The sequence below is a fragment of the Oncorhynchus nerka genome, linkage group LG8 (assembly GCF_034236695.1).
Source record: "Oncorhynchus nerka isolate Pitt River linkage group LG8, Oner_Uvic_2.0, whole genome shotgun sequence".
Taxonomy (NCBI): Eukaryota; Metazoa; Chordata; class Actinopteri; order Salmoniformes; family Salmonidae; genus Oncorhynchus; species Oncorhynchus nerka.
Genome location: NC_088403.1, coordinates 54,304,481 through 54,426,372, shown reverse-complemented (window position 1 = coordinate 54,426,372; position 121,892 = coordinate 54,304,481). Strand labels below are relative to the sequence as shown.

General features: G+C 43.9%; 1 protein-coding gene across 1 annotated transcript; it reads left to right on the top strand.

Annotated features, from left to right (window-relative positions):
* The first annotated feature begins 47,611 nt into the window (after nucleotides 1-47,611).
* LOC115133568 (protein AF-9-like) lies at nucleotides 47,612-112,162 on the top strand. Its single transcript, XM_029666963.2, has 14 exons — nucleotides 47,612-47,788; nucleotides 48,409-48,589; nucleotides 88,048-88,130; nucleotides 88,436-88,579; nucleotides 89,448-89,486; nucleotides 90,563-90,691; nucleotides 95,329-95,928; nucleotides 107,316-107,388; nucleotides 107,533-107,586; nucleotides 107,709-107,841; nucleotides 108,105-108,204; nucleotides 108,798-108,854; nucleotides 109,152-109,223; nucleotides 110,793-112,162. Exons 1-14 carry the CDS (start codon nucleotides 47,777-47,779, stop codon nucleotides 110,922-110,924), a joined length of 1,809 nt encoding a protein of 602 aa, XP_029522823.2. The 5' UTR covers nucleotides 47,612-47,776; the 3' UTR covers nucleotides 110,925-112,162.
* The last annotated feature ends 9,730 nt before the right edge of the window (nucleotides 112,163-121,892 follow it).

Here is a 121,892-nt window from a genome sequence, read left to right as displayed (position 1 = left end):
AATTGTGATGAGGTTGGGTGATTATTGAGGCCAGGTCCTCTGATGCAGCACTCCATCACTCTCCTTCTTGGTCAAATAGCCCAGATGGGATGGTGTATCACTGCAGAATGCTGGGATATCTATTGCTGGTTAAGTGCCTTGAATTATAAATAAATCACTGACAGTGTCCCCAGCAAAGCACCCCCACACCATCACACCTCCTCCTCCATGCTTCATGGTGGGAACTACACATGCGGACATCATCCATTCACCTACTCTGCGTCTCACAAAGACACGATGGTTGGAACCAAAAATCTCAAATCTGGAATCAGACCATAGGACTGATTTCCACCGGTTTAATTTCCATTGATAAGGTTTCTTGGCCCAAGCAAGTCTCTTCTTCTTATTGATGTCCTTTAGTAGTGGTTTCTTTGCAGCAATTTGACCATGAAGGCCTTATTCACAATTGGCCATAATTTAGACTTGGTCTTTTACCAAATAGGGCTATCTTCTGTATACCCCCTACCTTGTCACAACACAACTGATTGGCTCAAATGCATTAAGAAGGAAATCAATTCCACAAATTAACTTTTAACAAGGCACACCTGTTAAATGAAATGCATTCCAGGTGACTATCTCATGACACCGATTGAAAGAATGCCAATAGTGTGCAAAGCTGTCATCAAGGCAAAGGGTGGCTACTTTGAAGAATCTCAAATCTAAAAATGTTTAACACTTTTTTGGTTACCACATGATTCCATATGTGTTATTTCATAGTTTTGATGTCTTCACTATTATTCTACAACGTAGAACAATCCTGGAATGAGTAGGTGTGTCCAAACCATTGACTGATACTATATATATAAAATAATACAATCAGGACAAATGAGGTAATGCACACATGTCCAACATACAGCCATACAGTAACGTGCAGGGCTGCCAAACAGCAGTCCCTAGGGTCAAATGTGGCCAGACAGAAACTGTGGCCAGATAGAATGTACACAACTCAAAAAGCAATGAGCTATGCCAAACTGGCGGCGGCGAGTTACAAAAATACGCGGCACATATTTGCGTGTTTTTGCTACGTGGAATGTGGAACGTCCTTGCCTTCTTGTGTTGCGTACGTAAGGTATAGATTAGGCTTAATTACCAACCTCTGGAATGGGATTGCTCAGTGGTTCTCTCCTAAAATCATATAGCCCCTCCTACCCCCAACAGCTGTTCTAACCTCTGAACTGAGACAGTGCAGGATTAACTCCTTGAGTCCTGCGGGACGTATGTGTAACCCTCACCCCTCCCTGTGCCCCCCATTAACAGGGTTGTAACCTCTGACCACTCCCCATGGATCGCAGGGCTCCTTCTTTTGAACCATTCATGATTTGGCCAATTAACATGGTCTTATGGACACCATGGTGTGATGAAGAATACCCCTTACCACTTAGCACAAATTGGATGTATTGGATTGATAGTATTCTGCATTACTCTCAGTGTGCCTACCATTCTTCACTTTCATCACTACTATACATGTTTTTATGTCATGTCTCCACCTAACTCTGTTGGCCCCTGGTTTGGGAGAATTTTTGTTAAATTGGTTTCATCCGCGCTAGTGAGGAAGCCATGGAGTAGATCACATTTTTCCGAGCTCCTGCTGAAATTGCATTTATCTAAAACTTTCTTTGCACTTTGACCCAAAAAGAACTAGGAAACACAGCCTTTAAATGACGTGCTTTACTTTGTTCAACTTTTATTTTTGTTTTAATGCTTAAATGGCACATAACCTGCAAAAGTTTAAATTCAGCGGAGTCACTGGCAAAAGAGAAAACACTAGGCCCAAGACGAAGAGCTCGAGTTCTTCAACAAGTGGGAGCAGCGGCTAATCCACTCCGGCTTGGTGAAAAGATGAACACCGAGGATTTGAAGGCCGAGATTCTTGCTGCCCTCAGAGCGGACATTTAATCTATGCTCAAGTCGGAACTCAAGGACGCACTCAGTGAGGACTTTAATTTTATTAAGTCGGAGTTACAAGCAGTCAAGAATGAACTTGCAAAGCATACAGCAATAGTTCGTACTGAACTGGATACGGTTAAGAAATCTGTCTCCGACATGGAACAAGGCTTGTCAGCATGCTCGGACGACACGACTACGCTACATACCACGGTTAAGAAGCTTGAAACTGATGTGGCTAGCCTTAAGGAACAATGCATACATTTACAAGGTCCTATGCGAAGATCCAATATCAGGATCATGGGGGTAGCTGAGGACCCGGGCTCAAGTTCCACTTCATCAGTCTCAAAGTTAATGAAGGAAGCCCTCAATTTGGAATAAAGACATCCTTGTAGACTGCTCACATCTGGGCTCTCAAGCAAGAAAGCCAGGCAGAAAATATTGCGTCATTGTGGCTAAACTACACTGCTATCAAGATTGTATTGATGTTTTTCGTGGTGCCAGAGAATTTGGCCCACTTCGATGCAATGGAGCATCCATCTCCATTTCCCAGACGATGTCCCCAGCGTTGCTCGTGACCGTGCTGCTTTCAATGATGTCAAGAGCCTGCTCTGTGGAAGAACCGACGTTCGGTATGGTGTAGCCTTTCCTGCACAGAGTTCCAAGACCCCCATAAGGCAATGACCTTCGTAAAGGCGAACATTCTACTGAGGTCGGACGAAGCAAATGGCTGAATGTTCACCTATTTGGCGATTACGGTAATGGGCGAATGTGTCTACCACTGCAGACTCAGTCTCTCTTTTGTAAATACGGTATAGCTTTGCCAGTGGCATCAGTTGATATTGTTATTATTAAGTAATGTTAGTGCCTTAGTTCCGGTGAGTCAATTCTCCTTTTGTTTGAATGTTTTATTTCATTGCCATGAAGCTGCTCATTTCTATTTATCGACGGTACCAGTATCCAGGGTAGATAAAGCACAGTTCTATTATTAGGTTACATCATTTCTTTAAAGACGTTGCCGCTAATTTAGTGGTATTGCTGTAAGATGTGATTTATAAAATGTTTTATACTTTATTTTAAAACAGCCTAGTTTTGGGTTGTAAATAAATATTTCTTATTTATTTATTATGCACTTGTTTTAAATCCTATTTCAGTCGGGCTCTCTACTCGATAGGTCTAGTGTTCCCCACTACAAGCACATTATGTGTGGATTTCTTTGCATGGGGATTAGCTGTTACCTTGTTCTATTAGGTGACCAGGATGGGTTTTCTTTTTCATACCAGACTTAATTTTTTGGATTTATTTGCTTTTTAAAAAAAAAATTATGTAATGGCTCAGTTATTGTAATACGGCCTCTATCCTTTTCCCACCTGACTTTACCTGGCTAGACCTAATATCATGAGATAGACAGCTGGTTGCTCAGTCACTTTTGCTAGCTGGAATGTTAAATCTTTAAATCACCCAGTGAAACATAAAATGGTTCTTTCTCATGTAAATCACCTTCATGTAGATATCGCCTTTCTTCAGGAGACACATCTCCACACTTTCTACCGCTCTCGTTTAAAAGGAGAGTGGATCGGTCAATCATATCATTCCAATTTTCCTTCTAAAACTAGAGGAGCAGTCATTTTATTGAGTAAAAACATACTGTTCGTGATGTCAAGTGGCAGACTCAGCAGGCCGTTTCATTATTGTAGCAGGAATACACGTGTTATTTTGGCTAGCATTTATGCACCAAATTGGGATAACAGTTCATTCTTAACAAATGTATTTTCTCGATTACCAAATATGGACACACCACCTAATATTAGGTGGTGATATGAATTGTGTACTGTCGCCCAATCTGGATCGTAGCTCTCCTAAGGTATCATCTTCATCAAAGACAGTATCCAGAATAGAAACTATGTCTTAAGACATATGGCATATCTGATGTGTGGCGTTTCCGTAATTCCACAGCTAGGGAGTATTTTTTTCTCTCACCAGTTCATAAGACCTCACGTATAGACGACTTTTCCCTTGACAATAGCTTTCTGCCGCTTATCACGGAGTGTGATTACCAAGCTATAGTCATTTCCGATCGTCCCCCTCTTGGAGCTACTTAGGCCAAATACACATCCTAATTATCGCCCTTGGCGGCTTAACTCACGACTGCCATCAGAAGAAACCTTTGTTGTTTTTGTATCATCTCCAATTGAGCTGTTTCTTGAGTTTAATCAAACCCCTGGAATGTCGCCTACTACAGTATGGGAATCAATGAAGGCTTATCTAAGGGGCCAACTTATTTTGTACAAACGCAAGATTAAGGAAGTGCAATATTCAACGTCTAGGGGAATTTACAAATAAAATCTTGGATTTGGAAATGGCATATTCACACTCTTCATCCTCAGATTTACTAAAACAATGTTTGACACTTCAAACAGAGTTTGATCTTCTTTCAACTTGATAAGCTGAAAATCTAATTAGTAAATCTTGATACAAAAAGGATAAACATGGAGAGAAATCATGTTCATAATTGACCATACCTTGAGATAACTGAAGAGCTGGGTAACAAATGCATTGATCATTTAGAGGTCAATTCATGCTTTCATAACTTTTACTCACAATTATACAATTCCGAATCTGCTGGTAATGATACCTTACTCGACACCTTCTTTAAGAACGTATATATTCCTACAGTTGAACCTGAGAAAGCTGCAGAATTAGAAGAACAATCCTCTGTAGAAGAGATTGCGTTGGCAATTAAATCTAGGCAGTGTGGTAAATCCCCTGGACCCAACAGATTTCAGAGCGAATTCTGGAAGCAATTCTTAGATCAACTCTCTCCCCTCTATTTGAAGAATCATTCTCCTCAAACTCTTTACCCTCAACATTGAGACAAGCGTCTATTTCACTTATTCTGAAAAAGAAAAAAAAACCTGTTGAGTGTGGTTCATATAGGCCAATTTCTTTACTGAATTGCGATGTAAATAATACTTCTAAAATGATTGCCTGCCATTTTGAGTCAGTCCTTCCCTCCATTATCTCTACAGATCAAACTTGTTTAACTTGTTATGGCTGCAATCCCGATATCGGGATAAGTGTCATCAACAACCGCTGAATAGCATAGACATACAATAAATATTACTATAAATATTTATATTCATGAAATCACAAGTGCAATATAGGAAAACACAGTTTAGCCTTTTGTTAATCCACCTGTCGTGTCAGATTTTGAAATGATGCTTTACAGCGAAAGCAATCCAAGCGTTTGTGTAAGTTTATCGATCGCACGATAAAACATTAAGTACACTTAGCATCAGGTAGCTCGGTCACGAAAATCAGAAAAGCAATCAAATTAATCATTTACCTTTGATGATTTTAGGATGTTTTCACTCACGAGACTCACAGTTACACAACAAAGTTTCCTTTTGTTCCATTAAGATTATTTTTAAGATTATGTTTGTCGCGTTATGTTCAGAAATCCACAGGAAAGAGCGGTCACGACAACGCAGACAAATTCCAAATAGTTTCCATAATGTCCACAGAAACATGTCAAACGTTTTTTTATAATCAATCCTCAGGTTGTTTTTAAAATATATAATTGATAATATATCAACCGCAAATGTCTTTCACAGTAGGAGAGGGAAAAGCAATACCTATCCAAACTCTGTTGCGCGATCAAAACTCATGTGACCACTTGAAGCGATGTTATCGTTCTGGCTCATTTTTCAAAATAAAAGCCTGAAACTATGTCTGAAGACTGTTGACACCTTGAGGAAGCGATTGGAAAAGGAATCTGGTTCATATCCCTTTAAATGGAGCAAAGGGAGGCTATGGAACATGGAGTTTTCAAAATAGAAGCCACTTCCTGTTTTGATTTTCCTCAGGGTTTCGCCTGCAATATCAGTTATGTTATACTCACAGACAATATTTTGACAGTTTTGGAAAATTTAGAGTGTTTTCTATCCAGTACTAATAATAATATGCATATATTAGCAACTGAGATGGAGGAGCTGGCCGTTTACAATGGGCACCTTTTCATCCAAGCTACTCAATACTGCCCCTGCAGCCATAAAAAGTTAATTAAAAATCATCATTATTTTTTCAACATCAGACGTCTTTATAATATACTTTATAATCCCTCTTCATCTGACACTCCAGATATATTGTTATTACTTGATGCTGTGAAGGCATTTGATCAGGTGGAATGGGATTATCCATTTTATACTCTCAAACAATTTGGATTCGGTCCCAATTTTATGTACTGGATCAAAGTCCTTTACTCCTCCCCTACGGTTGCAGTGCGCACAAATAACCTTTCATCCTATTTCCAGCTTCAACGTGGGACAAGACAGGCTTGTCCTCTATCCCCTAAGCTGTTGGCCATCGCAATTGAGCCTTTAGCCATTCAATACGTAATAACACCACTATCAAAGGTATTCGAAGAGGGGGCTTAGAGCAGAAAGTTTCACTCTATGCGGATCACATGCTATTATATATGTCTGACCCTTTAACTTCCAGAGATCCAGGTTCAACTAAAGACAGTTGGTAAATATCCAGGTATAAGGTTAATCTACAAAAAAAGGTAATTGATGCTTATCAACCCAATTTATTTTTGTCATATTCCCTTCAGAATGACTCCACAGAAATTGAAATATTTGGGAATTTGGGTCACACAATTTCAAAGATCTCTATAAAGCCAATTTCCCTCCCTTGTCTGAAACAGGATATTAAATGCTGGGATTTACTTTCTATTTCCTTGGGCAGAAGAATTAACACTGTTAAAATGAATGTATTACGTAATGTTTGATACTTATTTCAATGCATTCCAATCTTTCTGACAAAATCTTTTTTTAAATCTCCACAGAAGCCATAAACTGATATCTGATTTTATCTGGAACAAGAAAAACCCTTGGATACGTAAGAGCGTATTGCAGAGATCTCATACCCAGGGTGGTCTAGCACTTCTGAACTTTCAATATTATTACTGGGCAGCTAATAAATGAATCATTCTATATTGGATGACAGAAATCCCTGATGTTATTGGTCCGAAATTGTTGACCTTGGAGATATCATCCTGCGGCCCCACCTCATTAGCTGCCTTACTCTGCTCAAAACTTGCATTAGCTGAGCCTGTTTCCAAATGCACAAAAAAACATTCTCCAAAAACCTGGAAACAGTTCAGGTGATTGTTTGGTCTCAGTGAATTTTCAACTTCTGCCCCATTTTTAAAGAACCATACATTCTCTCCATCATTATTAGATCAGACTTCATATCTGGTGTGGAAAAGGGATCTTCTCACTGAACGACTTGTGCATTGATATGGATTTAGCATCTTTTGAACAGTTAGTACAAAAGTTCAATATTCCTAGATCCCATTTCTTTAGACACCTGTAATTGTGTAGTTTTGTATCTTCATACTCTAGCCACTTCCCATCACGCCCACCTACCTCCCTTCTAGATTCTATCTTTAAAGTGAACCCTTTAAAAATGGGCTCCTAAGTGGCGCAGTGGTACTGCATCTCAGAGCAAGAGGTGTCACTACAGTCCCTGGTTTGAATCCAGGCTCTATCACGAAGCGTGGCAGAATATGCTTCAGAGAATACATTCTTCATCTATATGTCTAAGACATGCTGTAATTCAATTTAAAGTAGTTCATTAGCTGCATTGGTCAAAGGCAAAATAATCCCAGATTAGACCATAAATAGATCCCACTTGTGACCGATGTAAGCAGGCTTCTGATACTTTATTACATGTTTTGGACATGCCCGAAATGGACAGATATCTGGATATCAATTTGAGACGTCTTCTAAGATACTGGAGAGACCTACAGAACGTTCTGGCTTTATTGCATTATCCAGAGGGGCACCACAGGAGGCCCGTCTAAACAGATCCATGGGCAACATGTCAGTATTTACTACTCTTCTAGCTAGACGTCTTATACTATTCAAGTGGAAGGATCAGTTTCCTCCTACTTTTAACCATTGGATAAAGGAAGTTATGCAACATCTCAAGCTAGAGAAAATACGCTACTTCCTTAGGGGAACTGCAATTTTATAATACCTGGCAACCTTTCCTATCCTTTGTAGAAGACATGGACCCAGCTAACTCCATAAACCAACCCAAATTAGAATGTGGATCATTATTTTTACTCTTTTAACATTTTGTTTTATAGTATCTTTGTAAATGTTTTAACTATTTGATTATATTACTCACTGTATATCATGCCTGCTTTAAGTCTGGTTTTGGGGTGGGGCTCTGTTAGAGCATAGGGGGTTGGGGTGGGTTTGATTTGATTTGGTAGGGGATCAGTGTGTGTTCTGTTAGAGCATAGGGGGGTTGGGGTGGGTTTGATTTGGTAGGGGATCAGTGTGTGTTCTGTTAGAGCATAGGGGGTTGGGGTGGGCTTGATTTGATTTGGTAGGGGATCAGTGTGTTCTGTTAGAGCATGGGGGGGTTGGGGTGGGTTTGATTTGGTAGGGGATCAGTGTGTGTTCTGTTAGAGCATGGGGGGGTTGGGGGGGGTTGATTTGGTAGGGAATCAGTGTGTGTTCTGCCCTCTACCTATTCTGTCTGTAATCTGTAGAATCATAAAAAATGCCAAATAAAAAAAACTCTGTTTTCATCCCAGAATGTTGGCATTAGAGGCTGTGGACTTAAGTCTAGTGCTCTGTGAAAGAGCTATTTTCAGTTAATTATATTTTGGGGGAATCCTCTTAAATGCACCAATGGAAGTGTGCCAGGGTGCCAAATTCATAATATGAAGGCAGGAATGTTCGTGCCAGAGCAAAGAGGTTAAAAGCACTCCTCCGCTCCTTCTCTTCACCTTCCTTCCTTCCTCCGTTCCTTCCTGCCTTTATAATTTCCTTCCTTCAGGGGTAGAAGAAGGAGAAAAGGGGTCTTTCTCTGAGCCCTCGGCTCCGTGAGAGCGCTGGCTCTGCCACTGCTACGCCTAAATTAGCATAACGCACTTATCGCTCCCAGTTTGCCTGGACCTTGCCCTGTTGCCTAGCAACCCAAACATCTGCATGGCTTATCGGGGGGGGTTAGAGGACAGTGAGAGGGGGGACATTTTCTCTCCTTTTAGAGGTAATGGCCACCAGTTTTCTCCAACACGATAATCAACCATCTGATCCTTCCTTCACTTGTAGCACTTCAGTGCCTGAAGATACTACTAGTTAGCATTGTAGTGACAAGACTGAGACTTGAATACAGGGACATGAATACTGTAGGTACTAGCCTAGTGTGTTTATGTTTCTGGCTTGTAAAATCTTGTGTTTGCAGCACCCTGGTTTCAGCATGCTGCAGCAGCCACAGTGGAGATGGTGGTGTCATGATTTAGCCTCAAAGTTACTGAGAGATATGGGGGTCAGAGGGTCAGGGGGTGTTCAGTCTACGAGCCAATGGTGTAAAAAGAAATTCATCTGCCCATAAAAACTGTATATGGGGAAACAAAACACAGCATGTACAAACATAGGCTATAATGACACAAACACACCATAGTGTACTCACACGCACACACACACACACACACACACACACACACACACACACACACACACACACACACACACACACACACACACACACACACACACACACACACACACACACACACACACACATTGCTACAAGGAAATGGAAATACAATGGATATAAAAGTTATCAATAACCTACTGGTCCCTGTTACCTAGCAGAACAACAGGCATCAATAACTTACTGGCCTCCGTTAACCAGCAGAACTACTGGCACCAATAACCTACTGGCCTCCATTAACTAGCAGAACTGCAGGCATCAATAACCTACTGGCCTCCATTAACTAGCAGAACTGCAGGCATCAATAACCTACTGGCCCCCGTTAACTAGCAGAACTGCAGGCATCAATAACCTACTGGCCCCCGTTAACTAGCAGAACTGCAGGCATCAATAACCTACTGGCCCCCGTTAACTAGCAGAACTGCAGGCATCAATAACCTACTGGCCCCCGTTAACTAGCAGAACTGCAGGCATCAATAACCTACTGGCCCCCGTTAACTAGCAGAACTGCAGGCATCAATAACCTACTGGCCCCTGTTAACTAGCAGAACTACAGGCATCAATAACCTACTGGCCCCCGTTAACTAGCAGAACTGCAGGCATCAATAACATACTGGCCTCCATTAACTAGCAGAACTGCAGGCATCAATAACCTACTGGCCTCCATTAACTAGCAGAACTGCAGGCATCAATAACCTACTGGCCTCCATTAACTAGCAGAACTGCAGGCATCAATAACCTACTGGCCTCCATTAACTAGCAGAACTGCAGGCATCAATAACCTACTGGCCCCCGTTAACTAGCAGAACTGCAGGCATCAATAACCTACTGGCCTCCATTAACTAGCAGAACTGCAGGCATCAATAACCTACTGGCCTCCATTAACTAGCAGAACTGCAGGCATCAATAACCTACTGGCCTCCATTAACTAGCAGAACTGCAGGCATCAATAACCTACTGGCCCCCGTTAACTAGCAGAACTGCAGGCATCAATAACCTACTGGCCCCCGTTAACCAGCAGAACCACAGGTATCAATAACCTACTGGCCCCCGTTAACTAGCAGAACCATAGGTATCAATAACCTAGTTCAAATCAAATTACATTTATTGATATAGCCCTTCGTACATCAACTGATATCTCAAAGTGCTGTACAGAAACCCAGCCTAAAACCCCAAACAGCAAGCAATGCAGGTGTAGAAGCACGGTGGCTAGGAAAAACTCCCTAGAAAGGCCAAAACCTAGGAAGAAACCTAGAGAGGAACCAGGCTATGTGGGGTGGCCAGTCCTCTTCTGGCTGTGCCGGATGGAGATTATAACAGAACATGGCCAAGATGTTAAAATGTTCATAAATGACCAGCATGGTCGAATAATAATAAGGCAGAACAGTTGAAACTGGAGCAGCAGCACGGCCAGGTGGACTGGGGACAGCAAGGAGTCATCATGTCAGGTAGTCCTGGGGCATGGTCCTAGGGCTCAGGTCCTCCGAGAGAGAGAAAGAAAGAGAGAAGGAGAGAATTAGAGAACGCACACTTAGATACACACAGGACACCGAATAGGACAGGAGAAGTACTCCAGATATAACAAACTGACCCTAGCCCCCCGACACATAAACTACTGCAGCATAAATACTGGAGGCTGAGACAGGAGGGGTCAGGAGACCTTTCCCCCCCCCCCATAGTTGAACTTGTTTTTTTTGTTGAACAGTCAAATTCAATAACTGTGGTTCCAATATGCAGTTTCCAGTAGCTACCTGTGCAGGGTCTGCCTGGGGGGGATAAAGGGGATGAATATACACTATATATGCAAAAGTATGTGGACACCCATTCAAATTAGAGGATTCGGATATTTCAGCCACACCTGTTGCTGACAGGTATATCAAATCGAGCACACAGCCATGCAATCTCAATAGACAAACATTGTCAATAGAATGTCCTTCCTGAAGAGCTCAGTGACTTTCAACATGGCACTCCCACTCGGTCTGCCGAATTCTTTCTCTTTGCACTTGTTTTCCTTAATAGGATGTCAGTGAGAGAAGCCGGGAGGGTCATCAGCGGAATGGGACACACCTGGATTTAGGTGTGTCCCGGGGATAAATACACCTTTCCCCCCCCATAGTCTGAGGAGACTCTCTCAATGCAGACATACTGTTGTTTTTGGTTGCGGTATTTTGGGGGTTCTTTGTGTTAATTTGTTTTGGCACCTCTCACCACCCCTCATTATCACCATCTATGCACGCATCCACTTACTTACACTACTGACTACACACACACCATTGTTACTTGAATATAGTTTACTTTATTAAATAAATATGTTTATTATTTCTTTATTTCTGCGTTGTCTCCCTCTTTGTTACGGGCTACGACACACTGTCATAGGATGCCACCTATCCAACAAGTCAAAGCGAATTTCTGCCCCGCTAGATCTGCCCCGGTCAACTGTAAGTGCTGTTACTGTGAAGTGGAAACTTCTAGTAGTAACAATGGCTCAGGCGCGAAGTGATAGGCCACACAAGGTCATAGAACAGGACCACTGAGTGCTGAAGCGCGTAACGCATAAAACTGCCTCTGGAAGCAACGTCAGCACAATAACTGCTCGTCAGGAGCTTCATGAAATGGGTTTCCATGGCCGAGGAGCCGCACAAAACCCTAAGATCACCATGCGCAGTGCCAAGTGTTGAGTGGTGTAAAGCTCGCCGCTATTGGACTCTGGAGCAGTGGAAACGCGTTCTCTAGAGATGATGCATCACGCTTCACCATCTGGCAGTCCGACGGACGAATCTGGGTTTGGTGGATGCCAGGAGAATGCTTCCTGGCCCAATTCATAGTGCCAACTGTAAAGTTTGGTGGAGGAGAAATAATGGTCTGGGTCTGTTTTTCATGGTTCGGGCAAGGCCCCTTAGTTCCAGTGAAGGGAAATCTTAACATCACAGCATAAAATGACATTCTAGACGTTTCTATGTCCAACTCTGTGGCAACAGATTGTGGATTGCCCTTTCCTGTTTCAGCATGACAATGCCCCCCGTGCACAAAGCAATGTCCATACAGAAGTGGTTTGTCGAGATCGGTGTGAAGAACTTGAGTGGCCTGCACAGAGCCCTGACCTCAACCCCATCGAACACCTTTGGGATGAATTGGAACGTCGACTGAGAGCCAGGCCTAATCGCCCAACATCAGTGCCCGACCTCACTAATGCTCTTGTGGCTGAATGGAAGCAAATCCCCACAGCAATGTTCCAACATCTAGTGGAAGGCCTTCCCAGAAGAGTGGAGGCTGTTATATTAGCAAAGGGGCAATGGTGGAAAAAGTACTCAATTGTCATACTTGAGTAAAAGTAAAGATACATTAACAGAAAATAACTCCTTTAAAAGTGTTTCACCCAGTAAAACAACTACTTGAGTAAAAAATAATTTGTTTTTAAGTATACAGTGCCTTGCGAAAGTATTCGGCCCCTTGAACTTTGCGACCTTTGCCACATTTCACATTTTGTTGAAAAAGTTTGAAATATCCAATAAATGTCGTTCCACTTCATGATTGTGTCCCACTTGTTGTTGATTCTTCACAAAAAAATACAGTTTTATATCTTTATGTTTGAAGCCAGAAATGTGGCAAAAGGTCGCAAAGTTCAAGGGGGCCGAATACTTTCTCAAGGCACTGTACTTAAGTATCAAAAGTAAAAGTATAAATAATTTCAAATTCATTATATTACAGTTTTTCTCAATTGCTAAACCACAATTTCTGAAACCTTGCTCCATTTCCTGAAAACATTAAACACAAAACCTCATCTTCAAGCAGTATTTACATAACCTCTGACTCCTCTTGCAAAATGAAACATTCGCCTCAAAACAGTTTTACCTGTGTTCAAAATCAAACACTGCTCTCAAATCATAAACAAAGTGATCAAAATGATATACACTCTCAAGCAGTCAGTAAACAATACACCAAAAAAATTGAAAACACATTGTTCAAAACATACAATTCTCAGGGAGAAGTACATTTTTAACAACAAAAAAAGCATATTTTTCCTTCATTGTCTTTTGATGAACGAAAACAGGTTCTATCATAGTAGCTCAAAATTGATCAGAATTACTACTCTGCTTTGCTCTTTGCAATTTTGTTTTTTGTTCTTCCTCCTCCTTGTACCCATATTTTTACAGTACTGTACCCTGCATCTCACAAACTTGTCCTTGTGATACTGTAATTCTTGTTCTTTGTTGATATGAACCTGCAACCAGTCAAAATCTATTGAGCAGTCAGTACTGTTAATAAATGGAAAGCACAATGTTCAGGGCCATACAATTTGTCCGTTGTACAGTATAGAGCCTACTATGCACTGTACTACAGTATCCATTCTCAGACTTTCTCCCTCCCACCTTCAACAACCTGTTTGCTCTCTGAACTGGCTTATATTGGTTGTGTCGCATCATTTGAAACAGGTTCATTCAATTATGAGTGGTTGTGTTCAATCAATGTTGTGTTCAATCAATGTCTTCTCTATTTGTATTTGATTGTTGCCACTTGTGTTTTACCAGTATGGATGACATGTGCATTAGAGTGCAGAATGTGTTTTGAGAATGAGAATGTGTTTAGAGTTTTGCTGAAAAGTCTAAGTGAGTTCTGCAAATTGTGTTTTACCATGTGAAATGGTTTAAGGTATTGACAACAGACTGCATAATTAGCTAAATGAGTCCAGGCAACTGAGAACTTTGTTCAGCCAATGGGTTTTAGTGTTTTAGCAATTGAGAAAAACTGTAAAACAACTACAGGATTGGTGGGTCCCCCTCGGGACGGTTGAGCTAACGTAGGCTAATGCGATTAGCATGATATTGGCAGAAAGCTTAAATTCTTGTTAATCTAACTGCACTGTCCAATTTACTGTAGCTATTGCAGTGAATTAATACCATGCTATTGTTTGAGGAGAGTGCACGGTCATGAACTTGAAAAGTTATTAGTAAACCAATTAGGCACTTTTGGGCAGTCTTGATACAAAATGTTGAACAGAAATACAATGATTCATTGGTTCAGTCTTAAACTGTGCAGATACACTGCTGCCATCTAGTGGCCAAAATATAAACAGTGCTTGGGCTGGAATAATACATTATGGCCTTTCTCTTGCATTTCAAAAATACCAAACAACACATGTTTTTTTCTTTGTATTATATTTTACCAGAGCTAATGTGTTATATTCTCCTACATTCACTTCACATTTCCACAGACTTCAAAGTGTTTCCTTTCAAATGTAATCAAGAATATGCATATCCTTGCTTCAGGTCCTGAGCTACAGGAAGTTAGATTTGGGTATGTCATTTTAGGCGAAAATTGAAAAAAAGGGTCCGATCAAGCAAACCAGATGGAGGGCACATTTATTTGAGATGTTTTTAAATGTATAGATAGCCAACGGTACACTCCAACACTCGGACATAATTTACAAACAAAGCATTTTTGTTTCGTAAGTTCGCCAGATCAGAGGCAATAGGGATGACCAGGGATGTTCTCTTGATAAGCGCATGAATTGGACCATTTTCCTGTCAAAATGTAACAAGTACTTTTGGGTGTCAGGGAAAATGTATGGAATAAAAAGTAAAGTACAACTACCCAAAATAACGACTTAAGTAGTACTTAAGTATTTTTACTTCAGAGAGAGAGAGGTGAGTGAAAGAGAGAGTGAGAGAGGAGTGAAAGAGAAACAGAGAGGTGAGTGAAAGACAGAGAGAGAGAGAGAGAGAGAGAGGTGAGTGAAAGACAGAGAGAGAGAGGTGAGTGAAAGAGTGAGTGAGAGAGGTGAGTGAAAGAGAGAGTGGTGAGTGAAAGACAGAAAGAGAGGTGAGGGAAAGAGAGAGTGAGAAAGGTGATTGAAAGAGAGAGAGAGGTGAGTGAAAGAGAGAGAGAGAGGTGAGTGAAATACAGAGAGAGAGAGAGATGAGTGAAAGACAGAGAGAGAGAGGTGAATAAAAACAGAGAAAGGTGAGTGAAAGAGAGAGAGAGAGGTGAGTGAAATACAGAGAGAGGTGAGTGAAATACAGAGAGAGAGAGAGGTGAGTGAAATACAGAGAGAGAGAGAGGTGAGTGAGAGAGAGTGGTGTGTGGTAGAAGTAATTGTAGATAAGAGACAGGGACAAAGCGAGGTAACAGTGTGTGTAAGGAGAGGAGGCTGAGAGAGTGATATAGCATTGGGTCATTACCCAGTGTGAGAAGCCCTGTCTGCTGGGACAGATCAGAGCCAAACCCACTATCATCTCCTCTACCGGGAACTCCTAGAGACACACACAGGGTCAGACACACACATGGACGCACGCACGCACGCACGCACACACAAACACAAACACACACACACACACACACACACACACACACACACACACACACACACACACACACACACACACACACACACACACACTTTAGAGGAAGTGGGACTACAAACAGATCCTCAAGGGGTCTTGACAATGCAGGGATCGTAAGCGCACTGAGCTCAAAAGATTCCATCTCAGTCTCTGACAACAAGAGGAATCTTTGGAGCTGTGTGCGCTCCCCATCCAATGCTTTGAAGGGATTAGGATCACACAGGGAGTCGGATCTGGAGACACTGGCAGGGCAATGTAGACAGAACCTTAACAAAACTCCCACAGCTGCAGGCAGAAAAACAAGCTAAAGAGGTGCTGTGCTTTGCGTCTGTCTGTGCGGAAACGGTTTGCTGGGGGTTCTTCATTTTATACAGAGAGTCAGCATAAACAGCGGTGCAACATCGAAAAGCAAGAGGCTGATCTCATTAGAACTCACACAAACTGTTTTCTGATCTGTGCATATGAAGGAGAGGAGGTGGGTTAAGACTAGTGAGATGCAGCCCTAGTCTACTTCGTCTTGTGTGACTGGCACACCTCTGTATGGGCTGGGAGAAGCTGGTGCAGTAGTTGGAGTAGCAGTCTGCAGTCCCCGCTGAACTGACAGGCACACAGCAGCTGAAGGGCCAGATGGGCCCTCTGAGTACTCCAGCCATCCCTCAGGGAACCCTCCAGGGCCGGGCTCAGGGCCGGGCTCAGGGCCTCCACGAAAAGCCCCGCAGCTCCAACACCACCTTCACACAGTCCACCTAGAGATAAAGACATAACACATGTAGCGTCAATGGTCCCACCATACCTGCTATATGTTTTGTCTTTCACCTATTGTGTCGTGTACTGTGTTGTGCCGTGCTACATTATGTTCACAGGTCCATGTCTACACTGTAAGGGGTGTGTTGCCTCAAAATAATAAAAAGGGAAATCAATCTTGTCTCACTTGCATGTAAGGTACCAGCTCATAGAGACAGCAAACCATTCTGTGGCGTACCACAGGGCTCTGTCCCGGGTCCTCTTCCTTTTCCTGGTCTTCTTTATTTTCTTGGTTCTGGTTCTGGGTGTGGTCCCCTTGCTGGAGGGGCCCTGAGGAGGCTGTGCGTGAGCAGGGCGTACTCAGGCAGCCGCTGGAGCTCACAGTACAGGTAGAGCAGGAAGGGAGCCAATATGGTCATGTGCGCAGGCTTACCCCTACATGCACACACACGTGCAAGTGTTATACGCACGCACGCACGCACGCACGCACGCACGCACGCACGCACGCACGCACGCACGCACGCACGCACACACACACACACACACACACACACACACACACACACACACACACACACACACAAACTGACAGGAGAATTCAATGTTAAACACACACCTGCACATCCATGTCGTAAAATGTAACTTTAAAGCATATTTCAAGTAGATAATATCATGCCTCCAAGAAAAACAAACATCACACAGGTTAGCCAGCTGACAGTCATGAGTTATGGAGGACGCTCCAGCTGTACAACCAGATTACTTTGAAATGTTAGAAGGGAGAGCAGTCTGGCCTCTCTTCTAGTTGGTTCCTGTGGAGGTTTTATCGGCCACTCAAGGCCCCTGGTCCAGGTCTGGCCAAGGCCGGAAACCCTTTAGCTAACCTGTCAGCGGCCCACTGGATGAAGTCATCAATCTCCAGCAGCAGAACGGGCCAGCAGTCGGGGCGGTTTTCCAGCACGGTGATGTGTGGATGGGGGCTGCTCCTGTAACACATTCATTTGTTCATTTGGCTATGCTTTTGGTTACCAGCAGGTACGCAATCTCTATGGATATGTGAAGATGAGTTACGTTTGCTCACATGCTGTAAATAACCAGTAAACTATTCCCTATATATCACACTACTTTTGACTACAGCACTATGGGCCCTGTTCATAAGTAGTGCACTAAATCAGGAACAGGGTGACATTTGGGACTGTCTGAGTATATTATCAGCCCATATGTCTGGGCTTAGACATTTAAACAATAACTCATAATCAGTTATCTGTCCTGTTTCATCTCATTGAGGACAATGCAACACGGTCAGGATTTCAGGTTTCACATCCATGGGAAAAGTGCTGGTCTGCTAGTGTTTAGCTTGAAAGCTAATGTGACACATATGCTTTGATAAATAAAACATACATGTGGAAACAGGAAGAACCATCATCCATTGCATCCAACGAAGACATATGGATAAATGGTTTCATGTGTTCTGTTTTTCTTTAGTTATATCATTATATTACAGCACAGTGGGTACTACTGTAGGTATTATGGTCACTTGTTGGGCTCCTAATCTTTCCCTGGGTGGTTGTGTGTGTGTGTGTGTGTGTGTGTGTGTGTGTGTGCGCGCGCTCATGCCTGTGTGTGTGTAAGAAAATGCTGGAATATGACGTGCTAGCAGACGCCTGGCCTTGAAGACATGTGTGTGACTGACTGAGGCTTCTGGGCTTCATCGGCTAAGAGTTTGTCAGACAGATGTTCTTCTGAATAACTTATTTTGAGGCCTAAGGTAGGCTATCACTTTTGATTCTTTAAACAGTAAGCTAGGAGTTTTTTGTCATGCTGATTAGCCTTAAGAACATGCACAACCAAAGTCTTTCACGTTTCTTCGGTCTACAAATCTATGTGTAACTTGATCTGTCCAAAATGTACAGAAATTCGTCCGGGACAATGGATCAACTTCTGACCACCAAGCTTCAGAACTTTGAATGCATGTAGGTGCTAAGCCTCAAGCAAAGGTTAATGGAGTTTAGGTTTAGAAACCAGTTAACATAGGAAGCCTTTCTAACCAACAAAGTCCCTGTCAACGCCTACAAATGGCCTGGCTATCATTGTAACAGGATCTTGCCTTGTCTGCTGTGAGACTGGACGGCAAAACAAAGAGGCAAAAAAACATTACCAGGAAGAGCGCCAAAGCCAAATAACCCTCTCTGAGGCTAATGCCTGCCCTCACCCCTCACCCCCGTCTTCCCCCTACCTCTCCCTGCCACCTGGGGTTTGGGGAAGGGCTGGCGTCAGGCAGACTGTACCCGGGCTAAGATCTGGCCACGGGCCCACTGGCAAACAGAGGGCCTGTGGTGTTTCCAGTCACAACAATCCACAATGATGTTCAATTAGGTCAGAAGAGGAGCTCCTGGGAAAAAAAAGAATGTCTAGTGGTTGAAGAAAAGTGGATAAACTCCAAACCCCTGGTGGAGCTGAAGACCCCAAAGAACCTTTCATGAAAAGTGATTAATGGATTACAATAACAAGGAATCCCACTCTTTAGAATCATAAATCTGAATGTCAAGAGAGATTGGATATGACCTTTGAACCAACCAAAGGTTGAGGTTAAAACAACACACTTGAAGTGTGGCAAGGAGAAACTGCCTGCAGACAGACAGGCATGATCTTGACCACTGCCCCACCTCAATCATTGCACGCATCACTGCTCCCGAAACACCGGGGGAAGGAAGTCTGTCTCTCGCTCTGTTAACTGAGAGCGTGACTGACCAGCTTGCCTGCCACAGACTCTTAGGGACAAAGCGTCCCCCTTCCCTTTACCTCCCCCCTCCCTCTGCGTCCCATAGCTTAATCTGTCTGACCATCTCTCTATCCCTGTCCTCAGGTTCCCTGTGGCTTGTCTCGGCCTCCAGTTCAATGCGGCTCATCCATCAGGCCTTCTTCTTTCTCTCTAGACAGCCCAGACAGACCCACCGTTACCTGCTTTCACAGCCAGACAATGGAGGGAGCGAAACTGACAAGACTGACCTTGCCGTTGTTGAACTGCAAGTTCACTGGCAGTGGCAGAATAGAGAGCGCTGGGTTGGAGGGTAAGGGGGTGTTAAAGGGACTGTTTGCTCCAAAACCAAAGTTTGTCAGATGTTTTCAGATATCAAAGTGATCTAATGTCGAGATGAGTCTACATCCGATGGCAATGGTGGTGTAGAAAGTCTATATGAGTTATATAGCTTAAATCCTAATGAATCGAAAATGTAAGTACTGAATAGAGTTAGGAAGATAGTGCTTATCCTTTCCATTCATTTGTGATTGAGGCATACAGCTGGATCTAGCCTGATGGCGTGCAACACGAACACATCTCCACATTAGACAAGTTATGAGGTCAGTAAACCTTGGACAAAAAAAACTGTCCCTTTAACTGTCCCATTAACTTTAGACTGTACGTTTAAGAACACACCTGTCTGGCAATGTGTGCAGGTTACACTGACTCCCAGATGAACCCAGAACACACAAAAGGAGGTGGGGGTTGGGGTGAGGGAGACCCAACAGCTTTAGTGCCACACCAAGTCTGAATCGGAAATCGGTCAGATGCATGGGAGAAGCCTGTCTGGTTGCGAGGGACCAAGGAGGTTAATGGGACAGACAGACATACCCAGGACGTAATCCTGGGAGAATGCGGCCCACCTGAACCCTCCTATCCCCATCCTCCTGGTCCCGCTGGGTAGTTAAGTGGCTTAGTGTCTCTGTGGCAGATTGCGCGGGGGCAGCGGCGGGCAGACAGTCAACAATGGGCACCTAGTGGGTATCCTTCATAAATCCCGCAGCATTTAAACCGGCATTTAAACCAGGCTGGTCCACCAATGACGGGCCTGCTGCGCCACCCTGGTGCCCCCAGCATATTCATCTTCTCACCAGGGAATGACAGGGAGCGAGACGGAGAGGAAAGGTAAAGAAGGGAAAGGAGGGAAAGGAGGAGGAATATAAAGAAAGGGAGGGATGGAAAGAAAGACAAGGGGATGCTGTGAGAAAACGAAAGGGAGGGAGAAATAAATAAATAAAAGGATAGGCCTAACTCAGTTTATTTTCCCACCACTCTGTAACTGATTACAGAGGCAAAGGTGTATATCAAAGACCAGGGGACGGAAATGAGGGTTCTCTCTGCAAACTCTGAGAAAAGCATCCATTTGTGTTCTGGGTATAGCTAAGAGATTTTTTTTCATCATGCCTAGTACTGATGGACCTCCAGATTCCTCTACCTCTGGTGGTTGATATCCATTCATTCTCAAAACCAGAATCCCCATGTCTGTCTTGGAGAGTTGTATGCTCATTAGATGGCTCAAGGTGCACACCTACTTACTCTATGGCTGTATGTATCAAGCTTCTCACAGTAGGAATACTGATCTAGGATCAGTTTAGCCTTTTAGATCATATGTAATATTATCACATGGACAGGGCGACCTGATCCTAGATCAGCAGTCCTACTCTGAGACATCTTGATACATACGGCCCCAGATCACTAGTGTAGTACCTAGGTGTCTGGCTAGACTGTAAACTCTCCTTCCAGACTCATATCAAACATCTCCAATCGAAAATCAAATCAAGAGTCGGCTTTCTATTCCGCAACAAAGCCTCCTTCACTCACGCTGCCAAACTTACCCTAGTAAACTGACTATCCTACCGATCCTCGACTTCGGCAATGTCATCTACAAAATTGCTTCCAACACTCTACTCAGCAAACTGGATGCAGTTTATCACAGTGCCATCCGTTTTGTCACTAAAGCACCTTATACCACCCACCACTGCGACTTGTATGCTCTAGTCGGCTGGCCCTCGCTACATATACATATAAGTCCATGCTAGGTAAAGCTCCGCCTTATCTCACTGATCATCCCTAAAGCCAACACCTCATTTGGCCGCCTTTCGTTCCAGTTCTCTGCTGCCTGTGACTGGAACGAATTGCAAAGATCGCTGAAGTTGGAGACTTTTCTCTCCCTCACCAACTTCAAACATCTGCTATCTGAGCAGCTAACAGATCGCTGCAGCTGTACATAGTCTATTGGTAAATAGCCCACCCATTTTCACCTACCTCATCCCCATACTGTTTTTATTTATTTACTTTTCTGCTCTTTTGCACACCAATATCTCTACCTGTACATGACCATCTGATCATTTATCACTCCAGTGTTAATCTGCAAAATTGTAATTATTCGCCTACCTCCTCATGCCTTTTGCACACAATGTATATAGACTCCCCTTTTTTTTCTACTGTGTTATTGACTTGTTAATTGTTTACTCCATGTGTAACTCTGTGTTGTCTGTTCACACTGCTATGCTTTATCTTGTGCAGGTCGCAGTTGCAAATGAGAACTTGTTCTCAACTAGCCTACCTGGTTAAATAAAGGTGAAATGAAAATGAAAATAGGAGTAGATGCTGGTCTTTTGTACCCCAATGACGCAATTCAACCCTACCCCCAATTCATGCTCCAATTCCTCACACCTATGGTGACGCCTGAGGGGGTCATGATTCATGGTCCATTGCTCCACTATGAAATTAAATCAGAGCTGGGCCTTAACAGCCCATCAGAGTAGGTTGATGTTACCCAAATGAGATATTAATCACTATCAACAGGATGGCACGGCCAGAGAACAATCCTATGGAGGGGGTCGGTATGCTAACTTACTAGCATCGCTCCGAAGGGAAAAAATTCTATACTTCCCATAGGAAACCCTATTCCCTATAATAACTACTGTTGACCAGCCTGGGTTAAAAGTAGTGCACTAGGGAATAGGGTGCCATTTGGAACACAAGCATGATCTATAGTCACATAATTGCAGTGGAAGGCAGAGTACTCACGTATTATTATGATATCAGTGTAGCATTTGCATGACTTCACAAAGGACTAACTCAAATATTACTACTCAGAAACAGAATTATTATGACCTCATAGTAGTATTTTCATGAAAACCCAGTAAGAAAATACTAATGTACTACATCAGTAGTATTTTCATCAAAATTCAGTGAGACTACTTACAACAAGTTATGACATAATATTTTGACTATCACGGCTACTAAATGTTATTATGACATCATGATATTATTACCACTACAGAAATATGTTATTACGACAAAATTGTCCATGGTAGGCCGTCATTGTAAATAAGAATTTGTACTTAACTGACTTACCTAGTAATTAAATAAAGGTAAAAAATTACATAGTGGACTTAAAATTCAAATATACTGTATTGTATCATATATATTCTAAGATTCTCCTTTCAAATAATATTTCTTCATACTAAAGTTGTGTGGCATTTTCACAGGGAATGACCAAGACTGGATGATGATACTGTATAATAGTGTAAAGACAAGTGTAGTGAACTTACCTGATGGAGTAGGGACAGGTGTGGTGGACTGACCTGATGGAGTAGGGACAGGTGAGGTGGACTGACCTGATGGAGTAGGCACAGATGAAGTGGACTGACCTGATGGAGTAGGGACATATGAAGTGGATTGACCTGATGGAGTAGGGACATGTGTAGTGGATTGACCTGATGGAGTAGGGACATGTGAAGTGGACTGACCTGATGGAGTAGGGACAGGTGAAGTGGACTGACCTGATGGAGTAGGGACAAGTCAAGTGGACTGACCTGATGGAGTAGGGACATTTGAAGTGGACTGATCTGATGGAGTAGGTACAAGTAAAGTGGACTGATATGATGGAGTAGGGACAAATAAAGTGGACTGATCTAATGGAGTAGGGACAAGTAGAGTGGACTGATCTGATGGAGTAGGGACATATGAAGTGGATTGACCTGATGGAGTAGGGACATGTGTAGTGGATTGACCTGATGGAGTAGGGACATGTGAAGTGGACTGACCTGATGGAGTAGGGACAGGTGAAGTGGACTGACCTGATGGAGTAGGGACAAGTCAAGTGGACTGACCTGATGGAGTAGGGACAAGTGAAGTGGACTGACCTGATGGAGTAGGGACAAGTGAAGTGGACTGATATGATGGAGTAGGGACAAATAAAGTGGACTGATCTGATGGAGTAGGGACAAGTAGAGTGGACTGATCTGATGGAGTAGGGACAAGTGAAGTGGATTGACCTGATGGAGTAGGGACATGTGTAGTGGATTGACCTGATGGAGTAGGGACATGTGAAGTGGACTGACCTGATGGAGTAGGGACACATAAGGTGGACTGACCTGATGGAGTAGGGACATTTGAAGTGGACTGACCTGATGGAGTAGGGACAAGTGAAGTGGACTGACCTGATGGAGTAGGGACATGTGAGGTGGACTGACCTGATGGAGTAGGGACATGTAAAGTGGACTGATATGATGGAGTAGGGACAAGTAAAGTGGACTGATCTAATGGAGTAGGGACAAGTAAAGTGGACTGATCTGATGGAGTAGGGACATTTGAAGTGGACTGACCTGATGGAGTAGGGACAAGTGAAGTGGACTGATCTGATGGAGTAGGGACAAGTAAAGTGGACTGATCTGATGGAGTAGGGAAAGGTGGAGTGGACTGACATGATGGAGTAGGGACAGGTGAAGTGGACTGACGTGATGGAGTAGGGACAAGTCAAGTGGACTGACCTGATGGAGCAGGGAAAGTAAAGTGGACTGACCTGATGGAGTAGGGACAAGTGAGGTGGACTGATCTGATGGAGTAGGGACATGTAAAGTGGACTGCCCTGATGGAGTAGGGACATGTGAGTTGGACTGACCTGATGGAGTAGGGACATGTAAAGTGGACTGATATGATGGAGTAGGGACAAGTAAAGTGGACTGATCTGATGGACTAGGGACAATAGAGGTGGACTGATTTGATGGAGTAGGGACAAGTGAGGTGGACTGACCTGATGGAGTAGGGACATTTGAAGTGGACTGACCTGATGGAGTAGGGACAAGTGAGGTGGACTGATCTGATGGAGTAGGGACATGTAAAGTGGACTGATCTGATGGAGTAGGGACAAGTAAAGTGGACTGACCTGATGGAGTAGGGACATGTGAGGTGGACTGACCTGATGGAGTAGGGACATGTAAAGTGGACTGATATGATGGAGTAGGGACAAGTAAAGTGGACTGATCTGATGGAGTAGGGACAAGTAAAGTTGACTGATCTGATGGAGTAGGGACAAGTGAAGTGGACTGACCTGATTGACTAGGGACATTTGAAGTGGACTGACCTGATGGAGTAGGGACAAGTGAAGTGGACTGATCTGATGGAGTAGGGACAGGTGTAGTGGACTGATCTGATGGAGTAGGGACAGGTGGAGTGGAATGACGTGATGGAGTAGGGGCAAGTCAAGTGGACTGACCTGATGGAGCAGGGAAAGTAAAGTGGACTGACCTGATGGAGTAGGGACATGTGAGGTGGACTGACCTGATGGAGTAGGGACATGTAAAGTGGACTGATATGATGGAGTAGGGACAAGTAAAGTGGACTGATCTAATGGAGTAGGGACAAGTAAAGTGGACTGATCTGATGGAGTAGGGACATTTGAAGTGGACTGACCTGATGGAGTAGGGACAAGTGAAGTGGACTGATCTGATGGAGTAGGGACAAGTAAAGTGGACTGATCTGATGGAGTAGGGAAAGGTGGAGTGGACTGACGTGATGGAGTAGGGACAGGTGAAGTGGACTGACGTGATGGAGTAGGGACAAGTCAAGTGGACTGACCTGATGGAGCAGGGAAAGTAAAGTGGACTGACCTGATGGAGTAGGGACAAGTGAGGTGGACTGATCTGATGGAGTAGGGACATGTAAAGTGGACTGCCCTGATGGAGTAGGGACATGTGAGTTGGACTGACCTGATGGAGTAGGGACATGTAAGTGGACTGATATGATGGAGTAGGGACAAGTAAAGTGGACTGATCTGATGGACTAGGGACAATAGAGGTGGACTGATTTGATGGAGTAGGGACAAGTGAGGTGGACTGACCTGATGGAGTAGGGACATTTGAAGTGGACTGACCTGATGGAGTAGGGACAAGTGAGGTGGACTGATCTGATGGAGTAGGGACATGTAAAGTGGACTGATCTGATGGAGTAGGGACAAGTAAAGTGGACTGACCTGATGGAGTAGGGACATGTGAGGTGGACTGACCTGATGGAGTAGGGACATGTAAAGTGGACTGATATGATGGAGTAGGGACAAGTAAAGTGGACTGATCTGATGGAGTAGGGACAAGTAAAGTAGGGACTGATCTGATGGAGTAGGGACAAGTGAAGTGGACTGACCTGATTGAGTAGGGACATTTGAAGTGGACTGACCTGATGGAGTAGGGACATGTGAGGTGGACTGACCTGATGGAGTAGGGACATGTAAAGTGGACTGATCTGATGGAGTAGGGACAGGTGGAGTGGAATGACGTGATGGAGTAGGGGCAAGTCAAGTGGACTGACCTGATGGAGCAGGGAAAGTAAAGTGGACTGACCTGATGGAGTAGGGACAAGTGAGGTGGACTGACCTGATGCAGTAGGGACAAGAAAAGTGGACTGACCTGATGGAGTAGGGACAAGGATGGTGGACTGACCTGATGGAGTAGGGACAAGTAAAGTGGACTGACCTGATGGAGTAGGTACAAGTAACGTGGACTGATCTGATGAATTAGGGACATGTGAGGTGGACTGATCTGATGAAGTAGGGACATGTAAAGTGGACTGATCTGATGGAGTAGGGACATGTAAAGTGGACTGATCTGATGGAGTAGGGACAAGTGAAGTGGACTGATCTGATGGAGTAGGGACAAGTGAAGTGGACTGACCTGATGGAGTAGGGACATGTGAAGTGGACTGATCTGATGGAGTAGGGACAAGTAAAGTGGACTGACCTGATGGAGTGGGGACACGTGAAGTGGACTGATCTGATGGAGTAGGGACATTTGAAGTGGACTGACCTGATGGAGTAGGGACATTTGAAGTGGACTGACCTGATGGAGTAGGGACATTTGAAGTGGACTGACCTGATGGAGTAGGGACATGAGTTGGACTGACCTGATGGAGTAGGGACATGTAAAGTGGACTGATATGATGGAGTAGGGACAAGTAAAGTGGACTGATCTGATGGAGTAGGGACAATAGAGGTGGACTGATTTGATGGAGTAGGGACAAGTGAGGTGGACTGACCTGATGGAGTAGGGACATTTGAAGTGGACTGACCTGATGGAGTAGGGACATGTAAAGTGGACTGATATGATGGAGTAGGGACATGTGAGGTGGACTGACCTGATGGAGTAGGGACAAGTAAAGTTGACTGATCTGATGGAGTAGGGACAAGTGAAGTGGACTGACCTGATGGAGTAGGGAAAGTAAAGTGGACTGACCTGATGGAGTAGGGACAAGTGAGGTGGACTGACCTGATGCAGTAGGGACAAGAAAAGTGGACTGACCTGATGGAGTAGGGACAAGGATGGTGGACTGACCTGATGGAGTAGGGACAAGTAAAGTGGACTGACCTGATGGAGTAGGGACAAGTAAGTGGACTGACCTGATGAATTAGGGACATGTGAGGTGGACTGATCTGATGAGTAGGGACATGTAAAGTGGACTGATCTGATGGAGTAGGGACATGTAAAGTGGACTGATCTGATGGAGTAGGGACAAGTGAAGTGGACTGATCTGATGGAGTAGGGACAAGTGAAGTGGACTGACCTGATGGAGTAGGGACAAGTGAGGTGGACTGACCTGATGCAGTAGGGACAAGAAAAGTGGACTGACCTGATGGAGTAGGGACAAGGATGGTGGACTGACCTGATGGAGTAGGGACAAGTAAAGTGGACTGACCTGATGGAGTAGGTACAAGTAACGTGGACTGATCTGATGAATTAGGGACATGTGAGGTGGACTGATCTGATGAAGTAGGGACATGTAAAGTGGACTGATCTGATGGAGTAGGGACATGTAAAGTGGACTGATCTGATGGAGTAGGGACAAGTGAAGTGGACTGATCTGATGGAGTAGGGACAAGTGAAGTGGACTGACCTGATGGAGTAGGGACATGTGAAGTGGACTGATCTGATGGAGTAGGGACAAGTAAAGTGGACTGACCTGATGGAGTGGGGACACGTGAAGTGGACTGATCTGATGGAGTAGGGACATTTGAAGTGGACTGACCTGATGGAGTAGGGACATTTGAAGTGGACTGACCTGATGGAGTAGGGACATTTGAAGTGGACTGACCTGATGGAGTAGGGACATGTGAGTTGGACTGACCTGATGGAGTAGGGACATGTAAAGTGGACTGATATGATGGAGTAGGGACAAGTAAAGTGGACTGATCTGATGGAGTAGGGACAATAGAGGTGGACTGATTTGATGGAGTAGGGACAAGTGAGGTGGACTGACCTGATGGAGTAGGGACATTTGAAGTGGACTGACCTGATGGAGTAGGGACATGTAAAGTGGACTGATATGATGGAGTAGGGACATGTGAGGTGGACTGACCTGATGGAGTAGGGACAAGTAAAGTTGACTGATCTGATGGAGTAGGGACAAGTGAAGTGGACTGACCTGATGGAGTAGGGACATTTGAAGTGGACTGACCTGATGGAGTAGGGACAAGTGAAGTGGACTGATCTGATGGAGTAGGGACAAGTAAAGTGGACTGATCTGATGGAGTAGGGACAGGTGGAGTGGAATGACGTGATGGAGTAGGGACAGGTGAAGTGGACTGACGTGATGGAGTAGGGACAAGTGAAGTGGACTGACCTGATGGAGTAGGGACATGTGAGTTGGACTGACCTGATGGAGTAGGGACATGTAAAGTGGACTGATATGATGGAGTAGGGACAAGTAAAGTGGACTGATCTGATGGAGTAGGGACAATAGAGGTGGACTGATTTGATGGAGTAGGGACAAGTGAGGTGGACTGACCTGATGGAGTAGGGACATTTGAAGTGGACTGACCTGATGGAGTAGGGACATGTAAAGTGGACTGATATGATGGAGTAGGGACATGTGAGGTGGACTGACCTGATGGAGTAGGGACAAGTAAAGTTGACTGATCTGATGGAGTAGGGACAAGTAAAGTGGACTGATCTGATGGAGTAGGGACAATAGAGGTGGACTGATTTGATGGAGTAGGGACAAGTGAGGTGGACTGACCTGATGGAGTAGGGACAAGTAAAGTGGACTGATCTGATGGAGTAGGGACAATAGAGGTGGACTGATTTGATGGAGTAGGGACAAGTGAGGTGGACTGACCTGATGGAGTAGGGACATTTGAAGTGGACTGACCTGATGGAGTTGGGACATGTAAAGTGGACTGATATGATGGAGTAGGGACATGTGAGGTGGACTGACCTGATGGAGTAGGGACAAGTAAAGTTGACTGATCTGATGGAGTAGGGACAAGTGAAGTGGACTGACCTGATGGAGTAGGGACATTTGAAGTGGACTGACCTGATGGAGTAGGGACATGTGAGTTGGACTGACCTGATGGAGTAGGGACATGTAAAGTGGACTGATATGATGGAGTAGGGACATTTGAAGTGGACTGACCTGATGGAGTAGGGACAAGTAAAGTTGACTGATCTGATGGAGTAGGGACAAGTGAAGTGGACTGACCTGATGGAGTAGGGACATTTGAAGTGGACTGACCTGATGGAGTAGGGACAAGTGAAGTGGACTGATCTGATGGAGTAGGGACAAGTAAAGTGGACTGATCTGATGGAGTAGGGACAGGTGGAGTGGAATGACGTGATGGAGTAGGGACAGGTGAAGTGGACTGACGTGATGGAGTAGGGACAAGTGAAGTGGACTGACCTGATGGAGTAGGGACATGTGAGTTGGACTGACCTGATGGAGTAGGGACATGTAAAGTGGACTGATATGATGGAGTAGGGACATTTGAAGTGGACTGACCTGATGGAGTAGGGACAAGTAAAGTTAACTGATCTGATGGAGTAGGGACAAGTGAAGTGGACTGACCTGATGGAGTAGGGACATTTGAAGTGGACTGACCTGATGGAGTAGGGACAAGTGAAGTGGACTGATCTGATGGAGTAGGGACAAGTAAAGTGGACTGATCTGATGGAGTAGGGACAGGTGGAGTGGAATGACGTGATGGAGTAGGGACAGGTGAAGTGGACTGACGTGATGGAGTAGGGACATGTAAAGTGGACTGATATGATGGAGTAGGGACAAGTAAAGTGGACTGATCTGATGGAGTAGGGACAATAGAGGTGGACTGATTTGATGGAGTAGGGACAAGTGAAGTGGACTGACCTGATGGAGTAGGGACATGTGAGTTGGACTGACCTGATGGAGTAGGGACATGTAAAGTGGACTGATATGATGGAGTAGGGACATTTGAAGTGGACTGACCTGATGGAGTAGGGACAAGTAAAGTTGACTGATCTGATGGAGTAGGGACAAGTAAAGTGGACTGACCTGATGGAGTGGGGACACGTGAAGTGGACTGATCTGATGGAGTAGGGACATTTGAAGTGGACTGACCTGATGGAGTAGGGACATTTGAAGTGGACTGACCTGATGGAGTAGGGACATGTGAGTTGGACTGACCTGATGGAGTAGGGACATGTAAAGTGGACTGATATGATGGAGTAGGGACAAGTAAAGTGGACTGATCTGATGGAGTAGGGACAATAGAGGTGGACTGATTTGATGGAGTAGGGACAAGTGAGGTGGACTGACCTGATGGAGTAGGGACATTTGAAGTGGACTGACCTGATGGAGTAGGGACATGTAAAGTGGACTGATATGATGGAGTAGGGACATGTGAGGTGGACTGACCTGATGGAGTAGGGACAAGTAAAGTTGACTGATCTGATGGAGTAGGGACAAGTAAAGTGGACTGATCTGATGGAGTAGGGACAATAGAGGTGGACTGATTTGATGGAGTAGGGACAAGTGAGGTGGACTGACCTGATGGAGTAGGGACAAGTAAAGTGGACTGATCTGATGGAGTAGGGACAATAGAGGTGGACTGATTTGATGGAGTAGGGACAAGTGAGGTGGACTGACCTGATGGAGTAGGGACATTTGAAGTGGACTGACCTGATGGAGTTGGGACATGTAAAGTGGACTGATATGATGGAGTAGGGACATGTGAGGTGGACTGACCTGATGGAGTAGGGACAAGTAAAGTTGACTGATCTGATGGAGTAGGGACAAGTGAAGTGGACTGACCTGATGGAGTAGGGACATTTGAAGTGGACTGACCTGATGGAGTAGGGACAAGTGAAGTGGACTGATCTGATGGAGTAGGGACAAGTAAAGTGGACTGATCTGATGGAGTAGGGACAGGTGGAGTGGAATGACGTGATGGAGTAGGGACAGGTGAAGTGGACTGACGTGATGGAGTAGGGACAAGTGAAGTGGACTGACCTGATGGAGTAGGGACATGTGAGTTGGACTGACCTGATGGAGTAGGGACATGTAAAGTGGACTGATATGATGGAGTAGGGACAAGTAAAGTGGACTGATCTGATGGAGTAGGGACAATAGAGGTGGACTGATTTGATGGAGTAGGGACAAGTGAGGTGGACTGACCTGATGGAGTAGGGACATTTGAAGTGGACTGACCTGATGGAGTAGGGACATGTAAAGTGGACTGATATGATGGAGTAGGGACATGTGAGGTGGACTGACCTGATGGAGTAGGGACAAGTAAAGTTGACTGATCTGATGGAGTAGGGACAAGTGAAGTGGACTGACCTGATGGAGTAGGGACATTTGAAGTGGACTGACCTGATGGAGTAGGGACAAGTGAAGTGGACTGATCTGATGGAGTAGGGACAAGTAAAGTTGACTGATCTGATGGAGTAGGGACAGGTGGAGTGGAATGACGTGATGGAGTAGGGACAGGTGAAGTGGACTGACGTGATGGAGTAGGGACAAGTGAAGTGGACTGACCTGATGGAGTAGGGACATTTGAAGTGGACTGACCTGATGGAGTAGGGACATGTGAAGTGGACTGATCTGATGGAGTAGGGACAAGTAAAGTGGACTGACCTGATGGAGTGGGGACACGTGAAGTGGACTGATCTGATGGAGTAGGGACAAGTGAAGTGGACTGATCTGATGGAGTAGGGACAAGTGAAGTGGACTGACCTGATGGAGTAGGGACATGTGAAGTGGACTGACCTGATGGAGTAGGGACATGTGAAGTGGACTGATCTGATGGAGTAGGGACAAGTAAAGTGGACTGACCTGATGGAGTAGGGACATGTGAAGTGGACTGATCTGATGGAGTAGGGACATGTAAAGTGGACTGATCTGATGGAGTAGGGACACGTAAAGTGGACTGATCTGATGGAGTAGGGACAAGTAAAGTGGACTGACCTGATGGAGTAGGGACATGTGAGGTGGACTGACCTGATGGAGTAGGGACATTTGAAGTGGACTGACCTGATGGAGTAGGGACAAGTGAAGTGGACTGATCTGATGGAGTAGGGACAAGTAAACTGCACTGACTGATGGAGTAGGGACAGGTGAAGTGGACTGACCTGATGGAGTAGGGACAAGTGAAGTGGACTAATCTGATGGAGTAGGGACATGTGAAGTGGTCTGACCTGATGGAGTAGGGACAAGTGAAATCTTGCTCCATTGTCTCTCTAGTCCACTTGCATCTGGAGAAACCTTCCTATCACTTTTATCAACCCCTGCACATTTCTGTCCACAATAAACAGAAGAAAAAAATAATCAGGTCTGGGATATAACTAGCAATTTACAGAAAACCAACCTATACTTGCCCTATCCACAGAGGCTACTTGAGAAGACTCATGAGACAGTAGGCCTACTGGTAAAATGCACATGAGGAGGTACTTCAGGCGTTCTCTGGGCAGAGATAAATTCAGTTAGTGGAACAGTAACTGAAAAAGGTTGGAAACCACTTACTTACAGTTTACTGTGTCGAGGACCTTCATGATATTGGTGAGTGAGAGCACATGGGGAAGAAACAGCTCCAATCTTCATTTTGAAAAACATTTAAACACTGGCCCACAGAGCACTATACAAACACTGCATCTCTGTTACGTTTTAATTTGACCCAAAAATAAACTATTTTACATTGAGGACTGACAGTCTGAGTCAGTCTGACAAACACTCAGACACATCCCTCTTCATCTGGGATGTTAAATACCAACCAGTCCCTCTCAGTCTCAACGCACGCTTCATGACTGACTCAGTAATAGAAGAACACTGTACATTTACACAATGATGTTAGACGGCGCATGCCATAATATCCGAGGCTGGAAAGGTCACAAGCTGATTGACGTTCCATTTCCTGCTGTGAAGGACATTACCTAAGCAAGATCAATAGTCAGCAGCAGCAGCCTGGGGAGTAGCAAGGACAGCGTGTCCCTTCCTCAGTGAAATGACTGTCATCACCTTGTTTACAGCGAGAATGCCCATGGTGTGTCCGAACAATGTAAAGAGAACAGGGCAAGGTGCCCAGACTCAAGTAAATGACCATCGTTAAATGTTGGTGACCATGGTGACAGACCTTAATGAAAGTGGTGTAAAAAATAATACAAATAAAATAAACAACAACATATGCATGTGTCATACAGTGAATCATAGTAACCATAGCGATGATTCTACACGGATATGACCACTAGGCCTATACACGTGGAGTGCACTGTGTTTTATTTTCTTCCTATAGTGAATAATATAGCATGATTTATATGATTGAGTGATGTCTCAATAAGGCTTATAGGAGAGCTAGGTTGAGTTTCATAATGACTTTCAGTATAACGTGATCAGCTGCTCTACAGTATGACGTGACAATGCTGTGTAGCAGGATGTCCTTATCAGTGTTGCACCACAGAGAGATAGAGGAGGGACATGTCTGACAGTGTGGATAAGATATGTTAAGACCTCTACAGGGTGGGGCAGGGAGGCTGTCGTAGCAGGAGAACAACATTTGAATAATTATGTGTTTTGACAGTGTGTGTGTGTGTGTGTGTGTGTGTGTGTGTGTGTGTGTGTGTGTGTGTGTAGTACCTGGTGGAGAGCAGGAGGTTGAGGATGCTGTTGAGTACGTAGTGCAGGTCGGCGTGGCCTGCTCTACCAGGAGCACCACGGCATCACAGGGCCTCTGGCCATGCCTGCTTGTAAGGGAGGGAGGGAGAGAGAAAGATTAGGCCTAGAAGATAAATATTCCTGTTTTTGTGCTTTCAAATAACTTAAAACTCAAATAGAATGGAGCACTCCTGTTGGAGACAAAAGTACACAACACAACAAAACAAAGATTATTGATTTAATGAAAGTGGTGTAAAAAAAGAATACAAATAAAATAAACAACAACGTATGCATCAGTGTCATACAGTGAATCATAGTAACCATAGCGATGATTCTACACGGATATGACCACTAGGCCTATACACGTGGAGTGCACTATATTTTATTTTCTTCCAATAGTGAATAATATAGCATGATTTATATGATTGAGTGATGTCTCAATAAGGCTTATAGGAGAGCTAGGTTGAGTTTCATAATGACTTTCAGTATAACGTGATCAGCTGCTCTACAGTATGACGTGACAATGCTGTGTAGCAGGATGTCCTTATCAGTGTTGCACCACAGAGAGATAGAGGAGGAACATGTCTGACAGTGTGGATAAGATCTGTTAAGACCTCTACAGGGTGGGGCAGGGAGGCTGTCGTAGCAGGAGAACAACATTTGAATAATTATGTGTTTTGAAAGTGTGTGTGTGTGTGTGTGTGTAGTACCTGGTGGAGAGCAGGAGGTTGACGATGCTGTTGAGTACGTAGTGCAGGTCGGCGTGGCCTGCTCTACCAGGAGCACCACGGCATCACAGGGCCTCTGGCCATGCCTGCTTGTAAGGGAGGGAGGGAGGGAGGGAGAGAGAAAGATTAGGCCTAGAAGATAAATATTCCTGTTTTTGTGCTTTCAAATAACTTAAAACTCAAATAGAATGGAGCTCTCCTGTTGGAAACAAAAGTACACAACACAACAAAACAAAGATGATTGATTATTGTGTGGAAAACCAAACTTTCTGGCCATGTTTCAAAGATATATTTTACACTACATTTTTACTCCTAGGTCCCAGCGGACTGACATGACAACCTATGAAACAGTAGTGATGGCCAAACTCTAGACATCTGCTGTGTCATATACAACTAACCTAATGCAGGTACCCCTAGCAGGTACTGTACCTGCATCCATTCGAAAGATGACCCCTGCAGTGTAAACTAACGCTCTGACAGGTAACACTGGCCTACAGCCACTGACATAATTTTGAATGAATTTAATGCATTGTTCACGAGACTCCTTGACCTTCCCAAATACAGAAAGATGACCTGCTCCTAAGCAGTTTGCTAGTTGCTACATTGAATGCATTGCAACTTTGACCATCTCAGGTTGTCTTCCCATTATAGAAGGACAATGAGGCAGAGAGGACAGACGAGTGGAGTGGACTGACCACCAGATGGTTACTCTCAGGGCCTAACCCTGGCTGCCTGGCTGGCTGATAGCCAGAGAGAGATCTGTATGTTATCTGAACAGACGGGGAAACAATGTAGCGACGCCCCCCCACCCACTGCACCCTACCCCACCCCAGCCCCACCCGTTCCCCCTATATTAAAGTACTGATAAGTGACAGGCCGACAGTGTGCAACAGCCAATTCACAGCCTCTGACGCAGCTATAACATTCACTCCCAACGACTTAACAAAGCAGCCACAGCAGCATCCACACGACTGCAGCCCAAGCTTATGACCCGGTAAGGTCCTCATATTCAATGCTAAAAGTAGACTTCTGACAACTGTCTTTTACAAGTTGGTGTTTATGGTTGAACCTGATCATAGGCCTTTCTTTGTTAAGTGACTTTGACTTTGTGTTAAAAAGAGGATAGAATCCACCACACTGTTATTACACTGCACAAGGTTTTCCGTTCCATAAAATTATATTTTGTTGTGAAGGGATTGAAATGTAGAACAAAATTGTGTGCGGTGTGTAGTTAAATGTGGATACGAGACAATTAGAGGAATAAACTAACATTCATATTCTTTGAGTAGAAAACCACATTTGTGGTTGTTGAATTAGGCCTAAGACAGATGGTGTTTATGGATTGAAATGACGACACTCAAACATTCACCTTGCTAGTCTAGTCTAGCTTAGTGGCAGGCCGCCTAGTCGTAAAGAGCGTTGGGCTAGTAACTGAAATGTCATTGGCTCAAATCCTGAGCCGACTAGGTGAAAAATCTGTTGGATGTGCCCTTGAGCAAATCACTTAACCCTAATTGCTCCTGTAAGTCGATATGGATAAGAGTTTCTACTAAAATGTTAAATGTAATGTCTATGTCGAGCTTTGACCCCCAGATAGTACAAATATCTATGTTATTTCACTTGTGCTGCATAGCACATTTTCCAAACTCAAAGAGGGATAATACTCAGCAAAACACATGTAAATGAAACTATTCCAGGGGTTTCTAGACTGCCTTTAACTTGTTCACTAACAATGAAGACAGGTCTGTACTGCTAGCTCGGCATTGCTTGTGTAAACAATGTTACATTGTTTAAATGGTCAATCCTGTGCCTTTGAAAGTGACAGTCCTGCCGCTTGTGGACAGCAGAATAATACATAGCTTGTTGCTTGTCCTCCAAAACGATTTAGTTACTGGTTTAGGCAGGCAGAACACATAGGACATTCTCTTTACATTTCCAATGGGATACATTCGATAGAATCACCACAAACTCTACCAACAGTGTAGCATTGACTGTATAGTGGCCTAATTTAGCTATCTGTCTAACTGCTGCGCCTGGGGTTACTAGAGACACAATAGATTTCAGTGGAGGCTGCTGAGGGGAGGATGGCTCATAATAATTGCTGGAATGGAATGGTGTCAAACACAGGCATAATACTCCATTCCAGACATTATTAATCAAATCAAATCAAATTTATTTATATAGCCCTTCGTACATCAGCTGATATCTCAAAGTGCTGTACAGAAACCCAGCCTAAAACCCCAAACAGCAAACAATGCAGGTGTAAAAGCACGGTGGCTAGGAAAAACTCCCTAGAAAGGCCAAAACCTAGGAAGAAACCTAGAGAGGAACCAGGCTATGTGGGGTGGCCAGTCCTCTTCTGGCTGTGCCGGGTAGAGATTATAACAGAACATGACCAAGATGTTCAAATGTTCATAAATGACCAGCATGGTCGAATAATAATAAGGCAGAACAGTTGAAACTGGAGCAGCAGCACAGTCAGGTGGACTGGGGACAGCAAGGAGTCATCATGTCAGGTAGTCCTGGGGCACGGTCCTAGGGCTCAGGTCCTCCGAGAGAGAAAGAAAGAGAGAATTAGAGAGAGCATATGTGGGTGGCCAGTCCTCTTCTGGCTGTGCCGGGTGGAGATTATAACAGAACGTGGCCAAGATGTTCAAATGTTCATAAATGACCAGCATGGTTGAATAATAGTAAGGCAGAACAGTTGAAACTGGAGCAGCAGCATGGCCAGGTGGACTGGGGACAGCAAGGAGTCATCATGTCAGGTAGTCCTGGGACATGGTCCTAGGGCCCAGGCCAGTTGAAACTGGAACAGCAGCATGGCCAGGTGGACTGGGGACAGCAAGGAGTCATCATGTCAGGTAGTCCTGGGGCATGGTCCTAGGGCTCAGGTCCTCCGAGAGAGAGAAAGAAAGAGAGAAGGAGAGAATTAGAGAACGCACACTTAGATTCACACAGGACACCGAATAGGACAGGAGAAGTACTCCAGATATAACAAACTGACCCTAGCCCCCTGACACATAAACTAATGCAGCATAAATACTGGAGGCTGAGACAGGAGGGTCAGGAGACACTGTGGCCCCAACCCGAGGACACCCCGGACAGGGCCAAACAGGAAGGATATAACCCCACCCACTTTGCCAAAGCACAGCCCCCACACCACTAGAGGGATATCTTCAACCACCAACTTACCATCCTGAGACAAGGCCGAGTATAGCCCACAAAAGATCTCCGCCACGGCACAACCCAAGGGGAGGCGCCAACCCAGACAGGCCGACCACAACAGTGAATCAACCCACCCAGGTGACGCACCCCCAGGACGGCATGAGAGAGAGCCCCAGTAAGCCAGTGACTCAGCCCCGTAACAGGGTAGAGGCAGAGAATCCCAGTGGAAAGAGGGGAATCGGCCAGGCAGAGACAGCAGGGCGGTTCGTTGCTCCAGAGCCTTTCCGTTCACCTTCCCACTCCTGGGCCAGACTACACTCAATCATATGACCCACTGAAGAGATGAGTCTTCAGTAAAGACTTAAAGGTTGAGACCGAGTTTGCGTCTCTGACATGGGTAGGCAGACCGTTCCATAAAAATGGAGCTCTATAGGAGAAAGCCCTGCCTCCAGCTGTTTGCTTAGAAATTCTAGGGACAATTAGGAGGCCTGCGTCTTGTGACCGTAGCGTGCGTGTAGGTATGTGCGGCAGGACCAAATCAGAGAGATAGGTAGGAGCAAGCCCATGTAATGCTTTGTAGGTTAGCAGTAAAACCTTGAAATCAGCCCTTGCTTTGACAGGAAGCCAGTGTAGAGAGGCTAGCACTGGAGTAATATGATCAAATTTTTGGTTCTAGTCAGGATTCTGCAGCCGTATTCAGCACTAACTGAAGTTTATTTAGTGCTTTAACCGGGTAGCCAGAAAATAGAGCATTGCAGTAGTCTAACCTAGAAGTGACAAAAGCATGGATTAATTTTTCTGCATCATTTTTGGACAGAAAGTTTCTGATTTTTGCAATGTTACGTAGATGGAAAAAGCTGTCCTCGAAATGGTCTTGATATGTTCTTCAAAAAGAGATCAGGGTCCAGAGTAACGCCGAGGTCCTTCACAGTTTTATTTGAGACGACTGTACAACCATTAAGATTAATTGTCAGATTCAACAGAAGATCTCTTTGTTTCTTGGGACCTAGAACAAGCATCTCTGTTTTTGTCCGAGTTTAATAGTAGAAAGTTTGCAGCCATCCACTTCCTTATGTCTGAAACACATGCTTCTAGCGAGGGCAATTTTGGGGCTTCACCATGTTTCATTGAAATGTACAGCTGTGTGTCATCCGCATAGCAGTGAAAGTTTACATTATGTTTTCGAATAACATCCCCAAGAGGTAAAAAATATAGTGAAAACAATAGTGGTCCTAAAACAGAACCTTGAGGAACACCGAAATTTACAGTTGATTTGTCAGAGGACAAACCATTCACAGAGACAAACTGATATCTTTCCGACAGATAAGATCTAAACCAGGCCAGAACATGTCCGTGTAGACCAATTTGGGTTTCCAATCTCTCCAAAAGAATGTGGTGATCGATGGTATCAAAAGCAGCACTAAGGTCTAGGAGCACGAGGACAGATGCAGAGCTCGGTCCGTTGCCATTAAAAATGTCATTTACCACCTTCACAAGTGCCGTCTCAGTGCTATGATGGGGTCTAAAACCAGACTGAAGCATTTCGTATACATTGTTTGTCTTCAGGAAGGCAGTGAGTTGCTGCGCAACAGCCTTCTCTAAAATTTTTGAGAGGAATGGAAGATTCGATATAGGCCGATAGTTTTTATATTTTCTGGGTCAAGGTTTGGCTTTTTCAAGAGAGGCTTTATTACTGCCACTTTTAGTGAGTTTGGTACACATCCAGTGGATAGAGAGCCGTTTATTATGTTCAACATAGGAGGGCCAAGCACAGGAAGCAGCTCTTTCAGTAGTTTAGTTGGAATAGGGTCCAGTATGCAGCTTGAAGGTTTAGAGGCCATGATTATTTTCATCATTGTGTCAAGAGATATAGTACTAAAAGACTTGAGCGTCTCTCTTGATCCTAGGTCCTGGCAGAGTTGTGCAGACTCAGGACAACTGAGGTTTGGAGGAATACGCAGGTTTAAAGAGGAGTCCGTAATTTGCTTTCTAATAATCATAATCTTTTCCTCAAAGAAGTTCATGAATTTATCACTGCTAAAGTGAAAGTCATCCTCTCTTGGGAATGCTGCTTTTAGTTAGCTTTGCGACAGTATCAAAAGGAATTTCGGATTGTTCTTATTTTCCTCAATTAAGTTAGAAAAATAGGATGATCGAGCAGCAATAGGGCTCTTCGGTACTGCACGGTACCGTCCTTCCAAGCTAGTCGGAAGACTTCCAGTTTGGTGTGGCGCCATTTCCGTTCCAATTTTCTGAAGCTTGCTTCAGAGCTCGGGTATTTTCTGTGTACTAGGAGCTAGTTTCTTATGAGACATTTTTTTAGTTTTTAGGGTGCAACTGCATCTAGGTATTGCGCAAGGTTAAATTGAGATACTCAGTTAGGTGGTTAACGGATTTTTGTCCTCTGGCGTCCTTGGGTAGGCAGAGGGAGTCTGGAAGGGCATCAAGGAATCTTTGTGTTGTCTGTGAATTTATAGCACGACTTTTGATGTTCCTTGGTTGGGGTCTGAGCAGATTATTTGTTGCAATTGCAACGTAATAAAATGGTGGTCCGATAGTCCAGGATTATGAGGAAAACATTAAGATCCACAACATTTATTCCATGGGACAAAACTAGGTCCAGCGTATGACTGTGACAGTGAGTGGGTCCAGAGACATGTTGGACAAAACCCACTGAGTCGATGATGGCTCCGAAAGCCTTTTGGAGTGGGTCTGTGGACTTTTCCATGTGAATATTAAAGTCACCAAAGATTAGAATATTATCTGCAATGACTACAAGGTCCGATAGGAATTCAGGAACTCAGTGAGAAACGCTGTATATGGCCCAGGAGGCCTGTAAACAGTAGCTATAAAAGTGATTGAGTAGGCTGCATAGATTTCATGACTAGAAGCTCAAAAGACGAAAACGTCATTTTTTTGTAAATTGAAATTTGCTATCGTAAATGTTAGCAACACCTCCGCCTTTGCGGGATGCACGGGATATGCTCACCAGTGTAGCCAGGGAGGTGAGGCCTCATTTAACACAGTAAATTCATCAGGCTTAAGCCATGTTTCAGTCAGGCCAATCACATCAAGATTATGATCAGTGATTAGTTCATTGACTATAACTGCCTTGGAAGCAAGGGATCTAACATTAAGCAGCCCTATTTTTGAGAAGTGAGGTATCATGATCTCTTTCAGTAATGACAGGAATGGAGGTGGTCTTTATCCTAGTGAGATTGCTAAGGCGAACACCGCCATGTTTAGTTTTGCCCAACCTAGGTCGAGGCACAGACACGGTCTCAATGGTGATAGCTGAGCTGACTACACTGACTGTGCTAGTGGCAGACTCCACTATGCTGGCAGGCTGGCTAATAGCCTGCTGCCTGGCCTGCACCCTATTTCATTGTGGAGCTAGAGGAGTTAGAGCCCTGTCTATGTTGGTAGATAAGATGAGAGCACCCCTCCAGCTAGATGGAGTCGTCACTCCTCAGCAGGTCAGGCTTGGTCCTGTTTGTGGGTGAGTCCCAGAAAGAGGGCCAATTATCTACAAATTCTATCTTTGGGAGGGCAGAAAACAGTTTTCAACCAGCGATTGAGTTGTGAGACTCTGCTGTAGAGCTCATCACTCCCTAACTGGGAGGGGGCCAGAGACAATTACTCGATGCCGACATCTTTCTAGCTGATATGCACGCAGAAGCTATGTTGCGCTTGGTGATCTCTGACTGTTTCATCCTAACATCGTTGGTGCCGACGTGGATAACAATATCTCTATACTCTCTACACTCGCCAGTTTTAGCTTTAGCCAGCACCATCTTCAGATTAGCCTTAACGTCGGTAGCCCTGCCCCCGGGTAAACAGTGTATGATCGCTGGATGATTCGCTTTAAGTCTAATACTGCGGGTAATGGAGTCGCCAATGACTAGAGTTTTCAATTTGTCAGAGCTAATGGTGGGAAGCTTCGGCGTCTCAGACCCCGTAACGGGAGGAGTAGAGACCAGAGAAGACTCGGCCTCTGACACCGACCCGCTGCTTAATGGGGAAAACCGGTTGAAAGTTTCTGTCGGCTGAATGAGCGACACCGGTTGAGCGTTCCTACAGCATTTCCTTCCAGAAACCGTGAGAAAATTGTCCGGCTGCGGGGACTGTGCCAGGGGATTTATACTACTATCTGTACTTACTGGTGGCACAGACGCTGTTTCATCCTTTCCTACACTAAAATTACCCTTGCCTAACGATTGCGTCTGAAGCTGGGCTTGCAGTACAGCTATCCTCGCCGAAAGGCGAGCACAGCGGCTGCAATTAGAAGGCATCATGTTAATGTTACTACTTAGCTTCGGCTGTTGGAGGTCCTGACGAATCGTGTCCAGATAAAGCGTCCGGGGTGAAAAAGTTGAGGAAAAATAAATAAATATATGAACGGTAATTAAAAAGTGAAAACCGTAAAGTTGTCAGGTAGCAAAATAGGTTGGCAACAAAACGCACAGCAACTCGAAAACAAGCCTGCAAGTTGTGACCGGAAATGACGTCTCTGAAATGTCTCTCAATATTATGAGCCGTCCTCCCCTCAGCAGCCTCCACAGATGTATATATACAGCGCCTTTGGAAAGTATTCACACCCGTTGACTTTTCCACATTTTGTTACATTATAGCCTTATTCTAAAATGGATTAAATAAAAATAATCCTCAGCATTCTACACACAATACCCCATAATGACTAAGTTAAAACAGTTTTTAGAAATGTTTGCTTATGTGTTAAAAAAAAAAAAAACAGAAATATCTTATTTATATAACTATTCAGACCCTTTGATATGAGACTTGAAATTGAACTCAGGTGCATCCTGTTTCCATTGCTCATCCTTGAGATGTTTGTACAACTTGCTGTGAATTCAATTGATTGGACATGATTTGGAAATAAACACACCTGTCTATATAAGGTCCCACAGTTGCCAGTTCATATCAGAGCAAAAACAAAGCCATGAGGTCGAAGGAATTGTCCATAGATGTCCGAGATAGGATAGCGTTGAGGCACAGATCTGAGGAAGGGTACCAAAACATTTCTGCAGCATTGAAGGTCTCCAAGAATACAGTGGCCTCCATCATTCTTAAATGGAAGAAGTTTGGAACCACACTTCTTAGACCCTAAGCATACAGCCAAGACAACGCAGGAGTGGCTTCGGGACATGTCTCTTAATGTCTTTGAGTGGCCCAGCCAGAGCCTGGATTTGAACCCGATCGAACATCTCTGGAGACCTGAAAATAGCCGTGCAGCAACACGCCCCATCCAACTTGACAGAGCTTGAGAGGATATGCAGAGAAGAATGAGATAAACTCCCCAAATACAGGTGTGCCAAGCTTGTAGCGACATACCCATGAAGACTCGAGGCTGTAATCGCTGCTAATGGTGCTTCAACAAAGTACTGAGTAAAGGGTCTGAATACTTGTGTGTATTTGTTTTTGCTTCGTCATTATGGGATTTTGTGTGAAGTTTGATGAGGAAAAAAAACGATTTAATCAATTTTAGAATACAGCTGTAACGTAACAAAACGTGGAAAAAGTCAAGGGGTCTGAAAACGTTCCGAATGTACTGTATATCTATAACATCATGATGACTTTCCTGGAACAGAGCTAAGTTCCCATATGCCAAAGATTGCCTATTATATTAACAATATATTTAAATGACCGCTTTAACACCGGAAATACATGTCCTCAAAGATGGAAGGCAGGCGTTAAGAGGTGAGATCAGGTGGGACCATTCTAGCCTTTGAGGGGGTGGATACGTGTGAACAACAGGCCATAGAGCTAGGTAGAGGACTTTGTATCTGTGCCATTTACATCTGGGACAGCATGGGCCATTGAGTCTATATCCATTTTAAAGTAGTCAATTTTCTTCTTCATTGGCTGATTGCTCCCAGCTCATAGGAATCCCCACCCAGTTGACTAATTTAAAATGGTGGAAGCCCCCAATTGCAATGGCCACGCTAAAATGGGTGATTTGGCTAAGTTGCCGAAATGCCTTGTGTGTCCACTTATATCAGTCCCTTCATAACAACCTAACAATTACGAAACTCCTGTTCAATCAAATAAGCCTCATGTAGCAAATTAGCTATTACATGATTTATTTACCAAATTCGACACTCTCATTCACCTCCATTAGAAAGAAATCCTCACCTAGTGGGCATATTTTCGTGAACAGATGTTGGGCGGAGTAAAACCTCTCGCTTCGCCTCTTCCTCTGTTGATGCTTGAAAATACAAAATATATGTAGCTGAGCTAGCTAGCTATTAAGCTACAGCTAACTTTATGTCGTAGGTCACTTTCACTTTCAGCTAGGTTCATAATTTTGAGGACTTGATAACTTGCAAAGAACATGCACAGTTGTCAGTACAAACTAACAGATCATATGTGTAAATTATAACAAAATTTTATGCATTTGTCAAGCTTGCTAAATTAGCTAGCTGGCCACTGTTAAATAATGTTAGCTAGCTTGTAGAACTTCTGCAACATCCCGGTGCACACGAAAACATATTCCAGTTGAACAAAACACAAAAAATACAGTATTTATAATTTATATAATTTTACATTACAGATTTAAACTTTCAAGCTAAAAAAGTTAAAACAATATCATAGAGATAGATCGAAGACATCTGACTACAACAGGGTCACCAGGAGGGATCAGCCAATGAAGATGTAAGAATTCCTATGTTAAAGATTCTAGAAAAAAATGTTGTACATTTTTCACCATTTTCCATCCAAGTCGCTTTATTTTTGTAATACATTACACTCAATCGTTCTTGAATAAGTAACTCCAATTCTTTTTGTTTTCCCTATTTTTCCTTACCTATTTTGTGCCTCTATAATAGTTTCCATTACCATCTACTTGCGCTGTTAGTTCCTCTATTTCCTTTATTATTCTAATCTATTTTGATCTAAACTGCTTTTGTTTTAATGATGAGCATTGTATTGTATTGAATGGCCTCTAAAAGTACATTTGAAAGTGTCCCATGCAATAAGGGGAACTTCTGTACGTACAGTTGAAGTCGGAAGTTTACATACACTTAGGTTGGAGTCATTAAAACTAGTTTTTCAACCACTCCACAACCACTCTTGTTAACAAACTATAGTTTTGGCAAGTCGGTTAGGACATCTACTTTGTGCATGACACAAGTAATTTTTCCAACAATTGTTTACAGACAGATTATTTCACTTATAATTCACTGCATCACAATTCCAGTGGGTCAGAAGTTTACATACGCTAAGTTGACTGTGCCTTCAAACAGCTTGGAAAATTCCAGAAAATGATGCCATGGCTTTAGAAGCTTCTGATAGGCTAATTGACATCCTTTGAGTCAAGTGGAGGTATACCTGTGGATGTATTTCAAGGCCCACCTTCAAACTCAGTGCCTCTTTACTTGATATCATGGGAAAATCAAAAGAAATCAGCCAAGACCTCAGAAAAATATTTGTAGACCTCCACAAGTCTGATTCATCCTTGGGAGCAAATTCCAAATGCCTGAAGGTACCACGTTCATCTGTACAAACAACAGTATGCAAGGGATCACGCAACCATGGGATCACGCAGACGTCATACTGCTCAGGAAGGAGACGTGTTCTGTCACGTACTTTGGTGCCAAAAGTGCAAATCAATCCCAGAACAACAGCAAAGGACCTTGTGAAGATGCTGAAGGAAACAAGTACAAAAGTATCTATATCCACAGTAAAACAAGTCCTATATCGACATAACCTGAAAGGCCGCTCAGCAAGGAAGAAGCCACTGCTCCAAAACCGCCATAAAAAGCCAAACTACGGTTTGAAACTGCACATGGGGACAAAGATCGTACTTTTAGGAGAAATGTCCTCTGGTCTGATGAAACAAAAATGTTACTTTTTGGCCATCATGACCATCATTATGTTTGGAGGAAAAAGGGTGAGGCAGCAAGCCGAAGAACACCATCCCAACTGTGAAGCACGGGGGTGGCAGCATCATGTTGTGGGTGGGCTTTGTAGCAGGAGGGACTGGTGCACTTCACAAAATAGATGGCATCATGAGGTAGGGAAATGATGTGGATATATTGAAGCAACATCTCAAGGCATCAGTCAGGAAGTTAAAGCTTGATCGCATACTTCCAAAGTTGTGGCAAAATTGCTTAAGGACAACAAAGTCAAGGTATTGGAGTGGCCATCACAAAGCCCTGACCTCAATTGCATAGAAAATGTGTGGGCAGAGCTGAAAAAGCGTGTACGAGCAAGGGGGCCTACAAACCTGACTCAGTTACACCAGCTCTATCAGAAGGAATGGGTCAAAATTCACCCAACTTATTGTGGGAAGCTTGTGGAAGGCTACCCCAAACATTTGACCCAAGTTAAACAATTTAAAGGCAATGCTACCAAATACTAATTGAGTGTATGTAAACTTCTGACCCACTGGGAATGTGATGAAAGAAATAAAAGCTGAAATAAATCATTCTCTCTACTACTTTTCTGACATTTCACATTCTTAAAATAAAGTGGGGATCCTAACTGACATAAAACAAGGAATTTTTACTAGGATTAAATGTCAGGAATTGTGAAAAACTGAGTTTAAATGTATTTGGCTAAGGTGTATGTAAACTTCCGACTTCAACTGTATGTTCTACAAAAAAAAGTAAATTATCATTTTTTTTGTCTTAGTTAAGAACAAATTGTCATCCAATAGGCTTTGATTACATTTCCAACAGTCATGTCCACGTGGAAATTCTGTAAGAGTTAAATGGAGGCCATTTAGATGGTGGTCCGTACACATTCGGACTCCTATCAATACTTTTTTTAAACTTTTGATGCAAGCCAGAACGAAACTAGGAATTAATCAAGATGGCTAGTTTGATGAAGCCTCCATGTATATCTCACTAGGTCAGGGTTTTTCAACCTCCATATATCCACTAGGTTTATTGTATCCATGATCTTTGTGATCTCCTTGTGTGCGTGAGCGTGGTAGTTTGTAGAATGATTTCCTTTACGATCCATTGAGGTACTTAAAACCGTATTATAATCTCCCACCATATTAATAGATTATTTCGTTGCTTGTGATCTCAATAGATTATTATATTTATTTTCGAAAAAGTGTGGATCATCATTATTTGGCCCATATAGATTAATTAGCCAGATCTGTTTTTAGTCCAATGGTATACTTAAAATATTCCATCAAATATTTTACTTTACTTGATTTAATGTGATTTGGATAGGTATATTGAAATGTCAGTCTGGCCAAAGATGGCTTGGTTCGGTTTGGCTTTTCTCTGGACTTCCTGTATTGACAGACCAATGAGGAGTTGATGCTAATTCATGGAGCTTTGGTTTGGCGCCATGACCTCTGCCCCCTGCAATTGGTCACCTTTTTGTCCTCGCCTCCATTCTAGTGAAATTAAGAGCTTTCAGACCTGATCTGATCTTCAATAAAGTAATTGTTACCACTTGAACAATAATCAATGTGTTCAAGCAGAAGCAACATCAAGTTGCCACAGCAATGAGAGTAAAAACAATCGTTTTTCAACGGGGGAATGATGAACAGTTGGCTAGTTGTCAAATCCAACACTTCTTAGGTCCATATGGTGAGGTCTTTATTTTGCTGCTGGCACAACTGAAGAGCACACACCTATTGAAAGAAAGTGGAAACTGACACCTTGCATTCATTGATTTCTCAGTCAGAAATGGTATTTAACTCAATCAGATCATAGGTATGATAAGAATTTGTGGGCTATTTGGAGTATAGTTCAAAATCAATGTGTTTATTTACTTGGTTGTCACATTATGGGGGGAGATGATGGAATGGGCGTTATAGGAGGGGATGCTCAAATAAAACATGAATAGTTATCTATTTTGGGGCTCATAATATGTTGTTCGATTTGATAAGAATGGTGTATGAATCATCATGTTGACTCAATTACTATTTGGGGTAATGTTTGAATATATTGACATCCAGTTGTAGGCTAATTGATACTTTAAAAAAACCCATCTAATAGCAGACTGTTTATCATGTTGGATATATTGGATAATGTTACAGTATCGAGTGCTCCACTCAAGTAAATGTATGTTGACTGTTCATGCTGGGAGCTGGGTCTAGTCATCAATGGTTTGAAGGCATGGGGTAATTATCCCTTGCCTATGTGGGGAAGTTGTGAGGTGGTTTTACTCGAGTCCGTGCATTGGTTCTCTGCGCGTGTGCGTTGTCTCATTGGTTCTCTTCCCTCTGCTATGTCTGTCTCTTGTCAGTGCACAAAACAGCGCATGCGTCTTACTTTGCTCCTCAGTCTGAAACTCGGGGGTTGAGTTCAATTAGGAGAGACCATGTCCGCCATCAGCCATTTGCACTCCTATATCTTCTCATTTAGAACAAATTCTCGATGAAATAGCGGTTGCACGCGGCCTCAAGAATGGCCACGTCGGTGAGTACACAGCTCGCGACCATGCTTAGGCAGGGTGTGTTCTAGCGTATTGTTTTCTTTGCTCGAAGAAGGCGGTATTGCCCGGTGCGTCTGAGCCGAAGATGTCCAGCCATATTTATATTGATATTCAAGTACAGTAGAACTAACGTTAGTTGAGTAGCGATGCGCGTCTAGAATGTAGCATATCTCACGTATAAAGTATGTTTGTGAAAGTGATGCTTGGATAGTAAAATCCTGAAAAAGTCTACCCTGGCAAATTACAGTCTCCTTGTAATAGTTTTTCAGCGTTCAAAATTATTTCCCGTTTGTAGCCTAGGCTACTTCATGAACATAAATACATGACTGTCTTTATAGTGTAGGGAAGGCTATAGACACCTTGCTTTGTTTGCTGAAATGCAAAGCAGGATAGAGTGCAAGTGATTATGAGTAGCCCTATCAAATCGAAACATGTTAACGTGTGATTGTTTTATTTAATTTATTCCGCGCATTGAGGCTGGTACGGGTGTCTATTGAGACAATGTATGGTTTTACTCGTGGACAGATTTAGGTAGGTTGTACAGCATGCAATGATGCCAGCCTCCGATTGGCAACAATATGTGATATGATTTTGGATGTTCTAGGGTGCTGTTCAGGTGAAACTAGAACTCGGACATCGTGCCCAGGTCAGAAAGAAACCCACCGTGGAAGGCTTTACGCACGACTGGATGGTGTTTGTCCGAGGACCAGAGCACAGCAACATTCAGCACTTTGTGGAAAAAGTCGTTTTTCACCTGCACGAAAGCTTCCCAAGACCAAAACGAGGTAGGCATATAATTTACCCTGCTTTTTGAGTTTTACTGTCATAAAATAATAGACTTTGATTTGTAAAGCAAAGCTTATAGCAATAGCCTACCACTCCGGACAAATTAAGCCTATTGAATTGTGTGCGCGACCATCCTTGAAAATATTTTTTTTTGTAAGTCTTCACTTTGCAAAGTTTGTAAATGGACCCCCCTCCAAAAAAAAATAAACTTGCTTAATTCATGTGAACATGCCCACCTGTAGCGCATGCACAATTAATTAGATGCGCTATTGGATAAGTTATACTGTAAACATCTTTGATGGTCATAGGATAGAGTTCCCCTTATGTGTATCTCTACAATTAAAACTTAACCCGAGAGGTTAGATTTAAAGTGTTATTCTTCAGTTTTTTTTGTAAACCAGCTTTAGTAGAATAGTTTACTAATTCCACCCTACGAGTTTTATAAAAGATTAGGCAACCCAAATGAAGGTGAGCTAAACTACAAACCGTAACAACGTTGGTAGGTGTGGCATTAAGAACTAGAAAGGCTAAATGTGACCACTACCCAGCATTTGGTGATGGTAAACATAAGAGGGCTTGTTCAAACATTGGAGAGTATAGTGGTTGTTTAAACTTCTGGCATGGCTGGAAGGGATCAATTATAGTATTTGTTGGTTTTGGTATTTTTACCTCCTTTCCTGCTGGTCTGTTTGAGTGTTGTTTGGTGTGACAAATGCAGGGAAATGTGCCAAAGTCGATGCCGAACATTTGCACTTTATTGGGAACATTTGTAAGATCATGCTGTTGTTTAACCATTCATTATTTATGCTCCTTTTTAAAACGATAACCCCAAACTACTCTCAACAGTCTGAAGAATAGTCATTGCATCAAGAAAAATATGCATTATGCAATGTACAAAATGGGTCTCATACCAATGAGTTCATAGCCTACTGAGGTGCAGGAGAACCACTATCTTTTACTATATAAATAAAGTATTTTAAGTAGGCTATTCTTTAAAACTCTTATACTTTTATGCTTTCACCCCTATATAGTATAAATATTAGTGACTTGATTGTCCATTTTTGTAGGCTGTTAAACATAAACTGCCAATGTCTTCTAGTATCACACAGTGATGTTGCATGGGCAGTTGGACTAGATAGCCATCTCATAGGCTACACATCACATACCTGTTACGTTATCCAGGGAGTGTTACAGTTCACAACATGGTGTCATTGTGATGTTTACCAGTATCACCTGTCAGTGTCCGACGCGTTCCGTTGACAGCTGGCCCCTGTGTGCTTTCATGATGTTACCAATACCCTATAGACTCATAGTGATCTGATTTTTCACTCCTATTTCAAAAATTAAAAAATGTCACAGGAATTGTCAGTTTGACTCGATGAATGACAGCCTATTACAATATTCATTAAAAGGCTGGTAGATTTGAACACAAGACAACCATAGAACCAGCCAGCTACCACCATAAGGTTGTTTTGCTGGTGCTGCATATGCTTGGTCTCTGTTCACTGGTGCAGGTAGGCTACAGTCTGTCGTACATGGTTGACTGTACAAACCCCTCCCCCCCCCCCCCTCCACACACACAACCCACCAAAGGCTGCTTTTGAGTCTGCTCTTTGTGGTGCAAAGAGACAGAACAGCCTGCTAGACTAGTGCCAAGGAATGAGGTTGAAATCGGTTAAAAGAGAGAAGCTTTGTTTCTTTCACTGCGTTAATACTGAAAAAACAATGTAATTGTAAGTTGTCTTGCTACTGGACTTTTGAATACAAAGATAAACAGTTGCTGGTAAATGTTGAGTTATTTTGTCAAAACACCAATGTCATGTACTGTTTCATCTGTAATAGCTGAGCTTCATTTGAACATGGTGGCAAGTGAAATAGAAATGTGTGATGTACTTCATATGATGTATTTGGTTACGAATCCACCTTGACCATCAGTTTCCTGCTAAGTCATTTAGCAAATCCGTGTTCTGTCAATAAACTGGATAGTCTGTCCATTTACATGCGTGTTGAAAAGAAAACGTATTTTTCCCATTTCAACGGGCATAAATCTATAGTGTGTAAATAGAGGAGAGGGGGTCAAGGCAAGGGCTAGTATACAAAGTGTTGCTTGTACTTGACGCTCCAAAGTGCTGCTGCTTGCATGCTTCAATGCATGCAGTGAATTCTTGAGGCGTATGCAACGGATCTCTTCCCTAGTCTGAACACCTGACTGGAGAGGAGAGTTTGTGGTTAGCGAAAGTACTTATCATCCACTACTCTGATTTATAGCATAGGAATAGATGCATTTCAAAGTTCAAAGCTCATGAGAACAGATGAGGTGTTTATTTCTACCGGTGTGTGTGAACTTCAAGCTAAACGCATTCCTGATATGGAAACGGCGCTGCGTGAGTGGTATGTTCTAGAGGTCGACCGAGTAATCGGAATAGCGGTTTAGTTAGGGCCGATTTCAAGTTTTCATTAACATTCGGAAATCGGTATTTTTGGACACCGATTTTTGCAGTTTTAAAAATATTATTTTTATTTTTGTTACACCTTTATTTAACAAGGCAAGTCAGTTAAGAACACATTCTTATTTTCAATGACGGCCTAGGAACGGTGGGTTAACTGCCTCGTTCAGGGGCAGAAGGACATATTTTCACCTTGTCAGCTCGGGGGATTCAGTCTTGCAACCTTACAGTTAACTAGTCTAACGCAATAACGACCTGCCTCTTGTTGCACTCCACAAGGAGACTGCCTGTTATGCGAATGCAGTAAGCCAAGGTAAGTTGCTAGCTAGCATTAAACTTATCTTATAAAAAACATCAATCAATCAATCATAATCACTAGTTAACTACACATGGTTGATATTACTAGATATTATCTAGCGTGTCATGTGTTGCGTATAATTTGACTGTGCATACAAGCATACAAGTATCTGACTGAGCGGTGGTAGTCAGAAGCAGGTGCGTAAACATTCATTCAAACAGCACTTTCCTGCGTTTTGCCAGCAGCTCTTCGTTGTGCGTCAAGCATTGCGCTGTTTATGACTTCAAGCATTGCAACTCCGGAGATGAGGCTGGTGTAAGTGAAATGGCTGGCTAGTTAGCGCGCGCTAATAGCGTTTCAAATGTCACTCGCTCGCTCTGAGCCTTGGAGTGGTTGTTTCCCTTGCTCTGCATGGGTAACTCTGCTTCGAGGGTGGCTGTTGTCATTGTGTTCCCGGTTGGAGCCCAGGGAGGAGCGAGGAGAGTTCTTCCAGCCTGGCTTAAATTTGTGTTAAAATGAAAGCACATTTGGATGTTTATACAAGGATGATGTATTTGCAGCTTATCACTGAATTTGACCAATTAGCACTCTCCTTTTAGGCTGAAACCTGCCTTGGCAAGTTCATGCTGTATCATGGTTAGCGAACTACCGTCTCACAGGTCTTGTTCTGAAACTTGGTGGTATCTACCTGTTTGGGGAGTTTACCTGTGTTTTAATAGTACACCTACATTTGACAACAGTAGAAAGATACTCTTCTGTTATGACAGGATACATTTAGCATATGTAGAATTGAGCTTGAAGACTCTTCAGGAGCAGTGTGGCATCGTCACCCTCTCTCTGTTCTGTTGGGTACAAGAGACGTCCACAAGCCGTCTTCAGCCCGGCTGAAGCCCCCCACCCATACCCCTCCGGTACCTTTGATCAACATTGGGCCCCTGACGGGAGAAGCCAAAGGAATTGAGGGGAAACCTTGTAGCATAGACAAGCATGTGTTTGACAGTTTTAATACTAACAGTCTCACAGAGTGGTCTCATAAGGGCGCAGCTGCCTGCCCCTACTCCTGCAGAGACGCACAGACACTCCTTCCAAGGAGGTGCAGCTCGGCATTAGGTCAAGAATGTGCAGCTCTGCATTAGGTCACTCTTTCTTCCCTCTTTCTTTCTCACTTCTCTCTTTTCTTGTGAGGCGGCTAAACGCTGGTTATACTGTTTTAATATAGTCCGTCTTGCAGCTGTTGTGGATTACACCGGTGCCTTCTCACTTGAAAGGGAATCTTTTCACTCACCTTGCTTTGAAAAATGTATTGTGGATGGTTATACTTTTTAGCCATCCTAAATGTGAACAATGTGGCAAAAATGTAGAGCAAGGCAAGGCTATATGTGAATTAGGAAGAAAAATAAAATGGCTAACATTTGTCACAACAGGAGTGGTCAGTTACTGTCCCCATCCTCCACTGTGCTGCTCTCCCGGTTAAAGCTTCCAATTTGGAGTTTTATGGCCAGCAAGACATTTAAACGGACCTGAAGAAAATGGCTATGATTGGCTGCCATGCTGTGTAGCCTTGGAAACCTGATATTCGGTGCTGTGGGAAGGAGTGTAAGACACCCCCCCAATAATAAATGGACTGGAACATGGTTTGGTCGGCCATTTTTACATTGGGCTTCACCTGTCAAAGCATACATGAGTTGATTCTGTCATTTGAATACTTCTCTGAACAAAATGTATTTGTATCATGTTAAAGTAGTCCATTTTTGCATAAATAATGATAGGTCGGTGCGTCATGTAGGCATATTCATGATATTCATATTCACCGATATTCAGAATGACGAGAGATTCATTTCTTTCACTGACCATTTTGCCTGTCATTTCAGGTTCTGAAAGGAGCACTTACTCATATGCAGTGTTTGCTGTAAGGGTGCTCTCACCTGCCTCAAAGCCAGTGGGGAATAGCTGGCCTTTTCCCATTACTCCTCAGTCATAATCGTAATTCAAAACCTCAGTGACAGTTTTAAGGCCTGATAGTAATATATCATGACTGTTGGCTCTATGAAAAGTTTGATTTATTGATTTTAGGGAGCTGAGCGGGTCACATTTGTGTCACTCTCTAAATATATTTCCCTGTGAAAAGATTCCAGTGAACTGATGGTTCACACTGGCAGAGACGTCAACAAGGTATTGGTCAAAACAGGCTCTCGGAGTGTTGTTCCGTATCTTAAATCTTATCCTCTGTTCCTATTTTTTTGCTGCACCAGCCTTTCATTTTCTACTTGTTTGGACGGTTCTAGCTCACATCACTTTTACTCCGCTGGCCGTGATGTGGTGCTTAGGAAGCGAACTGGAGACTTTGCTGTAGCTCTCCTCTCACGTTCCCCCACAGCTGTACTGAGTTTCAGTCCAGGAGGGGAAGCTGCGTCTTCTCAACACATTAAAATTAATGATGCAACAGTCTGTAAAGTCACAGTGCCGCTTCATTATCGCCGGCAGTTGGGTCCTGGCGTTCAGGTGTTGCCGTGGCGACGGCCGCTGCGAATGGCATCGCTGTCGTCTCGGTGGAGCTCACCAACCTCGAAGTTGGGTCTGGACTGGAACCGAGAATGGGTTATTTTTGTATTGCGATCCAATGGCACTCCATTTGGCACTAGCACTCTTTTTTGTGCCATTTAATCAAATACATTTAGTCATAATGCTTTGTAAAAAAACAGGTATTGACTAACAGTGACATGATTATTTACCAGTCCTTTTTCAACAATTCAGAGTTAAAGATGAGAGAAAATACACAACGAATAACAAGTAAAAATAACATGGCTATATACAGAGTGTACCAGTACCGAGTCAATATGCACGGGTATGAGGTAGCTATGTGTGTGTGTATGTGTGTGTATATATATATATATATATATATAGTATACTTTGGGATTTTTGAAATGAGGCCCTTCCTCAGAATCAGATGAACTTTCGGATACCATTTATTATGTCTCTGTCAAGTATGCAGGAAGTTAGAGGTGGTTTCACAAGCCAATTCTAACTAGCGTTACCCATAGACTTCCAGTCAGAATGCTATCTGAAAGCAGATACCCATAGACTTCCAGACAGAATGCTCACGCCAGTTTGCAATTGCGCTAGAGCTAGTTAGCAACTTGCTTCAAACTGCATGCAGAGGCATAAAAATGGTATCCACGAGTTCATCTGACTCTGGGGAAGAAGATAAAAGGCCTTTCGGCATTACGGGGGCAGAATGGGGAAGTTGACAGAAGCGTTAATGGGTCTTTCTGTGGAAACAGACTGACAGTGAAGGGCTCTTTTCAGGCTCTTTGTTATTATCCTGTAAAAGAAGCTCTCCGATAACCAGATTAAATAAACTAAGCGCACACACCTGCCCTATTCCCTCCATAGTGGTGGCTTAGCTTAATGATTGGGTCAGTATGTTGGCCCCTTGGGCCTCTCCTGAGCCCCTGAAGTTGTAGCATGAAGCCTTCACTTTCCACATCCTCTCTTTGTGTTTCCCCATCATTCTTTTGTGGCGTGTGTGTGTGTGTGTGTGTGTGTGTGTGCGCACATACCACAAGTCAAGTCTCTGAGGTAACCCATACATGATCTCCTCAGACTAAAACATGTCTTAGATGTTGCGTTCCTTTCCTCTCTTTGCTGAGGGTTCCCGAATGTGATCTTGTCTGGCTTTGATATTGATGGCCATATTGTCTTTGTCTGCAACGTAGAACATTCTGATTCGTTTAGGGGAGTCTGGCTTTGGAGATTGTGGTAGCCTAGATGTATGGTTCAATTTGTAGTCAAATTTAAATGTTCAAGTTTGTCAGGATATTGGGAGTGAGGGTGAATGTGCGCGTGACTATGCCTGTGTGTTACTAGTGGTAATGACTTTCTGAAGGGGTATTACGAGACAAATGATTTTCAAAAGTGTTAATGGATGTTACCCTCGAGTCTAAACCGGGTGTTCAGTGGTATACTAAGCTAACATATGGAATTGTTTTAAGATGGTCATACCAAGGATCATTTAGATTAGATTTTTTTTTACCGCTTAAGGTATGAAATGTATATAATTATTTGATGAAACATTGAATTTGGCCTTACTGCTATTAGCCCATAAATGCATTGAATAACCGATTCATACATGGATATGCAGATGGTAAAAAAATAAATATATATATATATATATATATATATATATATATATAAAAATAAGTTTGTTTTGAAGAGTATGTCCTCTATCTGAGAGATGAGTTCAGTAAACAATTTATTTTTGACACCTGATTTAACGCCCCCCATTTTTTTTTAGGCGTTAAACTACTTCCATATACTTTTTACTCATGCCGGGTTACCTTCAGGCGAGGCTTGTGGGCATCCATGTATGTGTTCTAGAGAGACTTCCCTTTCCATAGAAGGGTCATATGTGACTGAGCGGCTTGATTCGGTCTTATGTAGCAACATAAAAAAAAAAAATCACTTTGAATAAAAACTAGGAAATTGTATATCATACACTATAGTTGAGGGAAAGTAATTCTGCTTTGAAAGTTGATAACCTCACTTTTGAGAAAATGGCCCTTGGTACACCTACTGGAGAGCTCTTCTTTGTCTACAGTACACCCATTCAGCATCGTTCACACCCTCTTAACCTCTTAAGTCAACCCTCTACTTTTTTGAACATTCTGTTAAAAATCGCGCAACATTTCAGCGCCCTGCTACTCATGCCAGGAATATAGTATATGCATTTGCTTAGTCTGTGTGGATAGAAAACACTCAGACGTTTATAAAACTGGTTAAATCACTGCTGTGGCTTTACCAGAACGGCATTTACATCGAAAAGCACAGGAAAAACTGATCACTGAAAATGGGAAAATATATCCATGCGCTACTTGAACCCATTGATAAAGGTGAACCACAATTAATTGACTGAGGTTGCAGTACCTACAGCTTCCACACGGTGTCTAGAGTCTTGTCATTTCCCTTCGAGTTTTTCTTGGTCAAACACATGCAGGGCACCGTATCTCCTCAGGTCTAGGACCGGATATTTTCGTTGAGTTTCTAGCCGGACATTTTTCCAGACGGACAGCTAATGATCTTTACATCGCCTCCTGATGAATTTTATCGCTTATTAACGTTTACTAATACCTAAAGTTGCATTACAAACGTATTTCGAAGTGTTTTGTGAAAGTTTATCGTCGACTTTTTTGAATTTAAAAAAATGACGTTACGTTTTGAAACTGTTTTTTCGTTTATCACACAGTCTACATATAACGATATCTAGGCTTTATATGGACCGATTTAATCGAAATAAAGACCCAAATAGTGTTTATGGGACATCTAGGAGTGCCAACAAAGAAGATGGTGAAAGGTAATGAATGTTTTCTATTTTATTGTGCGGTTTGTGTAACGCCGAAATGCTAATTATTTTGTTTACGTCCCCTGTGGGTCTTTTTGGGTGTTACATGCTATCAGATAATAGCTTCTCATGCTTTCGCCGAAAAGCATTTTAAAAATCTGACTTGTTGCCTGGATTCACAACGAGTGTAGCTTTAATTCGATACCCTGCATGTGTATTTTAATGAACTTTTGAGTTTTAACTAATACTATTAGCATTTAGCGTAGCGCATTTGCATTTCCAGAGCTCTAGTTGGGACGCAAGCATCCCGAGTAGAAGCAAGAGGTTAAGCCTTAGCCCCACCCATCTCTTTAACTTCTTACGGCTGAAATCAGCCAGTGAAAGTGCAGGGCGCCAAATTCAAACAGAAATCTCATAATTAAAATTCCTCAAACATAGAAGTATTTTACATCATTTTAAAGATAAACTTGTTGTTAATCCCACCACAGTGTCCGATTTCAAAAAGGCTTTACGACGAAAGCGCACCAAACGATTATGTCAGGTCAGTACCTAGTCACAAAAACACAGCCATTTTTCCAGCCAAAGAGAGGAGTCACAAAAAGCACAAATAGAGATACAATTAATCACTAACCTTTGATCTTCATCAGATGACACTCCTAGGACTTCATGTTACACAATACATGTATGTTTTGTTCGGTAAAGTTCAAATTTACATCCACAAATCTCAGTTTACATTGGCGCGGTATGTTCAGTAATGTTTTGCTTCCAAAACATCTGGTGATTTTGCAGAGAGCCACAGCAATTTAAAGAAATATTCATAATAAACATTGATAAAAGATACAAGTGTTATGCATGGAATTACAGATCCACTTCTCCTTAATGCAACCACTGTGTCAGATTTCAAAAAAACTTTACGGAAAAAGCATACCATGCAATAATCTTGAGTACGGCGCTCAGACACAAAAACAAGCCATACAGATACCCGCCATGTTGTGGAGTCTACAGAAGTCCGAAATAGCATTATAAATATTCACTTACCTTTGATCTTCATCAGAATGCACTCCCAGGAATCCCAGTTCCACAATAAATGTTTGTTTTGTTCGATGAAGTCCATTTATGTCCAAATACCTCCTTTTGTTCGCGTGTTTAGTTCACAAATCCAAATTCACGACACGCAGGCCAGACAAAGTAAAAAAAGTTCCATTACAGTTCGTAGAAACATGACAAACGATGTATAGAATCAATCTTTAGGATGTTTTAAACATAAATCTTCAATAATGTTTCAACCGGAGAATTCCTTTGTCTTTAGAAATGCAATGGAACGCAGCTACCTCTCTCGGGCGCTCGCCTGACTGAGCTCATGGCACTCTGCCAGACCTCTGGTTGAAACAGCTCTCATTCTCTCCCCCTTCACAGTAGAAGCCTCAAACAAGGTTCTAAAGACTGTTGACATCTAGTGGAAGCCGTAGGAAGTGCAATCGGACCAAATTTACACTCTTGGATCGGCAAAGAGTTGAAAAACCACCTCAGATTTCCCACTTCCTGGTTGGATTTTTTTCTCAGATTTTTGCCTGCCATATGAGTTTTGTTATACTCAGACATCATTCAAACAGTTTTAGAAACTTCAGTGTTTTCTATCCAAATCTACTAATAATATGCATATCTTAGCTTCGGGGCCTGAGTAGCAGGCAGTTTACTCTGGGAAACTTATTCATGCAAGCTACTCAATACTGCCCCCCAGCCATAAGAAGTTAAGGATTCACATGTGAGGCCATGTACTAAACAACCAACATTTCAAGACTAAAGGCTGGTTTATACTACGGGTCTGTTTTTATAAATTAAATCTGGAGTGCCAGAGTGTGCTCGGAGCATTTGTAAACTCTGTTGTCAGATTGTCTGTTTGTAAATTTGGAGCGTTTTGCTCTCGGAGTGTTCATAGCGCGCACTGGACTCTCTGGCCGAGGAGTAGGGTTGATCCGGAGTGTTCTGACCTCACAACGGGAGTCAAGCACCCAAGCTAACATTGGCTAGCTACTTCCAGAGAAGTAGAACAGTTCACTCTGACCATTTTACTCACCCTAGCAGTGCTGGTTAGACTGTTTTATGTTATCCAGAGCGTTGGTGATTGCAACTTCTGCTGGCAACATTTTAATGATGCTTTTTTGCCAACGTTTACTGACACTGGCCATATTCAATGGGTGTTTCACGTTTGTGAATTTGTCAGTTATTCTGCGCTCTGGTACACTCAAGATGAGAGTGCTCTGAAATCGGAGTAGATGGTCAGAGCAAATTTATCAGCTACGTCCATCTACAGTTGTCGCAGTGACATCCATGAATGTTCTATTGAAATGGTTACTTGCATAGTGGAGTCTTTTTTTTGTTTAGACTAACCAACCAGGTTCAATGTTGGCTAGCTATTAGGCTATAACTAGCAATGCAAATAACTGAGATATGAATAATATTACTACGCAGATTATACACGTAACATTAGCTAGCGAGCCATCCAGCTAACGTTAGTTTGGTAGCTAACAGTATGCTCTAACTTGAAATGAAAACGACTTTCTGACAAAACAAAATGTGTAATCTGCAAATGTAGCTAGCTAGACTACCTTACCCATATACATGCAAGGATGCTCTTCTCTCTCACAGATGCCATGGTTGCCCTTAGTTTGAAGATGTAATCTGGAGACGGGTGTTTTATACCACAGCCTTTGTTCTCTTTTCTTTTTTTTCTTTGAATTTTACCCCTTCTCCCCAATTTCGTGGTATCCAATTGTTTTAGTAGCAACTATCTTGTCTCATCGCTACAACTCCCGTACGGGCTCGGGAGAGACGAAGCTTGAAAGTCATGCGTCCTCCGATACACAACCCAACCAAGCCGCACTGTTTCTTAACACAGCGCCATCCAACCCGGAAGCCAGCCGCACCAATGTGTCGTAGGAAACACCGTGCACCTGGCAACCTTGGTTAGCGCGCACTGCGCCCGGCCCGCCACAGGAGTCGCTGGTGCGCGATGAGACAAGGATTTCCCTACCTCCCATAAAGTGGAGAGCAACACTTTTCCAGTTCTACTATGAGAGATCTTTCAAAATAGCCACATTAGAAAGGATTACCTACACATACTGACCAGCTCATGTTAGACAGAAGCGGCTATTATCTCAGTCAGTCATGGCTAGCTGGAAGATTCCTGTCTTCATCCGTGGCTAAACCAAGTAGGCTCGTATTTAAAAAATATATATTTGTATTTGCATATGGCATACAAGTTTGTTATTAACCTGTTGCTTCTACTCGGGACGCTTGCGTCCCAACTAGAGCTCTGGAAATGCAAATGCGCTACGCTAAATGCTAATAGTATTAGTTAAAACTCAAAAGTTCATTAAAATACACATGCAGGGTATCGAATTAAAGCTACACTCGTTGTGAATCCAGGCAACAAGTCAGATTTTTAAAATGCTTTTCGGCGAAAGCATGAGAAGCTATTATCTGATAGCATGCAACACCCCAAAAGACCCACAGGGGACGTAAACAAAATAATTAGCATTTCGGCGTTACACAAACCGCACAATAAAATAGAAAACATTCATTACCTTTCACCATCTTCTTTGTTGGCACTCCTAGATGTCCCATAAACACTATTTGGGTCTTTATTTAGATTAAATCGGTCCATATAAAGCCTAGATATCGTTATATGTAGACTGTGTGATAAACGAAAAAAACATCGTTTCAAAACGTAACGTCATTTTCTAAAATTCAAAAAGTCGACGATAAACTTTCACAAAACACTTCGAAATACGTTTGTAATGCAACTTTAGGTATTAGTAAACGTTAATAAGCGATAAAATCCATCAGGAGGCGATGTAAAGATCATTAGCTGTCCGTCTGGAAAAATGTCCGGCTAGAAACTCAACGAAAATATCCGGTCCTTGACCGGATTAGATACGGTGTCCTGCATGTGTTTGACCAAGAAAAAACTCGAAGGGAAATGACAAGACTCTAGACACCGTGTGGAAGCTGTAGGTACTGCAACCTCAGTCAATTAATTGTGGTTCACGTTTATCAATGGGTTCAAGTAGCGCATGGATATATTTTCCCCATTTTCAGTGATCAGTTTTTCCTGTGCTTTTCGATGTAAATGCCGTTCTGGTAAAGCCACAGCAGTGATTTAACCAGTTTTTTAAACGTCTGAGTGTTTTCTATCCACACAGACTAAGCAAATGCATATACTATATTCCTGGCATGAGTAGCAGGGCGCTGAAATGTTGCGCGATTTTTAACAGAATGTTCAAAAAAGTAGAGGGTCGACTGAAGAGGTTAAGGCACGTGAAAGTTCATATGTTCCAGACAGCATTTCTGCCAAGAAACACATTTTGACAACCTCTCTTTCATATCGTCTGAGATCCCCAAGGATTGGAAAGCTGCCGCAGTCATCCCCCTCTTCAAAGGGGGAGACACCCTGGACCCAAACTGTTACAGACCTATATCCATCCTGCCCTGCCTATCTACTAAGGTCTTCGAAAGCCAAGTCAACAAACAGGTCACTGACCATCTCGAATCCCACCGTACCTTCTCCGCTGTGCAATCTGGTTTCCGAGCCGGTCACGGGTGCACCTCAGCCACGCTCAAGGTACTAAACAATATCATAACCGCCATCGATAAAAGACAGTACTGTGCAGCAGTCTTCATCGACCTTGCCAAGGCTTTCGACTCTGTCAATCACCATATGCTTATCGGCAGACTCAGTAGCCTCGGTTTTTCTGATGACTGCCTTGCCTGGTTCACCAACTACTTCTCTGATAGACTTCAGTGTGTCAAATCAGAGGGCATGCTGTCCGGTCCTCTGGCAGTCTCTATGGGGGTGCCACAGGGTTCAATTCTCGGGCTGACTCTTTTCTCTGTATATATCAATGATGTTGCTCTTGCTGCGGGCGATTCCCTGATCCACCTCTACGCAGACGACACCATTCTGTATACTTCCGGCCCTTCCTTGGACACTGCTATCTAACCTCCAAACGAGCTTCAATGCCATACAACACTCCTTCCGTGGCCTCCAACTGCTCTTAAACGCTAGTAAAACCAAATGCATGCTTTTCAACTGTTCGCTGCCTGCACCCGCACGCCCGACTAGCATCACCACCCTGGATGGTTCCGTCCTAGAATATGTGGACATCTATAAGTACCTAGGTGTCTGGCTAGACTGTAACATCTCCAATCTAAGATCAAATCTAGAGTCGGCTTTCTATTCCGCAACAAAGCCTCCTTCACTCACGCCACCAAACTTACCCTAGTAAAACTGACTATCCTACCAATCCTCGACTTCGGCGATGTCATCTAGTAAATAGCTTCCAACACTCTACTCAGCAAACTGGATGCAGTTAATCACAGTGCCATCCATTTTGTTACTAAAGCACCTTAAACCACCCACCACTGCGACCTGTATGCTCTAGTCGGCTGGCCCTCGCTACATATTCGTCGCCAGAGCCACTGGCTCCAGGTCATCTACAAGTCCATGCTAGGTAAAGCTCCGCCTTAACTCAGTTCACTGGTCACGATGGCAACACCCATCCGTAGCACGCGCTCCAGCAGGTGTATCTCACTGATCATCCCTAAAGCCAACACCTCATTTGGCCGCCTTTCGTTCCAGTTCTCTGCTGCCTGTGACTGGAACGAATTGCAAAGATCGCTGAAGTTGGAGACTTTTATCTCCCTCACCAACTTCAAACATCTGCTATCTGAGCAGCTAACCGATCGCTGCAGCTGTACATAGTCTATCGGTAAATAGCCCACCCAATTTTACCTACCTCATCCCCATACTGTTTATTTATTTACTTTTCTGCTCTTTTGCACACCAATATCTTTACCTGTACATGACCATCTGATCATTTATCACTCCAGGGTTAATCTGCAAAATTGTAATTATCCGCCTACCTCATGCCTTTTGCACACCATGTATATAGACTTTTTTTCTACTGTGTTATTGACTTGTTAATTGTTTACTCCATGTGTAACTCTGTGTTGTCTGTTCACACTGCTATGCTTTATCTTGTGCAGGTCGCAGTTGCAAATGAGAACTTGTTCTCAACTAGCCTACCTGGTTAAATAAAGAATAAAATAAAAAATAAAAACAAGGTTACATTTAAATGGCTCTCCTGTGAAGAAGTGATGCGCAACAAACACCTAGTTTCCTGAAACGAGACGCATAAGTGGTTGGACGCTACAGACCGAAGTTGGCAGATTGGCGGTACCGACTTCAGACCAGTCCCGTGACTTGTGGGAGTCATAGAGCGAAACCACTGACATACTATCGTTCAAAACTTTTAACACCTACTCATTCAAGGATTTCTTTATTTTCTACATTGTAGAATAAAAGTGAAATAAAAGCCATCAACACTGAAATAATACATGGAATCATGTAGTAACCAAAAAGTGTTAAACAAATCAAAATATATTTTATGTTTGAGGTTCTTCAAATAGCCACCATTTGCCTTGACAGCTTTGCACGGCATTCTCTCAACCAGCTTCATGAGGTAGTCACCTGGAATGGATTTCAATTAACAGGTATGCCTTGTTAAAAGTTAATTTGTAGAATTTCTTTCCTTAATGTGTTTTGAGGCAATCCGTTGTTACACACAAGATGGCCCTTTTTGGTATAAGACCAAGCCCATATTATGGCAAGAACAGCTCAAATAAGCAAAAAGAAACGACAGTCCATCATTACTTTAAGATATTTAGGTCAATTAATACGGGAAATGTCAAGTACTTTGAAAGTTTCTTCAAGTGCAGTCGCAAAAACCATCAAGCGCTATGATGAATCTGGCTTTCGTGAGGACCTCCACAGGACTGAAAGACCCAGAGTTACCTCTACTGCAGAGGATAAGTTCATTAGATACCAGCCCAAATAAATGCTTCAGAGTTCAACAGACACACCCCAACATCAACTGTTCAGAGGAGACTGCGTGAATCAGGCCTTCATGGTCGAATTGCTGCTAAGAAACCACTAAAGGACACCAATAAGAAGAATAGACTTGCTTAGGCCAAGAAACATGAGCAATGGACATTAGACCGGTGGAAATGTGTCCTTTGCTTTGGAGTCCAAATTGGAGATTTTTGGTCCAGTGTCTTTGTGAGACGCGGTGTGGGTGAACGGATGTTCTCCGCATGTGTATTTCCCACCGTGAAGCAATGGAGGTGTTATGGTGTGGGAGTGCTTTACTGATGACACTGTCAGTGATTTTATTTAGAATTCAAGACACACTTAACCAGCATGGTTACCACAGCATTCAGCAGCGATACACCATCTCATCTGGTTTGCGCTTGGCGGGACTATCATTTGGGAAACGCCTTCAAGACTGTTGGAAAAGCATTCCAGGTGAAGCTGGTTGAGAGAATGCAAAATAGTGTGCAAAGCTGTCATCATGGCAAAAGGTGGCTATTTGAAGAATCTCAAATATAAAATGTATTTTGATTTAACACGTTCTGGTTACTACATGATTCCATATGTGTTATTTCATAGTTTTGATATCTTCGCTATTATTCTACAAAGTAGAAAATAAGTAAAAAATAAAGAAAACACCTACTCATTCAAGGGTTTAACTTTTGTCCGGTAGTGTACGTGTTCGTAAAATTCACCTTTCCATAGAGGTGTGATAATAGTTCATAGGCCAAACCGTTTGGACGCTAGACGTTTTCGTGATAAGATCGATTTTCGAGATGCCTCATGGTCTGACAAACACCACTGTAGCTCCCCCATCTTGTCCTGCAGATGTGGAAAGCCGACATCGGGGGATACAGTGGAATGAGACTCAGGCCATGCAAAAAAACCAACAGATTTCTAGCTTAAATTACAGATTTTTATGGTGATTAAATAAAAAAATTTAAAAAAGTTTTTCGTTATCTGCGGGTCCGGTATGAGCTGAATCAGGAAGAAGTGTTAATCACTCAGCAAGCAGCGTGATGTCTTCAGCTAGTCTTTCCCATACAGGTATGGGATGCACACAAAGTATTCAGACCCCTCAACCTTTTCCACGTTTTATGTTACAACCTTATTTCAAAATTGATGAAACTATTTCATCCATCTACACGCAATACCCCATAATGACAAAGCAAAGACAGGTTTTTAGAAATGTTGACATATCAGTATTTTTTTTATTTACGTAAGTATTCAGACCCTTTACTCTGTCGTAGCACCTTTGGCAGGGATTACAGCTTCGCCTCTTCTTGGGTATGACGTTACAAGCTTGGCACACCTATATTTGGGGAGTTTCTCACATTCTTCTCTGCAGATCCTCTCAAGCTTTGTCCGGTTGGATAGCTGCACAGCTATTTTCAGGTCTCCAGAGATGTAAGATCGGGTTCAAGTCTGGGCTCTGGCTGAGCCACTCAAGGACATTCGGAGACTTGTCCCGAAGACACTCCTGCCGTTTTGGTTGTGTGCTTAAGGTCTTTGTTCTTTTCGAAGGTGAACCTTCACCCCAGTCTGAGGTCCTGAGCACTCTGGAGCAGGTTTTCATCAACAATCTCTCAGTACTTTGCCTCTGTACTGACTAGTCTCCCAGTTTCTGCTGCTGAAAAACATCCCCACAGCATAATGCTGCCACCACCATGCTTCATTGTAGGGATGGTGCCAGGTTTCCTCCAGACGTGACGCTTTCTTGGTTTCATCAGACCAGAGAATCTCATGGTCTGAGAGGCATTTAGATGCCTTTTTAGAATAAGGTGGCTTTTTAGAATTTTAGAATAAGGATGTAATGTAACAAAATGTGGGGGCGGGGTCTGAATACTTTTCGAATGCACTGTACACACACCAACATTGCGTGTGCGCGCACACACTTTGCACACTATTTCTACACACACAATTCTACACACAACACATCTCAGCTGAGGTAATTGGGTCTCCAGCCCTGGGGCTTGACATGACATTCTTGGCCTCAGACTGATTATTTCCTATTGGAGATGTGCAGAGTGTAAACCATTGCGCTCCTCCCGATTTTCCCCTCATGATTTGGGAGGTCTGTCAGCAACACTCTCCCCTGCCAAAGCCTGTTTTGGTTTTCCCCTCTTCTCTGCCTGTATCCTTACCTCAGCGTCACCCCAAGACCACAGTCATGCCAGAAAGGCATACATTCTTCCCTCCTGCCAGCTAGCTGAATTTTGGCTCCACAGATTTGAGTTCATTTAGTCTAAGGGGGCACGAAGTTGTGATATGAGAGACAGGCTTTTGGCGAAGTTGAGAAACCGCAGAGAATACAGTGCTGTCAGCTGTAGTTTGACATCGGTCCTTCTTGGGTTTCGAGTGTCAACTGTTTGGATTTGAGGCTATTTACCTTTTTTGGCATTGAACCCCTCTTTACTTTTTAAAGAGGTTGTATACATTTTACAATCCAATAATGTTTCATAGTAAAGGTGTTTTATTAATCGGCAAGAGACAGGAAGTTGGTCAATGGTACTGGGCATTTGAAGACGGCTAGAGGTTAGCAACTGCTCATGTTTTGTTGGGACCTTCAGTTCATTCTAGAGGTCGACCGATTAATCGGAATGGCCGATTTAATTAGGGCCGATTTCAAGTTTTCATAACAATCGGAAATCGGTATTTTTGGGCGCGTTTAAAAAAAAAAAAAAAACATTTATTTTTATTTTATTTTAAAAATATATATTTTTTATACCTCTATTTAACTAGGCAAGTCAGTTAAGAACACATTCTTATTTTCAATGACGGCCTAAGAACGGTGGGTTAACTGCCTCGTTCAGGGGCAGAACGACAGATTTTCACCTTATCAGCTCGGGTGATTCAATCTTGCAAATTTACAGTTAACTAGTCCGACGCAATAACGACCTGCCTCTTGTTGCACTCCACAAGGAGACTGCCTGTTATGCGAATGCAGTAAGCCAAGGTAAGTTGCTAGCTAGCATTAAACTTATCTTATAAAAAACATCAATCAATCAATCATAATCACTAGTTAACTACACATGGTTGATGATATTACTAGATATTATCGAGTGTCCTGCGTTGCATATAATCTGACTGTGCATACAAGTATCTGACTGAGCGGTGGTTGGCAGAAGCAGGCGCGTAAGCATTCATTCAAACGGCACTTTCCTGCGTTTTGCCAGCAGCTCTTCGTTGTGCGTCAAGCATTGCGCTGTTTATGACTTCAAGCATTGCAACTCCTGAGATGAGGCTGGTGTAACCGAAGTGAAATGGCTAGCTAGTTAGCACTCGCTAATAGCGCTTCAAACTTCACTCGCTCTGAGCCTTCTAGCAGTTGTTCCCCTTGCTCTGCATGGGTAACGCTGCTTTGAGGGTGGCTGTTGTCATTGTGTTGCTGGTTCGAGCCCAGGGAGGAGCGAGGAGAGGGACAGAAGCTATACTGTTACACTGGCAATACTAAAGTGCCTATAAGAACAAAGGTTAATGAAATACAAATGGTATAGAGGGAAATAGTCCTATAATTCTTATAATAACTACAACCTAAAACTTCTTACCTGGGAATATTGAAGACTCATGTTAAAAGGAACCACCCGCTTTCATATACTCATGTTCTGAGCGAGGAACTGAAACGTTAGCTTTCTTACATGGCACATATTGCACTTTTACTTTCTTCTCCAACACTTTGTTTTTGCATTATTGAAATCAAATTGAACATGTTTCATGATTTACTTGAGGCTAAATTGATTTTGATTTATTATATTAAGTTAAAATAAGTAAGTGTTCATTCAGTATTGTTGTAATTGTCATTATTACCAATATTATTATTATTATTATTATTTTTTTTTTAAATCGTCCTTTAAATCTGTATTGGCTTTTCTGCTCCTCCAATAATCGGTATAGGCGCTGAAAAATCATAATCGGTCAACCTCTAGTTCATTCTACTGTTTCCTAATGACCATGGGATCTGCACTTTCACAAAGATCCAGTATTCCTTGATGTTCCCAGCGCTGGACAAAGCCCCCTCTGCCGCTACTTCCTTGTGCCCCCCCGCCCCTTACTGTATAGCAGAGGTACCGTCAGCCGCCCCCATGGCCCTTCCTCCTCCTCTTCGCCCCCTCCAGCCTCTGGCCAGAAATCAAAGAGCTGCAGGAATTTGCCAGTAATTGTTTTTTACGACTCGGCAGAAATCATACCTACTTGTATAGGTGGAGCACAAAGGTCCCGGGCCGTGAAACTGCAGGCTGCCTGCCGCTGCTGCTGTTCTTGCTGGCATGAAAGGATTGGGAAAGGGGAGGAGGAGGTGGGGATGGAGAGGGGGGCAGCCGCCTGAAAAACAGGAACAGAGCCGTAAATGCTCACTCTCCCCTGGTTTTGTCAATGAAAGCGAGGGTGGCGGAAGTGCTTTATGGAAGCATAGTTTATAAGGGCTGTCTGTTGGCAGGTCTTTCACTCTTGCTCCCTGCTCATGCTACATATATATTTTTTTTACAGCACCTCCTGAAACTAAAGCTGGAACATTTTAGTCCAGACTTGCTGCTGTTAGTGATTGCTTCTCATTTTCAATAATGAGCCAAATTGCTTGGCTGAACTGGGATATGAGCACAAGGAGTGATTTTAATTAGTGAGATTAATACACTCCTGCCATACTCTTATGGCAATTTGTTATTCTTGGGTACTGTTTTGATTGACTAAACTGATTAATTGTTTGAGAGTGGGGTCTAAACGAGTTTACTCACGAGAAACGTTGATATGAAAATGGTTTCGGTTCCATTTTGGCTTCCAGGTTTCCATCAAAGATGAGGTTTTCACAAGATGATTCCAAAGGCGTGCAATGTATAATAATCAAGACGGGTGAGGGACTTGATATGTGGTGGGCACAGCAAGGGCAGAAATCCGACCCGCTGCTTCAACAACGGGGAATCCTTCAGTGGCCGTTGTCAGTTTGGCAAGCAGTGAGAAGCTTAACTCTAAACATGGCTGGGAACTCAACTCAACTCCACTCAAATTGTTATAAATCCCACAAACTGCAGGCTCAATAATAATGTCAGAGGAAAAAGAAATAAGATGTTTCTTTTAGTTTAACAGTTGGGAATTTTTGGCCAGAAAAGGGGTTTTCCCTCTATCATATTTTTTTGCAATTGGTCACTTTTTCAAAGACCGGCCTGTCACTGCCTTTTTAAAATGGGAATTATAAACGATTAGTCTGGGTGTTTTTTGCCAGTCCGTAATTTAAGTCGTCTTTTGTCATGCTCCTTTTTTCCATTCAGAACGGTTGGAAAGTCTGTTTTTACTTGTAAAATATGAGAAGTGTACAAGTTGTCACACAGCAACTTGTGCCTAATTTATGAAGCTTTAATAATGAGTACCCTTTTTTATAAAGGCATGTATAAAAAGTATATTGAAGATTATTTTATTTTATGCTTTGTTCGACTAGGTCTATCATGAGTAGGGCTGAGATAATTAATACCAGTATCGCGATACTCGTTAGTATCGTAGCAAAGAAACAAAACACGAAGCAGATTTAACTTCTTTCGGGAAACAGATCTAATGTTGTAAACAAACAGTATGTTGTCATCCAGAGTCACACTATTTTACACACAGGAGGTTTTTAAAGGAACAAAGAGTTTGGTCTGCTTTGTGATTCATTTTTTGGCATCAAAAAAGATTGCGATACTGGTATAGTCCCAGCCCTAATCATGAGCATGACCACCTTGTAATTTGCTTTAATCAATCCCCATATGTATGCAGTGTAGGCCAATTAATCTTCCCCACCTGCACCGCAGGGGCCTTTTCTCAATTAGCTCAACTCCTTCGTCTTCTCTGAAAAAAGTCCAAGGTAATTGAGGAGAGCGATGAAAATTAGCTTGTATGAAATGGGACTCTCCTTTGCCACTTGCGCATCATCAGGCAAATTACTTGTTACAAGGGGTGGTTCCCAAAATAAATGTGATAAAAACAAAGTTAGTTGTGCAAGGTATTTTATAAATAAAAAAATAAGTAGCATAGTTTTTTTTAAACGTGTGCATGCTTTTCTCCGAGGACAAAACAAAGCAGATTTTCAAGACTCTTCGGTGAAGGACTCCGGTAGGATACATACACATGACTATCCTCGATGAAAGGTGACTATTGAGGCGGGGATGATACTTCCGTTCGCCTACTAACCAATTGTCATCTCCGCGACCACTTATCGGTTTCTGGGTCACTGAGGAGGAGAGCGGGTGGAGGACGGACTTTTATCCAAATGAGGAAAGGCCAGGGAGTTGAAGGTGAGTGGGAAATACTTCCTGGTCCAGAGAAGTTTAGGGGTAATCCTAAGGCAGGGTCCCCCAGAGAGCAGGCCTGAATGGAGGCAGCAATGCTAAACAGGTGACTCAACACCGGCTTTGTTCCAGTTCACACGATGGCGATTGTCAACGTTTCCTGATAGCTTTGTTGTCCTTCCATGTAATATGTATTTTTAAAGGACAGTTCACCCTAATTACAGAATTATGTTTTGGTTTCCTTACCCTGTAAGAAGTCTATGGACAGGGTATAACAGCAATCCATGCTTAGCTTTAGTTTCCCTGTTATTATCATGTTCAAGTCATCTAAGTGACTTTGAGCTTCACAATCAATTTTAGATACATCCGGATGATTCGGACATGGTGCGCAAAAAATGCTAATATCGGTCCAATGACAAATGCTAAAATGTAAGCATTTGGAAACTGTGCCAGAGAAATAAAACCAAAGCATGTATTGCTGTCAGTGTAAAGAAACGGATGTGTCATTTTGTAATTTGGGTGAACTATACCTTTAACCTCGACGCCAATTTATCCTTCAAAGAAGTTGCAGAATAGATGGCTATTTTAGAGGAAAATTGTAACATTCAAAAGCAGATTTTATGAGAATCCCCCAAAAAATGTAAGATATTTATGAAATCTCCCATCATACCTTGGCTATTCCAGTGGGACCATACAGGACCAAGGTCAGTGGTTGTATAAAACCCACTGCATTTGAAGAAACCGGACACATGTGGGAGTCAATGGGACGGTGAAACAGAGGGCCAGAGGTTGAAGAAAGAAACATCCTTGTCTGAGAGTGCTTTGAAGGCTGGGGGAGCAGATTGAACTTGGAGAGTGATGGAGCAACCACCAACAGCCTTGCTGACTGATGGCCAGCTGGTGCGCTGACAGCAAAGCGCCCTGGGTAAAATATGGCAGAGAGGGGGTTTGGTGTTCTTAAATCTTTTACAAGCTGGGGAGCTCAGTGAGTTGCACTGAAAACAATCCTGTACAGGAAATTAAATCACCTTGCTGACCAGTCTCACTTCCTTGCGAGGCCACCATGAATGGCCTTTTAATTAGAACCATAATGGAATTCTACCCAGCAACTGATCACCCTAGTATGGTGCCAATTACAGGATGTGAGTGCCCTGTTCCTAATAAATAGCTTGCTGTCATTTGTTGATTGGGGATGGGGTCGGTGTTGGGGGTTTTGCGAAAAAGGAATATCTCCTCACCATCTCCGCTCCTAATGGTCAGTGACCTGAGATGGCTGCTGGCATCGGGGAGAGATCACAAATCGAAGAGGTGCTTGGTGAAGCTATACCTAGTTCAGTCCAGGTCCCATGCAGACTGACTAACCCAATCTGTTTGCCCAGTAACATGCCATTGTTAGCGCAACAACGTGGTGTTGCACACAAAATGCATTGTCTTGCTGTGAATGGAAGTTAAGTGATTTTGAAAACATTTGAGAAATAATAATTGTTGTTTTTAATAATTGTAGTCTTTCCAATATTGATAGAAAACTATTTTTTTTAAAAAAAGCTATTTTTTGGGGGGGCTTACTTTGATAAGGTCAGCCATGGACTGTTAAGCTTAGTGTTAGGAGAGCGTTTTTGCCCAGTGCTCGGCTGTGGTTGGTGGATGAGGATATGTGTTTACTGTTCACCCCTCTACATCAGCGTTGGCCTGGCTGCTGAATCATCATTCAGTACATCCAGCGGTTTTGGATCAGTAGAGGGGTGTATGGGACTAGAAGTTGCACCTTCAAGATCTAGGCTAGAGATCAGTGGTCTATTTCTGAGCCGGGGGGTCGGGGTATAGGTGGAATGGGGAAACAAAGGCAGGAGGGGGAACTTTTTTTAATGCTGTAGTCATGGAGTAGGCCAGCCTATTCTCATGAGAGATCCAACCATCGTGCCCCTAAAATACTCTCCTCACACCGTGCCCTTACTATAATCAGGTAGAATAGTGACTTGTGATTTTGTAGCGCTCGGGCTGTAAACCGAAAAATGATCGACATTGATCACTTATCGCAGGCATATTGCTAATTTCGCTCATTACGATGAGTAGCCTATAGGTCTACTACAGAAATTAGACGTTTTAAATTAATGGGTTTTCTAATATGGGTGATTGCTAATGGGACAATTGATGGGTACAACTATCAAAGTAGTAGTTTAAAGTCTAATTTTAAAAACAATGGCGGTGCACATTGATGGTAAACTTATTACATCAATTCAGGCGATTTAAAAAAAAAAAATTTATAAATATTTTTATCGCGATATGGATGTTTGTCCAAATCAACCAACTCTGATGCTGTAAGGGATGCTTGGGGAAGTCGTCCAGTGAATCTGAGTGGCAGATGTTTATGATTTGGTTACGAGGTTTGTATTGTTCATGTACTCCCCCCTGAGAGCTGCTGCCATGACACCCTGACGCTTCAGGGACACAACCCCCTCCTTGTCTTTGGTGTCTTCCCATGTGGTAGGCAGATTTACACCTTTGTGTTAGAGTTCCCAACCCCCATATGGTGAGGTGTGCTTTGTGGAAGGAAGTGCTCTCATCCCTGGATCTCCCCCTTTTCTTGTTTTCCCTCCTCTCCTCATTGCTTGTTTGTCTGAGGAGTGTGCCATTTGAGTGTCTCTCCACTAATCCAAACGTCCACATTGGCAAATAGGAGCAAATTGCCTATACAAAGAGTTGGGCACCGACCGGAGTCAGGAAGGAAACTGGGATGACTGGCTGAAATTGCTTTGATTAGCGCATGAGTTGCCAGGTCAGGATTGGTGGTGGTGGTAGTATTTTTATACAGTGCTTTTCATTACAAACTAGAATCCCGAAGTCACTTGGTAGTAGAGGTCAAAACTACAAGTAGTAGTCAATCCAGTGGTTGAAAGAGTGGACAACTACAACAACTACAATAAACAGTTCTGGCTTAAACTAGAAGGTAAACTTGACAAGGGTTGGCATGCTGATGATGACTGTCAGATATTTGTGTAGCCACCTGCTTGAGGAATTACACTGGTGTTTGATCCAAGCATAGATGATGATGATAGATATAGTCCTAGATGAATGTTAATGCCTATTCTTTTCAGATCACAATAGCGATATTCTACTTCCCTCGTCTTTTTTGATTGGACAAACAAATAGGTTGTGGCCATGAAGTCCTATTGAAAATGCTTAGATTTTCCTGTAATCAGTCTTGGGCTGCTCGTGGGCTTGTACAGCAGGCTGCAGTGCAGCCAGTCACATAGGTCAATAGTGCAAAAGAAAAAAGGCTGGAGCGAGAGCGAACGGGGAGAGGAGAGCGTTGGAGCTGTGGTAATTAAGTAGTCCATGCCTGGGACCAATTATCGGCAAACCGATTTTGTAAATGGCTTGTTATTTCAGGTTGGCCACAGCTCGGCCAAATGAAAATGAATGAGCAGATTTGAAGGCCTGACCACACTCCCCCGATGCACTTGAGCGTTGTACAATTCTGTCTGCACTCTTCAGTCAACTCCTTTGAGGCCATAACCTTCCACCTTCTGATGTTTGGCCCCGTGGCCCTTGCTTGATGAGGGGGATATCCTGGATGACACCTTTTTTGCAGTGTGTGCTGATCCTAAGCGCTTAGCGTATGGCCCCCTGCGTATTGAGTCCCTTGCTAACTCGATTAGTCCAAAGAGGAGCAGGTGACCTCTCCTCGGGGGGCCCCACCATGACCCCTGTGTTCATTAGCGGATTGAGGTCTCACCCCTGCGGAGCGTCTAATCATTACTCTCCATAGGTTGAGCAACTCACACCACTACTAAATCGTCTCGATGGAAGCAGACTCGCTGTTCCGCCACTGAAGTTTGTTTTTAGGAGATAAGCGGTGTTCCTTTTCACAACTTGTCTCTGTCGTGGGAGTTCACCATTTGGCATACAACCATTTGGACTCTTTGAGCAAAACATAACTTGTAACAAAGCTTTTGTCAACACTTGTAAGTATTGTTTCTTGTAGCAAGTTCAAAAAGACCTATAGGAATGACAACCTGAACGTTGACTTGGAGGCATCTAAAACAAATATTCTGTGCTACCCCTTCCAGTTGGGAAGACGCTTGACCTTAAAGCATGCATACACTGCAATGTAATATTGTGGTATTATACACTTTTGTATTGTAAATGTGTAGTGATGTAATTGTTTAAATCTTGTTTGGACACCAGGAAGAGTAGCTGCTGCCAATGGCGATCCAAATAAGTACAGCACGGTCTGTCATTCAAGACCTCGCAGCTGGGTCTTTCAATTAAAAAAATGGACATTGTTCACTGTGGCTTGATGGCCTTTTTCAGACACTATAATCTAGATGTTCTACTTAAACGATGCAGCACACAGTTAGCGCACCTGTTATGTTTGTTTAAAGGCGACGCTGCTGAGTCATGGATAATGCAGTGTTTCAGCTGAGTCACAGACCAAATGTCGTGGACTTGAAAGGGTCATACTGAAGACTAGCTTTAAAACGACTTGGGTTTTTAAACTGTTAGCTTTATTATTGTTGAATAAAGCTTGAAATGGAATTTTACCAGCATGTACCTGTTCCATCAATGGAGGCCACTCCCTTTTCTATTGTTCCTTAGGTAGACAGAGGCCCTGTCTGAGCTAGAAGCTCTCTTTTACCCTATTATGTAACATATGGAGTTTGACAGCATGTTTATGACTGTGTTTTATTCAGCTGCTTTGACCGATCGACTTGACAGATTTTTAAAATATATTTTCTATTGAAAGAGCCTTTGGGTAAAGTCTTGCATAGTTTAAGTGGATAACTGTTAGAATACAGTTGATCTGAAGATGTTAAGGGCATCTGTTAGAACTCAATTGCATGATGATTCTAATCCCAAGTACAATACAGGAAGGGCACGTTAAGTTAATAAACGCTCACCATTCAAGGTGCAGGGGCGCAAATAGGGGAGGGCAGGGGTTTATAGGGAAATCAAAGATTTCATGGGCGGAAGGAGCTGTTGGCGAAGTAGACGCAAGACATTTTCTTGACGCTTTTATTTTTCCAACCTTTTTCTTTTACGGTTCAGCTCTGTGTCATCCAACTCTGGCTCATTACAACTCCGTCTCTGGGGAAAGGACAAATGCATTGTTCTTTGATTGGCATCTCAGCTTGATCTGCAGAGGGGAAAAGTGAGTGCCTCGGGCTTGCTCAATAAAAAGGCTCTCCCTTCCAAAACTTTGCTGTAATCGTTGGCAACGTTCCTGTTACAGGTCAATGAGTGTATTGTGCACCTCGCTCTTCTAGTCACTCCTTTGCATGTACTGTGACCTTTTCAACTTTGACTAGGGAAACGTAGCCAAGATGGTACCGCAAAGCCAACTCCCCCAGCCTTTCCTGTCTGATGTGACGCACACAGAGAGGGTAAGATAGCCAATACATCGGCTTTCTCATTAAATTGATGAGTTCCTTCTAGGGTCACTTGTTTCTAGTATGTTGTAGGAGCACACGGCTTATAATGGTGCTCTACATTGCACAGGTTGCTGTCCAGTTTAGTTGCCACATGAGACTTACCATGCAACAGGGATCCTGCATTGAAATACTGAGGTCTACTGATTTAGACTTCGAGAGCAAGTACACCATAACGGAAGGCCAAGTACACCATAACGGAAGGCCAAGTACACCATAACGGAAGGCCAAGTACACCATAACGGAAGGCCAAGTACACCATAACGGAAGGCCAAGTACACCATAACGGAAGGCCAAGTACACCATAACGGAAGGCCAAGTACATCAAGCGATAGGACGGCCACCTGCTGCTTTTAGCGGTTCGTCGTTGTGTGTTGGTGCCGTAATACTTTTTTAGTGGGTGATAAATGAGTTGATGAAAGGGTTTCAAAACATTGGGGTTGTGGTGATTTAACAAAGCCTACAGAGTGAGTGGTTTGATTCGAAATGTTAGAAACCCCAACTGCTGCAATACAATAGGCAGGCTGTTCATTGGTTGATTGATCCATAAAATGTAAATTACAGCTTCCAATGGCTCTAGGGGATTTCAAGACTGGTGGATGGATTGTTGAGTTGTGCTGTGTTAAATGATTGGGGAGATCCTGCCTGGGCAATGAGGAGGGAGACACCAGGTGTTTGACGCTAGCTAACCCTCCGAGGAACCACTCTCCAGACGGTCTCACAGGTCCACACACCTGCTTCTTCACTTGCTTCACACCCACACAGGAAAAGGAGCTAGAGGCTAAAAGAAGATAATTGCTCAACACTATCCTACAGTGTGTCTGGGTGGTGTAGCTCATCTTGTCAACCCAGGTTCTACATAAATAAGGCCAGTTGGTTACTGTGAATGGAATCTTTTGGCCGCATGTAATTGAATCTGACCTGACCGCACAATGAATCATAACCCACAATATTTGCTTAGTGTTATTTAGTTCTGGGGCAGCACGTACCCCAGCGGTGAGGTCGACCCCCGTACCCCAGCGGTGAAGTCGATCTCTGTCTAGCCATCCGAGCAGTCAGTCATTCGGAGTTGGTGTAATGTGAGCAACTGGCTTCCTGTCTGTCACTGCAGTTTGGCTCCTTAGCTTTCTGTTTCTAGGCTACTTCCAGCCAAGACTCTTTAGGGGACGAGTGCTGTTTTGACCATTATGACAATGTTTTTCTATTTACATTTTGTCTGGTTTTCTATGGGATTTGGCACATTTGAATGGTTGGCATACACTGGTGGAGAATGCAGTCATTTTTAAAACCCCTGTTTTGTTTATCCTTGTTGGTTGTCCATGTCATGCTGTGCCCTGCCATTTTACTGCCTTTAGTAGACTGTCTGCCCTTGACAGTTAATATAATACATATATATATATATATATGTATATGTATATGTATATATATATATGTATATATATGTATGTATATATATATATATATATGTATATATATATATATATATATATATATATGTATTATATTAACAGTGGTTCCTCCTTTTAAAAGTTGTTAGCTTGGACTTAGAGGTACCCAGCATCACGGCTTCATTGCTCCAGACCACCACAAGGGGGAGTTAGAGCACTCATTATGCATTTGGGTCCCAAGGTTTTTATATGACCAATCATATCGAGTGGTTCCAATGACACGTTTTGACACGAGCCACCCTTGCCTTTTGGTGTTCTTCAACAAAGATGGCTGACAACATTACGGTGGAACCAGATGTAAGTTGTTATAATGAGTCAAACAAAACATTTAAAATTGAGAGGGATGTGTTAGTTAATGTAGAGACAAACGTTTGTACATCTTTTTTTTTGTCAAAGTTTATTTACGAAAATCGCTATTTAGCAAGTTATCTGACTAGCTAACATTAGCTAGTGTTGGGAGAATGAATTTGTAATTCGTGTTTAATGTTTTAGGGACTCCAGAGAAGCAGCAAACTAGGCTGTCGTCTTGAGAAACAGTGGATGTAAAGAATCTAGCTAGCTAAAGCATTTACTGCAAATTGAATGTACAATCGTGTAATCTTGCCTTGCAATGCAGCTGAAGTAACATAGCTAGCTAACTATTTACTTGCTTATTGTGTAGTGGAGGATAAAAATAACTGTATGGATGTGTAGCTAGCTACAGTATATAGCCGGTCTGTGTATGGACCCTAAAACTAATATTCATACCAATCTATGAACCTCTGCTATCATAGTTGTATCAACTTCAAGTCTGAATGGCATTAATGAAGCCTATGGATAGAGTAGAATATAATTACGCTATTGTGCCAAGGATGCAAGTCCTATATACATGTACTGTAGTTATTACCACGCGTGAGATCCCCACATTGTAGCCTGTAAACTGAATATATTCACTGATCATGTACTCTTCCTCGGCAAATAAAGATGCGGTTCAGGTATGAATCTCTGAGACATTCTTTTTCAGTCATGTTAAACTCCATTATTTGAATGATGCGGTGTCTGCATGTATGTATTACAATTATACACTTCAACAGTGTTTATCGCTCCTGGGACATCAATGATTAGGCATTGTAACTATGCAATAGACTAGAAACACGATTTGTAATTAATATATATACAGAGAAAAAAACCCCAGTGCATATCTAACTCCTGTAATCTGCATTAGTCTGAGGACACAGGATAGTATTTCAGTGAGATACTTCATTTCAACCAGTGGAGAATGTGAAACGCTGTATTGAAAGAAGTTCATTATCCGGGTGTTATAAATGCATTATGATTGTAATATTATAAATACAAGTTCAATCTGTACTTCAATGCACATATGGTGTACTAGAGGTCGACCGATTATGATTTTTCAACGTCGATACCAATTTTAAAAAAATATATATTTTATTTGTAATAATGACAATTAAAATACTGAATGAACACTTATTTTAACTTAATATAATACAGCAATAATCAATTTAGCCTCAAATAAATAATGAAACGTGTTCAATTTGGTTTAAATAATGCAAAAACAAAGTGTTGAAGAAGAAAGTAGAATTGCAAAATGTAAGAAAGCTAATGTTTTAAGTTCCTTGCTCAGAACATGAGAACATATGAAAGCTGGTGGTTCCTTTTAACATGAGTCTTCATTATTCCCAGGTAAGAAGTTTTAGGTTGTAGTTAATATAGTATTTATAGGACTATTTCTCTCTACAATTTGTATTTCATATATCTTTGACTATTGGATGTTCTTCTAGGCACTTTAGTATTGCCAGTGTAACAGTATAGCTTCCGTCCCTCTCCTCACCCCTACCTGGGCACGAACCAGGAACACATCGACAACAGCCACCCTCGAAGCATCATTAACCATCGCTCCACAAAATCCGTGACCCTTGCAGAGCAAGGGGAACAACTACTCCATGTCTCCGAGCGAGTGACGTTTGAAACGGTATTAGCGCGCATCCCGCTAGCTAGCTAGCCATTTCACATCGGTTACACCAGCCTAATCTCGTGAGTTGATAGGCTTGAAGTCATAAACAAGCTCAATGCTTGAAGCACAGCGAAGAGCTGCTGGCAAAACGCATGACAGTGCTGTTTGAATGAATGCTTACGAGCCTGCGGCTGCCTACCACCGCTCAGTCAGACTGCTCTATCAAATCATAGACTTAATTATGACATAATAACACAGAAATACGAGCCTTTGGTCATTTAATATGGTTGAATCCGGAAACTATAATATGTATATATATATAAAATAAGCAAAACGTTTATTTCAGTGAAATACAAACCGTTCCGTATTTTTCTAACGGGTGGCATCCCTAAGTCTAAATATTGCTGTTTAAATTGCACAACCTTCAATGTTATGTCATAATTAGGTCAAAGTCTGGCAAATTAGTTCGCAACGAGCCAGGCGGCCCAAACTGTTGCATATACCCTGACTCTGGTAACAATGAACGCAAGAGAAATGACACAATTTCACCTGGTTAATATTGCCTGCTAACCTGGATTTCTTTTAGCTAAATATGCAGGTTTAAAAATATTTACTTTTGTGTATTGATTTTAAGAAAGGCATTGGTGTTTATGGTTCGGTACATTCGTGCAACGATTGCTTTTTTTCCACAAATGTGCGTTTGTTAAATCATCCTCCGCTTTGCGAAGTTGGCTGTCTTTGTTAGGAAGAAATAGTCTTCACACAGTTTGCAATGAGCCAGGCGGCCCAAACTGCTGCATTTCCCCTACTCTGTTGCATCGATTATATGCAACGCAAGACACGCTAGATAACCTAGTAATATCATCAACCATGTGTAGTTGACTAGTGATTATGATTGATTTTTGTTTTTTATAAGATAAGTTTAATGCTAGCTAGCTAGCAACTTACCTTGGCTTCTTACTGCATTCGCGTAACAGGCAGGCTCCTCGTGGATTGCAATGAGGCAGGTGGTTAGAGCGTTGGTCTAGTTAACTGTAAGGTTGCAAGATTGAATGCCAGAGCTGGCAAGGTAAAAATCTGTTCTGCCCCTGAACAAGGCAGTTAACCCACGGTTCCTAGGCCGTCATTGAAAATAAGAATGTGTTCTTAACTGACTTGCCTAGTTAAATAAAGTTTTAAAAAAGAAAAGAAAAACAATCTTCCAAATCGGTGTCCAAAAATACAGATTTCCGATTGTTATGAAAACGTGAAATCGGCCATTCCGATTAATCGGTCGACCTCTATGGTGTACATTATAAAACGAGGAAGAAGACGAGGTGGGGAGAGAGGGGTAGGAAAGAGTTAAGAACAGCGACAGACAGCATATGGTTCATGAATTAGTGCTACCCTAATATTCTCTCAGTTTTGCAGTGTCAATTGCGGTTTCTCCTAACCTTCGGGCCAACTGGGAACCCCGTTCCGCTAGCGGAACCCCTTGCCAACAGCCAATGAAATTGCAGGGCTCCAAATACAAATCCACAGAAGTCTCATAAATCAAATTTCTCAAACATACAAGTATTAGGCACCGTTTTAAAGATTAAAATTCTCGTTAATCCAGGCACAGTGTCTGATTTAAAAAATGCTTTACAGCGAAAGCTCCACAAACTATTTAGGTCACCCCCAACTCACAGAAAAACCCTGCCATTTTTCCAGCCAAAGAGGAGTCACAAAAAGCACAAATGGACATAAAATGTATCACTAACCTTTGATCTTCATCAGATGACACTCATAGGACTTATGTTACACAATACATATATGTTTTGTTTGGTTAAGTTCATATATATATCCAAAAATCTTATTTTACATTGGCGCGTTACTTTCAGTAGTTCCAAAACATGCAGTGACATTGCAGAGCCTCATGAATTCACAGAAATACACATTATACATGTTGATTAGAAATTCAAGTGTTATGCATGGAACTTTAGATGCACTTCTCCTTAATGCAACCGCTGTGTCAGATTTCAAAATAACTTTACCGAAAAAGCATAATCTGAGAACAGCGCTCCGAGCCCAAACCAGCCAGAGAAATATCTGCCATGTTGGGTAGTCAACATTATTCATAAATAGCATTATAAATATTCACTTACCTTTGATGATCATCAGAATGCACTCCCAGGAATCGCAGTTCCACAATAAATGCTTATTTTGTTCGATAATGTCCATTTATGTCCAATAGCTTCTTGTTAGGGTGTTTGCTGAACAAATCCAAAATCGCGTTCAGGTCCAGTCGGACAAAACGTTGTATTACAGGTCAAAGAAACTTGTCAAACTAAGTATAGAATCAATCTTTAGGATGTTTTTATCATAAATGTTCAATAATATTCCAACCTGAGAATTCCATTGTCTGGAGAACAGCAATGGAACGAGAGCTACCTCTCATGTGAAAGCGCGTGACTAAGAATGAGGCTGCAGGCAGACCCCTTAGTTGAACAGCTCCCATCTGGCCCCCCTTCACAGGAGCAGCCTGAAACAAAGTTCTAAAGATGGTTGACATCTAGTGGAAGCATTAAGAAGTGCAAAATATCTCATATCCCACTGTGTATTCGATAGGGGTGAGTTCAAAAACTACAATCCTCAGATTTCCCACTTCCTGTTTGGATTTTTTTCTCAGGTTTTTGCCTGCCATATGAGTACTGTTATACTCAGACATCATTCAAACAGTTTTAGAAACTTCAGAGTTTTCTATCCAATACTAATAATAATATGTATATATTAGCATCGGGGACTGAGTAGGAGGCAGTTCACTCTGGGCACGCTATTCATCCAAAAGTGAAAATGCTGCCCCCTATCCCAAAGAAGTTGAGCGGCTGAGGTGGCGATGACGGGACTGGCTTCCTCTCTCACACCAAAACATACCTGCAGACGAGAGAGAATGATTATGCCTTGTTTTTTTATTGTAACACTGTTAGTCATCTTAAATCAGGAGGTGAAATGCAAAACTGACCTTGGATCTTTAACTCTGGGACAACTACATCGGTCTGTATTTCGTTGTAAAGCATCTCTTTAATAATACTTCCTGTTGACCCGACCAAGTGACATCTCACCTATGATCATGCTGTGCCCTCTGTCAGCCAGTTCAGATGCGGGAGGGGTTCACCAAAACAGCTGATAAAACCTAGAGGATTTAGGGAGAAGGGGGAGAGATACTGCGTGTGGACACCAGGTGAGACCACACACACAAAGTGGCTTCTTAGTACTTTATGCTGAAAAACAGACACTTGAGGACAAACAATCGAAGATACTGTATGTGACACAGACACCTATCGGAGTGTACCTGAAACACTTAAATATAGAGGGCTATGTGTCTCACCACTTGGTTATTGCAAGGCTAACCCCCAGGGAAATCATGACTTGGAAGCAACAGATAGTCCAGTGAAAATGCCTGTGTTTATGTGGTGGAAATCTGAAAATTAGCAGCTGACATTTTAAGGGTTTTTGAATTAATGCATGTGAGACAGGTTCCATGTACAACAAAGATAGGCAGAAATGGAGAAAAATAACAAAGTTACCTCTGCTTATGGACACTTTTGCTAGCAATAAAGCTTCCACGGCCTGTTCCTCGGACAGTGAACATCTGGCTATGTCTACATTTTCGACCCCTTGGTCAGCTCGCTCTCTGAAAGTAAAGAGAACAGCTTATTTTTTTTATAGATTTGAAAACAATAACTGAGATATGACCGTTGAATCTAAAGCAGCAGATGTCATTTTCAGGATCCGTCAGTACAGCCCAGTGCTGCTTACCAGAGTCCTCCTTCGTAGGTGTCTGCTATGACTTCCTTTGTCAGAAAACAGTTGCTTTCAGAACAATAATTTTTGATTGACAATAAAAAAGCTTTTGCTCTCGATAAAAAGACACATATGTACCTCCATAGCATATAACAATTTGCCTGTGAATAACCACACCTTCATACAAACGTGCTACTGTATGCCGAATTCTTGACGCACAACCAAAGATGCAAATAAGAAATAAGTGCACTCAGGCTATCCGTTACTTTTAGGAGCAGTTATTTGTCTGTGGGTCTAACCCCAAGAAGTTCTGGAAAACACTTAAAGACCTGGAGAATAAACCCTCACAGCTGCCCATGTCCCTTAATGTTGATGATGTGATTGTCACTTACAATAAGCACATGGCTGAGCTCTTTAATCACAACTTCATTAAGTCAGGATTCCTATTTGACTCAGCCTTGCCTGTCCAACATTTCCTCATCTCCCACCCCTTCTAATGCAACTAGCCCCGATTCTTCTCTTTTTCCCCTGCCAGGCTACAAAGTTTCTCCTTGCAGGCGGTCACTGAGTCCGAGGTGCTAAAGGAGCTCCTTAAACTTTAACCCTAAAAAACATCTGGGTTTAGGCTCTTAACCTCTCTGAACCACCCATCCCGGATCCGGTATAACTGTCATCAGCAACGCTGAATAGCATAGCACCACAGTCAAATAATATTACTAGAAAATATTCATATTCATGAAATCACAAGTGCAATATTGCAAAACACAGTTTAGCCTTTTGTTAATCCACCTGTCGTCTCAGATTTTGAAATTATGCTTTACAGTGAAAGCAATACAAGCATTTGTAAGTTTATTGATCGCTCGACAAAACAATAAGTACACTTAGCATCAGGTAATTTGGTCACGAAAATTAGAAAAGCAATCAAATTAATCGTTTACCTTTGATCTTTGGATGTTTTCACTCACGAGACTCCCAGTTAGACAACAAATGTTCCTTTTGTTCCATTAAGATATTTTTTTTATATCCAAATACCTCCGTTAGTTTGGTGCGTTATGCCCAGGAATCCACCGGAAAGAGCAGTCATGACAACGCAGCCAAAAATTCCAAATTATATCCATAATGTCCACAGAAAAATGTCAAACGGTTTTTATAATCAATCCTCAGGGTATTTTTCAAATATCTATTCGATAATATATCAACCGGGGCAGTTGGCTTTTCACTAGGACCGGGAGTAACAAGGGCCGCCTTTCTCTTTTGCGCACAACTCACTCTGAGAGCCCCCACCTATCCACTTACGCAATGTGGTCGTTCACGCTAATTTTTCAAAATAAAAGCCTGAAACTATGTCTAAAGGCTGACACCTTAAGGAAGCCATAGAAAAAGGAATCTGGTTGATATCCCTTTTTAAATGGGCAATAGGGATGCATAACAGAGGTTTCAAAAACCGGGGCACTTCATGATTGGATTTTCCTCAGGTTTTAGCCTGCAATATCAGTTCTGTTTAACTCACAGACAAAATTGACAGTTTGGAAACTTTAGTGTTTTCTATCCTAATCTGTCAATTATATGCATATTCTAGCATCTGGGCCTGAGAAATAGGCCGTTTACTTTGGGAACGTTATTTTTCCAAAAATAAAAATAGTGCCCCCTAGCTTCAAGAGGTTAAGGTTGCTGCCCCTATCATCACCAAGCCTATCTCTGACCGTTTTTAACCTCTCTCTCCTCTTTGGGGAGGTTCCCTTTGCTTGGAAGGCAGCCATGGTTCATCCTTTATACACTGCTCAAAAAAATAAAGGGGACACTAAAATAACACATCCTAGATCTGAATGAATTAAATATTCTTAATAAATACTTTTTTCTTTACATAGTGGAATGTGCTGACAACAAAATCACACAAAAATGATCAATGGAAATCAAATTTATCAACCCATGGAGGTCTGGATTTGGAGTCACACTAAATTAAAGTGGAAAACCACACTACAGGCGGATCCAACTTTGATGTAATGTCCTTAAAACAAGTCAAAATGAGGCTCAGTAGTGTGTGTGTGTGTGTGTGTGTGTGTGTGGCCTCCACGTGCCTGTATGACCTCCCTACGACGCCTGGGCATGCTCCTGATGAGGTGGCGGATGGTCTCCTGGGGGATCTCCTCCCAGACCTGGCCCCTCCAAAGAAATGCCACCCCACACCATGACTGACCCACTGCCAAACCGGTCATGCTGGAGGATGTTGGAGGAAGCAGAACGTTCTCCACGGCGTCTCCAGACTCTGTCACGTCTGTCACGTGTTCAGTGTGAACCTGCTTTCATCTGTGAAGAGCACAGGGCGCCAGTGGCGAATTTGCCAATCTTGGTGTTCTCTGGCAAATGCCAAACGTCCTGCTCGGTGTTGGGCTGTAAGCACAACCCCCACCTGTGGACGTCGGGCCCTCATACCACCCTCATGGAGTCTGTTTCTGACCATTTGAGCAGACACATGCACATTTGTGGCCTGCTGGAGGTCATTTTTCAGGGCTCTGGCAGTGCTCCTCCTTGCACAAAGGCGGAGGTAGCGGTCCTGCTGCTGGATTGTTGCCCTCCTACGGCCCCCTCCACGTCTCCTGATGTACTGGCCTGTCTCCTGGTAGCGCCTCCATGCTCTGGACACCGCTGACAGACACAGCAAACCTTCTTGCCACAGCTCGCATTGATGTGCCATCCTGGATGAGCTGCACTACCTGAGCCACTTGTGTGGGTTGTAGACTCCGTCTCATGCTACCACTAGAGTGAAAGCACCGCCAGCATTCAAAAGTGACCAAAACATCAGCCAGGAAGCATAGGAACTGAGAAGTGGTCTGTGGTCACCACCTGCAGAACCACTCCTTTATTGGGGGTGTCTTGCTGGGGGTGTCTTGCTGATTGCCTATAATTTCCACCTGTTGTCTATTCCATTTGCACAACAGCATGTGAAATTTATTGTCAATCAGTGTTGCTTCCTAAGTGGACCGTTTGATTTCACAGAAGTGTGATTGACTTGGAGTTACATTGTGTTGTTTAAGTGTTCCCTTTATTTTTTTGAGCAGTGTATCTAAGGGGAGATCAAGCTGATCCTAACTGTTATAGGCTTATTTTTATTTTTGCCCAGTTTATCAAATGTGTTGAAAAAATAATCAACTGACTGGTTTTCTTGATGTCTATAGTATTCTCTCTGGTATGCAGTCTGGTTTCCGCTCAGGTTATAGATGTCACTGCAACCTTAATGGTCCTCAATGATGTCACCATTGCCCTTGATTCTAAGCAATGTTGTGCTGCTATTTTTATTGACTTGGCCAAAGCTTTTGAGACTGTAGACCATTCCATTTTTGTGGGCAGGCTAAGGAGTATTGATGTCTCTGTCTCTTTGGCCTGGTTTGATAACTATCGCTCTCAACGAGTGCAGTGTATGAAGTCAGAACATCTGCTGTCTCAGCCACTGCCTGTCACCAAGGGCGTACCCCAACGCTTGATGCTAGGCCCCACGCTCTTGTCAATTTACTTCAATGTTGCTCAGGCAATAGGAATCCATTTATATGCAGATGATAGTCTTATATTCAGCTGGTCCCTCCCCAGATGATTAAACGCTCTACAACAAATCTTTCCTAGTGTCCAACACGCTTTCTCTGCCCTTAACCTTGTTCTGAACACCTCCAAAACAAAGGTCATGTGGTTTGGTAAGAAGAATGTCCCTCTCCCCACAGGTGTGATTTACTACCTCTGAGGGTTTAGAGCTTGAGGTAATCACCTCATACAAGTACTTGGAAGTAGGGCTAGACGGTACACTGTCCTTCTCTCAGCACATATCAAAGCTGCAGGCTGAAGTTAAATCTAGAGTAGGTTTCCTCTATTGTAATCGCTCCTCTTCCACCCCAGCTGCCAAACTAACCCTGATTAGCATGACCATCCTACCCATGCTAGATTACGGAGACGTAATTTATAGATTGGCAGGTAAGGGTGCTCTCGAGCGGTTAGATGTTCTTTACCATTCGGCCATTAGACTTGCCACCAATGATCCTTATAGGACACATCACCGCACTCTGTAAACTGGTCATCTCTGTATACCCGTCGCAAGACCCACTGGTTGATGCTTATTTATAAAAACCCTCTTAGGCTTCACTCCCCCTTATCTGAGATATCTACTGCATCCCTCATCCTCCACTTACAGCACCTGTTCTACCAGTCACATTCTGTTAAAGGTGTCCAAAGCGCGCACATCCCTGGGTCGCTCCTCTTTTCAGTTCGGGCAGCTAGCGACTGGAACGAGCTGCAACTACAAACTGGACAGTTTTATCTCAATCTCTTCAAAGACTCAATCATGGACACTCTTACTGACAGTGGCTGCTTTGCGGGATTTATCATTATCTCGACCTTCTTGCCCTTTGCTGTTGTCTGTGCCCAATAATGTTTGTACCATGTTGTCATTTTGTGTTGCTACCATGCTGTGTTGCTATCTTGCTGTGTTGTCTTCGGTCTCTCTCTTTATGTAGTGTTGTCTCGTCGTGTTGTCCTTTATTATTATTTTTTATGTCCCCGCAGGAGGCCTTTTGGTAGGCTGGACATTGTAAATAAGAATTTGTTAACTGACTAGCCTAGTTAAATAAAATAGTGTACTTACCCCTCCAAATGAGATGAAATGGGCAATGGAGCCCATTGTACATTGATAAAGCACTAAGTAAATGTCCAATATGTACTGGCTATCGTTATGCTGCTCATACTAATCCGTAAAGACTAACAAAAGCTAAAAATGTAAATGGCGTTAGTAAGGCAGCTGAAAGGCGAATTGAAGAGAAACTAATATCAGTAAATACATATTGACTGCACATGCAGACTAGCTGGCAGTCTTGCTGCAAAGCCCCCTGAGACTCCCTCAAACAGGTGTCTGAGGGGGTCACCTGACCTGAAGCGCAGGTTGTTTGTCCTGATCAGCATGATGGGACCTAAGTGTGTCGTGGTGTGCTGCTGGGTGGATCCAAGTCTTTGGGATGTGTATTTGTATCTAAAATAAGTCCAGGGTTTCTGGTATCGATGTTGTGTCAGATTATTGGCGGAAATTGTCTTCATGTTTTATAATGAGATCCCATGAGAGAGCGCTGCATTTCATGTAGTGTCTTGGCACTGGCAGTGTTGAGTTATATTCAAGTGCTGTTGGCTGGCAGCAACAGATTCCAATTCCCATTAGTGCCAATGTCTTACACACACACACACACACACACAGGGCTTTCTGTTTGTAATCTTAAGGTAGCCTTGATGAATATGCATGGTAAAATACCTATTATATTAGAGCCATGCTAGCAAATGAACTGCTACCTTGAGACTTGGTCCTGTTGTCACATTCACATTACCTTTTTTTTTATTAGAGGGGAGAATCACTCCCTTTCCTATTCAAGGCTTTATTGACAGATGCATTAGAAACAGTGGAAGATCGGTGAGAAGCACACGGGGACACACGGCTCCCCAGATATTTTCTATATCCCTGAGGGACTCTGTGCTCACACTGGCATTTGTTACATAGGACACGTCACACCTTTACAAGTGACGCCTGCGCTGAGTGAAAAGCTGATTTTTCTCCCCTTCGTTTCAGTGTGTAAGGATCCACCCTATAAAGTGGAGGAGTCTGGATACGCAGGCTTCATCTTGCCCATTGAAGTTTACTTCAGAAATAAGGTACATTTTTAACAAGGTTTCGACGTGTATTTGCTTACTAAAGATCCCAAGCTGTGAACATACGGCTTAACCAGATTTATGTGCCATTGGTGACCATGATCACATTGGTAGTTTTTAAATAATCTATGTTGAGCATTTGAAAAATGTCACACATTTGAATGTGGTCAGTGCAGATATTGATCCTTATGAATTCCATATGGGTAACAACTTTGCCTTTGTATGAATGTTTACCATTTTGGACTTTAATACGCAACTGACTTCTCTCCTTTCTTTTGTTCCTACGGATGTTCCACTGCTCTTCTCAGGAAGAACCTAAGAAAGTGCGCTTCGACTACGACCTGTTCCTACACCTGGACGGCCACCCGCCTGTCAATCACCTGCGCTGCGAGAAGCTCACCTTCAACAACCCCACGGAGGAGTTCCGCAGGAAGCTGCTCAAAGCCGGCGGGGTACGACGAGACTGGAGGGGACACACACACACACACACACACACACACACACATCTCAATGGCAGGTGTTTGTCCTGTTAGCCTTAAGCATGGGTAGCCATACTGGATATACAGGCTTGCTCCATCCCTGCTTGAACACCTGATTGAGGTAATCATCAGGACCCGGGCTGGAGCAAAGCCCTGAACATCCAGTATGGCCATCCATGCTTAACGCTATTGAGCTAAACACCACCTGGAAAGGTAAACGATTTAAATGTCAATTCAGAAGTTGAATGGAACTTAGACCAATGAGTAGCTCTTTTAAAAAAACATCCTTGACGTTGCTGGCAACTAGGTATCATCCATGTCGGTCACACATCAGACCTGCCATTGGCAGGAAACTGGGCTTATCAGGTCAGCCGTTGGCAGGCAAACCACTCTGTCATGTTTTATGACTGTAATGAAGTACTTTTTTGTTCAAACACACATTTTATTCTTTCTTCCCTGTGCCCTCCAGAAAGCTTTGTGTGCCCACATAGGAATGTCCATTTTGGAATAGATTTCTTAATTATTTCAGTGGACAATATCTTCAGGAATTTACTAGATCAGGGGTGTGTGTTTATTTTAGCAGGCCCTCCTGCCATGCTCATTCCAGTAACACACCAATGCTTTATGGCTGGGCGCACAACACCGTGCACCTTAATGTAGATTGGATGCCTTTTCAGAGGAAATGAATAAGATTGGCAACAGATGTACACTGAATGTGATGTGGTTTAATTGAGAGACTGGTTTGTCAGTCACATTTCTTCAGCCCACTGGATATTATGAGGCCTTCTCCAATACAGCTGATTGCTGTGTGTATACTGAAATGCTTTTTGTGTGTCCACAGCAACGGGATCCTAGCAAAAGAAGTTTGGAAGACTCTAAAGTAAGACTTATGTGAACTAGTGTTCTCTTCAAATTGAAACATTTACTTGTTAGGAATGTGTTTATATTGTAGCTTCCCCAATGCTATGACTCTCTCACTATGGCAATATAGACTTCTAAGCATGACCCACAGTCAAATTTGGGACCTGTGTCCAATACGCACAGTTGGATGAGCATCTATTATTTCTGAGACTTTCCGCATGTTGTTGACCCAGTGTATCCTCTGCCATTGTAAAGGCGGAACCCACCCCCGTGCCTTGCTCTATTGTCCCCCTCTTCTATTGGAGAAAGGGTAATGGAAAAACCGGAAGGTGGGGAAAGTTGTATGAAAGGAAATGCTTACTAAGTTGTTTTGGTGCTGACTCACAGCAGCTCATTTCAACAGCAGGGCACTGGAGCTTCTGAGAAACAGGCCGCGTGTTCTCAGTGGCGTTTTAACCCTTTGTTAACCTCTTGCTGCTAGTCAAGACATGAAGCATTCATTCTTCCCTCGGCGGCTATGTTGAACTGACACCACAAACAAATGCACCCTCAAATTTAGACCCACAGTGAAGCAGCTGTGTTGTCTTTTCTTTGCGTGCTCACTGTCATTCCATGCAAAGCAATGACTGTCTGTGAGGGATTCCAGGAATAACGTGCAGTGTTAAGTGCTCAAATGTTAAGTTTGCTGCTCTTGGCATCGACAAGACCACTACGATAATACGTGAGCCTTGCTTAAGTTTTTGTCCAAACAAAAGCGGTTTTAAGTTTCACACAGAATCCACTATTATAAGCAGGAATTAAGAAACTGTCCAATTGATGCAGTACTTTCAATTCAAATAGATTCATAAAGCTCTTCACTCCCAGACTGAGCGCACAATAAGATACAAAACTCAGTTTTACACATGCTAATCAGGACAATATAATTCTGTTAATGTCTTTTTTTATTGTAGTGGTTTGTCTTTACTGTTATGTTGCTTCTGTTGTTGGTTTGATTCCCATATCTGCTACATTTATATATTAAAATGGGTGTCACCTGTGATCTATGAGTCACTTCGGATGAAGGCATCGGTTTAATGACCCCATTTTTACTTCCAGGTGATGGTAATGCAGGAGGGCTCCACATCTCTGTTCGGCCAGCATCTCAAGCTGCCCACCCTCCCCAGCAGCTCCCTGACATTGACATTGTCTGATGCTAAGAAGAGCAAGGTCTTCCCGGGGTCAAAGGTCAGTGGCGGTCTCCCTCTCTTCCCCAGAAATTCCCACTTCTTCGAAGTCTCCCCCAGCTTAATCTCTGCATAGTTGGCTAGGTTCAAAGACGCTGAGGGTATTTGAAGTCTGTGGATTTACAAGAGACTCTCGACTTGGGCTTACGCAAGGTATGCTACTGATATCGGTTATAGCAACGGCCATAATGTATCCATTAGGCAGTATAAAGAAGTCACTAGTTTTAAAGCATGTTGAAATTTGGTACGTATCAGTGTTTCACTGTGATGCAATTGTTCTCTATCAGTCTCGGAGAACCATTTTTAGAATCATGGATGGAAACGACATGTATATTGGGGTCTAACTGGCATGTTGCTTCCATTAAGAGTTATTTTTAGTCCCGTTTAAATGGTATCATTTACCACGGCCCGTCAGAGCCCACTCCTGCAAGGGCTGGGTTACGAGAGGCCCGGTGCACATGGAAACGGTTTCCAATCCAAACAGACTGTGTGATGGATTACTGATGGAGCAGAGGGGTCACACACACACACACACTTCCACTAACGTCCAATGGCAACCCACCTACTGTTGTCTCCTCTCCTTCCGGTTCACTTGTACCCCACATGGCTTTTTTTAAGTGTTACTGAATGCTATGGCAATCTGCCCTTTTATGCCTGACTGTAAGTGCATTTTTATATGCTAAACAAAACTGCTGAAACGCCGTTATTGCACATAACTCCAAAACAGCTCAACGAGTATGTTTTATTCATCTAAGCAGAACTGTTATGTACAGCATTGTTATATTCTCTGTACATAGTGCTGAGTGGCAGGTCATTATTACAAGGAGACTAGTGAAAGTACATAATGCACACATCCATATACCGTAATTGCTGGACTATAAGCCGCTACTTTATTCCCACGCTTTGAACCTCGCGGTTTATACAATGACGCGGCTAATTTATGGATTGTTCCCGCTTTCACAAGATTCATGCCAGCAAAAAAATTAGCACCGTCACATAATGTGACGTAAAATCGAGCGCGCTCAAACTTCCCATCATTCTGATTACGCTAGTAATTTTGTCACCCTCATCATGGCAAAGACACGGAGAAATGCATATGATGCAGCTTTCAAGTTGAAGGCGATCGATCTGGCTGTTGGAAAAGGAAAGAGAGCTGCTGCACGGGAGCTTGGCCTTAATGAGTCGATGATAAGACGTTGGAAAAAGCAGCGTGAGGAACTGACTCAGTGCAAAAAGACAACAAAAGCTTTCAGAGGGAAGAAAAGCAGATGGCCCAAAGTATTTGCAGCCACTCGACATCAGTGTAAATCGTGCATTTAAGGTGGCGCTCCGTGTTCAGTGGGAGTCTTGGATGACAAGTGTGGAGAAATCCTTCACTAAAACGGGCTGCATGCGAAGAGCAACTTATGGTCAAGTCTGCCAGTGGGTCCTGACAGCGTGGAGCATTGTCAAAAATCCACTATCATCAACGGGTTTCGAAAGGCTGGACTGCTGCGTGTTGAAGGGGCAGCATGAGCTCAGCGGGGAATTTGCCTCCGGATGAAAGTAACGAGAGCGACAATGAAAACGATCCAACATCGGATGAAGCAATTCTGAGGCTATTCATCTCCGACACCGAAGGAGATGACTTCAGTGGTTTCAGTGAACAGGAGGAGGAAGATGGTGACCAAGTTAATTTGTTTCAATGTACCGGTAGGCACCTGCGGCTTATAGACATGTGTGGCGTATTTATGTACAAAATACATATTTTTTAATAATTCAGTGGGTGCGGTTTATATTCAGGTGCGCTTAATAGTCCAGCAATTACAGTACTCAATTTAAAATGTTACCATCTTAAGTAACATGGAATGTATTTGCTGGTGCTTGGCATGAAAAGTTCTAAAGAACAGTGAAATGCCTGAAGATCGTATTAACAAAGAATCCTGTGATACTCTTAGGACTGTAGCCGTTTGACATTCAGCAAACGTTGACATGAGCATTTACGGGGTACCTTCGATTTTGCTCAGTTCATTCACTTTCATGGCCTCTATTATAGGTTTACATGTTCTGGGAGCATCTACTAACGTGCCAGTCTTTTGGTATCGGGGGGGGGGCTGTTATTGATAGAGCATCACTTTATCTCCACCTTTTACTGGTCTTAAACAGTTTTGTCTGAGCGGGTTAGCAGCTAGATGTCCAAAAGGTCAAGGGGTCAGGAGCAGATAGACAAAATCAAAGGCTTTGGGCAGGTCGTAACACACCCCTACCGTCTAGACGTGCTTAATGGCTTGAAGACATGTATGAAATATTGACTGGGGGCCAGAAGGTGTGACCCCGGGACACACGGGTCACGTCGTTTAGTTGGAGAAAAGGAAATGCACTCCGCTTCCACCTCCAGGTTTTTTTTCACCGTCTGCGCAAATTTTTAAGGTCGCGCTTACAGCTGTTGAGTCTTCCCTCCCTTCCCCCACATTCTTGACAAAACAAGTTCCCAGGTCTCTTCTCAAGCAAACTGGAATCCCTTTTTTAAAACGTTTATCTTGTTGTTCTAGAATAGACTCTTCATTGACACAGCAGTACAAGAGCCCCAGGGTGGCACAAGGGCTTTCTCTAAAATGAATGAACACTGATTATTAGGATTCCTTTGATATGCTATGGCCAGACTTAACATTGTCTTTGCTCATTTAGTTGTCAGGGGTCTATAGATTTGAGCATTGTAATCAAGCCCCCCCATGTAGGAGGCAAGTAAATTGTTCCCAGTGGAGTGTTTTTGATTTTGACCCCAATAAATCTCACTGTGACGTGGTAAACCTCTAATTTCATTATCCCTACACATTTCCTGGAAAATATCTAGTCAACAGTCTAGACTCTAGACTAATTTCAGTGGTACGTACAGTGCCTTCAAAGTATTCATACCCCTTGACTTATTCCACATTTTGTTGTTACATCCTGAATTCAAAATGAATTAAAAAAAAAAAATCTCACCCATCTACACACACATAATGACAGGGAAAACCATGTTTTTAGAAATGTTTGCACATTTATTGAAAATGAAATACAGATATCTAATTTACATGTGTATCCACGAGCAATACATGTTAGAATCCCCTTTGGCAGCGATTTTACAGCTGTTAGTCTTTCTGGGTAAATCTGAAGGCATTCCACACCTGGATTGTACAATACTCCCAGTGTCTGTTGGAAAGCAGATTGAACTAGGTTTCCCTCTAAGATTTGCCTGTTTAGCGCTATTCAGTTCATTTTTATGCTAAAATAAATCCGTAGTCCTTGACGATGACAAGCATACACATAGAAGGATGCAGCCACCACCCCAAACACGACCATTTGTATCTAGGACACAGTTAATTTCTTTGCCACATTTGTTTTCAGTTTTACTTTAGTGCCTTATTGCAAACAGGATGCATGTTTTGAAATATTGTCATTCTGCACAGGCTTCCTCTTCACATTTGTCAATTAGGTTATTTTTGTGGAGTAACTACAATGTTGATACATCCTCAGTTTTCTCCCCTCATAGCCATTAAACTCTTAACTGTTTTAAAGTCCCTATTGGCCTCATGGTGAAATCCCTGAGTGGTTTCTTTCCTCTCCGGCAACTGAGTTAGGAAGGACGCATGTATCTTAGCAGTGATTGGGTGTATTCATATACCATCCAAACTGTAGTTAATAACTTCATCATGCTCAAAGGGATATTCAATGTCTGCTTTAAAAATGTTATCCATTACCAATAGGGGCCCTTCTTTTATTAGGCATTGGAAAACTTCTCTGGTCTTTGTGGTTGATTCTGGGTTTGAAATTCACTGCTTGACTGAGGGGCATTACAATTATCTGTATGAGTGGGGTACAAAGATGAGGTAGTCGTTCAAAAATCATGTTACACCTATTGCACACAGTAAGTCCATACAACTTATTATGTGACTTGTTAATAATGCAGAGTTTTACTCCTGAACCTATGTAGGCTTGCCATAACACAGGGGTTGAATACTTATTGACTTTTCAGCTTTTTATTCATTCAGTAAAAATGTATAAACAATTCCAACTTGACATTGTGGGGTTATTGTGTGTTGGCCATTGACATCTTAATTAAATCCATTTTAAATTCAGGCTGTAACAACACAACAAGATGTGGAAAAAGTCTAGGGGTGTGAATACTTTCTGAAGGCACTGTATGTACAGAAGGCCTTGAGGTCAAGAAGTTAGTTTTTGGCCCCTACCATCTGCTTAGGATCCCGGGAGTTACTATTAGCCAAGCTTTTTGACCCATGTTGTTGCTAAGCGCCAGCGTGTCCAACAGACTAATTAGGTGTTTGCCCTGTCGTGTCCACTGACCCTGAAGTGGTATTTCTCCATTCATCAACTTCCCTCTTGCCTGTGTGTAATCCTTGGAGCATTAGTTAGGGCTGAACTGACCTTTTGTTATTTACAAAGCTTATGTAATGTTATATGTAATCCAAATGGTTTAAGATGTTATTAACTATCAATAAAATGTTAAACTATCTACTAAACTTAAAGGTAGCGCGAAACCGAACTCAAGCAAGTTGTTGCAAATCAAGAGTCAAAGTTGATAGGATCCTATAACTTGATGATAGACCATCTATCTAAATAAATTGAGACCTAATCTTTGGCCTGTCCTTTTTGCCGCAGGACAGCTCCAAAGGAACTGGCGCCCTCCTCACCACCACCACCACCACCACTACTAATAGTAGCAGCTCATCCAAGCTACTCAAACCCTCAAAGGACCACAAAGACAAGCCTTCAAAAGAGACCAAAAGTGCCTTCCGAGACTGTGGCAGGGAACCCAGCAAAGCCTCCAAAGATTTCTCCAAGAAACCCAAAGAGAACCAGCCTCTTCTTCGTGACAACCCCCCCATCCCCAAGATGGGCTTCAAGGAGCCCAAGACCATGTCCAAGGAGCACCGGCAGGACGGGGGCTACTTGCACGGGGCCGGGTCTGGGGCGGGGACTAACAAGCGACTGTCTGTCACTGACTGCGAGGACCACGTGACCAAAAAGAAAAAGAAAAACTTAGCGGAATTGTCGTTAAAACCGTCAGGGGGCTCGTCCCTGTCGCACCCCCAGTCCCACCACTCGGATAAGAAACTGCTGAAGGACAAATCCCAGGTGCACCCCGCTAAACTGCGGGTGAACGGCCGCGAGGTGCTGGGGGAGCGCAGAAAGGCGTTTCCGGAGCTGATGGACGCCAACTACTCTGACATGGAGGACAATATGTCCACCAAAGCAGTGGTGAGTGAAGGCTTTTTGTACTTGGTGTTTTTGTTGGTTGGTGTGGTCTGTCTTGACCACATTGGAAGTAAGTGTTGAATTATAGTTTCATGTCTTCTGGGCTCTACCCTGTAGCTCCTACAATTATTTTAGTTTAAAAAAAAGGATTGATTCAGGGATGAGTAATTCCGGTCCTCGTGGCCAGTGTCTGATGGTTTTCATCTCTTCCTTCGAATCAGTAAGTGGTGAAAACCAGATGTAGTTCTTAGAAACCAGGTGTACCTTTTTGACCAATCCATGACATTAATGGATCGATGAATTGTTCCCATTGCTTTCTGCTACTGTTACGGCTTCACATGCAGGAACAACAGAGAGGAGGAGGCAATCGTAAACATGGTGGGTAAATTCAGCTGCATACGGGCTGCTTTTGTTTGGATGATGGATACCTCCTAAACCACCACCCCATCTCCATGAATTTCCCACCCGGTGCTCCATTTTGACAAAGCCCAAAAAGCTGCCCATGCCAAGCGACTATAATGTTGGCAGGTTTGGAATGTTCTGCAGGATGCAGTTGTGTAACTGTTGTATTCTGAAGAGTGAAAGATGGACAATTTGCTACTCTACGCAAAGAATTAGAGTTCTGGGAATGATTTTTTTGTACTGCATTCTAGTTCCTTTGGAAGCATCATGTTGCTGATGGAGTCAAGATTGGAAACAAATCTGAAATACCCCCCGCCATGTCCCAATACCTGTACTTGCATTCTAAACTGCAGGCATTTTGGGTATGCACATTTTTATATAGTATGTGACATTTTTGAAAAGGTTTGCTTTTAAATGCCAGGATGTCATATTCATTTCGGCTTTTCATCTAGTAGAATTCGCTGCACACTATTGAGAACGAGAATAGATTTTCGAGACCGACGTGTTTAACAACCGCTGATAATCAACTATACCAAAATGAATGAATGGCGGCAATCAATGCAATTGTGCATTAATTACCCATTCTCAGTAGGATGATACTAGTATGCTGATATTTGTTGCTGACTGCATTTGTTTTTACTTAACAGTACGTTCTAAACAGTATGTAGTATGATTTACTACACAGTATGCAGTTCAAGTAGTAGGCAAGCCTAGATTTCGGACACGACTCCTGCCTCTAAATTGTAAACGTGAAATTAATCCGTAGGTCTTTCAGAGGGTTGCCAGCTCCTCACGTGTTCCGTGAAGAAACTCAACACAAAGCAGGGACTGTTTTATTAGCAGAAAGCAAGCTGGGTTTTACGACACCCAAGGAGAATGGGAAAAGGACGCCATGAATAGCCAAGAGTTCCTCTTTAATCTTTTGCCTTTAGAAAGGAGGGAAAAGGGGTCAAACATTCTGCATTTATGGCAGAAAGCATCTCATTGTCTTTCTCTGTTTGCTTTCAACTGTTCTCTTTCATGCCCATGGCGTGTTCACTGGCCCCACTCCAAGTACATTACACACACACACACACACTAATCTCCCTTAACCATTTCCCTGCCAGAACCAGCAGAGGCATTGCAACCTCAAGCCAAACGTGTCCACGGGGTGGTGTTGGTGGGAGATGTAGGAGCTGTGTGTGTGTGTGATGGTGGGATTTACCCTACAGTACTGGTCTTAAATGGCAAGTTGGGTGGGTGCAGGGTGAGTGGAGACAAATGCCAGGTGCTCAGTCCTCTCCACAGGCTGCCGTGACGACCCTAGTGGCCCAGTCCTGGCTAGCCCTACTCGCGTCCTTTTGATCTGGGCTTCCGCCATGCTGTGTAGGCCTGGGGTAAACAAGGAACTACCAAAGTGGAGGGAGAAAGTAGTAAGGAGAGCGGAAAGCCTCAAGGCCCCACCAGTACACATGGCTAGATCATATGAACGGACTCGTAGGTCAGGCTAACTTCCCTGTCATGTAATTGAGACACAGGCTCTGCATCATGGATGGTGCCGCGCTCGCTTTCTCTCTCTGGCGCCGCGCTCGCTTTCTCTCTCTCTCTCTCTGGCGCCGCGCTCGCTTTCTCTCTCTCTCTCTCTCTGGCGCCGCGCTCGCTTTCTCGCTCTCTCTCTGGCGCCGCGCTCGCTTTCTCTCTCTCTCTCTGGCGCCGCGCTCGTTTTCTCTCTCTCTCTCTGGCGCCGCGCTTGCTTTCTGTCTCTCTGGCGCCGCGCTCTCTTTCTGTCTCTCTCTGGCGCCGCGCTCGCTTTCTGTCTCTCTCTGTCTCTCGCTGGCGCTCGCTTTCTTGCTCTCTGTCTCTCGCTGGCGCTCGCTTTCTCGCTCTCTGTCTCTCGCTGGCGCTCGCTTTCTCGCTCTCTGTCTCTCGCTGGCGCTCGCTTTCTCGCTCTCTGTCTCTCGCTGGCGCTCGCTTTCTCGCTCTCTGTCTCTCGCTGGCGCTCGCTTTCTCGCTCTCTGTCTCTCGCTTGCTTTCGTTCTGGCGCTCTCTCTCGTTGGCGCTCTGTCTCGCTTTTCTCTCTCGCTGGCGCCGCGCTCGCTTTTCTCTCTCGCTGGCGCCGCGCTCGCTTTCTCTCTCTCGCTGGCGCCGCGCTTCTCGCTCTTTCTCTCTCTGCGCTGCGCCGCGCTTTTTCTCTCTCGCTGGCGCCGCGCTCGCTTTTTCTCTCTCGCTGGCGCCGCGCTCGCTTTTTCTCTCTCGCTGGCGCCGCGCTCGCTTTTTCTCTCTCGCTGGCGCCGCGCTCGCTTTTTCTCTCTCGCTCTCTGGCGCCGCGCTCGCTTTTTCTCTCTCGCTCTCTGGCGCCGCGCTCGCTTTTTCTCTCTCGCTCTCTGGCGCCGCGCTCGCTTTTTCTCTCTCGCTCTCTGGCGCCGCGCTCGCTTTTTCTCTCTCGCTCTCTGGCGCCGGGCTCGCTTTTTCTCTCTCGCTCTCTGGCGCCGGGCTCTCTCTCGCTCTCTCGCTCTCTGGCGCCGGGCTCGCTTTCTCTCTCTCGCTCTCTGGCGCCGGGCTCGCTTTCTCTCTCGCTCTCTGGCGCCGGGCTCGCTTTCTCTCTCGCTCTCTGGCGCCGGGCTCGCTTTCTCTCTCTCGCTCTCTGGCGCCGGGCTCGCTTTCTCTCTCTCGCTCTCTGGCGCCGCGCTCGCTTTCTCTCTCTCGCTCTCTGGCGCCGCGCTCGCTTTCTCTCTCTCGCTCTCTGGCGCCGCGCTCGCTTTCTCTCTCTCGCTCTCTGGCGCCGCGCTCGCTTTCTCTCTCTCGCTCGCTGGCGCCGCGCTCGCTTTCTCTCTCGCTCTCTCTCTCGCTGGCTTCGCGCTCGCTTTCTCTCTCTCTCGCTGGCGTCGCGCTCGCATTCTTTCCCTCTCGCTCTCTGGCGCCGCTTTTCTGCTCTCTGGCGCCGCGCTTTCTCTCTCGCTTCTCTCTCTGGCCGCGCGCGCTTTCTCTCTCGCGCTTTCTCTCTCGCTCGCTTTCTCTCTGGCGCCGCGCGCTTTTTTCTCTCGTGCTCTCTCTCTGGCGCCGCTCGCTCTTTCTCTCTCTCTCTCTCGCTGGCGCCGCGCTCTCTCTCTCTCGCTGGCGCCGGGCTCGCTCTCTCGCTCTCTGGCGCCGGGCTCGCTTTCTCTCTCTCGCTCTCTGGCGCCGGGCTCGCTTTCTCTCTCTCGCTCTCTGGCGCCGGGCTCGCTTTCTCTCTCTCGCTGGCGTCGCGCTCGCATTCTTTCCCTCTCGCTCTCTGGCGCCGCGCTCGCTCTCTGGCGCCGCGCTCGCTTTCTCTCGTGCTCTCTCGCTGGCGCCGCGCTCGCTTTCTCTCTCGCTCTCTCTCTCGCTGGCTTCGCGCTCGCTTTCTCTCTCGCTCTCTCTCTCGCTGGCGTCGCGCTCGCATTCTTTCCCTCTCGCTCTCTGGCGCCGCGCTCGCTTTCTCTCGCCGCGCTCGCTTTCTCTCGTGCTCTCTCTGGCGCCGCGCTCGCTTTCTCTCGTGCTCTCTCTCGCTGGCGCTGCGCTCGCTTTCTCTCTCTCTCGCTGGCGCCGCGCTCGCTTTCTCTCTCTCGCTGGCGCCGCGCTCGCTCTCTCGCTGGCGCCGCGCTCGCTTTCTCTCTCTCTCTCTCTCTCGCTGGCTCCGCGCTCGCTTTCTGTCTCTCTCTCTGGCGCCGCGCTCGCTTTCTGTCTCTCTCTCTGGCGCCGCGCTCGCTTTCTGTCTCTCTGGCGCCGCGCTCGCTTTCTGTCTCTCTGGCGCCGCGCTCGCTTTCTGTCTCTCTGGCGCCGCGCTCGCTTTCTGTCTCTCTGGCGCCGCGCTCGCTTTCTGTCTCTCTGGCGCCGCGCTTTCTGTCTCTCTCTGGCGCCGCGCTCTCTCTCTCTCGCTGGCGCCGCTCGCTCTCTCTCGCTGGCGCCGCGCTCGCTCTCTCTCGCTGGCGCCGCGCTCGCTCTCTCTCTCGCTGGCGCCGCGCTCGCTCTCTCTCTCGCTGGCGCCGCGCTCGCTCTCTCTCTCTCTCTCTCGCTGGCGCCGCGCTCGCTCTCTCTCTCTCGCTGGCGCCGCGCTCGCTCTCTCTCTCTCGCTGGCGCGCTCTCGCTGGCGCGGGCTCGCTTTCTCTCTCTCGCTGGCGCCGCTCGCTCTCTCTCTCGCTGGCGCGCGCTCATCTCTCTCTCTGGCGCTGGCGCTCGTTTCTGGCGCGCTCGCTCTCAGCTGGCGCCGCTCGCTTCTGGCGCCGCGCTCGCTTCTGGCGCCGCGCTCGCTTCTGGCGCCGCGCTCGCTTCTGGCGCCGCGCTCGCTTTCTCTCGCTGGCGCCGCGCTCGCTTTCTTTCTCTCTCGCTCGCTGGCTTCGCGCTCGCTTTCTCTCTCGCTCTCGCTGGCGCCGCGCTCGCTTTCTCTCTCGCTCTCGCTGGCGCCGCGCTCGCTTTCTCTCTCGCTCTCGCTGGCGCCGCGCTCGCTTTCTCTCTCTCTCTGGCGCCGCGCTCGCTTTCTCTCTCGCTGGCGCCGCGCTCGCTTTCTCTCGCGCTCGCTGGTGCTATTTGGCGCTCGCTTTCTCTCTCGCTTTCTCTCGCTTTCTCTCTCGCTGGCGCCTCTCTCTCTCGTCTCTCGCTGGCGCCGCTCTCTCTACTCCTCTCGCTCTCTCTGCTGGCGCTTGTCTCTCGCTCGCTTTCTCTCGCTCTCTCTCTCGCTGGCGCCGCTCTCTCTCTCTCTCTCGCTGGCGCGTTGGCGCTCGCTCTCTCTCTCTCGCTGGCTCTCTCTCGGCGCTCGCTGTCTTTCTGTCTCTCTCTCGCTGGCGCCGCGCTCGCTCTCTCGCTGGCGCTGCGCTCTCTCTCGCTGGCGCCGGCGCTTTTCGCTCTCTCTCGCTGGCGCCGCGCTCGCTTTCTCTCTCGCTGGCGCCGCTCGCTTCGCTGGCGCCGCTCGCTCTGGCGCGCGCGCTTCTGGCGCCGCGCTCGCTTCTGGCGCCGCGCTCGCTTTCTCTCGCTGGCGCGCTCGCTTTCTTTCTCTCTCGCTCGCTGGCGCGCTCGCTTTCTCTCTAGCTCTCGCTGGCGCCGCGCTTTCTCTCTTCTCTGGCTCTCTCTGGCGCGCGCCTTTCTCTCTCTCTCTGGCGCCGCGCTATTTTTCTGTCTCTCTGGCGCCGCGCTCTTTCTGTCTCTCTCTGGCGCCGCGCTCGCTCTCGCTGGCGCGCTTTCGCGGCGCCTTTCTCTCGCTGGCGCCGCGCTCGCTTTCTCTCGCTGGCGCCGCGCTCGCTTTCTTTCTCTCTCGCTCGCTGGCTTCGCGCTCGCTCTCGCTGGCGCCGCGCTCGCTTTCTCTCTCTCTCTGGCGCCGCGCTCGCTTTCTGTCTCTCTGGCGCCGCGCTCGCTTTCTCTCTCTCTCTCTCTCGCTGGCGCCGCGCTCGCTTTCTTTCTCGCTCGCTTTCTCTCTCGCTCGCTTTCTCTCTCGCTGGCGCCGCTCTCTCGCTGGCGCCGCGCTCGCTTTCTCTCTCGCTCGCTGGCTCCGCGCTCGCTTTCTCTCTCGCTCGCTGGCTCCGCGCTCGCTTTCTCTCGCTCTCTCTCTCTCGCTGGCGCCGCGCTCGCTTTCTCTCTCGCTCGCTGGCGCCGCGCTCGCTTTCTCTCTCGCTGGCGCCGCGCTCGCTTTCTCTCTCGCTCTCTCGCTGGCGCCGCGCTCGCTTTCTTTCTCGCTCTCTCGCTGGCGCCGCGCTCGCTCTCTCTCTCGCTGGCGCCGCGCTCGCTTTCTTTCTCTCTCTCGCTGGCGCCGCGCTCGCTTTCTTTCTCTCTCTCGCTGGCGCCGCGCTCGCTTTCTTTCTCTCTCTCGCTGGCGCCGCGCTCGCTTTCTCTCTCGCTCTCTCGCTGGCGCCGCGCTCGCTTTCTCTCTCGCTCTCTCGCTGGCGCCGCGCTCGCTTTCTCTCGCTTTCTCTCTCGCTGGCGCCGCGCTCGCTTTCTCTCTCGCTGGCGCCGCGCTCGCTTTCTCTCTCGCTGGCGCCGCGCTCGCTTTCTCTCTCTCGCTGGCGCCGCGCTCGCTCTCTCGCATCATGGATGTGTCTGTTTGTTAGCGTTTGCCTAATTTTGCGCAACAGTGAACAAGCTGGTCCGTCATCTATATGAAATGTGTAGGCTGTGTGCATGTCGCCTTCCATGCTGTCCTGATCCTTTCTCAGAGAAACAGTAGTAGTTTGTGGCTGGTTTTGTGTTATTGGAGTGCTATATGTCTGAGAGTTAAATGTAGTTTGTTAAATTGACCTACTACTCGACCAACTGAGAGCTCACAGAACCTTAATTCACAGCGAATCTAACTTGTTTGCTCAACCTCCTGCTGAATCGAGAGCAAATTAACAGACGTTTTGGCTAAGTCCAGCGACGTTCATCTTGTGCCTGTCTCGCACTTTGGGACCCTCTGAAAGAGAAGCGAGGATAGATTGATTGGAGCAACCTAATACTAAAGTCATGTTTATTGTCCTTTAAGAGGGCTGCTTTGGTGGCTTTGAGCAAGGCAAGACAAAAGCCCCTAAAGCAGAGTGGCGGTGAGATTTACGACTTACTGAAGAAGCCTGGACCAATAAACCAATAGACCAGCTGCATGTTTGTTGTCGGCCATTGAAGTTTCCATGCCTTTTGACCTCGCTCTGTACCTAGGAAGGAATTGTGGAAGTTTCTAAGGGGCCAACTGTCTATTGGAAGGCTCGCTCTCTGGAGCGCTCTCCTCTCTCGCTCCTTGCTCTTGGGCTCTCCGCTCTCGCTCTTTCTCGCTCTCTCTCAGGCTCTCCTCTGTCGCTCTCGCTCTTTCTCTCTCGCGCTCTCCTCTCGTTCTCTTTTTACAAGTGTCCACTTTTTAGCCGGACAACGACAGGCAGAGAGAAAAGCCTCTTGATTTATAACAGAGGCCTCTGACCGTGCATTTGATGTCGATGAGACACCCAGACAGACAAACAGGCTGTAAAACGCTCCAGAGGGAGGGAGAGAATCAAAGATTCTCGCATGACTCCCCAGGACCACACAGGGGGCTCGGTTTTAGTGCACCCAACTTGCCAGCCTGACACTTGGCAAGTTCGGGGGGGTGGTAATGGACATTTGTTGACACTTCCACAATTGGAATGGAGATGCCTTGCTGCACACCTCACAAGCCAGACAGGAAACGGAAGCCATGCAGTAATCAACACCTGGAAAATGTCCAATCAAATTAATTACTTCCATTTGTGTCCTCTGGAAAATAGTTTTCCCTCTCCATTCAGGCTCTAAATCCACAATTTCTTTGTTCCAGCTGGTGTGCGTGCGTGTGTGTGTGTGTGTGAGACGGCCCTATCAAGCCCTTATCAGCTGAAAACATTTTGCACTAGCCATGTCCTGGCTGTAAATCACTGCTTTGTGCTGCCTTGGTTTGGTTTTTCCAAGGGGTCATCTGAGTGGAATGTAAACAAATGAATTCAGATTAACTTTAATGGCTCCTTCAAATGTCCTTTTGGGCCACCCTCCAAAGAGGATTAACTTAATGGTTAATTATTTTCTCTTTCTCCTGAAAGGAACCATCAGCTTTAGCCCCTTCTGCGCTGACTTAAAATAGCTGGCGAAATGTACAACTATTTGTTGTAGAGCGACTTGGATATAGAAGTTGGTGTGTTCAGTGAACTTCTGGTGACATTTGGAGTGCAGTATTCTATGCACACATCTTCCTCCCTGTACTAAGTCAGGATATGACAAGGTGTGCTCTCATGATGATCTATATATAGTTGAAGTCGGATGTTTACATACACCTTAGCCAAATACATTTAAACTGATTTTTTTCACAATTCCTGACATTTAATCCTAGTAAAAATTCCCTGTTTTAGGTCAGTTAGGATCCCCACTTTCATTTTAAGAATGTGAAATGTCAGAATAATAGTAGAATATTTTTTTCAGCGTTTATTTCTTTCATCACATTCCCAGTGCATCATAAGTTTACATACACTCAATTAGTATTTGGTAGCATTGCTTTTAAATTGTTTAACTTAGGTCAAACGTTTGGGGGAGCCTTCCACAAACTTCCCACAATAAGCTGGGTGAATTTTGACCCATTCCTCCTGATAGACCTGGTGTAACTGAATCCGGTTTGTAGGCCTCCTTGCTCGCACACACTTTTTCAGTTCTGCCAACAAATTCCTATAGGATTGAGGTCAGGGCTTTGTGATTGCCACTCCAATACCTTGACTTTGTTGTCCTTAAGCCATTTTGCCACAACTTTGGAAGTATGCTTGGGGTCATTGTCCATTTGGAAGACTCATTTGCGACCTAAGCTTTAACTTCCTGACTGATGTCTTGAGATGTTGCTTCAATATATCCACATAATTTCACTTCGGGATGGTATTCTTCGGCTTACAAGCCTCCCCCTTTTTCCTCCAAACATAACGATGGTCATTATGGCCAAACAGTTATATTTTTGTTTCATCAGACCAGAGGATATTTCTCCAAAAAGTACGATCTTTGTCCCCATTTGCAGTTGCTAACCGTAGTCTGGCTTATTTATGGCGGTTTTGGAGCAGTGGCTTCTTCCTTGCTGAGCGACCTTTCAGGTTATGTCGATATAGGACTTGTTTTACTGTGGATATAGATACTTTTGTACCGGTTTCCTCCAGCATCTTCACAATGTCCTTTGCTGTTGTTCTTCATCTCTAGAAGACAGAACGCGTCTCCTTCCTGAGCGGTATGAAGGCTGTGTGGTCCCATGGTGTTTATACTTGCGTACTATTGTTTGTACAGATGAACGTGGTACCTTCAGGCGTTTGGAAATTTCTCCCAAGGATGAACCAGACTTCTTGAGGTCTACAAATATTTTTCTGAGGTCTTGGCTGATTTCTTTTGATTTCCCCATGATGTCAACTCAAATTGACTCAAATGATGTCAATTAGCCTATCGGAAGCTTCTAAAGCCATGATGACATTTTCTGGAATTTTCCAAGCTGTTTAAAGGCACAGTCAACTTAGTGTATTTAAACTTCTGACCCACTGGAATTGTGATACAGTAAATTACATAATCTGTAAACAATTGTTGGAAAAATTACTTGTGTCATGCACAAAGTAGACGTCCTAACCGACTTTCCAAAACTATAGTTTGTTAACAAGAAATATGTGGAGTGGTTGAAAAATGAGTTTTAATGATTCCAACCTAAGTGTATGTTAATTTCCAACTTCAACTGTAGCAGAGGTTCTCAAGCTGTGTGGTGTGGGATCAAAAGTCGTCTTTCCCAGGGGAGACCAGTGATCAATATATTTGAATTGGTTTGTATTAAACTCTGGTAGCATGATGACATTTAATCTGATGGACGATGGTCTGACTGCACACAGAGAACTTGAGTTGTTGATTAACGTAATGTGTCTGTGGCATCTCCATTGGGATTTGTTTAGACTGTGTACTTGTCTGGCCCCAGAAACGTATTGCTTTTGCATGTGGGAATGGAACAGAATCCCCTTTTTATTGTGAGCCTGCTGCACAGTCTACCTGTTGTTGGCTGCCTTCCTGCCCAACTGTGTTTGTGAGGTGTGAATACTGTTCTCAGCCGAAATCATTGTAAATCTATCGTCATTATGGTTGTGTGTGTGACAAGCCCAGATTTACGGGGGGAAAGACTGTTAAGCCCATCAGGGACTTACTTTATTATCTCAAATCGCCTCACGTTGCGAAGTGACACTCACTCAGTCAATTCAATTTCAATTCAATTTAAAGGGCTTTATTGGCCTGGGAAAAATGTTTTCATTGCCGAAGCAAGTGAAATTGGATAATAAACAAAAGTGAAATAAACAAAACATTTACAGTAAACATTACACTTAAAGAATAAAGACATGTCAAATATATATACAGTGTTGTAATGATGTACAAATATTTAAAGTACAAAAGGGAAAACAATCAACATAAATTTAGGTTGTGTTTACAATGGTGTTTTGTTCTTCACTGGTTGACCTTTTCTTGTGGCAACAGGTCACACATCTTGCTGCTGTGTTGGCACACTGGTATTTCACACAGTAGATATGAGAGTTTATCAAAATTGGATTTGTTTTCTAGTTCTTTGTGGATCTGTGTAATCTATCTCTGTGGTCATACATTTGGCAGGAGGTTAGGAAGTGCAGCTCAGTTTCCACCTCATTTTGTGGGCAGTGTGCGCATAGCCTGTCTTCTCTTGAGAGCCAGGTCTGCCTTTGGTGGCCTTTCTCAATAGCAAGGCTATGCTCACTGAGTCTGTACATAGTCAAAGCTTTCCTTAATTTTGGGTCAGTCACAGTGATCAGGTATTCTGCCACTGTGTACTCTCTGTTTAGGGCCAAATAGCATTCAAGTTTGCTCTGTTTTTTTGTTAATTCTTTACAATGTTTAAGTAATTATTTGAGTTTTCTCTTGATTTGGTTGGGTTTAATTGTGTTGCTGTCCTGGGGCTCTGTGGGGTCTGTTTGTGAACAGAGCCCCAGGACCAGCTTGCTTAGGGGGCTCTTCTCCAGGTTCATCTCTCTGTAGGTGATGGCTTTGTTATGGAAGGTTTTCTGGATTTGGATAATTAGCGGGTATCGGCCTAATTCTGCTATGCATGGATTATTTGATGTTTTACGCTGTACACGGAGGATATTTTTTGCAGAATTCTGCATGCAGAGTCCCATTTTGTGAATTCTTGGTTGGTAAGCGGACCCCAGGCCTCACAACCATAAAGGGCAATGGGTTCTATAACTGATTCAAGTATTTTTAGCCAGATCCTAATTGGTATGTTGAATTTGATGTTCCTTTTGATGGCATAGAAGCTATGCCATCAGTAGACAGTAGACATTTGACTTCAGATTCTCTCCCTCTACACCTTTGTGGTAATTGTATGCTCCCCTAACTGGACTCATTGGCTGCTGATGGCATCACTGTCCTCTCTTAGTGTTTTGTGCACACTGTGTTTGCACCCTACGCAATGGGCTTTGTTCACTCTGCGATCGCTGGTGTTACCATGTAGTATATCTCTAATAGTTTATGGGTCTCTTATCTCTCTCCCTCTCTCCTTTTCCCAGTCGCAGCAGCCCAGTCCGGCCAGCTCCAGTTCCAGCTCCAGCCCAGGCTTTGCAGCCAGCCACAAACGGCAAGGTAACACCAGAACCTATAAATACACACTTTTCCCCAGATCACCCAGAAAAAACTATACATTTTTGGGGGGATTGGTCATGACAAAAAGGGGGGTATTACATTTTGAATCACTTCCATGCATGTGTTTTTGTTCCATGGACACAGTGGCCGAGTTCGTCCGCAGGAAGGTAGGGGCCGTCCCTGGCACAGCCCACACAGGTATACTCTCACTTAACTACTGTCCTTGGATGGAATCACAAGACTAAGCATGATGAGTTGACAGTGAAATGTGTATATAAAGTTGTGAGCTCCTCTTCACTGACTCTCTCTCTCACACACAGTGTTAGGTCCCCTTCGTTCGATAATCCATGACCTGCAGTCGGAAGACAATGAGGATGACTCGGAGGATGACGACGACATGGACTCTGACCTGGAGCGACCGGTGCACACGCACATGACACACCGCCATCGCCGGTAGTTAGCGCCTGGCCATTGTCATGGCCCTTCTGGCCCCTCCCGTTGTCGTGTTCAGTAGGGCTGTAATGAACTGGCAACTCGGGTACCACCTGCTATCGTTGTGCCCTTGAGCAAGGCTCTTTATCTAAAAAATCGTTTCAGGGACACTGCTCTGACCTTGTGCTGCTCCTAGGTGTGTGTGGTTGTACGATTGGATGAAAAACAACCTCGGACTCATTTCTATTTTGTATTCTAATTCTTGTCATCCTCTTTGTCTGCAGGGTCAGCTTGAGTGACGGCAGTGAGAGCGAGAACAGCTCAGCCCCCTCTCCCCACTCTCGACACGAGCCCCCGCCTTTACTGAAGACCAGTAATAACCAGGTAAGACCAGGGGAAATGATAAATAGTTGTCAGAGGATTGTTTCTTACATGTTATCAGTAAAATGAACTGGCATCCCTGATGTTGAATAGTTTCACATCCTAGAGTAGCCAAACAATAGTTCCCAACCACAATTAGTCCAAAGAAATTGACCGAATACGCCCCCCTTTTATGTAAATATTTTTATGTAAATACTGTATTAGCATAAACACTGCTGGGAGGAAACCTTCTAATGTGTAGTTTGCCATTTTGCTCCTCATTATGAAAGTGAACACGGCTGTTATTGTTATCCAATGCTGCTCGTAGGGAAACATCTGTTGTATTAGCATCCCGTAATTCCCACGATTCATTTCCCTCATACGCCAACCACACTGTTATGTAAATAATGACTGTTGTGTGAACAAATCAGCGGTTTTCCAGCGGGCACGTATGGTAATTCCTTATCTGGGTTGTATATTCCTTATGAACAAAACGGAAGCAAACCGGTTGAAACTGGAATGGTCCTTCTTGGCTAGTCCAAAAGAAATACTTATTTGGCATTGCGAAATGTTTTGCTACGTTATGTACTAATGAATACAACCCTGATGTCTCGCAGATACTGGAGGTGAAGCAAACGAAGCAAGACAAGAATAAAAACATTGACTGTGACAAGGTGAGTAGCTTCCTTGCAGTTGGGTCTTACGTAGATTAGGTCATACCAGTGGAATTACATTGGGTGTAATCTTACACTGAAGAAGTCTTCATGTTCACCAAGGCTCATGTAAATGGACAGGAGACAGACACTCTGCCTTGGCCATCCAAACTTTACTCTCTTTGTCATAGTCTCAGATGGTGTGACTAGTTAACAGGCCTGGGTCAAATACTTTAAGGTATTTGAACTTGAAGGTTTGCTTGATTTAGCTTGAGTTTGCACTTTTGGAACTATTCAATTGGTATCTCACTCACTCAGGCTTACCTGGATGAGCTGGTGGAGCTACACAGACGACTGATGACACTGAGAGAGAGGCACATACTACAACAGGTGAGGTTTAACACTGTGTGTGTGTGTGTGTAGTACATGTGTTTTCAGAAAACAACCTGTTTGCAGTTCATGTTTGCATAGATGTTACTTGCTAGGGTGGTTTTGTTTGGGCTTGTATGTCCAGCAACTTCATACTGTATGTTACTCGCCACATTATAGTCGAGGACTTCATCTATGTGTGTCTGGAAACGATAGATTATTTGGTTAACCTTTTTTCCACTCCGCCTAAGAGCAAACGTCCTCTTGTTTATGTTCACAAGGCCTATCATATGACCGCATTAATGGCGATTCCCAGCCGCAGTTGCCAAGGAGCGGTCTCGCTCTTCCTCGTTCTCCTGAAGAAAAGTTTGGCTCTGAGCATCGGTGGAAAAACTCATCCCCAAACAACATTAGCAAGTGGCGCGCTGACTCGTGGCGTAATCAAGCTAATCCTCTGAGCGTTTAGAGTTCGGAGCGGCGTTCCACGTCCTCAGAAAACGAGACATGGGAATGATTAACTTTCCAACCTCCCAACACTATGTTTCCTCCCCAGTCTCTCTGTTTAGGAAAACCACACATGTAAAAATGGGCTTATGTCATTGTTGAGTCTTTTTAAAGTAGATTGTCTGTCTGCCCATGGGAGATTTTCTTGTTGTTGTCATTGTGATGAAAACCAAAAATGGGGACTGTGTTTATATCCAATAGAAATTAATCTGTCATGGAAAATGGAAGTATCAGCCAAAATGCTGTCCTACATGACCAAAACCAGGTCTGAAAATCTTGGTGTGGTTCCATCTCTGCGGATACAAGCGGGGGGAGGGGGTTGTTGCGACTTGACTTGCAAGCATCTATCTGCCGTGTCATAACAATGGGTGGAGTCTCCCTGCACTCCTGAATCCGGTCTGCGCTCCGAGGGAGAAGGAGAAATGTGTTCCATCCGGTAGTGTGAAACGGATCAGGTTTGGGTCCCCATTACGTTACAACACTGCTGTTGCTTCATCAACAAATACACACGAGTGCCTGTAATTACCACAAGGAAGATGCATATACACACACACACACTCTCCTATCGGAGGAGAACTAGAACCAATAAGACACCAGCCAAGGAAAAAGTATAATTCCCATTTGGGTCTCTCCCTCTCTAATACAGGGTTCTGCATGTGAGGGATGGGATGGAGTGAATTAGGGGGGGTCCCCATTCCAAGTTCAACCGACACTAGCCCACCAAACGCTCAATGACATTTCCCACAAATGTGTTTTTAATAAGTTTTGTGTGAGGTCCAACGTTTGTCTATGACTAGGCTGCTCTCTAAGACAGTAGTGCACATACAAACTAACTCAGCTGCTGGTCAATATAGTTTAATTTCAGCTGCTTAGACATACTATATTATCCAAGCAACATTCCTCTTTTGTTTTAGGAAGAGGAGGACATGCATGGAATATAATTGGTCTGTTTATGTTGAATGTGGAAGATTCAAAGGAAAAAGAAATGTGTACACTTTCTCCATTCTTGCTGGGATTTGGGTTTACATACTGTAGTCTGAGTGTTAACTAACAGCTTTTCTTTTTGTGCCTTCTCTTGCCTCCCAGATCGTGAACCTCATCGAGGAGACTGGACACTTCCACATCACAAACACAACTTTTGACTTTGACCTCTGTTCCCTGGACAAAATCACGGTACGGAAGCTCCAGAGTTACCTGGAAACGTCTGGGACGTCATGAGGTCTGGAAGCAGCAAGCTGCCACGAGGAAGAACTTTGGATTCTTCCTCTTTGTTTTTTTTTTTACTTGAACTTTCTCTGCGTTGCAAAAAAGACTACCGGCCGGCCCCTGCCCGGTCGCGCCACTCTACTCGTTGGAACCTGGCTCTCCACACGACCAGGGTAGCCCGCGAGCGACACAGACCTGAACGGCGTGTCGCATCACCCTTGAGGGGAGTCCTGTCGACCAGGAATATCACCCAGAAAGCCTTGAAAGAATTCCACAGTTAACAAAACAAACCGGAGGAAAGAAACGGAGACCTTGCTCTTAAAAGGAATGTGCATATTATTATCATGTATGTGTGTAGAATTTTTTGTTCTTTGTGATGAATGATGCATGTTTAACACTGCCTTACCACATTTGTCAGTCTTTATTTATTGAGTTTGAGTTTCAGGTGTGCGTGTTAATAGTAGCAAAACAGAATTAGTCTTGTGCAAGCACTTCACAATATGCATCTCTCTGGCTCTGGAAGGATGGTGGAGCAACGTTGAGATTTCAATTATCTCATGTGACGGATCAGTCAATCGTCCCTCTCTCTCTCTCTATGAGGAATTCTGCCTTCTCAAACGATATGTTATCAGTGCCCAATTGTACAAGCTGAGACCAATCGTGGACTCACAATCAATTTATATTCCATTCTTGGTACCTGAACTTGAATTGATGTATTGGATGATGACTAGGCAAATTTCAGAAGTGGTGTGCTGCATGTCGTTTTTACAAGCTCTCGCTTGTATTCCGCAGCTCTTGCTGTCCACAAGTTGAAACCAAGTGTGTGTGTGTGTGTGTGTGTGTGTGTTTGACCAATCTATTGTCAGCAGGCCTGTGCTAAAAATGAACCATATTGAATCCTGGAATTTTGATGGAAGAAATGTACTCCAAGACATTGAATCTTATTTATTTCACGGGGTCCTTGGTTGCCAAATCAAAGTTGTGCATTAGAATTGAGAAAAAATAGAACTGAGAAAACAACATGTTTTTGTTCACGTTGTTCTGGAGGACATTTTCCTTTTTGCTAATCTGAGGAATTAATGTTGATTTGGTTTAGTCTGCCGAGCGACGCCTCAATGGGAATACCAGTGGTCGTAGCTACTCAATGGGCCACACAAAGGCAGTATGTTGTGTTTTGCTTGACCCATGTCTGCCTTAAGTTCTTGTGTATTCTTAGGACATACAATAAAATGTGTATTTTGTACAGATGAGGACATGTGCAACCTGTGGTGAAAGCAGTTATTGGCACGGTGTGATTTTAAAATGTGTCTTTTTGTATGTTGTTGCAATGTCCTGTTGATTGACTCGCATTTTGTCCCTAATTTCTCCAGTTTAATTTCTAAGCCCAAAGATGTTTGTTTTGGTAGGGATGTCATGATGTAGTCTTTATTTGCATATAAACTGTATATGTGACAACAATGTCATCCTTCATTTTTTGGAAGGTTTGAAAAGTATACCATCGTTTTAAAATCCCAACAAATGTGTGCTTTAGTCAAACTGCCTTCTGGTGCATCCACACCATGCAGCTAATTATTTCCTACCAGTTAATTTCATCAAAACACTTCACTTTCTTTCTTTAGATAAAGTAATACAGTTCAAATGCAGACCCCACTAACACTTGTCCAGTTACATGTGGCCCAAATTTTTGTTGTTGCTTTATTTGGGAGAGAAACAAGACTACTTAAGGAATATCCTGTAAAATACCTCCATTTGGTGAGAATGGGGTGTTAGGAATGGACATAAACACCAACCTTTTCAAAGGGCTATTTAATGTCTGGGTCTGTTCAGGAGGGTAAAATGTTACAGAACATTAAGATGTAAATATATTGTGCAAAACAGATATCGGTCCTCAAGTATAGGGAGTCAGTTCAGCTCCATATACATTGCATTCCTATCGGCAACATTCTGAATGTTTTGCTCTACTGAATACACCCCAGTTATCCTCTGCATCTAGCAGTCATCTCCATCAGTGTCCTATCTCTTACCTATTAAGATGAACATGGTGAGGTTATTAGAGCAATTTGCAGTCTTGTTGGGTTGAATGTGGACATTATTTTCCTCAGTCTCTGTCAGTTCTACCTGATCAGACCCATTTACTGTGTGGTTTCTCAGACACCTTACAGAGTTGCAATTCCAAATGCACAGTTGTAATTTCTTTGTGAGGACACTGGTTTTGTGTGATCCAAGGTTTCGCATTTGATGTTTCCTTCTAGTCACTGAATTCCAAGGACAACTTGGTAATTTGATGACAACCCCAGTTTTCTTCAACTAGCCACTGAATATAAATGTCACTATTCTTTTAAACCAAGTGTAGATGATTTCTGAGTGGGTGTTGATTCCCAGTGATTCAAGATATTTTGATTCTTGGAGACCTAAAGTAGATAGGTAGCCTTGTCTGAGCCAGAATGGCCCGTTAGTGCAGGACTCCATCTCCTGTTTCTGTAGTCTACAAGTACACCCCCTTGACCGGATGCTAGTCTATCGCTGAGACATAAGAGCAATTGTACAAGGGGAAAAGTTCACATACACAGTTTAATGATAACAGGTCTCGGGTCAGAATGTCAATCCCTTCTTCCAGAAGATGACAGGAATTGTGTAGCATGTGTTTTTTTTGGTTTGTTAATGTGGTGGTTGGACCTAAACGTTTGGAAGGCATCCAAACTCCCCATTTTTGGGGATGGGAAGGTGAAGGAAGTATCATGCTCAGGCCTTTCATGAAGGAGGATGGCATTTTGTCTCCATCAAACATGGATCAAAATGGTTGCTCGCCAAATCGAAAGCCTTCCAGGTCTCGCTGCCAAGATTCGTTGTACTGGGCCCTGTCCAGGAGTATGTAACGTCACATAACGTTAAGATAGAAATGTATTGTTTCAGACATTATTCTGACATGTAGAATATGGAATCACATCAGCTCTATTCATTAGCCTATATTTCTATCTGCAACACACAATATAAACATGTTGATTTCAATCTGTGTGGATGAGAGGAAAAGAAGTGAAAGGGGATGCCACTTTAGACTATTGAGATGCACCCCCTAACAACCTTCCTTCCTGTTCTCTCTGGAATCAGGGTTTAGTCCAAAATGACACCCTATTCCTTGTGTGGTGCACTGCTTTTGACCAGAGCCCTGCACTATAATGGTAGTAAGGGGTGCTGACGTGTTACGCCGTGGCCCCTAACGGACGTGTTACGCCGTGGCCGCTAACGGATATGTTACGCCGTGGCCGCTAACGGATATGTTACGCCATGGCCGCTAACGGATATGTTACGCCATGGCCCCTAACGGACGTGCTAAGCCATGGCCGCTAACGGACGTGTTACGCCGTGGCCACTAACGGACGTGCTAAGCCATGGCCACTAACGGATATGTTACGCCATGGCCGCTAACGGACGTGTTACGCCATGGCCCCTAACGGACGTGCTAAGCCATGGCCACTAACGGACATGTTACGCCATGGCCGCTAACGGACGTGTTACGCCATGGCCACTAACGGACATGTTACGCCATGGCCCCTAACGGACATGTTACGCCATGGCCCCTAACGGACATGTTACGCCATGGCCCTAACGGACATGTTACGCCATGGCCACTAACGGACATGTTACGCCATGGCCACTAACGGACATGTTACGCCATGGCCCCTAACGGACGTGCTAAGCCATGGCCACTAACGGATATGTTACGCCATGGCCCCTAACGGATATGTTACGCCATGGCCCCTAACGGACGTGTTACGCCGTGGCCCCTAACGGATGTGTTACGCCATGGCCCCTAACGGACGTGTTACGCCGTGGCCCCTAACGGACATGTTACGCCGTGGCCCCTAACGGACGTGTTACGCCATGGCCCCTAACGGACGTGTTACGCCGTGGCCCCTAACGGACGTGTTACGCCAGCCAACTTAACACAACATTTGTAGGAGCTGGACAGTGGGAATGATGGTGGTGCCAAGGTATTTTGAGAATGTGTTACACTTCTAATCACGTTAACACGGCTCCATCATACGCTGCAATTCTGATTTGTTTTAAGAGCCCGAGGCTATTCCCAATTGGCCATTCAATTATCACACTATTTGCAGGAATCTTAAAGACATAATTGACTAATATCACTATTGTTGCTGTTTTTTTTGCCTTTGGGAAGTTACTTCATGCCAAGAATGTGACTGAGAAGGTTTAAATAACCAGAACATCTACTGACCATGTATTTTTTAAAGACAATTTCACACAAGCAATTTTGTGAACTGGAAAGAAGGGGCTTGCATACACTTCACTTGTTTTGCTGACATAACTGTTTCAGTAATATCTAAGGGCATTATACTGTCACACCATTTAAGAAGAGGATCTTGTTTGATTGTGGTCTGTCTGAGCAATGCTGAGTGCTGGCAATTGCATCACTTCAAAGATATTCACGTAAGCTTATTTTCAATGGCCTGGTTTCTGTATCTGTGTACATACACATGATCGTGCAGGCTACGAGGCAACAGGGCTGAGCTGCAGAGCTTAACCAGCTGCTTTTTGTCACTTGATAATTATGGATTTGACATGGCTGGATCCTTCAATCGTTTTCCCCCTCCTTTCTTCATGACAGTGTGTTTATATTGTCCACAAGTTGGTTTTTTCCCCAGCCATGGTTCTTCTCAACTCTACAGTCATTGGGATTCGCTGCAGCAGACACACTCCCGCGTCATCGACACCATCCGACGACGAGATCATAATCCTGAGAGAGACGGTGGGGAGGAGGAGGAGGAGGAGGAGGAGGAGGAGGAGGAGGAGGAGGAGGAGGAGATGTGTTTTCCATTAGTGTCTGCCTTGGGGATCCTGGATGACTTTAAGCCATTGCACCGTGTCCAGCCACAGAGCAGGGTCAGTGGAAGCAGTTCACAGTCATGGCCAGCAGCGGGACATCCTGTTTGGGCTATTTCCTCAACAACAACAAAGAGAGCAGGATGGGGAGAGACCTCTGAAATAAGCTCCCACAGAAGAGACATGGAGAGATCTCTCCCTCCCTTCCGCCACCCCCCTGGAAGGCAGTCAAAAAGCACCTAAAGGAAGTAATTAAAGCTGAAGGTTGATGAAAAGTCTCCCCTCCCCTACCCTCTAACCCCCCCCCTTCCCTCCCTAAAGGCATGCTCCAGACTGTTTGCGACAAAGGCCCCCTAAATGCTGACATCACAAAGAAAAGTGTTCCTTTGCATCCACAGGTTTACACTGGCTCCAGTGTTGTTCAGCAGGCAAGAAAAATGACTGACTGTTTTTAGGATGACCACCTGTAGGTGTCCAATGAGAAGGCTAATTTGTGTTATCAGTTTGACAAAGTGACTTACAATAGGTTATCTGAATTATGCATTGTGTGCTTTGGGCATGAAATCCATTTTATCGATTGCATTATACATTTAACAGTTGGACATCATCTGTAGACAAATGAATTAACATCTGCTAAAATCCACTCAATATTCAAGTTGCAATAGGCCTACTGTTCACCTAAACTGAACCTAATGTGTGAATAAGCCATGTCAAATGTAATTCCAGTGTACCATCTATTTTCAGGGAGGAAATTAATGGTGAATGGCGACCACCGAAGCATCCCCGCCTCCCATTTGCCAAGAGATTTCATCCTCCCAGACTAATCTGCCATTGTCATTAAATTTGCCCCCAGTGACAATAATTCAAAGGCATTTATCATATGCTTTAGCTTAGTTGTGTACCGGCTCTTTTTTCTCTGTGTGGCCAATCGCGTTGACCTTGCTGTCAGCTCTCCTGTAGAATTATGGGTGGCAGCTCTGTTGCCCTGAAAGCGGCATACAAATTAGCTTTTTAAAAATCAGATCGAGTTATGTAAAGAACAAAAGCAAGCAGACATCAAAGAGGATGGGGAGGGGAGCGCTGCAGGGGGTGAGGGGGGATCCCCCTAGCTCTCCATACAGACAGGGGGACCAGACGAGGGCTGCATAAAAGGTTCCCAAACGGCCGGTTCCCCAGACGCCCTGGATTTGATTATTTACCCAGCCCCCCTGCCCACACCCTCCTCTTTCCACCCCCAAACCTTGTGCCATCCCTTCAAATGAGACCAGCTTTTTTTGGAATGAGTTACTCCTAGATCTGGTTTTTGATTTCAGTGGCAGTGAGCTCACCCCCACAGCCCACCCCAGTCTGTGTGAGCCCGCAGACACTCCCTCACAAACGCGCACACACACAATGCCCGCCACAAAACCCACAGAAAAGGAGAGAGGGGGAACACAAGGGAGAAAAGTAGACAAATCTGTTGGAACCCCAACTTTCAATGGAATCTCATCCACTGAAGACAGATTCCAGACCTGTTCTCTCATATTGCTGTCTGTCTATTCTGGTGACTTGGCCATGCGTCGTGTGCTGATGATATTAGGAAAGCTGAAACCAGCAGCACCTAGCCTGACCTGCTCAGCATTCAAATGCGACCAGCCAGCCACCTGCCACCAAACTGACCAAAGTGTTGAACTTGAAAGAGGAAGAGAAAACATCTCGAATTCAGTCACTATGCTTGTTGACCATCTTTCTCTTCCCTACTGTCTTGTCAAACCACACGTTTATTTTCACTAATCAGTAAGCATTATCCTCCTTCAAGATATATTGTGCTGGGAAGATATTATACTTAAGAAATAAGGCACGAGGAGGTGTGGTATATGGCCAATATATCACAGCTAAGGACTGTTCTTAGGCACGACGCAACGTGGAATGCCTGGATACAGCTCTTAGCCGTGGTATATTGGCCATACACCACATGCCCCCTTGGGCCTTATTGCTATTATAAACTGGTTACCAATGTAATTAGAGCAGTAAAAATAAATGTTTTGTCATACCCGTCGTATACGGTCTGATACACCATGGCTTCAGCCAATCAGTATGCAGGGCTCTTACCACCCATTTTATAATATTGCATTACTATCACGTGAAGACAAAAATGTTTTGTGGGGAGTAATAACATATAATAATAAAAGATGAACAATGAGCTTTTAACACCAGGATGAGTAGTAACCACTGTAATAGCATAAAGAAGTGAACCTATTCAGTTACTCCAGAGCCATATAGTAATACACTGTATATTTAGATACTTATCTATCTAAATATATAGTTAGGCCTACTCCTGTTAGTAATGATCTCAGTTCTGTAACACTGGATTCAAAGGTTCATAATAATAATCCAAAGGAAATCCCTGTCTTGCACGGCAGCGTTTTCATCCAGTGACAGTAGTAAATTCCCATAATCTCGTGATGACACGCTGATATGCACGTTCCGTTAAAACTTCATAAAGCTTAAATACTCCCTGTGCCTCTCTGAAGGCCCCAGATGTGGAGGATTGTTTCCAGCAGGATGTAGGGAAACTCCATGAATGCTTCCCAATGGCACCCTATTCCCTATATAGTGCACTCTTTTTTAAAACAGAGCCCTATGGGCCCTGGTCAAAAGTAGTGCACTTTGTAGGGAATACAGTGCCATTTGGGATGCACCACAACTGTACAGCCTCAAGGTGTGCACTGCTTATTTCCTGCAATGTAATTGAAAACAAATGACCCTTTTCTTTGCCGCTTTAAGTTAATTAAGATGAGAATCAGCAGTTGAAACCATTGCTAAGCGCTACCCCTGTTTTGGTAAAAAGCTAAAGAATGGGGCTGGAGAACTGTAACCACTCATAAACTGAGTTATGGATTGGACTGACCATCCATAATATCGCAATTATAGTTTGAACCATGTTTTCAGGCTACATTCTGTGTTTATTTAGATCTACTTTGTTTACAAACATTTGTGTAAAACAAGCTTATATTTTGGGTTCTGATGGGGTACGACAGTGGAATTAAGCTTATGTGGCATTTATAAGTTATATTCTACAAGCATCAATGGGTACATATCAATGTATATGTCCGAAAAATGGATGTAGCATCTACAGATTGGCCCTTTTAATGGTTCAATGCTGTGGTGCTTTGTTGGCCCGGTTCTCAGTTTGGGAACTGTGTAGACTGAAATGGTCTTGATCGGGGAAAAAGGCTCATTAACCAACGGCTTTTCATCATGGATACAAAACAAATCAATAGGCCAATAAATCGACTGCCTTTGCAAAATAGGATTAATTGAAGAACCGCTATTTAAAAGAGTACATATTACCTTGATGTTCTTACAGTGGATATTAGAATGACCAAACATTTACTTGCCACAGTAAAATGCTTCACACTCAGTGTATGGGTAGTATGGGACTTGGTCTTCCATCATCCAATGAGATTGTGAGCTAACCTTATGAGCTGGCCATTTTATTCAACAGCAAATATGTGAAGCCAATTAGCCCATCCTCCCCATTTCTCCTACCAGGTTCCACTGGCAGGACAAGAGAATCAACCCCTCATCCACCTGCCTCACCAGGCTGAATCAGGCCATGCTGTAATGCCCACAGGCTGACAGACAGGCTGACAACTTGCAGTCTTCCTGCCCTGACAGAAGAAGAGAGAGGATCATATCACTGATGATCCCGGCAGTTTCTAGGCTGGCTGGCTCGCCCTTAAAGAAATGAGGGCGCCTGTCTGTGCTCATTCATGGTAATGAATCAGTTGGAAATTCTGGAACCTTTAGAATTGGAGGCACTGCATCTCAGTGCTAGAGGCTTCACTACAGAGACCCTGGGTCGAATCCAGGCTGTATCACAACCGGCCGTGATTGAGAGTCCCATAGGGCGGCGCACAATTGGCCCAGTGTCGTCCGGGTTTGGCCGTCATTGTAAATAAGAATTTGTTCGTAACTGACGTACAGAGTCATTAACAGAATTCCAATGCAGTGTTGTTTACAAGTTGGAACACTGGAATGTGAGATGGAATCTACACCTCCATTATGATGACAAACACTCATTATTTCCTTTAATGATTTTTCAATTTGAGTGTAATTATTACTATATATCCTACACTTTCTCGCTCTGAACTTCTAATGCGAGTGGGGCAGGTGTGGCTTCATGACAATGGACGCAAGAGCAAACCTCTCACCGATTTGACACTCCAATGCAGTTCCATCCGCTATGCGGGAGCCAGGTATCGTCGGTTAGCACTGATCTGATTGAATCTAGGCCCAAGTCATGTTTGTCAATAAAATGTATTTGAATGCCACATTACCAAGAATATAATGATTATTGTGAGTCAATCTGGTAATGAGCATATATCCCACTGCATGCCTTTAATTTGCTTTCTGTTGACAAAGTTGCGTCAAATTAGATTTTCAGGACACAAAGGATAACTAGTTGTTTCCTTTTTCTAATGAATGGGGAAACTATAGCCCAGCTGTTAATTACTGCATGGAGATCTACTGAAGCATATCTTGGCAATATGTCACTCAGCATGTTATGTGGCTTCAAATGTCTGCTGTGATACCTTCCAGACAGTGTGGGAGAAAATACATTGGTGTATTCATTAGTCGCACAGTGTAGCAAAACATTTTTCACCATAGCAAAATCTTTGCAACGAAAAAGTGTTTCTATTAGACAAATTCAGTTAGGGTCCTCCTGTTTTGTTCCATTTGCTTCCGTTTGTTTCCTAGTGAATACACACCTGGCATATCCTCATGCATCCTAGTGAATACACACCTGGCATATCTTCATGCATCAACATACATTACATACATTATCAAGCACTGTCAATTATCAATGTTCATTTTAATGACCAAGTTCTCTCATGAATCAAGAACAATAGAATGGCAATGGACATTACTGTAACCACTAGCAAGTTATCTGGGGTGTATTCATTAGTGCACACCGTAGCAAAATGTTTTGCATCGAAAATTTGGATAAATTCAGGTAGGTCCCTCCCCATTTGGTTCCTAGTGAATACACCCGTGGTTTGTGAAAGAGGTAGTCAATATACACTGAATGTACAAAACATCAAGAACATCTTCCTAATATTGAGTTGCAAGAGCAGGTATTCTTAAAACGTCTCTAGGGTAGGGGTCAGCATTTGGAATTTTGGATGAAAAGCGTGCCCAAATTAAACTGCCTTCTACTCAGGCCCAGAAGATAGGATATGCATATAATTGGTAGATTTGGATAGAAAACACTCTAAAGTTTGCAAAACTGTTAAAATAGTGTCTGTGGGTATAACAGAACTGATTTGGCAGGCGAAAACCTGAGAGAAATACATTCAGGAAGTAGGATTCTTTGTTTGTTTGTAGTTTTCTATTCAATGCCATTACAGTATCCATTGACTTAGGACTCAAATTGCAGTTCCTATGCCTTCCACTAGATGTCAACAGTCTTTAGAAATTGTAAGAGCAGTCTGAATGAGTGGACCCTGCCGTGTCAGAGCTTTTTCGTGTGAGCGACCGAGAGAGTGCCTTTCTTGTTTACCTTTTTATATTGACAACGTTATTGTCCGGTTGAAATATTATCGATTATTTAGGCTAAAAACAATCTGAGGATTGAATATAAACATTGTTTGACATGTTAACCTCTTGCCTCTACTTGGGACGCTTGCGTCCCAACTAGAGCTCTGGAAATGCAAATGCGCTACGCTAAATGCTAATAGTATTAGTTAAAACTCAAAAGTTCATTAAAATACACATGCAGGGTATCAAATTAAAGCTACACTCGTTGTGAATCCAGGCAACAAGTCAGATTTTTAAAATGCTTTTCGGCGACAGCATGAGAAGCTATTATCTGATAGCATGCACCAATACACTACAACACAAAAGCACAGCAGGGGACGTAAACAAAATAATTAGCATTTCGGCGTTACACAAACCGCACAATAAAATAGAAAACAGTCATTACCTTTCACCATCTTCTTTGTTGGCACTCCTAGATGTCCCATAAACACTATTGGGTCTTTATTTCGATTAAATCGGGCCATATAAAGCCAAGATATCGTTATATGTAGACTGTGTGATAAACGAAAAAAACAGCGATTTCACAACGTAACGTCATTTTTAAAATTCAAAAAG

Coding starts and splice junctions, on each gene's coding strand:
- LOC115133568 (XM_029666963.2), top strand. Junction 95,929..107,315: donor ATATGTCCACCAAAGCAGTG/GTGAGTGAAGGC, acceptor TCCTTTTCCCAG/TCGCAGCAGCCCAGTCCGGC. Junction 108,205..108,797: donor TGAAGACCAGTAATAACCAG/GTAAGACCAGGG, acceptor GATGTCTCGCAG/ATACTGGAGGTGAAGCAAAC.